The 109,128-nt window shown below is 49.2% G+C and overlaps 3 protein-coding genes and 1 pseudogene across 6 annotated transcripts; 1 reads left to right on the top strand and 3 right to left on the bottom strand.

Annotated features, from left to right (window-relative positions):
- Positions 1–7,780: 7,780 nt before the first annotated feature.
- LOC143834850 (proprotein convertase subtilisin/kexin type 4-like) lies at positions 7,781–38,238 on the bottom strand. 3 transcript variants are annotated; one of them, XM_077331705.1, is made up of 15 exons: positions 37,900–38,238; positions 34,273–34,377; positions 33,772–33,867; positions 33,141–33,269; positions 32,298–32,374; positions 28,296–28,384; positions 24,756–24,928; positions 23,358–23,570; positions 21,251–21,351; positions 17,599–17,702; positions 13,710–13,827; positions 12,762–12,941; positions 10,860–10,984; positions 10,338–10,457; positions 7,781–8,402 (listed from the first exon to the last, which is right to left on the bottom strand). In XM_077331705.1, the coding sequence occupies exons 1-15, from the start codon at positions 38,074–38,076 to the stop codon at positions 7,903–7,905; spliced, it is 2,307 nt and encodes a 768-aa protein (XP_077187820.1). In that variant the 5' UTR covers positions 38,077–38,238; the 3' UTR covers positions 7,781–7,902. The 3 variants fall into 3 exon arrangements, 2 of the variants coding, with proteins under 2 accessions (XP_077187820.1, XP_077187822.1); XM_077331707.1 differs by having other exon boundaries at positions 38,131–38,235; XR_013229912.1 differs by having other exon boundaries at positions 8,265–8,402; positions 10,832–10,984.
- LOC143836918 (U2 spliceosomal RNA) lies at positions 29,702–29,839 on the bottom strand (annotated as a pseudogene).
- A 1,099-nt stretch (positions 38,239–39,337) lies between the features above and the next one.
- On the top strand, positions 39,338–66,878 carry REEP6 (receptor accessory protein 6). The gene is made up of 5 exons (XM_077331704.1): positions 39,338–39,529; positions 55,547–55,640; positions 56,428–56,566; positions 57,938–58,106; positions 65,220–66,878. Exons 1-5 carry the CDS (start codon positions 39,415–39,417, stop codon positions 65,240–65,242), a joined length of 540 nt encoding a protein of 179 aa, XP_077187819.1. The 5' UTR covers positions 39,338–39,414; the 3' UTR covers positions 65,243–66,878.
- Positions 66,879–75,240: 8,362 nt separating this feature from the next.
- On the bottom strand, positions 75,241–100,872 carry LOC143834847 (retinal homeobox protein Rx1). 2 transcript variants are annotated; one of them, XM_077331702.1, is made up of 3 exons: positions 100,450–100,872; positions 81,451–81,701; positions 75,241–76,505 (listed from the first exon to the last, which is right to left on the bottom strand). In XM_077331702.1, exons 1-3 carry the CDS (start codon positions 100,496–100,498, stop codon positions 76,062–76,064), a joined length of 744 nt encoding a protein of 247 aa, XP_077187817.1. In that variant the 5' UTR covers positions 100,499–100,872; the 3' UTR covers positions 75,241–76,061. The 2 variants fall into 2 exon arrangements, with proteins under 2 accessions (XP_077187817.1, XP_077187818.1); XM_077331703.1 differs by having other exon boundaries at positions 81,463–81,701.
- Between the last annotated feature and the right edge of the window lie 8,256 nt (positions 100,873–109,128).

Genomic DNA, 109,128 nt, shown 5'->3' with positions numbered 1-109,128 from the left:
CGTTACTGATAGACCACCTGTCTCCCCAGGACTCTGCAGATTACATGAAGTGAGTCATTACAAGTAACAAGATGGGATGTACAATAAACCATGCATGAGGATTATAGGCCTTACAACCAAGGGAAAATGGACAAAAAGCTAATGTTAAGAATCACAAAATTCAGAAACCTGCAGGAGAAGTTTCAACCTCTCCGGACACTCAGTGCAGGACCCCAAAGGAGCTCTTTTATTGCAAAGGAAATTCTGAAGCAGATTGAAATAGGAGATTGCTGAATTACAGGTTAGTATAACAATCAGGCCCCCTTCAAGGATCGCTGCCTTGTTGTGGCAAGGGGGCTTGCGTAGTTCAGTGAAGCTATGAGCTATACCGTGCAGGGCCACCCAAGACGGACAGGTCATAGCTGAGAGCTCTGACAAAAGGTGATCCACTGGAGAAGGAAATGGCAAACCACTCCAGTATCTTTGCCATGAAAACTCTATGGACAGTTCCAATAGGCATAACGATATGACGCTGGAAGATGAGCCCCTCAGGTCGGAAGGTGTCCAATATGCTACTGGGGATGAGCAGACGGCTAGTACGAGTAGCGCCAGAATGAATGAAGCGACTGGGCCAAAGCCGAAAGGACGCTCAGTTGTGGAAGTAACTGGTGGCGAAAAGACAGTCCGATGCTGTAAAGATTTTTATTCCATAGGAACCTGGAACGTCAGATCCATGAATCAAGGCAAGCTGGATGTGGTCAAACAAGAAATGACAAGACTGAACATCGACATTTTAGGAATCAGTGAACTAAAATGGACAGGAATGGGTGAATTTAATTCAGATGACCATCAGGTATACTACTGTGGACAAGAATCTCGCAGAAGAAATGGAGTAGCCTTCATAATCAATAAGAGAGTAGGAAAAGCAGTATTGGGATACAATCCCCAAAATGACAGAATGATCTCAGTTCGAATCCAAGGCAAACCATTCAACATCACAGTGATCCAGGTCTATGCCCCAACCACTGCTGCTGAAGAGGATGAAGTTGATCAGTTCTATGAAGCCCTACAACACCTTCTAGAAGCAACGCCAAAAAATGATGTGCTTATCATCATGGGGGAATGGAATGCTAAAGTAGGAAGCCAAAAGATAACCGGGATAACAGGCAAGTTTGGCCTTGGAGTACAAAATGAAGCAGGGCACAGGCTGGTAGAATTTTGTCAAGAGAATACAATGGTCATAGCAAACACTCTTTTCCAACAACCCAAGAGACGACTCTACACATGGACATCACCAGATGGTCAACACAGAAATCAGATTGACTATGTGCTCTGCAGCCAAAGATGGAAAAGTTCTATCCAGTCAATAAAAACAAGACCAGGAGCTGATTGTGGTTCAGATCATGAGCTTCTTGTTGCAAAATTTAGGCTTAAATTGAATAAAGTAGGGAAAAGCACTAGGCCACTCAGGTATGAACTAAATCATATCCCCGAAGAATACACAGTAGAGGTGACAAATAGATTTAAGGAATTAGATCTGATAGATAGAGTGCCTGACGAACTATGGACGGAGGTTCGCAATATTGTACAAGAGGTAGCAACTAAAGCCATCCCAAAGAAAAAGAAATGCAAGAAATCAAAATGGCTGTCTGAGGAAGCTTTACAAATAGCTAAGGAGAGAAGGGAAGTGAAAGGCAAGGGAGAAAGAGAAAGATACACCCAATTGAATGCAGAATTCCAGAGAAAAGCTAGAAGAGATAAGAATGCCTTCTTAAATGAACAGTGCAAACAAATAGAAGAAAACAATAGAATGGGGAGGACCAGAGATCTTTTCAAGAAAATTGGAGATATGAAGAGAACGTTTCATGCAAAGTTGGGTATGATAAGGGACCAAAATGGTAGGGACCTCACAGAAGCAAAAGAGATTAAACAAAGGTGGCAAAATTATACAGAACAACTATACAAGAGCGAGCTTAACATCCCTGATGACCACAATGGGGTAGTTACTGACCTGGAGCCAGACATCCTGGAATGTGAAGTCAAATGGGCCTTAGGAAGTCTGAGCAACAATAAAGCTAGTGGTGGTGACAGCATTCCAGTTGAACTATTCAAAATCTTAAAGGACGATGCAGTAAAAGTGCTACACTCAATATGCCAGCAAATTTGGAAAACTCAACAATGGCCACATGATTGGAAAAGGTCAGTTTACATTCCAATCCCAAAGAAGGGCAATGCCAAAGAATGTTCAAACTACCGCACCATTGCACTAATTTCTCATGCTAGCAAAGTTATGCTCAAAATCCTACAAGCTAGGCTCCAGCAATATGTGGACCGAGAACTTCCAGAAGTACAGGCAGGATTTCGAAGAGGCAGAGGAACTAGAGATCAAATTGCCAATATACGCTGGATCATGGAGAAAGCTAGGGAGTACCAGAAGAACGTATACTTCTGCTTCATCGACTATGCTAAAGCCTTTGATTGTGTGGAGCACAACAAATTGTGGCAAGTTCTTAAAGAGATGGGAATACCAGAGCATCTTATTTGTCTCTTGAGAAATTTATATGCAGGTCAAGAAGCAACAGTGAGAACTGAACATGGAATCACTGACTGGTTCAAAATTGAGAAAGGAGTTCGGCAAGGCTGTATACTGTCGCCTTGCCTATTTAACTTGTATGCGGAGCACATCATGAGAAATGCGGGATTAGAGGAGTCACAAATTGGGATCAAGATTGCAGGGAGAAATATCAACAACCTCAGATATGCAGATGATACCACTCTAATGGCAGAAAGTGAAGAGGAACTAAAGAGCCTGTTGATGCGGGTGAAGGAGGAGAGTGCAAAAGTTGGCTTGAAACTCAACATCAAGAAAACAAAGATCATGGCATCCGGCCCTCTCAATTCCTGGCAAATAGATGGGGAAGAAATGGAGATAGTGACAGATTTTATTTTCCTGGGCTCCAAGATCACTGCAGATGGGGACTGCAGCAAAGAAATTAAAAGACGCTTGCTCCTGGGGAGGAAAGCTATGGCAAATCTAGACAGCATCCTAAAAAGCAGAGACATCACCTTGCCAACAAAAGTGCGTTTAGTCAAGGCTATGGTATTCCCAGTTGCAATGTATGGCTGCGAAAGTTGGACCATAAGGAAGGCCGAGCGTCAAAGAATTGAGGCTTTTGAACTCTGGTGCTGGAGAAGACTCTTGCGAGTCCCGTGGACTGCAAGGCGAACAAACCGGTCAGTCCTAGAGGAGATCAGCCCTGACTGCTCTTTAGAAGGCCAGATCCTGAAGATGAAACTCAAATACTTTGGCCACCTCATGAGAAGGAAGGACTCCCTTGAGAAGAGCCTAATGCTGGGAGCGATCGAGGGCAAAAGAAGAAGGGGACGACAGAGAATGAGGTGGCTGGATGGAGTCACTGAAGCAGTAGGTGCAAGCTTAAATGGACTCTGGGGAATGGTAGAGGACAGGAAGGCCTGGAGGATCATTGTCCATGGGGTCACGATGGGTCGGACACGACTTCGCACATAACAACATAACAATCAGGAAAATTGACCCAGGGGCTTAACAGTGATAACAGGTTCTTATTTCGCCACGCACACTAAATCACTCATCTCTCACTCCTGTATGTTAACTCTTTTATTATCTGTAAACTAATTTGCTGCTATACATAAGTTTCACCAACGGCATTTATCCAATCTTAGCTGTACTTCTCACTTAAGTTATTTATGCATTTTGACTCCAGCTAGGCTCTCCTCCTATCTCCCTCCCCACCTTATGAAATGGTTGGTGAATGTATCTGTTTCAATGTATCCGAAGACGTTCGCGTGAACACAAAAGCATAAACCCAGAATTAAACTTTATTGTTCTTAAAAGTGTCACTGGACTCCAACATAGTTTTTAGGGTTGTAGTTTGCATTGAGTCTGTCAGGGAATTGTGTATCTTTTCAATTCCTGATCCCTTGGAAGAGCTGTGAACAAAATACAACAGCCTTAAGTTGTCCCCATCCATCTTCCTTGTTAGAAATATTTTTGGTTTCCAGATCTTCACCAGGGAACAACTAGGAGCAGTTAGTGTATGTATGCGGTATAGAGGTGGTTTATAATTTTGAATCGGACAGGTGCACCTTATGTAAAGCCTATGACACTGGCCTCCAAGGGCCATCTAGTGCAGGGGTAATCAACCTGTGGTCCTCCAGATGTCCATGGACTACAATTCCCATGAGCCCCTGCCAGTGTTTGCTGGCAGGGGCTCATGGGAATTGTAGTCCATGGACATCTGGAGGACCACAGGTTGACTACCCCTGATCTAGTGGACAGAGAAAGATGAATTCAAGTGGGCTGTTGTGATGGTCTAAAGTAGCACAACAAAAATAGAGCAAGAGCACCTTTAAGACCGACAAGATTTATTCAAGGTGTGAGCACACCTTTGTTGGTCTTAAAGGTGCTCTTGGACTCTATTTTTACAGAATCATAGAATCATAGAGTTGGAAGGGGCCATACAGGCCATCTAGTCCAACCCCCTGCTCAACGCAGGATTAGCCCTAAGCATCCTAAAGCATCCAAGAAAAGTGTGTATCCAACCTTTGCTTGAAGACTTCCAGTGAGGGGGCTCTCACCACCTCCTTAGGCAGCCTATTCCACTGCTGAACTACTCTGACTGTGAAAAACTTTTTCCTGATATCTAGCCTATATCGTTGTACTTGAAGTTTAAACCCATTACTGCGTGTCCTTTCCTCTGCAGCCAGCAGAAACAGCATCCTGCCCTCCTCCAAGTGACAACCTTTCAAATACTTAAAGAGGGCTATCATGTCCCCTCTCAACCTCCTTTTCTCCAGGCTGAACATTCCCAAGTCCCTCAACCTATCTTCATAGGGTTTGGTCCCTTGGCCCCAGATCATCTTCATCGCTCTCCCCTATACCCTTTCAATTTTATCTACGTCCTTCTTGAAGTGAGGCCTCCAGAACTGCACACAGTTCTCCAGGTGTGGTCTGACCAGTGCCATATACAATGGGACTATGACATCTTGTGATTTTGATGTGATGCCCCTGTTGATACAGCCCAAAATGGCATTTGCCTTTTTTACCACTGCATCACACTGCCTGCTCATGTTTAGTTTACAATCCACAAGTACCCCAAGAAGTACCCCAAGTACCCAGAAGTACCCCAAGTACCCACAAGTGGGTACCCCAAGTACCCACAAGTACCCACAAGTACCCCAAGTACCCCAAGAAAGATGACTCACTCTTCTTTAAGATCAAAGACTGTGGAATTGTAAGGCCCTTCCCTTAGCTCTGTTGTCTATATTTCCAAGCCATTGCCCCACCAACATCTACGTGTGCACAGGTGAGGCTTCAGAACAGAGGCTGGAGAGCAGGTTGCCAATGGCCGCCACGCCATCAAGTTATTTAAAGCAGGGGTAGTCAACCTGTGGTCCTCCAGATGTCCATGGACTACAATTCCCATGAGCTCCCTGCCATGGTTATTTTCACACTCAGGCCCTTTCAGCATGCATGGCTTGTGTCTGATCATGACTGTGCTGTGCCGGAGCCAATGCTGCTTAGCTGGAAGGCCGTCTGTGAGCTCAGCACTTTTCAGTTGTCTCTGGGGAACTGTGGGGTATGTATTCTGCATCCCAACATGAATAATCAGGTTTCGTTTGTCGTTGGGGAGGACCCTTGTGTTTAACCTTGATTTCACAACTCGTTAACTGCAAGCGTTAACATTATGTTGTCATACTAGAATTAAAGCCCGTTGTAGCTGATACAACAGAGCTAGTGGGGGGGGGGATAGCAAAGAAAGAGGGAAGAGAGTGATGAAGATAGAGAGAGCTTGGCAGTGGGAAGAGGAAGGGGAGGAGTTGTCCAGTCTGTAAGGGCATGGGGCTGAATATGTGCATTGTGGGTGGGGGGGGGTTGTGGTGGCGTGGTGGCAAATGAGGGCATGGGTGTGGAGATATGGGTGTCAAGAACCTGTGGTGTGGAATGTTCATTGACTGTGGGAGAGGACTGACCTTTGGGAATTGTGGCATAGTGGTTACAGATGAGCTTTCAAGAGCCAGGTCTTCAGATATGTGAAGGGAAAATCAGACTGGAGACTCCTCTTAGGGGGAGATTCCATGGCAACCAATTCCTCCCAGTTCTGTGGCCCTACTCCTTCTGTCTTCATTTTCTTACTGTTGATGCAATGTTATGTGGCCACATGCTTCTTTCACTGTTGCCTCTTAGAAGATGGATTTTTGTACACTGCTGTTTACTACCAAAAGGAATCACAAAGCAGTTTACAAACACATTTTCCCTTTATCTCCCCACAATAGACAACCTGTGAGGGATGTGGGGCTGTGAGAGCTCTGAGAGAACCAGGAATGGCCCACAGTCACCAAGCAGTCCTCAGGTGTCTAAGTTTAGAATCACCTTTTCTTCCTCTCCCCATAACAGACTCCCTATGAGAGAACTGGGGCTGAGAGCTTGAGCAAACTGGAATGGCCCACAGTCACCCAGCAGGCCTCAGGTGTCTCTAAGGAGTTTAAAATTGCCTTCCCTTCCTTTCCCCATAACATTCACCTGTGAGTGAAGTGGGGCTTAGAGGTCTGAGAGAACTGGGATGTCCCACAGTCACCCAGCAGGCCTCAGTTGTCTCTAAGCAGGTTAAAATTGCCTTTTCTCCCTCTCCCCATAACAGACACCCTAGAAGTGGGGCTGAGAGCTGTGAGGGGCAGCAAGCGGCCCCCGACCCAGAGTCGCAGTCATTGCCTCATTGCCCACTGCCAAGCAGCAAAGGTTTTCTGGCGTTGTGGGCAGCAGCAGGCAGGCCCCTCAGGCCCCCACTCTCCAGACCAGTGCCCCTGACTCTGGCCTCTGTCTCCGGCGATGTCCAGTGGCCAAATGGCGGCTACTGGCCTTGCGGAGGGCAGGCCGGGTGGTCGCTGGCCAATCAGGAGGGATGCACTGAACGGAGAGGGCCCCGGACAGTCTCCGCCCAGGAGGCCGTTTCCATTTTATAAAAGGGAGCAAAAAGTGTTAAAGATGGAGGAGGCGCTTCGATCCTGGGCTGTCAAGTGTTGACTCTCAGGTTGTGAGTTTTGCGTGACCAAACATCTCCCCCCTGCATCCATCTTCCTTTGGGACTTGAGTCACTTTCCACAAGCTGCATAGCTGACGTTGACGGAAAATTTGGCTTCAGGACAGCCTTTCTCAATCTTTTCACTGTGGAGCAGCCCCTGAAACCATGAAGTGATGGCAGGTGGCCACACCTCCCTGCCACACCCCTGGAAGTGACATGTCCTGGGAAGGGTCATCACCCAGACAACACCACCCCACTTACTCCAAGAAGGACAGCCCCTCCCTCCCACCCAACCCCCACTCAACTGATGGAGGGATATTTAAAGAAATGATTATAACCTTCTTATTGATTGAGCACCTACTGGAAAAGCATCTATGATATTGCATGTTGGATCCCCTAAAGAGGGAGGGCCTGTCTCTGCCCACTGCCTTTTGAAAATTACTCCGTGAATTGTGTGAGATTAGGAAGGACGTTTGTATTAAGTGGGCCGGCATCTAGGTCCCAGAGGAAGGAATGTACTTCTTGTTCTGTAAACAATGGGTCAGCAGTTCTATGCGGAGGGCTGTGGGTCCTGGAAATGACTCCCAAAGAGTGAATTAAGCCCCCATCATGAGGTAGGCATGATGTAGGTGTACAAAATACCGTGCAGCCCTGTGCGAGAGACGCAGACGTGTTGAAATTCCCTGTGTCTATTAGCCTTGGCTCAAACAAACAGCTTGAATGGCAAGGGGACACGCGACTAGAAGCGAGACTGGCCGTAGCCAGAGGTTTATTGCATTCAGGCGACGCAGCATTAACTTAGAGAGATTAAAATAAGGACTCCAAGGGCACTGGGGCACTTCCCGAAGAGCAGGCCGCCGCTTCATGGGAGAAGCTTCTGCCCCAGTTCCGTTGTCTGCTCCTCCGAGCCGACCCGCTTGCAATGGACCAGTTCCAAGATGGCCGCCTCTGATTCAAGAGCTGGGTCCGGCTTCTTCTGCCCGGGGCCCACGAGGTGCAAGCAGCGGTACGCCAGGAAGACGATGCCCATGAGAGCAGGGCTCACACCCAGCAGGATCACCGCAGTCAGGAGCGGAAGGCGCCGGGGGCCTTGGAAGAGGTTCCCGCCACGGGGCAGGTAGGTGCGAAGGAGCTGGGAGCAGGAGTGGGCGAGCTCGTCGTAGGTGCTGAAGGGTGGGCAGGCGGTGCAGTTGCTGGCCGTGCTTCCCTGGCACGTGTAGCAGGAGAAGTGGCAGGCCGCACACGCCTGGACTGTGCGGGAAGTGCCGCTGGGGTCACGGGAACGACGAGAGTGGTTGTAATACCTGGGCGGGCAGTAGGAGAGGCACAGGTGGTGGAAAGCGTAGAATGGGCTGGTGCATTCTGGGAAAAGAAAGGTCGAGGCGTCTCAGGAATGCCACATTCCCGACTAGAGTTCTTCCTCGCTTTTGCAAAAGATTACACAGTGGCTTTTTATAAGTATGTGTGTGTGTGTGTGTAAGCCTTTGGGAGTGCTGCTCTGGCATCCAATCACCTTTCAGGAAGGAGGATGCCATGCTGGAGGGAAACACAGCCAGAGTTTTGTTCAGGTCTGCCTGAAGGGCAGTGCAGAGCCTGTTTGGTTCTGCCTCTGAGAGGGGGCAGGGAATGCTCAGGGCTGGCTCAAGAGAAAGAGAGGAGGGTAGTGCTGCTTGGTAGTGTGGCAGAGTTGTTTGGCTCTGCTTCTGACAGAGACTAAAGTCCTAGACTCTCCTGTAGCAGGAGAAGAGTCCAGGAGCACCTGGAAGACTACCAAATTTGTGGCAGGACAGGAGGCTCTGTGAGCTACGGCTCACCTCTTCCAATACCTCTGTACCAGCAGAAAAGCGCAAGAGTCCAGTGGTATCGTAAAGACGAACAAAATTTGTGGCAGGGGGTGAGCTAAACATGAGTCACTGCTCACTACTTCAGAAAGCTCACAAAACCTCATGCTCTGCCAGAGATTTTGTTAGTCTTTACGGTGCCACCGGACTGTATCTGAGAAGTGAGCAGTGAGTCAGGAAAGCTCCTCCCCTGCCACAAGTTTTGTTAGTTTTCAAGGTGCTGCAGGACTCTTGCTCTGGCATTTAGGCCTGAAAGCATTCGGGAATATTCAAGCCACTCTCTGAAACCATGGCTAGTTTAAATTAATGTTTCCCAACCAGGTTTCTCCTTTGTCTGCCGGGAGACCTGTGCTGCTGATCTATTCCTCGAAACCATCCTGTGTAGATAAATCTTTGTGTTGTTCACATAGAATTACCGTCCAGGTGATCTCTGCACACCACAAAACTTAAATCACACCAGTGAACCCATTCCTACACACTCTTACCTTCAGAACACCTGGTCACTGAGGGGAAAGGTTTATAGTTTAAAATAAAGAAATCTGCTTTCACAACTATCACAGGGGGCTGTGATTTTATTGTTCCCTACTGGATTTCTTTTTAGATTTCGCATCGGCGATTTCACTTCTCACTCTGGGTTTTGTAAATTTGACTTTCAGTTCCCAATGGTGATTTGTCAATGATATATGGCGATTTGTCAATGTGCAAACATTGTTGAAGAGTGCCAGACTGGGAAAAGGAGTCTCAAAGTGGCTTACAGTCACCTTCCCTTTCCTCTCCCACAACAAACACCCTGTGAGGGAGGGGAGGCTGAGAGAGCCCTGATATTACTGAAGAAGAAGAAGAAGAAGAGTTGGTTCTTATATGCTGCTTTTCTCTACCCAAAGGAGTCTCAAAGCAGCTTACAGTCGCCTTCCCTTTCCTCTCCCCACAACAGACACCCTGGGAGGGAGGTGAGGCCGAGAGAGCCCTGATATCACTGCTCAGTCAGAACAGCTTTATCAGTGCTGTGGCAAGCCCAAGGTCACCCAGCTGGCTGCATGTGGGGGAGTGAAGAATCAAACCCGGCTCCCCAGATTAGAATTCCGCACTACTAACCACTGCACCAAGCTGGCTTTTTTGTATTACTGCACACCCTTGCTATGTCAGTATCACTCACTTCTTAGAGAAGCCCCTCGTTGAAGTGCTAGTTGGTTTTATCCTATCCTGGTGCTGGGTGGGGCTGTGCACTCTGGGTACATAAGGGGGAATTTACCTAAGATCCCCAGTTTTAGCAAGGACCCCCTGATGAGCTCATCATCCTTCTTCAATAACCCAGTTTCTTTTCCTAAATGGAAGTCTGGTTATTGGAAGCGATCAGAGATTCGCACGGCGGCAAGGAGGTTCCTTAGCCAAGCTCCCCAATAAAGGTTGTTTGCTGGTAAGGAGAAACAGGATGGAGATGCCCCAAAGGACTCACCCTGGCATGTCCCGTCAGCGTCTCGTCTGACGCACTCACTCACCACCAAAGCGGCTGCCGTTCTCGCTAGCATGTCCTCATCTGTACCATACAGCTTCAACACCAAGTGGGTGAGGACGCCTTGGAGGGGTGCAGAAGAAGATGGAAACATGAGTGGCAGAAAGACCAGACTGTGCTCTGCAGTAATGTGCATCTGAAATCCTCAGCCTCCAAATTTCTCCTTGGATTTTGAAGATCCAAACCACTAGGGCCTTGTTTACAAAGTGGAAACAATACACTGGGAATCCTTCACAGTTCTATTTTGGTTTCCATGTGTTTATCAGAGTGTGGTGCGAGCACACTGCGCTACTAGCTCTGGGTTCCTGTGCAGATTCTCCCACCCCAGCAATATCAGGGGTGGTGAGAAGGGGTTAAGTTCTGTGACATCTCCTTTGTTTAAAAAAAAGGGAAGGAAAAGGTATTGAGCAGTACAGATAAAGCATTACAGCTCTTACCTGTGTTGGGGGAAGATGGCCAGTTTACCTGTGTTGTATGCATCTCCTTTGTTCTCCAGCAGAAGGGTCCAGATGCCATGTGGGTCTTCATCCCAGTAGTGTGTGGACATAAAAGACCAGTCCTTGTACCCATCACGACTAGTATCATAAGGCCTAGGGGACAAAGAAGTAGGTTTTATACCCCACTTTTTACGGTCCAAAGGAGTCTCAAAGCAGCTTACAATCACCTTCCTTTCCTCTCCCATGGAAATAAGGCTGAGAGCTTGGAGACAGCTGTTCTGCAAGAAGAGCTCTAACAGGACCATGACTAGCCCAAGGTCACATAGCTGGCTGCACGTGGAGGAGTGGGGAATCACACCCAGCTCTCCAGATTAGAGGCTGCTGCTCTTAGCCACTACACTAAGGCATGAACCAAACACAGAGCCATGAGGAATATTAAGATTTTAACTTTAAAAAAATGCGTACAATCTATTACATGCAAAGCTTCTCACACTTTCAGGGCTTTCACATGACCTCCTGTCTTAACATGGGAGGGAGGGAGGAGAACGATCAGATTTTTATTGTTTTACAGCCACGTTTTACTGATGTGCACTTGTGCTTTCAGTGCTTGTGTGAATTGCTAGATCTGACAAAGGAAAAGATAAAACTGACTGCAGAAACAATCATGCTCCAGTTCTGTTAATTTTAAAAACACCCCTCATTAAACTGAAAGGGCGGGGAAATGGGGCCCAGTGTGCACGCACGCACGCGCGCGCGCACACACACACACACACACACACACAAGTCTGGAACATTACCAGGGAAGTGCAGAATTGCCTATGTTGGTTTTGCATCTCCTGGACAGAAATATTTATCCATTGAGTTTTGATCCAGTCATTCCTCTAAAGTAGCCTTTTTCAACCTTTTGACCATGGAGGAGTCCCTCAAATAATTTTTCAGACTTCAAGGAACCCTGGAAACTGGCCACACCCCATGCTATGCCCCAGGAAGTGACATCACTACTCATACCTTTAGCCTTCCTTTTGCTCCCCCCCTTTGCTACTACTATGGTGGTTCTGCCTCATGTAGGCCGGAAAGATGAGTAGGATCTGACAAGACAGCTCAGACCCCCCCCATACCACACCACTTCAGAGCTCCTGTATACCCCCTTCAAAACTCCCACAGATCTCCAGGAGTCCACAGACCCCTGGTTGGGAATCCGTGCTCTAAGTGGTGTGAGAGCCAGCTTGGTGTAGTGGTTAGCAGTGCAGACCTCTAATCCGGTGAGCCAGGTTTGATTCTGCGCTCCCTCACATGCAGCCAGCTGGGTGACCTTGGGCTAGTCACAGCCCTGATAAAGCTGTTCTGATCAAGCAGGGATATCAGGGCTCTCTCAGCCTCCCCTCCCTCACAGGGTGTCTGTTGTGGGGAGAGGAAAGGGAAGGCGACTGTAAGCTGCTTTGAGACTCCTTTGGGTAGAGAAAAGCAGCATATAAGAACCAAATCTAGGGCTTTTCTACATTCTAATTTTCCTCATTTGTCTGTTCTTGTTGCTGTTTCCATGTTCTGCATGCATTCTTCTCCCTCTAGTGGTCAATACAATATTACATAACCTCTCTGCTAATTTAACCAGCAGGTTTTTATACTGGGCATCTAATCAACCACTAGAGGGAGCAAAACACATACAGAACAACCCCCCCCCCCAAAAAAAAAGCAACAGGAACATACAGATGAGGAAAATGAGAATGCAAAAAAGATCTAATAATTTCAAGATAGCTGCAGACACAAGGGTCTTCGACTACTTTACCCTCACAACAACCCTGCATGGCAGGCAAGGCTGAGAGCGAGAGTGGCCACCCATTTAGCTATTACCGTCAAGAAGACAGCTGAAGCCAGATCTCCTGAGCCCCGGTCCAACACTATCTACCCTCTCACCCAGGCTCTAACTCACCTGACAGCAACGAGGGTAGATTTGGTTCCCATTGGGCTGGTCAGCGAAATGACTAAATCTCCTCTCCGGCTGTAGCTCAGCGAAAGCTGCACCTGGACGTGCTCCAGAGAGAGGATGTCAGCTTTTCCCCCGCGGCAGGCGGAGGCGTTGATGGAGACGGACAGTTTTGAGCCGATCGTCCTGCCAAGAGAGCCAGTGACAAGTTAAAGGTCTCAGAAACCAGCAGTCCAGCTGCCATCGGCCATCACCTTCGCTCTGCCATCAAGCTTGCTCCTGCTTTAAGCACAGGGATCCTTTTGAGGAGAGGCTCCCACAGCTACATTCTACCTCAATGCCCTCATCCCCCCCCCACACACACACACACATACACAGAATGGACAGAAATGGAAAATTTACCATTGACTTTAAATGGTGCCAAATTGATTGGGTCGAATCCAAGCCATGCAAGGATGCTTTGGATTCTGAAACGGCCCTATTTTATTATTATTTTATTTTGTTTTATTTTGCAGATGCCTACTACATGGAAGAGGGAGCCGGGATTATAGCATGAGCTTTCAGCTTTTAACCAGTACAACATTCCTTATCTTCATCCAGCACCCCTGTGCCATGACAGATTCCCAGCAGGAAGACAAGTACTCTTCCGATCAGTACGTGTGTGTGTTTATCTAGTTAAAACCACAACCCTGGTTTACAAATACACTACAAAATTCACAGCTCCCCCTCCTCTGCCCACAACCCACTAAAAAAAAATTAATGATATTCACAAGATGCGTCATACATGTTCTGGCATCATATATGGCTGGAACATTTGCCAAGGTCTATCTAGTGGCTATAGGTGGCAGGAAGTCCCAAGCGGTAATTAGATATGATGTGAAAACGGAGTTATTTTTGCCTGCCCCAAGTCTCCCAACCAAGAAACTGAGATGGAGCTTTGCGCTCGTGCCTTACAGCGGCTTGTGGAGAACGTTGACAGAACACTTTTGCTGGGGCCGAGTTGGTGTCCACTTGTTGGCCAGGTCAACCAGGTCTCCGGCATCTAAGAGCCCATATCCATAATGGTGACTCACTTTAAAGGAAAGAGAGAAGAGGAGGAAGCCAAGAGAGAAATGTTGTTATTAACTAGAGGTGTTTTCAAAACTCACCCCATCCAAATTTCTCCCCAGATTGTGGCGTTTTGAACTACATGATCAGGCTTCCAAAAGGGGGAAAGATGCATTAGGAAGCCTCTCACACTCTTATTTTTTAAGAAATAAACTTTCTGAATTTTGTACAGTGCTCTGAACGTGCCGTTTGCTATGGCTTTGAGCTTCTCTCCTTCATTTGTGTCACCTCTGTGACACCATCATGGCACTGTGAAAAAGATTGTGTCAAGTTTCTCTCTGTATAGTGCTTAAGGAATACACACGAGTGCTTCAAGAATATGCTGCACGGAGAAAGAATATTGAGCTGCACATACAAATATACCAAGATTGCTGCTTCTTCTTCACCATTGTCACAGAATGCCATCCCAATTTGGATCCTCTGAGAGGCTGAGATGCTCAGCAGCCAAAATGGAGTTGGAAGGGACCTCCTGGGTCTAGCCCAAACCCCTACACACTATGCAGGACACTCACATCCCAATCGCTCATCTACTGTAACCTGCCACCCCTTTGCCTTCACAGGATCAGCCTCTCTGTCAGATGGCTCTCCAGCCTCTGCTTAAACATTTCCAAAGATGGAAAACCCACCACCTCCCGAGGAAGCCTGTTCCATTAGTTCAGCAGTGGAATAGGCTGCCTAAGGAGGTGGTGAGCTCCCCCTCACTGGCAGTCTTCAAGCAAAGGTTGGATACATACTTTTCTTGGATGCTTTAGGATGCTCTGGGCTGATCCTGCATTGAGCAGGGGGTTGAACTAGATGGCCTGTATGGCTCCTTCCAACTCTATGATTCTTTGATTCTATGATTCTATGATTGAGAAACCGCTCTGTCAGGAACTTCTTCCAGATGTTTAGATGCAATTTCTTTTGAATTAATTTCATCCCATTTGTTCTGGTCTGTCCCTCTGGGACAAGAGAGAACAACTCTTCTCCATCCTCTACGTGGCAGCCTTTTAAATGCTTGAAGGTGGTGATCAGATCCCCTCTCAGTCGTCTCCTCTCCAGGCTAAACAGACCAAGCTCCCCCAACCTTTCTTCATATGTCTTGGTCTCCAAACCCCTCACCATCTTTGTTATCCACCCTTGGACACATTCATGTTTGTCTACATCCATCTTCAACTGTGTTACCCAAAAAACACAATACTCCAAGTGTGGCTGAACCAGAGCAGAGTAAAGCGGCACCATCACCTCCCGGAATCTGGACACGATACTCCATTTGATACAGCCCCAAATCCCATTTGCCTTTTCAGCCACTGAGTCACACTGCTGACTCATGTTCAATGTAGGGTCTACTAAGACTCCTAGATCCTTTTTGCACATGCTACTGCCAAGACAAGTCTCGCCCATCTTATATTGGTGTCTGTTTTTTTCTAGCTAAATGCAGAACTTTTCATTTTACTCAGTTTAGCCAACTTCTTGAGCTTATCAAGATCCTGGATTCTGATTCTGTTGTGTCTGCTACCCCTCCCAGTTTAGTATCGTCTGCACATTTAATAAGAATCCCCTCTAATCCCTCATCCAAATAATTATAAATATGTTGAACAACACAGGCCCCAGGACAGATCCTTGGGGTACTCCACTCGTCACTCTTCTCCAAGAAGATGCTGAACCATTAACAAGTACCCTTTGGGTACAATCTGTCAACGAGTTATCGATCCACCTGACAGAATTAGGATCCATACCGCATTTCACCAGCTTGTCCACAAGAACATCATTTGGAACCTTATCAAAAGCTTTACTCAAATCCAGATCATCCTAAGTCTCTGCCCAGTGGCCTGCCATTGGCGCAAATTCACCTAACTCCTGGAGGAGTCATCCACTTCTCACTCGTGTTTCGGCTGTCCCCAAGTTGGTCAGTTAGAGTATTTTCCACAGAGACGTCCAGCACTCCTAGAATCCGACCTGCATGGCCACTTGTAGGCGCTGCCTAGTGCCCGCATCTTCTGCTCCCACTCCAACTAGTCTTCACAGGGCTGGTCTACTGGGCTGATCTAGGGATCTCCTGTCCAGCCTAGTCATGTCACTGGCCACCCAAACATCTGGGAAAGCCCATGCAACCCCTGGGGGGCTCTCGTGTAATCCCAGAGTTCTCTTGGACCCTGGCTGGGGATCCCTGTTCTAGAGTTTGGTTGTTCATTTTCTATCACCTTTTTTGTCCCATCCTTCATCTTCTCATTCATCCTGCATCTTATGCACTGTAGCTCAGGGATCCTCACCTGTGGTCCTCCAGATGTTCATGGACTACAGTTCCCATGAGCCCCTGCCAGCGTTTGCTGGCAGGGGCTCATGGGAATTGTAGTCCATGAACATCTGGAGGACCACAGGTTGACTGACCCTGCTGTAGGAATTGTAGTCCATGAACATCTGGAGGACCACAGGTTGACTACCCCCACTATAGGAATTGTAGTCCATGAACATCTGGAGGACCACAGGTTGACTACCCTCGCTATAGGAATTGTAGTCCATGAACATCTGGAGGACCACATGTTGACTACCCCTGCTGTAGGAATTGTAGTCCATGAACATCTGGAGGACCACAGGTTGACTACCCCTGCTGTAGGAATTGTAGTCCATGAACATCTGGAGGACCACAGGTTGACTACCCCTGCTGTAGGAATTGTAGTCCATGAACATCTGGAGGACCACAGGTTGACTACCCCTGCTGTAGGAATTGTAGTCCATGAACATCTGGAGGACCACAGGTTGACTACCCCTGCTATAGGAATTGTAGTCCATGAACATCTGGAGGACCACAGGTTGACTACCCCTGCTGTAGGAATTGTAGTCCATGAACATCTGGAGGACCACAGGTTGACTACCCCTGCTATAGGAATTGTAGTCCATGAACATCTGGAGGACCACAGGTTGACTACCCCTGCTGTAGGAATTGTAGTCCATGAACATCTGGAGGACCACAGGTTGACTACCCCTGCTATAGGAATTGTAGTCCATGAACATCTGGAGGACCACAGGTTGACTACCCCTGCTGTAGGAATTGTAGTCCATGAACATCTGGAGGACCACAGGTTGACTACCCCTGCTGTAGGAATTGTAGTCCATGAACATCTGGAGGACCACAGGTTGACTACCCCTGCTGTAGGTGCATCAGATTAAGGTCAAACCCCCGACCTGCCATGAAACTCATTGGCCCACTTCTCCCTATCTGAGGATAAAATGGGGGAAGACATACATACCATCCGGTGTTCACGGAAGGGGGATTAAAAAATCGCCTGCTAAGATAAAAATCCACCTAATGAAACTGTGAAGTAGGATATGGAGAACCTGGTTCAGAGTTGCACAGGTCGCTTTTGAGGGCAGGAAACTGCATCTGGGTTTCATAGCACCAGTTTGACACTCTAACCGCTATGGAACACTCCCTCTCGATGACAAATTTAAATCCACCCGGCTGACTTGCTTTCCCCCTGCTCAACCCGTATCCTTATTTTAAGAAACAACACTTGAACCTAACATAGTTCAAGCATTCAAGAACTCCGTCCGCAGGAAGAAAGAAGGTTTTATTCGTTTATGTCTTTTCTGGTGGAAGAAACGCAAGCAAAACGAAAGCCCCAAAAGGGCTGATAAGACCCAGAAAGGGAAGACAGCCATTCCACCCCATCCCAGTTCTGGGCCAGTCCAGAGGGGGCAGCCTACCACCACCAAGCAGTCCAGTTAAGCCCACAGCAGCCCACTCCAACCTCACCTTGGCGTCCCGCACCATTCACAGTCCAGTCTGCTGCCTCCAGGTGGGCTGGCTTGGAGGCTCTCACCACCAGATGCTGCACGTCCCGCCAGGTCAATGCTGGGCTGGAACGCAAAGAAGGACAGAGATGGAGCTTCATGCACGCCGCACAGAAACAGCTCCGGAGACTCGTGGCAAGCAGCCGTCAAGACTTCGATCTACACTGTCAGGTTAGAATGACATGAACGTGCTTAGGTACTTTGGGTGATTATTCTGGAATTGTATTTTGGTTAAAAACACGGCCCCAGGCTTTCAGAACTTCACAGCGGCCAAGGCAGTGCTGAGAATCACCTAGGTTGCATCGAGCCCCACGCATGAAAGAGGCCATGTGCTAGATTTGATCTTCTGTGCAGGGCTTGTTCTGAATAGCGTGCTTCTTTGCAAGCTGCTGGCACCCTAGTTGGCCCCTGGGCACCTGCCCATGGCAATCCATGCAATGCTCACCTCCAGATTGGAATTCTCTAACTCACTCTATGCAGGCCTACCCCTGACCCTAACCCGGAAATTACAACCGGTCCAAAATGCTGCCGCACCGGTCCTCACTAGGACACTCTGGAGGGCCCACTTAGGATTGTGTACTTTGGCACGGTTGGGCCACCTCGGCAATCACAGAAGTCTGAGGCAGCCAGCACCACGGCGCAGAGAGAAGGGGCAGTGGCGCGCCAGCCGGCAGCCTCACAGAAGTGCGCCTGTGTGCAGCCGCCAGCTGGCGCACCACTGCCACCCCTCCTCTCTGCAGCGCTGTCCATCTACATCAGGGGTGGTCAAACTGCGGCCCTCCAGATGTCCATGGACTACAATTCCCAGGAGCCCCTGCCAGCAAATGCTGGCAGGGGCTCCTGGGAATGACATCTGGAGGGCCGCAGTTTGACTACCCCTGATCTACATGTTGCTTCAGGCTTTGGTGATTGCTGGGTAGGACGAATTGTGCACAACCCTAGTCCCCATCAGCCTGGTACTGCAGCAGCTACGTTGGCTCCCAGCAGCGTTCCAGGTCCACTTCAAGGTTTTGGTTCTAACCTAAAAGGCCATCCACGGTCTGGGCTGGTGTGTTTAAGGGACCGCCTATTATAACTTTGTCAAAGAAAACCTCCTTAAAGAATCATCATCGTCTTCGTTTTATAGCCCATCCTTTCCGGTTGGAGCTGGCCGATTACCATCCAGGGTCTCATCTACCTTTCCCTGTGAGATGTAACTGGGCGATCAATGGCCAAGTGGCTTTTCCTGGATGTGACACCTCCCCGTTTGAGACTTGAATTGTAAGGATCCCACAAGGTTCACTTCTCTTTCCAATGCTATTCAACATATATTTGCACCTTCCTGACAAGGCTGTCAGGAGATCTGATGCTGGGCGCCATCACTCAGCTCTTCCTCCTGTCGGGTAAGCAGCTGGCGTCAGGGCTCTCAGCACTACCGCAGGGTCCGGACCAGGGGTAGTCAAACTGCAGCCCTCCAGATGTCCATGGGCTACAATTCCCATGAGCACCCTGCCAGCGTTTGCCAGCATTTTGGGAACTGTAGTCCATGGACATCTGGAGGGCCGCAGTGTGACTACTCGTGGTCTGCAGTCCAATGATGGAGGGGGAGCAGCCTGAATCTATCCAAGCCAGAGGTCAACTGGCTGGGCAAGACTGAAACTCTAGCGGGAGAGTCACTTCTGAGAGGCAGCGGTGTTCACTTGACAGTTGCAGAGTCCGTTGCGAGCCCTGAGCCGTGGCTGGATTAATTCCACAAACAAGCGTCTAAGGCAGGGGTAGTCAAACTGCGGCCCTCCATATGTCCATGGACTACAATTCCCAGGAGCCCCTGCCAGCATACGTGGTGGTTCAAAAGGCAGGTGCCAGGCTGCCGACTGGAACGTCATGGTCAGTTCATACTGCAATTCCACAACAGCTGCACTGGCCACTAATCAGTCTTCAGATCCAATTCAAGGTGCGGTGTTAAGCTTCAAATGGTTAACTTTAGTGGTCCCGGGTCCCTTATACCTATGGGACCCCCTCTCTTGCTACAACCCTCCATGCTCTCTTCAGTCATTGTCGAAGGCAGCCTTTTCCAACCTTTTGACCATGGAGGAGCCCCTGAAATATTTTTTTCAGGTTTCGAGGAGCCCTGGAAGTGATGTCAGCTGACCACACCCACCGGAAGTGACATCACCACCTGCAGTAAGAGGCAGGCTCTAGGGTGACTGAGTGGGGGAGAGACAGGAGGCGGTTTAAGGCAAAAGTAGGCATGGAGGCACATAAACCATGAGGGAACTCACACTTGGGAGCGGGAGCAATGGAAGTCTTTGGTGCCCTAGCTTGTGGCCGAGTCCATTAAGGGAGAGGAGACCCCCCCTCCCACGGACCCCCCTCCCTTGCTCCTAAAAACCCCTGGGGTTCCACAGACCCGACTAGGAAACCCTGATCTAGGGACCTCTCGCACGTGTCTGACCCCAGGGCAGCTCAGAATAGCTATCACCAGGGGAAGGGCCTTCTCAGTTGTGGCCCCTAGCCTGTGGCAAGCTGGACTTTGTTGTTTAATTAGTGGTTTTATAGACTCTGTGAAAACAAACTAAGCAGTAATAAAACCTTGCAATGCTCGGTTTTCCTGCCCATTAATTGATCAATCCTCCTCTAAGTTGCATTGTTTCCACTTTCAGTTTTCACTTGGTTTACTTTCCACAGGTATGCAATGCTGAATTGTTGAGGCTGGCCTCTGAGGGGAAGCCCATGCTCGGGGCTGTTTTAATACTGGTATAGCGATTGCCCCATATTTTAATGTTCATATTTTATTCGTTACTTGTTCCTACGTCGTTCTTATCTTGATTTTAATTTTGTAAGTTGCCGCAAGATCCTTTGGGTAAGTGGCGACAAAAAAATAAAAAATCTAATCTAATAAATAAATATTTCCCCCGAATTTAAAAGTTACTACACCTTCTCCTGCTAGTGCAACCAAAGACACCTAGCTTCACCAGCTACCCTGGGTACTGGCCAATTGGCCTCTGCTAGGAATCCTGGACTCAGTCCCAGGGGTATCTTTCCCTCCCACACACCTGCTCTTTCCTTCTCTGCCCCCCCCCCACTCCCATGCTGAAACGGACATGACAGAAGGAAAGGAGAGGGCAAATGAATGCATTTTTAATCTTGGTGTGGTAAGCAAGACATATGGATACATGCATATAATAGACCAGAGGTCCCCAACCTACTTGAGCCTATGTGCACCTTTGGAATTCTGCCATTGCTGCTGCTTACCTTCACTGACACGGCGACCTTTGTACAGTCACATAGTAGCAGGTGCTGCCAAAGGAACGTTTTTTAAAATTTGCACGGCTGATCAGATCTCCCGTGGCCAATCGGAAGCCCTGCTGGGCAAAAGCCCCACCAAGCCTTCACCCACTTTCTAAAAAACACACGGTGTGTGCCAGGAAAGATGTTTGGAGCCTTGCGTGAAAAACTAAAATTTAAAAATAATTGTGAAACGAAATTTACACGGGAGAAACGGACACAGCTTCTCTACTGTCGAACAAATAAGCAAAAGTGGCCGTCCCAAGAAAAGAGACCGTGACGAGCCCAATGCCAGAGTGAATGACAACTCCAGGGTACTAGAAATCCACTGCGGATCTCGTCCTTACTTGGCCTCCAGGGCGAGAGCGATCATACCGGCCACGAGGGGGGCGGAGGCGGAGGAGCCGGTGTGCTCACTGGTGCATCTGTGCCGCAGGTCTGTTGTCACCTGGAAATGGGCGAAAGGTGGGAAGCTGGAAATGGATAGCCAAGGTCGGCAAAGGGCATCTGCCCCAAAATGGGTTTTAATGGCTTTTGTTTTGCTCTATTGAGGTTATATACAGCCCACCTTTCTCACTGGGACTCAAAGCAGATTACATAGAGCAGGGGTGGCCAAACTGCAGCTCTCCAGATGTCCATGGACTACAATTCCCATGAGCCCTGGCCAGCACGTGCTTGCAGAGCCTCATGGGAATTGTAATCAGTGGGCCCAAAGTTTGGCTACCCCCGATATAGAGTGCATCAATACAATCAATACAATCAACGGGGTGGGATATCCAATAAACGGAGCCAGTGGGATTAGCACTGTAGAAATCTGGAACCAATCAGAAGTCTGAAAGGGAGCTCAAGGAGAACAAACATTAACATGATGAAGTGTTAAAAGGATGCAAATATGACTTAGTAGGATCTCACTGGCTGACACAGACAGTACAAACTGCAGGTGATTGTGTAGCAGACCACAGTCCCTAATTCAGAGGCCCTCAACACAGTGCCCGTGGGCAGCATGGCACCCGCCAGCACCTTTTCGGGTACCCACCGAAAGTTTTTAAGAAGTTGGCCGGGGTGGTTAGGGCTTTTGCACAGCACAGCTTCTGACGGATTATTGCAGACTGGATTCTTTTTTTTAACGTTGCTTTGGCAGCAGCTGCCATTGCAGCGCAAGGAGATCGACATCGTGTGGATGGAGTTAAGCCGTGACAGGCCCTTTGTGCCTGGCTCCACCCCCCCCATGGCAGCCACTTTGTTGCCACGCCCACCTTGCCACGTCAGAATCCTAAGTGTGCCCTCAGGCTCAAAAAGGTTGGGGACCCCTGCCCTAACTCCACCTAAAGGTCTTTCAGAGCTGGTCTGTTACACGACAACCCCATGTTCTGTCGAGAACAGCCCTCTCAGACAATTTAGATTGGCACAGTCAGGACTGTAGCAGCCTTCTGGACCTCTTCAGACAGGCCATTCCACATGGAGCGGGCCACAACAGAGAAGGCCTGTGGAACACGCCGATTTGCAGCTGCACAAAGCTCTGTTTGGCATCTGCAGAAAGCCTTAATCAGATGAGCGAAGCGCCTAGGTGGGCGTGGCCAAACTGTGGGTCTCCGGATGTCCATGGACTACAGTTCCCATGAGCCCCTGAGGACAATGGCGTTACCACAGAGTGCACGGGGAGAGCACTACGGGGCTAATGTCTGCAATGTTGCCCACAGGAGGCAGTGTTGCTTTACTTAAGGCCGGTCCAGCAAAAAAACTGGGTGGAAATAAACACTTCTGCAGAAGCACAGACTTTAACCGGAAGGAAGCAAGACGATGAGGGGCCCCACCCCTGCCCCAATGCCTCCCTCTTCCCATTGAGCCGGGAAGCAACGGCAGGAATAGCCCAAGCTAGCCAGAGAACCTGGAAGCTAAGCCACGACTGGCCAGGCTTAGTATGTGGGTGGGAGGTCACCAGTTGTGAAGCAGAAGTGGGCCATGGCAAATCACCTCTGAACATTTCATGTCCTGAAAAACCCATTGAGGGTCATCATGACTCCGTGTCCTGCAGAGTGCAGGGGGTTGGACTAGATGACCCAGGAGGTCCCTTCCAACTCTAGGATTCTATGACTTGATGGCATGTTCTTCTTCTTGTTGTTATTAACTACATTTAACCCTTCTGGGGCTGGCTTTGGGCAGTGTATGTATATAATAATAAATCCAGTTAAAACAAGAAGACGTTAAACATTCATAATACATTGACAGCTAAAACCAATTAATAAAACATCATTAAAATCTCAACAAAACAGCAATATCATTATCAGCCGAAAGATTTATCATGGCCAACAGCTTCATCTCAGGCCGGCTATTACTAAGGGCGTGTGCGTGTGCCGGGGAGGCACATATATGTTACCAGTTCACTGGCCCCAACCAAAAGCTCGGTGGAAGAGCTTAATTATTATTATTACTCTTATGAGCGAAGGGTCTTACGATCTCCTTTTCCCCCTTGGCCCCGCTGCTGTAGGTGGCCGTCAGGGTGGAGGCGCAGGCCTCGTTGTACCAGGGGACCCGGCCGCTCTCGGTGGTGCTGCCCACCGACAAGGTGTAGATGCTGTTGGTGTAGCCGTCGCAGTTGCAGTTGTCGTAACGGTGGCCGCCGTTGCCAGAGGCCCAGACAAAGAGGGAGCCCAGCCCACCGCGGCCCTGGAAGAGAGGAAATGGCACAGAATCGGAAACCCCGGCAGAACATCCAGGGGGAGAGGGGAGAGGGGAGAGGGGAGGGGGAGGGGGAGGGGGAGAGGGAGAGGGAGAGGGGAGGGGGGAGGGGGAGGGGGGAGGGGGAGAGGGAGGGGGGGAGGGGGGAGGGGGAGAGGGAGAGGGAGAGGGAGAGGGGAGAGGGGGAGGGGGGGAGGGGGAGGGAGAGGAGAGGGAGAGGGAGAGGGAGAGGGAGAGAAGAAGGGATGGCAGGGTCACGTTTTGATCACACCCCCAGCTTCAAATTCATTGTGCTTAAGGACTCCAGTGATATAGGCTATATAATTACTCAAAGAAAATGAATGGGGCCAGGCAACATGGGGGGGGGCAGAGACAGTTAGGGTTGTGCACTCTGGCTCGGTTCGGCCGCCTTGGCGATCACCAAAGCCCGAAGCGGCGCGTAGCAGGAGTGACAGCGGTATGCTGACCGGCTGTTTCTACCGCTGCTACTTCTCTCCGCGCCGTAGCACTGGCCTCCTATGCTCCTGAGGCAGCCGAACCAAGCCGAAGCATACACTCCTAATTTGGCACTGTCCTCCCTGGCTACCAGCAGGGGATGGGGGCGTACAATTACAAGATACATGTTGGGAAATCCCTGGAGAATTGGGATGGAATCTGGGCAAGGACAGGGACCTGAGTGGGCAACAATGCCCTCTATGCCACCCTCCAAAGCAGCCCTTTGCTCCAAGGAAACTGTTCTCTGCAGTCTGGAGCTGTAATTCCAGGGATCCCCAGGACCCGGAGATGATCACCTATGCTTACGACAGGAGGCTGCCACAGTTTGGTGACCCAGTTCAAGACCTGTGGATGCATGGTGCCCTCACGCAAGATGAAAATGGAGACGTGGTGCTGGAAAGAGTTGTGGTGGCTGGCCCCCCACACCGGGGCAGGTGGAAGGGGACCCGAAATTGACAACCCCATACAGATCTCTCCCTTGCATTAGGCCTTATCTAACATGCCGTCCCTCCAGACCAGGGGTAGTCAAACTGCGGCCCTCCAGATGTCCGTGGACTACAATTCCCAGGAGCCCCTGCCAGCATTCGCTGGCAGGGGCTCCTGGGAATTGTAGTCCACGGACATCTGGAGGGCCGCAGTTTGACTACCCCTGCTCCAGACTGTCAGCACACGGCTTACGTTGAGGATCCCGTTGTAGAAGGCTTCCCGGGCCAGAGTGCCTGGGCCATCCACCGTCTTCCCATCATCCTCCGGGCCCCAGCTAGCGCTGTATATGTCGACATGCTGGGGATGGAAGCTCAAGGACCGGGCTTCCACAATATCTGTCACAGCACCATCCAGCATCCTCACACCTGGGAGAGGAAAGGTGAGCATCAATTGATCTCTTGGACAATGCTCCCTATCTGTAACCGCAGAGCTGTATTAATAAAAGGCTAAGGGCAAGGGGGATGGGCAAAGTCTGGGATGGGGAACAGAGCCCATTGGCCCTTGGCCCTGGACTGACCAGCAGAGGGGCCAATCGTAAAGTGCCTCCTGACTGGCCCCTCCGATTGTCAGTCCAGGGCCAAGGAGCCAATCAGGAGGCGCGCACAGTGCGCCTGCAGATTGGCCACTTGGCCCTAGAGTCAGGAGGCGCACAGCATCTCCCGACCCACCGACACCCCGCCGGACACATGGGTAAGCCCGGCGAATGGCGGGGAGGCTTTCCGGGGCCAGGGACTAAACTGCCAGGGGGGGGGGAGCCAGCCCTTCCTGGGGGCCTGGCAAATGCAGACGCTGCCTTGAAGAAGCCGCGCGCGGGGGGGGTGGGGGCTTGCAAAGCCCAACCGGCAAGGCCAGCTCATAGGGAACCAAAAGTAAAAGGATTCAGATGTCTTTATACTAACACCCGAAGCATGGGCAATAAAAAGGAAGAGCTGGAACTTCTCATGCTGATGGAAACGTATGATCTAGTAGGCATCACAGAAATTTGGTGGAATGATTCTCATGACTGGAATGTAATGGTGGATGGATATGAACTGTTCAGAAAAAACAGAATAGATCGAAGAGGTGGAGGAGTGGCACTGTATGTGAGGAAAGGGCTTACCTGTCAGGAAATTCTAGTGAAGGAGAGCATATCTACAGTGGAAAGCATCTGGGTGAAAATAAGCGAGGGGAAAACAAACAGTGTGGTGGTTGGTGTCTGCTACCGGCCGCCTGACCAACGAGAGGATGTGGATGCTGCATTTGTGAGCAGCTTGAGAAAATATCCAAGCGGCAGGACCTTGTCATCATGGGTGACTTCAATTTCCCAGATGTGTGCTGGGAAACAAACTCTGCGAAGCGTCCTCAGTCATGCAACTTTCTGACCTGCCTGGCTGACAATTTCATTTATCAAATGGTAGATGAACCCACAAGAGGTTCAGCCATACTGGACTTAATACTGACCAACAGGCAAGAGTTGGTGGATGAGGTGAAGGAGGTGGGAACCCTAGGGGGAAGTGACCATGTCCTCATAGAATTCCTTTTGAGATGGGGAGCCAAGGAAGCTTGTAGCCAGACGCGGATGTTGGATTTTCATAGGGCAAACTTTAATAAACTCAGAGACATGATGAGTGTAATACCATGGACGAAAATGCTGGAAGGGAAGGGAGCATGTGAAGGGTGGGCGCTACTCAAACAAGAGCTATTGCATGCTCAATCCATGACTATCCCAGAAAGACGAAAACACTGCAGGAGTTCTAAGAAGCCTATTTGGATGAACAGAGAACTTCAAGAGGAACTAGGAAAGAAAAGGAAAATGTTCAGGAAATGGAGGGAAGGACAGAGCTCTAAAGAAGAGTACCTACAGGTTACTAGGCACTGTAGATCAATCATCAGAAAGGCCAAAGCTGAGATTGAGCTAAGATTGGCCAGGGAAGCCCATTGTCACAGGAAAAGATTTTTCAGTTATGTGAGGAGCAAGCATAAAGGAGGCAATAGGCCCATTGTTGGGTGCAGATGGACAAACTCTAACGGAGGATGCAGAGAAAGCAGAAAGGCTTAGTGCCTATTTTACGTCTGTTTTTCCCCACAGGTCAAAGGGTTTAGGCACATCTAGAGATGGCAGCAGCCAAAGGATAGTGTCTGGGTGGCCGGTTAACATGGATAGAGAGGTTGTCGAGAGGCATTTAGCTGCACTGGATGAGTTCAAATCCCCTGGGCTGGATGAAATGCACCCGAGAGTACTCAAAGAACTTTCCAGAGAACTTGCACAGCCCTTGTCCATCATCTTCGGGACCTCTTTAAGGACTGAAGATGTCCCGGAGGACTGGAAGAGAGCAAACGTTATTCCCATTTTCAAAAAAGGGAGGAAGGATGATCCGGGAAACTACAGACCAGTGAGTGTGACCTCTGTTGTGGGGAAGATAATGGATCAGATATTAAAGGGAGCGATCTGCAAACATGTGGAGGACAATGTGGTGATCCAAGGAAGTCAGCATGGATTTGTCTCCAACAGGTCTTGCCAGACCAACCTGGTTTCCTTTTTTGACCAAGTAACAGGTTTGCTGGATCATGGAAATTCGGTTGATGTTGTTTACTTGGATTTTAGTAAAGCTTTTGATAAGGTTCCCCATGATGTTCTGATGGATAAATTGAAGGACTGCAATCTGGATTTTCAGATAGATGCATAGGGAATTGATTAGAGAACCGCACTCAAAGAGTTGTTGTCAATGGTGTTTCATCAGACTGGAGAGAGGTGAGTAGCAGGGTACCTCAGGGCTCGGTGCTCGGCCCGGTACTTTTTAACATATTTATTAATGATCTAGATGAGGGGGTGGAGGGACTACTCATCAATTTTGCAGATGACACCAAATTGGGAGGACTAGCAAATACTCCGGAAGATAGAGACAGAGTTCAACGAGATCTGAACACAATGGAAAAATGGGCAAATGAGAACAAGATGCAATTTAATAAAGATAAGTGTAAAGTTCTGCATCTGGGTCAGAAAAATGAAAAGCATGCCTACTGGATGGGGGATACGCTTCTAGGTAACACTGTGTGTGAACGAGACCTTGGGGTACTTGTGGATTGTAAACTAAACATGAGCAGGCAGTGTGATGCAGCGGTAAAAAAGGCAAATGCCATCTTGGGCTGTATCAACAGGGGCATCACATCAAAATCACAAGATGTCATAGTCCCATTGTATATGGCACTGGTCAGACCACACCTGGAGTACTGTGTGCAGTTCTGGAGGCCTCACTTCAAGAAGGACGTAGATAAAATTGAAAGGGTACAGAGGAGAGCGACGAAGATGATCTGGGGCCAACGGACCAAGCCTTATGAAGATAGGTTGAGGGACTTGGGAATGTTCAGCCTGGAGAAAAGGAGGTTGAGTGGGGACATGATAGCCCTCTTTAAGTATTTGAAAGGTTGTCACTTGGAGGAGGGCAGGATGCTGTTTCCATTGGCTGCAGAGGAGAGGACACGGAGTAATGGGTTTAAACTTCAAGTACAACGATATAGGCTAGATATCAGGAAAAAGATTTTCACAGTCAGAGTAGTTCAGCAGTGGAAGAGGCTGCCTAAGGAGGTGGTGAGCTCCCCTTCACAGGCAGTCTTCAAGCAAAGGTTGGATACACACTTTTCTTGGATGCTTTAGGATGCTTAGGGCTGATACTGCATTGAGCAGGGGGTTGGACTAGATGGCCTGCATGGCCCCTTCCAACTCTATGATTCTATGAAAATCTCAGCACTCACCCCCAATTTTTGCTCTGTAGGCAACGCCGGTTCCACAGACGCCATTGTTGGCTGCAGCAGCCACCTCTCCAGCGCAGCGAGTCCCATGCCTGCGTGGAAAAGTTGGAAGTTGGCATTTTTGTAAGATGATTCGCTGCATTGCCTAAACCAGGGGTAGTCAAACTGCGGCCCTCCAGATGTCCATGGCCTACAATTCCCAGGAGCTCATGGGAATTGTAGGCCATGGACATCTGGAGGGCCGCAGTTTGACTACCCCTGGCCTTAACAGCCGTCCATTTTTTACCCACCAGACTTCCAGAATTGGAAGGGAGCATCTGTTTGCTGGGGAGCAGCAGGGAGTTGGAACCCGTCTCCAGATCTGTCTTTTAAGTGTGCTCAAGAGGAGAAGAGCCAACGAATGTGAGTAGCAAAGACACAGAAGACCTGAGAGCCAGTGTGGTGTGATGCATAGAGCAGACTTTTCCAACCTTTTGACTGTGGAGGAGCCCCTGAAATATTCTTCGGGCTTTGAGGAACCCTGGAAGTGATGCCAGCTGGCTACCTCTTGCTGCCATATCCCTGGGAGTGACATGTCCTCTCCTCAGATCTTTTGTTGGCCAAGACACTCCCACCAGATGGCCATGGAGCGGAGGGGAGGGGGAGGAGAGACGGGATGGTAGAAGGGAGGGGAGGAGGAAGAAGAGGAGGAGGAGGAGGAGGAGGAGGGAGAACAGGAAGGGAGGGGGGTTATATGCAGCTTTTCACAACCCAAAGCCCTCCCAAAGCAGCTTACTGACACCTGTTAATCCCCCACTCTGAACGGGTAAGTGGGGGTCTATCTGTCAAATGAAGTTTGTTTAAACTACAAGTCCAACGATATAGGCTAGATATCAGGGGGAAAAATTCACAGTCAGAGTAGTTCAGCAGTGGAATAGGCTGCCTAAGGAGGTGGTGAGCTCCCCCTCACTGGCAGTCTTCAAGCAAAGGTTGGATGCACACTTTTCTTGGATGCTTTAGGATGCTTAGGGCTAATCCTGCGTTGAGCAGGGGGTTGGACTAGATGGCCTGTATGGCCCCTTCCAACTCTATGGTTCTATGATTCTATAAGTCCAGTCACAGAAAATTTTGTAGGTTATATATGTTGGGTGGCCCAAGTCAAAGGTTTATGCAAGCTGCTTTTAGTCATGACCTCAGAGTTAAAATTTGGAGAGTGGGGAGCTCAAACAGTTGGCAGGGAAAGGATCCTCGGGGAAGAAGAGCTGGTTTTTCGCACCTCCCATTTCACTACCTGTAGGAGTCTCAAAGCAGCTTACAAACAGCTTTCCCTTCTTGTCCCCGTAACAGGCATCCTGTGCGGTAGATGAGGCTGAGAAAACTCTGAGAGAACTGTGACAGGCTCAAGGTCACCCAGCTGGCTGCGTGTGGAGGAGGAGTGGGGAATGGAACTCAGGTCTCCCGATGAGAGTCCACCACTACATAGTTCTGGCTCTTGTATTTTTAAAAAAAACTGCATTTCTTTTCATCTGATACTACACTCGATCTTAGCCAAAAGGCCGAGAAGCAATTCTTTTCATCTGTTTTAGGTCAAATTTGCCAATTGCTGGTGGTGGTGGTGGTGAAGAAACACCTTGGCCTAGCCAGTCTCTCTCATCCAATCCTTCCTCATGACGTTACCAAGAGGATGAAGTGGAGAAGGGAAATCTATATAGACTCTGCTAAGCTTCTTTTTATTTAATTTATTTAGTTGGGGATTTCTAAACCGCCACACTCTAAAAATTGGTCTTGGGGTGCTGTACAACAGTAAAGAGAATACAAATAGATCTGAGAAATTTTTAAAAATTAAATTAACACCAGTTTCCTTGCCCCTATTAACCCGCTTCGTTCTAGATGAAGTAACTTCTGCAAGTTGCCGAATTTGCTTGGTTGGCAACCAGGATTAGGAAGGTTTGGAAGGAGTCTGGAGGAAATGTGCCAAAGGTTTTGGGACTCTTCGCAGAGAACTTCACGATCCTCTACTTTGTCCCAGGGGTTCAGTAATGATAAAGCTACACTCCAGTTTCTGCTAAATGACCTATCTGAGGAGACCACATTGTGTGTAGCTGAATTTTTAATGGCTGTTTATCGAGCCAGAACTAAGATGTTTTAAACCAGCCTATTTTACCATATTTTAGCTTATAATATTAGCCTATTTTACCATAGAACATTTTACCCTGTTTGGCTGTATATGCCTCTTATTGTTTATGCCAACAAAGATTTATTATTGTTATGCCAAAGATTTGTGCTACTTGCTACGTTTACAATGTATCTTAGATTATGCAATCTTAAATTTTAACACTGTTATTATTTACAATCCATAGAAATTTCCCTGTTTTATTTCTTTGTAAGTTTTAATTCATTTTATCTTTAACCGCTCTTGCAGAGCGGATTAAATGGGAGGAGTTAGTGCAGGCCCTGTCCAGGATAAAAATTCGGAGGGCCCATCCAGGGTCAATGGAGAGCCGGACCAATGGGGAGCTGCTCCCCATTCGCTGCTTGGCCCGGCCAGGGACTCACCGCGCAGACAGACCAGCCAGCCCGCACGGTAAATCCTCCAGCCTGACTTCTCCTCCACCTAGGGAAAGGAGCAGGGACGCCGCGTCAAAGACGCGGCATCCCTGCTCCTTTCCCATCCCGGGTCCCTTACTGCTGGGGGGGGGGGTAGGTGGGGGCCTTCTCCCGACCCCAGGAACAGCCTCGCCACGTTGCAGACGCAGCAAGGCTGCTCCTGGGGCCGGGAGAAGGCCCCAGGACGCTGTCGGGTGGGTGAGGGGGCTGCGGCCTTCTCCCGACTCTGGGAGCAGCCCGCAGCCAGGAGAACGCCCCAGGTGGCGGCCCAGTGGCCGCAGTGTCCCAGCCCCCGGGACATGAGCCTATCTAGCACCCATTTTATTCAAATATAAAATGGGCTTAATTTCTAGTCTGCCTATATTCTGTATTCTGGTCACGTACTGTAATACATCTTCTAATCCAACGAGCCAGCCAAATAAACTAGGATGTATAGTGGGAAAGCCTGGCTCGAAGAGGAGGTACTCATCTGACAGTAACCTCCAAAATTTGGGTAAGCAGAGGGCCCAGTTGGATAGTTGAGGTGCAGCCTGGACCTCAACCAAATGCCCGGTGGAAGAGCATCATTTGCAGCCCTTTTGGAATTTTGAGAGTTCCCTAAGGACCACCATAAGGGACCGCCTCCCTGCCTATAACCCCAAAAGAGCTCTACGCTCCACTACCTCCAACAGGCTGCAGATCCCTGGCCCTAAAGAGGCACGTCGGACAAGGGACATGGCCTTTTCAATCCTGGCCCCCACCTGGTGGAATGAGCTCCCTGAAGAGATCCGGGCCCTCCCTGAACATCCACACTGCAGGGCCTGAAAAAGGGAGCTCCTCCACCAGGCATTTGGTTGAGGCTGACCGAATCAAAACATGTACAGGTCCTGTTCCACCCTTCACCCCCCAATTGAAAAATCGAACCTACCCAGGGATTGTCAATGCTATTGTTTCTGTTAAAATACTGTTAAAATAGTTGCCATGTTATGTCGTGACTGTTCTATTATATTGCTATATGTTCTGTGTAACTGTTCTACACCCAGAGCATATGGAAGGGCATTATAAAAAGATAGACTGAGACAGACAGACAGACAGATTCTGCTGGCAACTCAATCCACCAGGCTGAAGCTAGGGATGTAAAGGTCCTGGCTGTTGTTGCGACCCGGTATATCTCAAAAGGGGTGGGGATCGTCAGTTTAGAGTTTGCTGATCACAGAGCTCTTGGGAGATGAGGTGGTCCTTCAAGGTACACACCCTTCTTGGAGGAAGGGTGGGATTAAAAACTGTGTCTCATCCCAACAGGGTTCCTCCTCCTTTTCAAGGAGGCTAAATTGAGCTGGATGGGACACACACTTTGACCCACACACTGTCTTCCTTTAACTGTACTGTTCTTGACAGGGGCGTTTGGGTCAAGGCCTCAAATCAGGATTAGGACCTCACCGATTCTGATCCCAAGCATCGTAGCGCGGCTGAGGGTCTGGATCATTGTCATTAAAATCGTAACTTGCCAAAGGATCCTGAAAGAAATAACAAAGGGGGATGTGGAAGGGGACAGGCCGTGCAATTTTGTCAGTCTCAGGAGGGTTTCTTTGAGTTTGCTGGAGTTCCTTTGTGTTCCTTTTCACGCAAGGAACTGAGCCGCAAGGATTTAAAGGGAAGATGCTTGCTTGACACTACTGTGTAGTTGTGATAGAGCAACTATGTAATTTTTTTTTTACTGTGGGCTCCACCCCACACATATCATAAGTCACGTTCCTTCCCAAATTAAGACAGCAGCATTTTTGGGTTGTAGCTGTAGAATAAATACACCAGAGGAAAAAATCATGGTGTGTAAAGGCAGGCACTGAATCCAAAGTCAAGCTTTAAAGGCTTGACTGCTTGGTAAAACTGCAGCAAACTGCCCATGTAGAAAAGACCTGGAGCTGCCCAGAAACTTCTCATCCCCTTAGAAGAAAGTTTTAAAAGCTGCTGTCAGTAATGCATGCTAGCTTTTACTACAAAACTCTTTGTCAGGCAAAATAGAAAGGTGAGGGAGAACTATTACATGTAAAATCAGTCACGTGACCTCTCCCCCAACCAGGGCTTTCTGTTATGATTTTTCTGACACCTGGGAGATTTGAATTCCCACTTACAACTGATGGAAAAGATTCCTGTTTTACGTTTTTTTGAAGAGCCAGAAACTGCTAGTCTCGATTTAAACCACCCCACTGGAGACCAGAAAGAGGGGATCATTCATTCAGAAACACTTCCCCCATAACCTCCCCCCTCCCCAGCTCTACTTACATAATTGCCTGCCAGATCGGGATGGTCTTTCTCAATGCCATCGTCCAAAACGCTCACCACCACCCCCAAGCCGGTGTAGCCCCTGCTCCAGGCAGCCAGCACATTGAGGTCCGGAGTCACATCATTGTTCTAAAACAAGAAACCAAGAAAAGCTTCAAAAGGCAGAAGAAATCGGGAACTGTTCCACAGTTCTCTATACCCCAGCATCTCCCTCAAGCTTTGAAGTCCTAAGTTGCCCGATGCTTTCAAAATGGAGCTAACCTCTCCATGTTATCTTTTGAATTCTGCACAAAGCGCTGTGGCTTGTTAATACCGAATCACCATCATGCACAAATTTCTCCTGGCTCAAAGACTTGAGAAGTCTTACTGCTTCCCCATCAGCACTCCACTCCCTACAATGGCTCCAGAAAATACAACAAGCACAGAGAATGCAGTCTCTCCCTCTCCCATCAAGCACTACAATTCAAAGGTATCCTTTCTCTGAACAGGGAGGCTCCATTTAGCTGTCTTGAGTAACTGATGGAATCTCCTCCGTTAATGCATGAAAAAGTTTGCCCTTTGATTGTGTACTGATTTTAACTTGGGAAGCTCTGAATAATTGTGCATACAGGCCATGTCGTGGGCCACTTACCATATACCACTGTTTGTGGAACCAAGGGTCCGTGGGCACCACTGCAACCGTCCTCCGAGACCGTCTCTTCAAAGTCTGTTGCTCAAACCAACGGACCTAAGACATATTTTGAAAGAGTTTTAAGAATCCCTGCCCAATCCCATGGCTCTGTTTCCCATTTTAAATGTCACTAGAACACACCAGATAGTTGCAGGGAAATGTCTCTAATGGTACAGATCATAGCAAAACTGAGTTGTAATGAGTTGTGATGCTCTGCCTTGGAGGGGGCACTGTAAGTGGTAAAGGCATTTCATATCTTGGTGCAAGCCTTACAACAGGCCTGTGTGGTAAGGCCACCAAGAGGATGAGGCAGAGAATGGCTTGCTCTAAGCCACTCGGTAAATCACAGTAGAACAGGGACCTGGATGGATCAGAGCTCGCTGCCACGTGGCGAAGGGATGCTCCACCATCATTAATTCACAAGGGTGACCTGTACAAGCTGCTAATCAAGAAACTGCTCACCATGGGCTCCTTCTTCAGACGCATGTGCCAACCCCAGTGCAGATTTAAAGACTGCCGTTTTACGCCTCGGTGCTCAAGGTGGTAATAATCTCCCCCTTCAATCACCTGCCAGAGCAACAGGACACACTTAAGTTTCAAAAAAAGTGTTGCAATTCACCTGAGTCACAAAACTGATGTAGAGGGAGCATTAATTCAAACACAGTTCAAATTTAGATTCAAGTGGGTAGCCATGTTGGTCTGTAGTTGCACAACAAAATCAGAGTCCAGTAGTACTATGTAGAGCAGGGGTAATCAAACTGCGGCCCTCCAATGTCCATGGAATGCTGGCAGGGGGCTCCTGGGAATTGTAGTCCATGGACATCTGGAGGGCCGCAGTTTGACTACCCCTGATGTAGAGGTGACAGTTCAAATTTCTCATTCCTGGGATTGCCAGCTCTGGGCAGGGAAATACTTAGAGATTTGGGAGTGAGACCCTGGGGGGCCAGTGGGGTTTGGGAATGGAAGGGAGCTCAACTGGTCTACCTTCCAAGGCAGCCATTTTCTCCAGGGAACAGATCTCTGAAGCTTTGGGATCAATCGTAATAGTGGGAGATCTCCAGGAGCCACCCTATTTGTTTGGGCGGTATTTTGAATTTACCTCCACCCTGTCCCCCCCCCCCCGTGCAAACCAAATCCATGAGTCCCATGCTACCTTCTGCTGCCTCATGATGGATTTTTCACACAATGTTTACAGTTATGCATTTATAGTTATGCGTGCCAAGATATCACTGTGACACACATATACAATATACGCTGTATACTGCGTAAAATACCCGCATGACATTTGAGTACAATGCAAACATATTGAGAAAACAAAGGGAGGGGAGGGGAGGGGAGGGGAGGGGAGGGGAGGGGAGGGGAGGGGAGGGGAGGGGAGAGGAGAGGAGAGGAGAGGAGAGGAGAGGAGAGGAGAGGAGAGGAGAGGAGAGGAGAGGAGAGGAAAGAAAGAAAGAAAGAAAGAAAGAAAGAAAGAAAGAAAGAAAGAAAGAAAGAAAGAAAGAAGAAGAAAGAAAGAAAGAAAGAAAGAAAGAAAGAAAGAAAGAAAGAAAGAAAGAAAATATTTGTTTATCCAAACATGCCAAAGCAGCATACTTCAAAGTGCAGCAAGCATCCTTTAAAATAGTGATCCCCAACCTGTGGGCCGCGAACCACATGTGGTCCTTCGTCTAATTGGAGGTGGGCCGCAAAGGACGCCATTTCCCCCCCAGCCAGCCCTTTACTTCATCCCCCCCGGCCCTTTACAACACACTTCGGGTGTCCTTGTCTCCCATCACTCCCAGATGGGACTATCTCGTTGCAGAGAAAAAAGCTCAGGGTTCCCATTGATTTGTCATTGTCATGAGCTAAAATTTCCATGAAAATAAAATGTTCCTTATGTTCATTGTTGTGGCGTTTCTGTATCTTATTTTGAAGGGATGTTTAAACATTGCCATAGCGATCAGATAGCATTAGGGCAGTGGTTGAGAGCAGAGGAGTAAACTACCCCCCACCCACCCACCGGGCCTCAGTAAAAGGTGTTGAGCGGTCCCCGGTGAGTGGTCCCCGGCGTTGAGTGGTCCCCGGTGATAAAAAGGTTGGGGACCACTGCTTTAAAAGACAATTCAGAACAACAGTAAAATCAATCCATTCATAATGGGAGCTACTTCAAACTCACCCATCAGGGGGAGAAAATATAATGTTCCAAACAGCCAGCTGCACTTGTAACACTGGCATCAAACCTCTATACTTCTATGAAAATAAGATCTCATCAATACCAGGGACACCACACAAAAAAACTTTCCACCCCCTCAGCCAGCCTGCCCCATAAAAGTCCTTCCTCTCACCTCTCCCAACTGATTTAAGATACTGGGTTGTTGTTATCGTGCTCGGGGCCTTTTAAAAAAGCGATGGGCCGGATAGCAGGCCCTGTATGTGCTGGCTTTTATGAGGCTGATGTTTATGTATTTTTAATGTATGCGGTTTTAATAACTGGAAGTCAGAAAGATTTCTAGAAGGCAGGCAGGACATGAATATTTTAAGGAAATAAGAAATATGAGAGATGCTTAAACATTCCCATCCTTGTATACTATAAAGAAAGAATGTCATCTCTCCCAGCAAAGAGGCTGCCTGTTGCATCTCTGTAAGATTCACAGTGCTGGCCTCACCTCCTTCCAGGCAGCCTCTGCTGGGGCTCTGCCCCATAAGCAGGTTATTCAGTTGCTCTTAGGGCAAAACAGCATCCAAACCAGCTTTTCTCAGGAGAGAAAATCTGTATGAGTTGCTGGCTTGTGGTTGTATCTTTCCCTGCATCTTTGTTCAACTCTCTCTCCTGTTTGTCTAGGGAAACTCACATCCTATAATCCAGCCTTTTCCAACCTTTTGATCATGAAGGGGCCTGTAAAATAAATGTTCAGGCTTCAAGGACCTCTGGAAGTGATGGTAGTTGGCCATGCCCTCCGCCATGCCCCCTAGAATTGGCATAACCGTCCGTACCCTTCAATTGCTGGCAGGGGCTCATGGGAATTGTAGTCCATGGACATCTGGAGGGCTGCAGTTTGACTACCCCTGTCCATTTAGGCAGGAGGAGGAAGGCTGCAGACCTTCTCTGGAGCTACCATGGACCCCTGGTTGGGAATCCTTGGTGTAATCATTGCAGAGGTCCCACATGGAGGGGGCAGGCAGTGGGGTGAACATGTGCTATAGATAAGAGCACACTTCATATGCTCAGGAACCCTTTGTCTTTGGGTGCTCCTTTAAGAAGATCAAGCCTTCCCCATTCTCGCAGCCAACCAAGCTGATTTTAACCAGCTTGGCTAGAATATGCTACAGATGTTCCGTTTCCATAAATGGAGGGGAGTATGCATGAAAGAAGCCCTAGTCACTTCACCCTCCATTCATTATTCTTTTTTAAAATAAGATGTGGGTTGTCTTTTCCAAAAAAGGAAAGGTGGTGCCATTCAGAGAAGTCCATTGCGCATGTTCAAAGATCCTACACAAAACACCGAGACAAGTTTGCACTGAATTATCTTCATCTTTCTCCTAGCCCTCTCCTGAGTTGAATTCTGGTTTGTAAGCAACTCAGGGCAGGGACCTGTACAATGCCATGCACAGTGACAGTGCTAAATAGTAATAATTTCTACAAGATGTTAGCCAGCAGGACCATGCAATGATTCAGGAAAGTTGCCATTTTTTTTTTAACAAGACACTTCGTCCAGCTCAGGGAACAACACTCTGCATGCACTCAGAGGCCTGGCCTGCAGCCCTTTAAAACACATATACCTTTTCCAGCCAAGGGAGCTCATAATGCCAAATGTCTTGAAGCTTAGTGTGCAGGGTGGTTCTTAAACCAACATACTTTTTTCCTCCTGTTCGGTGACCATTCCAACACCCTTGACCCGTATGCTTTAGAATCACCCAAACAAAACTCATTTTGCTATTAGCTGTATGTCAAAAAGCGTATTGCCTATTTTCACTCACAACCCTCGTTTTCAGGCCAGGCACTCTGCACATGGTCAGAAGCTGTGAACCACGCCTTTCCCCAAAGGCAAAGCTGACCCCAGCCCACCCCTAGGTGCAGCACCTATTGTTTTTCCCGCCCCCTCCCCTCACCTGGCCCATGTAGAGCAGCCCATGCTTGCGTGCCAGGCGCTGCGCTTCTTGGGCGCCTCCAGGGACGCGCACAGCCCAGCTGCTCAAGAAAACGCGCCGCCCTCCGCGACCCCTGGAGAAGCCGCCCCAGAGAAGCAGCAGGCAGAGCCCGAGCTCAGTCGCCACCGTCCCCCGCATGGTGCCTCCCACTGAAACGGGGCCGACCCTTATATTGCCTTGCGGCCTACTCGCCCCTCTTAAGCCTGGGCCTCGATTTTCCGTTCACACCCGCCCCCAGGCGCCGAACAGCGGCCTTTCCACGTGTTCGGAGCCGCGCAGGTAGCCATGGCAACCGGAAGCGAAAGTGGAGGGAGGAAACTACAGGTCCCATCGGGCCGTGCGGGGGCCTAACCGCGGGCGGGCGGCGGAGAATGGCGGGGCTTCGGGTGGGGATTGTAGTTTTCTACGGAAACACGGCCTTAAAGCAACGCGTGCTGGGATTTCATGACTGGGGACCGGAAGACTGCTCAGGGCTATGAACCATACAGCTAATTAGATAGTTGGACAGAAGGATGTTGGGTTCTTTAGGCATAACTCTAAGCCAGGGGTAGTCAAACTGCGGCCCTCCAGATGTCCATGGACTACAATTCCCCGGAGCCCCTGCCAGCATTCGCTGGCAGGGGCTCATGGGAATTGTAGTCCATGGACATCTGGAGGGCCGCAGTTTGACTACCCCTGCTCTAAGCATTCCTATTTTTTCTTCGTGCATGGCCCTGAGCATACATATATCTCCCCACCCCAAGCAGCGCTCAACTAGGGAAGCTGAGGCGAGAAATATTTATAATTAAAGTTCCATACGGAGAAAAAGAAAATGCAATAAGAATGGGGCATGCCTAAAACGAAAGCTCCTGCCTACGTGCGGGGCGCGTTTTGCAAAACAGTGCAGGTAGGTCTTTACTTCTGAGCAGTCCTTTAGCTCAGGCAGCGGGGCTTACTCGCCGGGAAGCCTGCGGAGCATGGCTGGCAAAGCTGCCTTCATTCCCGCGGGGGCTCCAAGGGCGAGGCCACAGGTGGGGGCCAGGTTTAAAGGAAACTCCGCTGAGTCCAGTCGCTTTCTCCCAAGTAAGCATTGCTAGCGCTGGCAGTGGCTGGATCAGTGCCCCAAGACCCTGGGGGCAGCTCTGCACCGCTGTAGAGACGTCCTTGCCAGGAAGGAACGAGGCGTCCCATGGGGTGGAAAACACCTGGACATTTTGGGTGGAGGGCAAGGACCTCAGGCAGGTGCGATGCCATAAGAGCCCACCCTCCAAGGAGTGCGGAACTGGCGAGCAGGGATTTCCGGGAGATCCCCCGCCGCCGCCTGCAGGTTGGCAGCCCGCGTTCAGAGCCGGGCTGGGCTCGGCGCGCACCTGCCAGCTGTGACGCCCCACCTGCCGGCCACGCCCCCTTGCCGGGCGGAGGAGGCGTGGCCTGGCTGCCTTGCCCCGCCGTTGGCGCTAAGCGGATCTCGCTGGGTCCTGTTGCGCAGGGGACGCGATGGGCGCCGTGCAGCAGCGCTTCGACGACTTTCTCCACCGGCCGGGCTTGCTGGGCGACCTCCTGGGTCACCTGGAGGCCAGGAGCGGCGTGAAGCGGTATTACCTGGCCACAGGTGAGCTGGGCGGCGGGTCGGAGACTGTCGTTTGGAAAGGGGTCAGCCCTTAGACCTTGAGAAGCGCGACTGTAGGGGGGGGGGGATTGAGGCCAGCACAGAAGCATGGCTTTCCCCATATTTGTTTTTGGGGGGGAGGATGGGAATATCCTCTGGGGTTAAGGGACGCTCAGTAGCATCATCCCCCCCTCTTTTGGGTGGGGAGCCGTTTCTGGGGTCCAGGACTAGGGAACTAACTGCTTAGAAACTTTTTTTTTTTTTAAGGGGTTAAAATAATCTGGACCCGTTGTTCAGAAACTCTTATTTGTCCCTTGGGAGAAAAATAGGCTCTGGGGCTAAGAGTGGGTCTGTGGTATGGGTGGATCCTGGACATGTTTATTTATTCTATATTACATTTATAAACTGCCCCTCCCAGAATATGTTCTGACTTTGTCCTGCTGAATGCCTACAAGTCATCCTTCTATGCGTTGCTTAACTGCCTCCCTTTCTTATCACCTCCCACCTAAACAGCTGCCTCTCAGGGGTAGTCAAACTGCGGCCCTCCAGATGTCCATGGACTACAATTCCCAGGAGCCCCTGCCAGCATTCGCTGGCAGGGGCTCCTGGGAATTGTAGTCCATGGACATCTGGAGGGCCGCAGTGACTACCCCTGATTTAGATTGTAAGCACTTTGGGGACAGGGAGCTTGTCATGCCTTCTGGGCCTAGGAAACTGCTTCGTACTCTGTAGCTGTATTACAACAGGGGCTCTCTTAAGAACAATTATGAATTGTTCCTGGTCCCTTGACATTGGGCTATTAATTAATAACCAATAGCTCAGTGTAGTGGTTAAGCATGGTGGCACCTAATCTGGAGAACAGCTTTGATTCCCTCTTCCTACATGCAGTCAGCTGGGTGACCTTGTATCAGTCACAGTTGTCTCTGAGCTCTCTTTGCCCCACCTACCTCAATGGATGTCTGTTGTGGGGAGAAGAAAGATAGGCAATTGTAAGGCAATTGGTCCTGTTCCTATTTGGGGTTGGACAGTGGAGGTTCTTCATTTGGGTAAAGCCTCAGTTTACATCTGGGACCTTTCCAGTCTTTTGTTCAGGGGCTGTTGTTCTACTAATGCGTCTGTTAATGAGCATGCGCAAAGTACTCCCTTCCCCAGTAATTACGGCCCACCCAGGGTTAAAAGGGAAGCTTGTGAAGGAGGGGGAGTTGCCAGGTGGGCCCATCCTATTACTTCCCCCCCACACACACACACACCATTACCTGTTTTGGATCCTCCTCCATTGATTCTTGCACCACCCCCTACTAGTTAGCTGTGGCATGAGATGTATCTTATAAAAATACTAGCAGGAAGGCCTGCTGCAGTATGCAATGCAATGAGCGCTAGTGGGGTTGGTTGTTTTTCCGGGTGGACTGGCCTGCATGCTGCAGCAGTTGCGGCGTAATGGGGAAGGTAGTTGCCTTCTGACCCAGCGCCAGAGGCTGTGGATCTCCGTCTCACAGGGGCGGCGGCGAGCAAGTGGCGTGCCTCGTTTTCCGGTGACTGCACGGCTTGAGAGACAGCGTGGTGCACGCAGCATCTTCACGGCGGTGTTCTGAGTGTTTGTGGGGGCAGGTGACGGGGCCGCTGTTTCCGAATTGGCGTTGCATGGCTGCACTTGGTGTGTGCTCAGCGGCACAGCCACCCGCGGCCCCTGCTGTTGTGCGGTTCTGGTGGGCGAAGGGAGCGTCAGGCTGGCAGAGAAGCATCGCCCTCTGCAGACAGGGTGGTCTGCGAGCTGGCTGTCAGGCAGGTGGGCAGCGGCAGGGGAGGGTGCAAGCTTTAGGGGCAGCCCAATCAGGCTGCGGCGGGCTTCACTGGTCACACCCTGATTGGATGGGATTCAAGCTCGGACAGCTTTCGTGGAGCTGGACACGCTCCACCCACAGACCCATTTCAGAAATATATAAGGGAACCATAGATAACTGTGTGTTGTTTCCAGGATGTCTGTTTTATGTGGCTGCTGTTCCCCTCTCACCAGTTTTCAGTTTTGCCTCCTCCACAGAAGAAGGGTTTTGTTTTCACAGGGTTCGTCCTCGCCCCTTCCCAGGACCTCATTATAATCCATCCGCAAATCAAAATGCTCGTTTTTGATTCGGGAACAGCGTTTTCAGGGTTCTTACCAGGGTTGTATGAGCCTCTTGTGGCGCAGAGTGGTAAGGCAGCTGTCTGAAAGCTTTGCCCATGAGGTTGGGAGTTCAATCCCAGCAGCTGGCTCAAGGTTGACTCAGCCTTCCATCCTTCCGAGGGCGGTAAAATGAGTACCCAGCTTGCTGGGGGGGGAAACGGTAATGACTGGGGAAGGCCCTGGCAAACCACCCCGTATTGAGTCTGCCAAGAAAACGCTGGAGGGCGTCACCCCAAGGGTCAGACATGACTCGGTGCTTGCACAGGGGATACCTTTACCTTTACCAGGGTTGTGTGCGGTGGCAGCCGAATTGGCCTGGAATGGCCGATTCGGCCGCCGCACACAATCCTAGTTCTCACTGCTGCGCAACTGGCCTTTGGCAGGGCGTCTGGCCTGGTTAGTCACCCAGTGCCAGAGGCTCACAAATTATTGACTTGCCTGGGTTATCGATTCTAGCAGGGAGCCCTCTTGGTCTCGCACAGCAGAACAAAATTGGAGTCTGGTGGAGTCTGGTGGCACCTTTAAGACCAACAAAGTTTGATTCAAGGCATAAGCTTTAGTGTGCGCGCATGGAAGATTTAGCCTTGCATAAAACTTGGGTGGCACCGGGATCAATCTTCGTTCTGCAGCTTTGAACTCATTATCTTGTAATTTATAGAAACTTGCAGCACATAACATTAACCATCCAGCTGTTAACACATGACTTTATAAACTCACTTGATGAGGGGGCTGGACTTGGGTCGCCTTGTGTTGTTTCAGGTGGGAAGGTATACCCCAGTCGATGGTATTGGCTCATTGGCCTCAACTGAAAGCTTGGCGGAAGAGCTCTCTTTTGCAGGCCCTGGGGAACTGTGCTAGCAACTGCGGGGCCCTGATCTCTCCTGGGAGCTCATTCCATCAAGTGGTGGCCAGGACAGAGAAGGCCCTAGCCCTGGTTGAGGCCAGATGTGCTTTGTAGGCTGTTTTACTGCCATCCACAGATCTTGACAGCTGCCTTAACACAATCTTGGGTATAATTGCCCAGTTACTCCATGCATCTTGACTCCAGCTAGCCCTTCCTGGCATATAATCCCCTTCCCCCACCCTCTCTCGGCCTATATGTAAAGGCTGAGGAAATTCTGTTTTGTTCTATCTGCAGAAGCATGCGTGCAACCTTGCATAAAACTTAGAAGGTCTTAAATGTACCGCTGGACTCAAAGTTGATTTTGCCTGGGTTATGGTATGTCTAAGGATCCTTGGCTACCTTTTGAATGGCTGGTGACATTGGCACATGTTCAGAACTCACCCGACTGAGCTAAAGTTCCCAGGTGGCAGGACAAGAACCTGTGAAAGACTTGCAGTCCAGTTTCGAACATTGGGGGACATGCTTACTTTTGGGAACCAGGTGGCCAAGGAAGGCCCGGCAGCCCAATTCAGAATCCATTATACCAGAGGTCACCTGCCTTTTTGAAGTGTGGTGTAGTGGCTAAGAGCATACATAGCAGATAATGTTCCTACGAGCATGCAAATTTGGAATGGTGCTGTGGGAAGGTCATGTTTTGTTGAGCCAGAGACAAAAATGGGTTTACTTTTTAGTCAGGCAACCTAGAAATCACTTGAGACTCATTTGTGTTAACTTTTAACTGTGGAGAGAAACTCAAAATGTTGCATGAAAGTCGATGGAAGTCCATACTGGATAGTTTTAGTTTGGGTTGCATTGGTGTGGTGGTTAAGAGCAGTGGCTTCTAACCTGGTGAGCTGGGTTTTAGTCCCTGCTCCTCCACATGCAGCCAGCTGGGTGACCTTGGGTTTGTCACAGCCCTGATAGCCTATTCTGACTGAGCACTCCTTTCAGCTCTCTTGGAGGTCCTGTGGCTGGGCAGGAAGGGACCATGGGAGGAAGCGTGCCTGCCTACCCTGGATGGAGTGCAGCTCATAACGGCTCACTCCGCCAGGAACCTGGGCGTGATCCTGGATGTTGGTGCAGAAGGCTGCAGCCAGGATTCTCACTAATACACCATGGAGATCCCACATCCGGCCGGTACTCCAACAACTTGGCTGGCTCCCAGTTCAATTCTGGATTAAGTTTAAGGTTCTGGTAACCACCTTCAGATGAGCCTCTTGTGGCGCAGAGTGGTAAGGCAGCCGTCTGAAAGCTTTGCCCATGAGGCTGGGAGTTCGATCCCAGCAGCCGGCTCAAGGTCGACTCAGCCTTCCATCCTTCCAAGGTCGGTAAAATGAGTACCCAGCTTGCTTGCTGGGGGGTAAACGGTAATGACTGGGGAAGGCACTGGCAAACCACCCTGTATTGAGTCTGCCATGAAAACGCTAGAGGGCGTCACCCCAAGGGTCAGACATGACTTGGTGCTTGCACAGGGGATACCTTTACCTTTACCTTTACCTTTAACCACCTTCAAGATGCTTTAGGATGCTTAGGGCTAATCCTGCGTTGAGCAGGGGGTTGGACTAGATGGCCTGTATGGCCCCTTCCAACTCTATGATTCTATGATCCCTGGCCCCAGAGACGCGCATCAGACCTCAACCAGGGCCAGAGCCTTCTCAGTCCTGGCCCCCGCCTGGTGGAACGAGCTCCCTGAGGAGATCAGAGCCCTGCCCGAACTTCCACAGGGCCTGCAAAGGGAGCTCCTCCACCAGGCATTCGCTTGAGGCCACCCAGCCCCCAAACAACCAATGCCCCCCCCAACACCCCCTCCCATGACCGAAGAATCCAACTGAAGCAAAGCTGTGTCAATGTTCCTGTTCCTGTTTAAATATTGTTCTGGTGGACCTGTTATGTCATGATGGCTATACTTGGTATATTTGTTGCAACGTTCTATATAGTTGCCCCGTGATGTTCTTTGTAAACTGCCCAGAGCCGTACGGTATGAAAATCTACATAAATAAAATAAACATTTAAACAAATCTACCTCCCAGGGTATCTGTTGTGGGGAGAGGAAGAGAAGGCAATTGTAAGCCGCTTTGAGATTCCTTTGGGCAGTAAAAAGCGGAATATAAAATCCAATTATTCTTTTACGCACAGGAGCTTGCTAGTCTGTTTGGCAGATTCTTTTCTTTAGCTGTATAACAAGAGTAGAAAGGTATTTAGGTGCTTGTGGGTCATGTCCACTGATTCTCTCTTCCTTCCGTATTCAGTCTCTGAAACAGTTTTAATGGGCTACTTTCCATCATGCTAAACTGGCTCCTCCTCCCTCAAAATGCTCCTCCAACAAATTTCTGAGTATGCCTGTGGGACAATGGGCTAAGCTGGCATCTTGGCAAGAACAATGCTAAAAGAAGTCTTATACCCTGCTTTTCAATGCCCGAAGGAGTCCCTTCCTCTCCCCACAATAGACACCCTGTGAGGTGAGTGAGGCTGAGAGAGCCCTAAGATTACTGAAGAAGAACAGCAAGAAGAGTTGGTTCTTACATGCCTGTTTTGTCTCCCAGAAGGAGGACTATCATTAAACTGTGGGACTTGCTGCTGGATATAATGATTTTTAAAGGAGATTGGTTATTCCTCGAAGCTAGGTCCATGAATGGCTTTTTAAAATTGTGATGTCATGTGGAACCGCCATGTTCAAAGGCAGTCTATCTTTGAAAACCAGAGCGGGGGAGATTTTGGCCTCGTCACTTCTGCTTGTTGGCCTTTCAGGGGCATTTAACTATCGGGCCACTGTCAGAAACAGATGGCCGGGCTGGATGGGCTTTGGAAGTAAATCTAGCTCTGCTCCGCTCTTTTGGCACCCGACAGAGGCGAAAAGCAAAGGCAGAAATCAGAGAAAGCAAGTTGGTGGCTCTGCCTGCCTGCGGGATGTCTCAGACAGGTTGGTCTGGTTTGCCAGAAATCCAGGTTGTTGCATTGCAGCTGCGTGTGCGTCTGTGGCCAGGGATTCTCGGCCTGCAAACAGGAGCCAGGTAAACGGTCTCTCTTCCAGGGTGGGTTTGGAAGCTGGGCAGATTCAGACCTCCACAGGCAGCAACAAGACAGTGACGTTTCAGGGGCCTCTGAACCAGGAAGTCTCCCTACCTGGGAAGGAATGTGAATTTTGGAGAGCAGAGGATCGTGTAAACACAGCCACACAGGCACCTGTTTTATGCGCCGCCAACGTACTCTCTCTGTTGTGTGTTGGCTTCGTTTACTCTGTGGTCACCCTCTACTATGGATTTAGAAGCTGAGTCTGCATTTGTGCTAATGGGCTGAGGAAAGCACAGCTGAGTGTAACACATTATCACACTTCAAGGTTTGGGCCCATGCAGCTCTATCTGAGTCAAAAGTACAAGTGGGGGGGGGGGAGAACTGAAGCTTGACAAGGCAAGCCTCTTGCATTTAAAATACTACCAAAAAAATATAAACAGTGATGATGACCTTCAGGTGCAGAAACTATAACCTCCTTAGGTAAATGGGGACAGTTTGGCTTGAAATGTGCAAAACTGTGGTGTGCATGATTTTTTTTTTTGGTATATATTTTTATTTTCATAAAGATAAAGATAGGATAAATAGTATAGATTGTTAATACAAAGAAAGGTAAGTTATGCTCTTCATTTGTTACACTTAATTCCCCGTTTCATGTCCCCTTTTAGTTTATTTTCTTAGATAATTCAGATAAGGGCCCCATTGTTCTTGGAACACCTCTTCTGTTTTACCATTAACTATCAGTGTCAGTTTGGCCATCTTGGCAAAGTCAGCTAATTTGTTCAACCAGTCTTCTATTGAAGGTAGTTCTTGCGTTTTCCATTTCTTGGCCAGAACTAATCTTGCTGCCTTCGTCACATAGAAGAATAGACTTTGGGTCTGAGCTGGGAGGCACTGCGGAGGTAGACTTAATAGCATAGATTCAGCTTTCATAGGAAATCTAAGACCTGTGGTGTGCATGATTGAACAGAATATGAAGAGTGTCCTACAGGGGGCATCAGAAGAGAGGTGTGTATTGGTATAGTGGTTAGGATTGCGGACTTCTAATCTGGCTCCCCCATATGCAGCCAGCTGGGTGACCCTGGGCTGTTTCCTCTTCTAAATGCAACTGTTTTATTCTTTTAAGCAGACTGGTGCTTTCATCCGTTGCATATTTAAACTCTGCCGACAGCTTGAGCGCATGGACTCGCATCTGTGTGCGTGTTTTTCAAAACCTGAGTTGCGCCTTAAGTTGTGCCCTCTGTACCCCCGATCAATGGACGGAGCGAATAGTTCCAGGTGTTTTCCTGGCTCAATTTCCTGGTGAACTTCGCCTTTGGTGGTTTAAGTCATTCTCTCAGATAATTTTCTGACCTTTCGTTGGCATGGGGGGAGGGGGAGTCCATTCCATTTGCTTTCCTCCTTCCTCTCTGACTCATCGCTATTTCAGCCATTTCATTTTGGGTAGGACACGGCTCCTTTCCAATGCCAGCGTTGGGGCTTTGCAGACCCCTGGTTGGGAAGGCTTGTGCCACTTTATGTTTGGTATATTTACAAGACAGGCCCTTTTAAGTGGAATAAGCCACAAGCCACAGTGAATTTGGAGACCAGTTTCAAATAAATATTGTTTTTTGTTTGCCAGGTACAGTGTTTTATGTTGGGGTGGGGATGCCCTGACTGTAGGGCTGCCAGCCTCCGGATGGGACCTGGGAGCCTCTGGAATTACAGCTCGTCCCCAGACTGTTGTGCCTCGCTATCCCCCCAAATCACAAATCAGGAAGAAGAGAAGGTCTCAAAAAAAGTGATATGGTTTTTGTCACCAGGAGATCAGAGGGAATGCGCGCAGACCATTCTCAGCTGCATATACATTTATATAAAAGGATTCAGGAATTCCACTATAGTATTATCATAATATAAATCAAACAGGGTTAAAACATACACCATTAATCATAGCCATTAGTCCTGCTGTAAACCAGATCTTTTACTGCTTTTCTAGTAATATGTCCAGGGGTAGTCAAACTGCAGCCCTCCAGATGTCCATGGACTACAATTCCCAGAAGCCCCTGCCAGCATTCGCTGGCAGGGGCTCCTGGGAATTGTAGTCCATGGACATCTGGAGGGCTGCAGTTTGACTACCCCTGGTTTATACCATCTGTCTTTATACTGGCACAAGAATTCCTTTTTTTATTTCATTGTAACCTATGACATTATCAATCACTCCTTAAGATATAATATAATATCATTAATCTACCTGCATTTCATTCTGACATCTCCTGTGCTGATTATCTAATTAATCATCATCTTATCAATGAAGGCCTCCTGAGACTTATGTTTACATCAGTCTTTCACTTGAACAGAAAGAGAGAATGTGTTTGTGTGTGTGGAGGGAGGAAGAAGGAGGGGAAAGGGGGTCTTCTCAGGAACTGCATGGGCTACCACAGGCATCTCTAAAATCCTTTGTTCTCAGAGACTTCCTTCTATCAAAGAATATAACAAAAATATCTCCTATTATATTTCTCCAAACCCTTCAAGTCCACAGATCCGTTTCCCTAGAGAAAATGGATGCTTTAGAGGGCGATCGTCTTACAATTTGTAGAGAAAGAGAGAGAGGCTCCTAACTGTCTAACTGCTCATATCTGGAGGCAAGCAGGGAGGAAGTGTGCTCACAGGGTTCCCCAGAATCACTCACCTTGTATGCACTGGTGGTGCCAGTTTGTTTGAAGCTGCACAGAGCGCCGTTCACACTCGGACACGGAATTGCGGCAGAGTTGGATCGGCTGGTGGGGCAGGGGATTCTGGAGCCAGTTTCCCATGCTAAGTGAGAGATCCCAATTGCAACCCCTGGGAAGGCAAATGGGGAAATTAAAATCTGTGCCCAATATAAGTGTACCATTAATAAAGCCTTGCCCATATCTGTCATGAGCCATCTGCTGTTTTCCCTCTTGAAGGGAAGGATTTTTGCCAAATTGAACCAGGCTCAGGCATATCAGCAGTTAGCGGCGGATGCTGAGTCAGTGGAAGCTCACACAATAGTTACTGATAAAAAATAAAATGGCTGCAATTTGGGGTCAGCCTGGCCCCCGAATTATTTCAAAATCTCATGGAGGATCTCTTAAAGGGAATTCCTGGCACGGTGCCTTATTTTGATGATGTTTTAATTTGGGGCCAATTAGAGCCGCAGTTGCTTGACTGGTTGGGTGAAATCCTGGGCCGTTTTGACACCGCAGGGTTGTGGGTTAAAGTAGAAAAGAGCATTTTTGGGGCACCCAAAGTAGAATTCTTAGGATGCTTCCGGGGTTCATCTGATGCCCAATAAACTACGGGCCATTAAGGAGGCTTATGCTCCAACCTTGAAACACAAGCTCCAGGCATTCCTTAATTTTTGCCATGCATTTTCCCCCCATTAGGCATCTGTGACCGAACCCTTTCATTACTCCTTGGACAAGAGGGCAGAGTGGGAGGGGGCCCCTCACAAAGAGACTCTTGTCTTCGGATTTGTTCCTCTCACATTACGATGAGTTGTTGCTGCTTGTGTTGCCTTGCGATGTGTCCCTGCACAGGGTCATGGAGGTGCTGAGCCACTGGTTCCCCAATAGACACAAAGCCCCCATCACATATTATTCCCGCACGCTGTCGGCAGTGGAGTGAAACTATGCACAGGTGGACAGGGAGCCTTAGCTATTGTGGCCAGGGTCTGTACATTTCACATTTTTAGTTACGGCTACCAGTTTCACATTATGGCGGCACACAAGCCCCTCCTTGGCTTGTTTGCCCCAGGGCAGCAGAGCTGGAATAGAGGCTGTAATACACTGAGTAATAGAATACTGTCCCTTTAAGAAGGGGAGACTTGGGGCCATTCTGCACTCGTCCAAAATAGCACAACGGTCACAAATTGAAATCGCTACAGTTTTGCCATTATGCACAACGTCGTTGACAATCTGCACCACTCCTGAAACCGATCCGCAAAAAGCGCTTCGTTGTAGCGCTTTCAGGGAAATCCCAAAAAATGGATTCACCCTCTGGAAAGCGCTACACTCTTGCAACCAATCTGCAACACTAGCGGGAAAGTTCTGTGCGTTACCATTGTTGTGGTTTCTGCAAAGTCCCTCCCCCTGACTCTCTCCTCTGATCTTCCGGCGAAGCGATCGCCATTTTTTTTTCTCGGAGCGAGTGGAGATCAACGCACCGGCGAGCCTTCGTTTACCCAGCGAGGCTTCCCCGGCTGCAGCCCCTCCCCAGAGCTGTTTTAAGTCACCAAGCACCACACAGCCCCGTTTGCTGGTTTATTTTCACTTTATTTTTCCCTTTATATTTGGCCGAAAATCACACCCGTACGGGGGGTGGGGGTGGTTATTTTTTATGACTCGGGGGGAGCCTGCTAGCTAGATTGGTCTCTCCGTTGCAACGAATCAACGCAGATCCGTTGCTGTGTGTGTGTGTGTTTTTTTAACCTGCCTTAAAGGGAAAGGGGCTTTTCGGGAGCATGATAACGGCCGCCCATTGGCTGCTGGTTTGATTGACGGCCTGGGGCGGGACAAAGCTCGGCAATATCGCTTCCTGGCTAGCGATTTTTGCCGAGACTGGAAACCTGTGGGAAACGATAGAAACGCAACTGGATTCCACTACAAAGGCAGGTATGCATAACGACGAATTCCACTATTTAAAATGGCGTTTTTTCGTTCCGCAACCAATTTGCAAAGTCCCGCCCCCTAGCTCTCTCCTCTGATCTTCCGGCAAAGCGATCTCCATTTTTTTTTTCTCCAAGCGAGAGGAGATCAACGCACCAGCAAGCCTTCGTTTACCCAGCGAGGCTTCCCTGGCTGCAGAGCTGTTTTAAGTCACCAAGCACGAAACACACAGCCCCGTTTGCTGGTTTATTTTCCCTTTATTTTTTACTGTATTTTCGGCCGAAAATCGCGCCTGTGCCGGGGGGGGGGGGGGGGTATTTTTTTTTCACTTGGGGGAAGCGTGGCAACGATGAAACGGCAGCTCAAACACCATCTGCTACCTAGATGGGTCTCTCCGTTGCAACGAATCAACGCAGATTCATTGCAACATGTGTGTGTGTGTGTGTGTGTGTGTGTGTGTGTGTGTGTGTGTGTGTGTGTTTTAAACTTCCTTAAAGGGAAAGGGGCTTTTGGGGATCATGATAATGGCCACTCATTGGCTGCTTGATGGCCAGGGGCGGGAAGAGCTCGGCAATATCGCTTCCTTTCTAGCGATTTTTGCCGAGACCGGAAACCTGTGGGAAATGATAGAAACGCAACTGGATTCCACTACAAAGCCAGGTATGCATAATGACAAATTCCACTATTTAAAATGGCGTTTTTTCGTCCCACAACCAATTTGCCACATAGATCCTGGTGCAGAATGGCCCTTGGTTTGAATGTTTGGTATCTTTGAGCCTATCTAGAGCGGGAGTGTAGGTTTCTCTTTTGCCCGTTGTGAGTTGCTGTTATAATAAAATAAATGTCATTGTTGGTAAAGTGGTATCTGGGATATAGTTCACGATCCCTTGTTTCTTTTGTTACACTTCATGGTTTTCGTGCTCTCCTGTGGGGTTTCTGTTTCTCAGCCATAGGTCTGGCGGAACAGCTCTACCTTACAGCCCTTCCGGAACTGTTTAAGGTCCCTGATCTTACCAGGGAGAGGGTTTTCCACCAGGCTGGGGCCAGGACCAAAACGGCCCTGGCTTTGGTTAAGGCCAGTTTTCCTTACTTGGGCCGGGGACCCTGAACTGCTTTTGGCCGCTTGATCCTCGCAATCCTTGAGAGGTATGTTGGAAAGAGGTTTCCATCTTTCTTGACCATCAGTTCAAACGCTGTAGCTCCCACCGCCCAGGTGCTGAGAATGGTACGGTCCAATGTCTACCTAGGCCTCGGAACTGTGAGACGGCAGCCCCCCTAGCAACCGAGGCCAAGAAGCCCTTGCAGCGTGTGTGGAGGGGAGCTGCAGGGTTAGTGCACTAACCAGGGGCCACCTTTCTTCTTAGCCCACCCCCAACTGCATCCGCCCACGCAAGGCTGTGCGGAGTCAACGGCACGCAGACCCCCCACCCGATCGGTTTGCCGTAAGCCAAAAAGGGAAGGCGGAGGGGGATGCGTTGTGGTTTCCACGGGTGACCCTGTTGCTGACGGACTCTAACCGAGGTGGAGCCCCCTGTGTAGGGTGGGAGCGGGGAGTCACTTCAAAGCAGATCTTGGAGGGGGGAGGGAGGAGGGAGGAGGTAATTGGGTGCAGCCTTTGTGCCGTGGAGTCCGTAAATCTCAAAGCCAAGGTGACGACTCACTACTTAAAGAAGGAGACACAACGCAACTTGCTTGATAGGTGGAGGGCAGCACATGACTTTCCCGCCTTCCCTGACCCCTCCTGCAGTTCCCCTGGTGGCTCCCTCAGGGTAGCCCCTCCCTGACTTGCGCTCACAACATTTGAACCGTGCAAATGCGTTTTAATGCTTAGAGCTTCAGGGAAATGCCTAGAGCAGGGGTAGTCAAACTGCGGCCCTCCAGATGTCCATGGACTACAATTCCCATGAGCCCCTGCCAGCGAATGCTGGCAGGGGCTTATGGGAATTGTAGTCCATGGACATCTGGAGGGCCGCAGTTTGACTACCCCTGGCCTAGAGCTTCTGGCAGGAGAAAGTGCCATGGAGGAAAGGGGGACGGGGGACACTTCTTCCAGGAGAGAAGGAGGTGGGGGAAATATTGCTTGAGCGCACAAATGCGCTTTAAAAGGGCAGGGAGGAGCTCCAGGTGGGTGTGTCCAAAGCTCTGCTTCCCAACCCTATTCTGCATAATTGTGCCACTTCTGGGGGCTTCTCGAAACCTGAAGAATGTTTCAGGGGGTTCTCAGCAGTTGAGAAAATCTGGGGTAGCCGAATCGTCCCATTTCATTTGTGTTTTTGACTTGCAAGGAATTTATTTATGAGGGCAGGCACTGCTCAAGTACCACCCCTTGCCTGTTGTATAATCCACTCTGCCGTCCAATTTCCATATCATTCTCCTGCATGTCCGGACCTGGCTGGTTGTCTCCTCCTTTTAAGATTATCTCAGGCCGCAATTTCCAGACCTTGGCCTGCACCCGCCCAGCATCTCACCTCCCAGGCTGTCTTGGGGGCCTCTCCAAATTCTCTAAACATAATTCCGTTCCCCTTTCCTTAAAAACAAGAACTCTCCATCATTGCTTTGTTTGGGGGACGTTCCCAGGCTGATGGAAAGCATTGGCTAGCATCCTGTCTGTTAGGAAAGAGCCCCCCAGTGTGCCCCTCTCCCAGGTGAATTTTGGGAGAAGCACATATACTGTAGCAGAGGTGGCTCTCCAGGTGTCTCTGAACTACAATTCCCATAAGCCTCTGCCAGCATGCTTTAAACAAATTGGGAATTGTAGTCTAGGGCAGGGTTAGTCAACCTGTGGTCCTCCAGATGTTCATGGATTACAATTACAGCTCAACTGTAGTCTACAGAGACCTGTTCCCCTGGAGAACATGCATGCTTTGAAGGGTGGGACCCATTGCATTGGACCCCACTGAGGTTCCTTCCCTCCCCAAGCTCCCACGCATTTTCCAGCCTAGATCTGCCAACCATCCCCTGCCATTGGTCAGGGGGAACCTTGGCAATCCTACTCAGGTGTCGTGTCTTTTTGTGCCAATGCCTTCCTTTGCGAGGCTTGACCCCGCCGCTCTGGTTCTGTAACGTTCAGCCTTTCTCCCTCCAAGCCTTTCTCCCATCACTCTAGGGCTGCCAGCTCCAGGTTAGGGAATACCTGGTGACTTTAGAGGTGGAGTAGGTAGGGAGGGACCCCATGGAATCCTCCTTTCCAAAGCAAAACTGAGAGATGAGCTGTAATTACAGGGGATCCCCAGGTCCCACCTGGAGGTTGGCATCTCTACATCTCTCCATGTTGCCTCCGAAGAGTTACGGCCAAGAGACACCCATCATGAGTTCCACAGCTGAGGAGGGATCGATACTCACAGCACTCTAAGCCAGCCTTTCTCAAACTTTTTTACAGTTGAGAAACCCCTGAAACTGTGTGAAGGGCCCTGAGATGGGCAACCAAGGGGGGCAGGATACAAATACATACATGCATGCATGCATACAAACATATTCTTCAGGCTTTGAGAAGCCCCAGATGTGGCTTGACCATGCAGAATACGGTTGGGAAGCAGAGCTGTGGACACGCCCACACGGGGCCCCTCCCCTCCCCACCCCCTCCAGGCCCAGCATTGGCCATTCGGGGAAGAGGTGTCGACATGGCCATATATGATCGTGTCACCTGAGAAATGGTTAACCAATTTAAAAATATATTTACAAAATGAACTAACTCACACTAAAGCACTGATACACCATTTTTTTCCTTAGTGTAACTCAGTAGCCCATGCTTACAGTTTTATGTACATAATATTGGAGAAATATTGTTTTATTCGTATTTGTACCACATTGTTTTAATTATGCTTTGTAACGGCCTTTGGCTATATACAATGAATGTTATTGTATCGTAACTAACTCACACCGATTGAGGAAACCCTTCCAGGGCCGTCATCAAACCCCAGGGTCACATGCAACCCTGGCTGAGAAAGTCTTCTTTAGGCGCAAACATGAATTTTAGGCAACGTTAAAGCGTTTCAGTGCTTTTAGTGCAGTCCTTCAGATTGCTCCCTGTCTGCATTAATGGGATCCTTAGATGGGACTGCCATCGACTGTGAAGCAAGAGCCTTTCTTCTGCGTGGCCCACTCTTCTTTCCTTTCCGTGGGACTTCTTGTTGGTATAATGGGATATTGTGGCGTTCATGCCGATTGCGTTCCAGCTCAAGTTCAAGGTTTCTTCTCTGTGCGGGTTTGAATCTGCCGGGGGTCCCTCGCTCACGGGAAGTGCGTCTGGCCTCAACTCGGGCCGGGGCCTTTTCAGTCCTGGGCCCTCCCTGGTGGAACGAGCTCCCGGAAGAGCAGAGGGCCCTGACAGAGCTGGCACACTTCCGCAGGGCCTGCAAGATGGAGCTCTTCCGCCAGGCATCTTGAGGGGAAATCTTGGGTCCCTCCTCAGGAGGCCCAGAACATCAAGGGCCGGATAGCAGGAGTCCTCTCCGAACCTTGTCGGTGGGGTGTGGGGAGGGCTATACCAGAGGTAGTCAAACTGCGGCCCTCCAGATGTCCATGGACTACAATTCCCAGAAGCCCCTGCCAGCATTTGCTGGCAGGGGCTTCTGGGAATTGTAGTCCATGGACATCTGGAGGGCCGCAGTTTGACTACCCCTGGGCTATACTATTCTTTTCTGGACTGGTGATGTTGGGAGGGGGGGTGAGATTGGGGCTTGTGCTGCCTGAGGGTTGTGGTACTGTTTTTAGATGCTGTTGTGAGGGTTTTATTGGGGGGTTATTGCAAACTGCCACAAGCCGGCTGGGTTTGGGAAGGGCAGTTAAGGAATCAAACAAATCTTTTTGATAATGTATGGTACCTTTGATTATCACGCCTGAATTTTGTACTCACACTTGGACTTCAGCAGCCCTCTGAGTATCGCCGCATGCATTTGAAGGCGTGTGGTGGTCAGTCTGCCGTCCTATTGCCTCTCGCTGGATTTCCAGATAGACTTGAAAAATATTTCCCTTTGGCAGAAGTTGGCTTTTGATTGAGAGGGGGGGAGAGATAGCTTGCCTGTTGCATTCAAGATCTGAGCACTGTGCATCAGTGCTGGAGGTGTGTGTGCTCAGGTTCGTGACCTCTGGTGTGAGAAGGGGGGGGGGAAGGCTCTGTCAGAGTGACTCAATGTTTACCAGTTGGGGACTCTGCTTCTGTAGATTTTGAGGACCTTCGCCTTATGGGCACTTCTCATGGTGTCCAGGCTGGTTCAGATCATCATGCAATAAACCAGGGGTGGCCAAACGGTGACTCTCCAGATGTCCATGGGCTACAATCCTTGGAGAGCCACTGTTTGGCCACCCCTGCGAGAGTTCTCTATCCTTCTTTGCCAACCACCTTCCTTCAACCTCCACAGGCTCCATTGCTTTCCTGGGGCTCTACCTGATGTTTGGTTATGGAGCTTCACTCCTCTGCAATCTCATTGGCTTTGTCTACCCAGCTTATGTTTCGTAAGTAACTGAGGAATTCTGTCTTTTCTCTGCCCTGGCATGGGAGTTGAGCTACAAAAGTCACCTTGGAGGAGACAGGCATGGGGGTGGGGGTGAAGTATCAAACTAAGCCTAGGAAGTCCTGGGTTCAAATCCCTCCACCATGAAACTCGCTCGGGTGACTAGTCCCTTCCTTGGTATGAGCTGCCTTAGTGACAGTTTCTAAGTAGCTGGAATGAAGACTTTTGGGGTTTGGGGGAGTGGAAGAGCAGAATTCCCCCCCAAAATTGGAAAAGGAAACGCCAGCCTTGCCCTTGGTATTATTCCAGCCTGCTTGGAGATAAAAGGCACAGATCAGGTGCTTTGTGGATGCTTGGTTTCCAGATAGGTTGGCAACCTCGGTTAGGCCGCTCCATACCTGTGTGGCTTTACCTTTGCCAGAAAAACTGGGTGGGGAGGGGATCAGCACCATGATGCCCCTGATTATGGTGGTGAGGGGGGTTCCTATGGCGACAGTCAGCTATGCCGGGAAGCCAATGGAGAAGACCCAGGATCCATTTTTATTTTATCGGCGATGTTTTTATCCCGTCCTTTCTCCCCCAGCACCTCAGGTGTCGTTTTTATGGCTCTCTGCCCCTCCCATCTTATCCTCCCAACAGGGAGTAGCGTATGGAGGGTGGGAAACCAGTCCCCTGGCCCCCTGGCGCAATCTCGGTCTTGGGCAGATCTTTGCAAAATCAAACGTGCCCAAGACCGGAGGGCGGGGTTTTTGACCTCCTCGGCCTGCCGCCTTTGATTCCCAATCCAGCATCAAAGCCATCGAGAGCTCCTCCAAGGATGACGACACAACGTGGCTGACCTACTGGGTGGTCTACGGCCTCTTCAGCGTGGCTGAATTCTTTTCCGACACCTTCTTGTATTGGTTCCCATTCTACTACGCCGGCAAGGTAAGCAGGGGGCCAGGCAGGGCACGATGATGAGCCAAGAACACGGGCTTCATTGGAACACGGCCTGCTAGGTTGGAGTCAGCTATCATCTTGGAGGCCAGAAGTGTCTCAGGGTGTCAGCTTTGGAGTGCCAATGCTCCCTCCGTCAGAAACAGTAAATCAGACGTGGCAATCTGAGCCCAGGGACCTCAGCGGGGTATTATGCCGTACAGGACACCCTCCAAGGCACCCATCTTCTCCTGGGGAACCCATTTCTGTAGTCCAGATGAGCTCTAATTCCCAGGGCCGACCTGGAGGCTGGCATCTGTCTGTGGAAAGTAAAACACTGACAGAGAGAAGGGGGAAATAGATTTTTCAAGGCACACAGAGTAGCCCTGTAGTCTGCAGTTCTGAAGAAGCTTGAATGAAAGCACAGGTTGTGTTGACGGTCGGGGCGGATTCACAGCTGAAACCGGGGGTTGCCCAACTGGGGCTCTTCTGATATCCATGGACTACAATTCCCATGAGCCCATGCAAGGGGCCCATGGGAATTGTAGTCCATGGACGTCAGAAGAGCCCCCAGTTGAGCTATTCCTGCTTTAAGCATTTCCCACCTCTGCCCCCAGCCCAGTCGATCAGGTGTGTGCTAGAAGTTCCAGACTGTGAACCCAACTAGCCACCACAAGCAAGCCCGATTTGAACCGGGACCCCTTTCTCCGGACAGGTGGGGGTCCCGAGGGCCTTTGTAAGATTGTCGATTGAGCATTCAGGCCAGGCTGCCTGCAGCAGAAGTAATGAAATCATTGTGAGCAGTAACAGTCACAACCAAACATACTGAAGACTGTTTGGGACAGAGAAGCAAAACATTAATGCATTTTTTAAAAGAAGAAGAAGAAGAGTTAGTTCTTATATGCCGCTTTTCCCTACCCGAAGGAGGCTCAAAGCGGCTTACAGTCGCCTTCCCTTTCCTCTCCCCACAACAGACACCCTGTGAGGGAGGGGAGGCTGAGAGAGCCCTGATATTCCTGCTCGGTCAGAACAGCTCTATCAGTGCCGTGGCGAGCCCAAGGTCCCCCAGCTGGCTGCATGTGGGGGAGCGCAGAATCGAATCCGGCATGCCAGATTAGAAGTCCGCACTCCTAACCACGACACCAAACTGACTCACTACACACAAAACGGAGGCTGTCTTTTTTGAGAGGCAGCAGATGAATCCATCCCTTTGGGGGAGATGATCCCGAATAGCCAGCGCTGGGTATGGTTTGGTGTGCAAATCTTGGGCAGGGGCTCTTGGAGAAGAAGGGTACTCTTGCATTGCCGTGGGAGGTCCTGGGGTTGGATTCTGGAGGCTGCAGCCAGTCCCTCTTCTTCCGGCAATCTCCTTTCCGTCCCCAGTGTCTCTTCCTGCTCTGGTGCATGGCTCCTGTCTCGTGGAATGGCTCCCAGGTTCTCTACCGCCGCTTCATCCGCCCATGGTTCTTGAGACACCACCAAGCTGTGGACAGCGTCCTGAGCGACCTCAGTGGCCGAGCCCTCAACGTGGCCTCTGCAGCTTCCCGGGAAGGTAGGCCGTCTAGAGGAGAGGGTTACGAAGTGTGGGGAGGGGAGGTCCTCAAAGGGTGCGCTTCCCAGAATGCTTTGCGGTGAGGCTAGGACTGCTAAGCCCCCAGGGATGCCAGCCTCCAGGTGGAACCTGGGGATCCCCAGAATTACAGCTGAATTCCAGACTACAGAGATCAATTCCCATGGATAAAATGGCTGTTTGGGGGTGGGTGGGCTATATGGTGTGGTACCCCACTGAGGTCCCTGTACCCCCCAGGCTCCATGCCCAACATTTCAAGGCAATTCCTAGCCTGGATCTGGTAGCCCAGCCCTCCCATCCCCCCACTGGTCTTGTTTCTAGGGTTATTGATGCTGCAGGTGGAGGAGCGCATGTTCCAGGAGCTTACCCCAAAGCTTGGAAGGACTCTGGAAATCAACCTATGTGCTGACGTTACCCTGAGATGACTGAGGGTCGTCATGGTCATTGAGTTTGGTCTGGTTTTGGGGCAAAGCTCTATGGTAGAATTGGTTTCTAACCACGGAGTTGTTATTTATTTATTATATTTATATACCGCCCTCCCTGAGGGCTCAGGGCGGTTTACAGAAAACAGGGAGGATACAATTAACACATGGTAACAGGTAACAGCAACAGCAGTAATATTATAACAATAATAATTTAACATGATAATAACTATGATGTATAAAATAGAAATTGCGAGAGCCTCGGCTTAACTCTTACTGGACCCTGTGGGCAACCGATTAATGTTGGACGTAGAGGGGGGGGAGCTTGGGGGCCAACTGGAAGCGGTGGTTTGGGTCGACCTCAACCAAATGCCTGGCGGAGGAGCTCCCTTTTGCAGGCCCTGTGGAACTGTTTAGGTTCCATTTTGCCCAAAATCCAGACCGTCACCCTCTCGATGACCCCAGCATGCCAATGTCTCTTCTGGGTGTTGTCAGCACACCGGGTTAATTTCTTGAGTCCTTCCAGTTTGAGGGGTGTTTGGGGAGATGGGGTGGGACAATTGGCAGCTCCATGCCTGCTTGGCCAGCACCACCAGAGAAAGAGTTTAAAACAGGGTTAGTCAAACTGCGGCCCTCCAGATGTCCATGGACTACAACTCCCATGAGCCCCTGCCAGCGAATGCATTCGCTGGCAGGGGTTCATGGGAGTTGTAGTCCATGGACATCTGGAGGGCCGCAGTTTGACTACCCCTGGTTTAAAAGAATAATAAGGCCTCATCTAATTACGCAGCGTTCTTGATATTCAAGATGCCCCACCCTTCTTCCTGAATAGAATGCTGAGAATTTCTGCTGTTTTCGATTTGAAAGTGAATTGATCAAATTTCAATTGCCAGTCCAAAATCTTATGTGAACTATGCAACGGTAACACATATGATGCGGCCTGCAAAAGGGAGCTTTTCCGCCAGGCATTTGGTTTAGGCTAAGCTATAACTAACACCTAGGAGCAGTGACTTCCTCTGACTGTCCCCCGATAGCACCCCAGAGAAATCAGACTTGGGAGTGGAAGGGTGCCAAACTGCTGTTCTGTGATAGTTTTAAGTGATTAAATTTTCTTGTTTCTAGTATAGCATTGCTGGTTTTAAACTGTCGTACGAGAATAGCACCGATAATTGGGGGAGAATGGGCATTTTGATCATTGCAATTCAAGTTGTTGCCGCTGTTGAAATCTTAAGTTTTAAAATCTAGGACTAGACTAGAATTAATTTGCCTAGGCAGTCCCCTGTTCAGAGGGGAGGCAAGGGGGTACCAAGTAATAATTTAATGTAATAGGTGATTAGGTAGGGAAGTTAGCAGAATTTTAGATGTAATTTTCGGGGCCTCAACAATAGGCCCAGTGGAATAGCTCTATCTTAATAGTTTAATAGTGTTTTATTGCTGGCTGGATGTGTGTGTTGCTAACGGGGTAAGGGGGAGATGCACATCTACTAGACTCCTGGAGCTTCCAAGATTCCTTTATGAGGACTAGAAGCATTAAAACAATGTCTTCTACCTAAGAGTCAACATAGTGTAGTGTTTAAGAGTGGTGGACTCTAATCTGGAGAACCGGGCCTCACTCTTCTGCATGTAGCCATCTGGGTTAGTCACAGTTCTCCTAGAGCTCATCACTCAGAGCAGTTCTGTTAGAGTTCTCTTAGCCCCACCTACCCCACAGGGTGTCTGTTGAAAGGAGATGAAGGAAAAGGTGATTGCAAGCTGCTTTGGGACTCCTTTGGGTAGGGATATAAAAACCCGGCTCTTCTTCTACCTCTACCATGTTCTGGAACGGCATCTTTCCTTGGCACATTACCTAATATTGCTCCTTTGTCTTTTCTTTCCTATTTTTCTCCTCCTGTTCAGTTCTGAAGTCTCTAGCTGACACTCACACTCCAGGAGTCAGAGGTAGTCACCATCTTCTTTTCTCCCTGTCCCTCCCCAACTAGTCTTTCCACAGGGTTGGGCTGCCATGTGAAGGAGTGAGAGGCAGGCCGGCTTATACGTATTTAGAAAATGGCCTTCTGCAGTTGAGTTCTGGAAAAGGTTTTGGATTGCTGCCGCTTCAAGCGAAGGATTTGGCACATCTTCCAAACAAATGCCTGGCAATTGCCGGGAGTCATGAGGGGATGCCTGAAAAATACAAAATTGGGAGAGGATGTTATATCACTTCTCTAGGCTAGGGGTAGTCAAACTGCGGCCCTCCAGATGTCCACGGACTACAATTCCCACGAGCCCCTGCCAGCGAATGCTGGCAGGGGCTTGTGGGAATTGTAGTCCGTGACATCTGGAGGGCCGCAGTTTGACTACCCCTGCTCTAGGCTGTCTCCCCAAGTTTCCATGGTCTTTACCATAGTGGGTGGGAAATTCCTAGAGAGTCAGTGTGATGGTTTGCTTCTTTTCTGAGAACCCTTGCCTTCCTTAGCTTCCTCTGCGTTTTTCCACTGCCACAAACGGCAGCCTTTGACTTTGTCCATAAATCCAAAGAACAGAACAGCTTAGTTGCCCTTGGTAGACCAATGAAACAGTTAGCATGTTAGGGTGACTCTGAGGGAAAACAATTTCAGTTAAACAAGTTTATTTAGAAGTAAAACAACATAAAGGTTTCAGTACAGTTCATAAGCGTACGTACAGCTCTTGTTGCTTCTCTAAACTTCCTTGAATAGACCCAGCCACAAATCTTCATTTCCTTTCTCTCCACTTAGCCTCAAAACTTCCACAAAGAAGTCAGATTTTCTCTCATATTCCATATCCTCTCACATTGCTCTCTTCTCCTCTCCACCCACACAAAGGGCCTCTGCACAAACCCAGATAAATCCTCCCCCCCCCCACCCCCCAGGCCCAGCTAATATCCAGTCACAATGCGTTTCAATCCACTACCATCTTCTGCTGCAGGCAGGCCCGGCTTGATGGGGCTGAGAGAGTTCTGACAGAACTGCTCCGAGAGAACAGCTCTAACAGGACTGCGACTGGTCCAAGGTCACCCAGTTTACTGCATGTGGAGGAGCAGGGGATCAAACTCTGCTCGCCAGATTAGAAGCGGCCGCTCTTAACCATTACACTAATTTGGCCTCACCTAGAATAAGGAAGGTGGAGGATGGGTGATTTAATCAATTGGATCTTCTTCAGAGGTAAATTATCAACCAACACAGGCGTAAATACAATATCCGTATTAAAAATCTTTCTACAGCCAGGGAGAGAAAACAGATATATACTATAGTGAATTGCCAATAAATATCCTGGGTCTATACTATGAATATAAGAGCCTCTTGTGGCGCAGAGTGGTAAGGCAGCTGTCTGAAAGCTTTGCCCATGAGGCTGGGAGTTCAATCCCAGCAGCCTGCTCAAGGTTGACTCAGCCTTCCATCCTTCCGAGGTCGGTAAAATGAGGACCCAGCTTGCTGGGGGGTAAATGGTGATGACTGGGGAAGGCACTGGCAAACCACCCCGTATTGAGTCTGCCATGAAAACGCTGGAGGGCGTCACCCCAAGGGTCAGACATGACTCGGTGCTTGCACAGGGGATACCTTTACCTTTACCTTTATACTATGAATATAAAGAATTCATATTCACCAGGTATTTCTCCCCCCAAAAAACTCCATTATTCTGTAAACCTCACCGGGACTGAAATCAACTGGGTGTGGCCGTGTGCATATCCAAAGAGCAAGGTGTCATGATTCCCCTTCTGTCTGTCGCCCCACCCCTCCGTGGAAACCCAGCGCTTCCGCTCGGCTCTGGCTTGACCTAAGTGTACAAAGTGGCTTAGGGAGGCATTTCGCTTCTCTGCCAATGAAACTCACCGGCCGGGATATCTGGGGTGGGGGAAAGAAGCACAGAGTCTATTCTTAGTCTCTCTGTGACTTCAGAAGATCAAGTCCCTGAAGCCGCCTTCTGCAGGATTGAACTTCTGGGCTCTCTAGCTCAGCCCGCCTGCCAATCAGGAGGTGGCTCTCTGGGACCGTAGAACCCTAGAGTGGGAAGGGTCCATGCAGGCCATCTAGTCCCACCCCCTGCTCAGTGCAGGATCAGCCTCAAGCATCCAGGAGAAGGATCTGTCCAGCCGCTGCTTGAAGATGCCAGTAAGGGGGAACTCCCCTCCTCCTTAGGCAGCCCCTTCCACAGCTGAACTACTCTGAAATCCCCCCCCCCTGATATCTAGCCTATATCATTCTTCATGTAGTTAAAACCCATCGCTACAGGTCCTGTGCTGACCATAGGAACTGCTCCCTGCCCTCTTCAACCTTTCAAGTCCTTCAAGAGAGCCATCTTGTCCCCTCTCAGCCTCCTCTTCTCCAGGCTGAACATCCCCAAATCCCTCAGCCTTTCCTCCTAGGGTTTGGTCCCCAGGCCCCAGACCATCCTCATCACTCTCCTCTGCACCCTATTCATGTTGTTCACATTATGGACGGGTACCTGGGCTCCAGAGCACGGTCTCCCTGTCAACATCTGTGTTTTTTGAAGCTGGAGATGCCCAGGATTTAACCTGTTTTCTGACCTTCAGTCCCCCCCCCCCCCAATCCCCTCGCAAGCCACTTTTCCACACAAGTTCCGATCCCAAGAAATTAGCTGACTTTTTATTTGCAATATTTATAATCTGCCTTTCTGACTGGAAGTTAGGGCAGATTACCCGGTGTCAGGGGTAGTCAAACTGCGGCCCTCCAGATGCCCGTGGACTACAATTCCCATGAGCCCCTGCCAGCGAATGCATTCGCTGGCAGGGGCTCATGGGAATTGTAGTCCATGGACATCTGGAGGGCTACAGTTTGACTACCCACGGTCAACAGGATGGGAGAGTCAGTAAACAAGGCCAGTAAGACTCGGATGGCAGGCAGTGGAATAAAGAAAGCTGAAAGGAAGCATAGGCAAAAGCTTTCACTCATTCAGTGGGGCAGAAATTATATCACAGGAACATGCGTATCTGAAGGACCACCTCTCCCGATTTGTCCCCCGGAGGGCACTGAGAGCCAGTTTGGTGTAGTGGTTAGGAGTGCGGACTTCTAATCTGGCATGCTGGGTTCGATTCTGCGCTCCCCCACATGCAGCCAGCTGAGTGACCTTGGGCTCCCCACGGCACTGATAGAGCTGTTCTGACCGGGCAGTGATATCAGGGCTCTCTCAGCCTCACCCACCTCTGTTGTGGGGAGAGGAAAGGGAAGGCGACTGTAAGCCGCTTTGAGCCTCTTTCGGGTAGGGAAAAGCGGCATATAAGAACTAACTCTTCTTCTTCTTCTTCTTCTACGCTCTGCAAAGACCAGTTTGCTGGTGATCCCAGGCCCCAGGGGCGTGTACCTGGTTTCGGCCCTGGCCCCAACCTGGTGGAACGAGTTGCCTGTTGAAATCTGGGTCCTGACTGAGCTGCCAAAGTTCTCCAGAGCCCATAAAATGGCACTCTTCCACCCGGCCTATGGTTGAGACCAGGGCAGTCCAAAGCTTTATGGGTCTCCCTCCACCTCTTCCTCTGGGCTCCCCCAATTTGGGGTAGGTGGCAGAGGGCGTGAAGTCGGTAGGGGTATAGCGATTTTTAAAAATTGTGTTTTATTGATTTTAATGGATGTGTTTTATTGTTGTTAACCACCCCCCATGGCAGGCTTTCTCAACTAGGGTTTTGTGAAACCCTGAGGTTTCTTGACGTGTTTCCCATAAGTAAAAAGTCTCTTTTTATTATGTAGGTTTATTGTAGCATCCAACCAGAACGGGTTCCAGATATCTCCCGTTTTCAAAGGGAATTTTCCTCAGTGGTTGTTCCTCTCACTTGTGCGAAAATTGGTACTTCAATACCTCTATTCAATCTCAAAATGTTAAGAAAATACCCCGGCCTTTGGCTCTATACCAGGGGTAGTCAAACTGCGGCCCTCCAGATGACCATGGACTACAATTCCCATGAGCCCCTGCCAGCGAATGCTGGCAGGGGCTCATGGGAATTGTAGTCCATGGCCATCTGGAGGGCCGCAGTTTGACTACCCCTGCTCTATACTGTGGAGATGCTAGTAATCCAACTGCACTTTCCTTTACTTTATTCTGTATTCGTTTTGTTAGCTTTGTTAGTAGCCTTAGGATAGGGTTTTTTCCCTCTTTTTTCTCTTTTTGTGTAACGCTATTAACCGTCCCTTCTGTCTGTATTTTGCTTGGGTTTCTCGAATGGCCAATCATGGGCCTGGAGGGGGTGGGAAGGGGAGGGGCCTCTGAGTGGGCGTGTCCACAGCTCTGCTTCCCAACCGTATTCTGCACGGTTGTGCCACTTCTGGAGTTTCTCAAAGCCTGTTTCAGGAGTTTCTCCAGGGTAAAAATGCTAAGGAAGGCTGCCAAAGAGAAATTAAATATTATCATTATTTACTGTACACAGCAGTTCAGTTCAAAGCCCCTTTATTAAAACATGGTCCTGAACCGTTCTGTTAAAGCCCTGTTGCCTTTAGAAAAAGGCTTTCTTGAAAAATTCAGTTTTGCATACCGTGCAAAAGGCCACGAGAATTGGGAGCATTTCTGACGTCTTCTTCTGTGCTTCCCACTGCCCAAAGGGAAGGCGCACAACAGAGAGTGCACACAGATGGCAGTTGTTGCTCTTGCACCTGCAGCTGACCTCGATTGTGTCCATCTTCTCATTTATAGGTGTCCGTATTCTGATTTTTCTTCCCCTTCCTTGCAGTGTCCCAGGAAGCTGCGAAATGAGCCTTCAGAGACGAAGACCCAGCGGATGACTTTTTTAATTAAAAAAAAAACCACCCCAAATAAAAGACCAACGTTCTAGATTTTTGCCACCAACCAGCTACAGAAAGAGGCTCACTTGTACATCGGCGAAATGAATGCATCTTTCTTGTACATCGGTGAATGAATGGATTTTGTTTTTTGCTGTCTCTTCTCACCTGCCGTTTCCCTCCTGTGCTGGCAATGCAACTTCTTTGGGGAAAAGTCTGTTTCTCTTTTGACAACTTGTCTGTCATTTCTCCTCCACCCCCCCCCCCACAAGAAGGAGGTGCTTGCTCAGTCACTGACCCCCCCCCCATGACTTTGTGTATTTCTCCCAGACACCAGCAGGGGGAGTCACTGCTTTTAGGGTCTTTAAGGAATTTGCAGGAGCAAACTGTTTAACCCCCTCCGATGATCCAAGCTTCTTTTCCTGCCTTTAAAAAAACAACAACAGAATGATGGGCTGGGTGGAGGGCAGAGAGAAACCCCAGGCATCTCCCACTTTCCCCTCCTTAATCGCTGGGGCCGTTCGAGACCTGAGGGCAAGAACTTTTTCTGCAACAACCTTTAAAAACCAAAAGTGTGTGACTTCTTCCAGGGTCTAACAAGCAAGTACGTTGCATTTGATATGTGAAAGAGAGAGAATTGCTCCTAACTTTGGCTCCATCCCTTGACCTTGACCAGCTGGCTCAATTCTGTAGGTCTTGACAAATCTGTTGCACAATTTTGGGCCAGATGGGGGAGACGGCACCAGTCAGACACAACGAGGATAGGCACGACCTCTACACCCCACCCCACCCCACCCCCCATTATTTTTGGAAACCGTGCCTGCAGCGGAGCCCATTTCTGAAAGCATTTGTGGAGAGGAAGGCACATAAAATATATTTATGCCCTCTGCCAAATTTTGCAGAAATTTTGTAACGCCTCAGGGACACGTTGATCTTGCAAAAGTGATGGCAAATCACGGGGACGGAACGGGACCTGACAGAATGTACCACTGTTGTGAGGGGCACAGCTCCCACCCCACCCCACCCCACCCCACCCCTGGATTGTAATTGGGTGCATGGAGTATTTGCCGTTTGGCAGGATTTGATGGTTCTCCGGTTCCTGGCCCAGGTATGGCAATCCATTGGGGTCCTGCAGGTGCTGTTCTCATAACACACTTGGGCACCATTTTGAGAGTGGCGTCCGAAGACCTTTTAAAAAGGTAATGGGAAAACTGGCACCGGCTTGCTTCTTAAGTGCATGGTTTGGGAATCCGTAGGCTTTGAAAGGGGCATTTCAACGCAGGCCGGCCCGTTGGCTTTAATGGGTTTCTTGGCTCACTTTCCGGAGATGCTTTGCCCAGCGCTCCCAAGTGGTCACACGGACTGCCAAATTCTGGCAGGTTGGAAGCGGGGCCAGTTCTTCCCCTCCAGGGGGAGGGGGGAGGATCCAACTAGAGGTGCAAGAACGTCATGTAATTGGGCTGAACATCGTTGGTGTATCCCCCACTCCACCTCTGACTTGGGGCTGGCTGTGACGGAGCGTGCATTTGTGGGGGCAGCAAAGCCGGCTCACGGGGCTACTGTTCTTCGTTTTGTTCGATCTGTGCAATAAACAGAACACCGTGGTTGAAGATTCTCTGTGCAAGGTGGGCTTCCGTAGAGATGGTGGCGGAGGTAGGATGGCACCCGGGTTGGGCTCAGGGAACCAGCGGATACGGAGTGGGGTGCGGGGAAGGGGGGTTGACTGCACTGGCAGAACTCCTCTTACACCTGAGAGCAAGGATTCCTGGGCCTTCCCCCTAGATCCTGTCGGGCCGCTTCCATTCACCTGTGGAGGGCGTGTCTCGTGGCTCCTGCACCTAGGAAAGGGGGCGGGGCCTGGATGTCTACTACCTTTAGCAACTTCCTTTCTCCCCTTCCAATTCTCCTTGGGCATAGCAGGGAGGCGTGGCCTGATGGCATCACTTCCGGCCCATTTCTATAGCTCCTCGAAGACTGAAAAATATTTCAGGGGCTCCTCCACGGTCAAAAGGTTGAAAAAGGCTGCCTGGGAGAGTGATGGAGCACCACTGCTTGGCGGTCTGTAGGAAGAGAAGGGGGTGGGGGGGAAAGAGAGAAGAGAAGGAAGGGAGATGAGTCTGTAGAGTGGAGGTAGAAACAGTGGAAAAACTAGATGAGCAAGAGAGAAGGAAATGGGGAAGGCTGGTTGTTGTGTTTCACTCTTATCATGCACAGGTGTGACTATTGTGGAGGGCTGAGGGTGCCTTTTTGAGCGTGAGGTTCTTGCTGAGGCTGACAAAGCCCCTCTAGGTTTCCATGGTGGCCGTTCGCTTGCCCCAGAAGCCCTAAAAGCTCAGTCTTTCTCCCCGGTGCTCTCTCAGGAGAGAGATATGGAGCTGCCTTGTATCAAGTGAGACCTCTGACCCTCCGTCCCACTCTGGCTAGCAGGGTCTGTCCACACTCTCAAGCAGAGAGGGGCCTTTTTTAGCACTGGAGGCCTTTTTGACCGGGAGACAAACCTTGGTGCAAATCTGTGTTTTCCCACCAAGCTTGATTGAGGCCAAACCTTGGATCAGAAAGCTCCCGTCTGATTTTTGGACTGCGTCAGAATGACACAGCAAGGTTTTGGCACAGGCCAGACGGACGATCGGGACCCTGAGGTGTGTTTGTGGCCAGACAGATACTCTGGATCCTGAGGTGTGTTTGTGGACTGTGGGTCTGAACTAGCTGCAGCTTGTGTATTGATGCCCCTCATTCAGCTTTTGTGACACTTAGGAAACAAGCAGCACCGGCAAGAGGGGGGCCATCTGTGAGGACAAAACAGCCCCCCCCACACACACACCCCAGGTCTTGCTTCATCTGGAAAGTGGTCTTCCGGGAGCAAAGGAAGCAACATCAGAGATTGGACTTGGATTGACCAGACCGTGATTCAGATCTCCCTCTTCACTCGGAACCGCCTTTGAGTGATCGCTGTTCCTCAGCCAAGCTTTTGTCACAGGGTTATGAAGATAAAGCAGAAGTGACCCACAGAACTCCTGTCGAGGACTTAGGGGACTTCGACCGGAGATAGAATCAGGAGGCCTCCTAGTTTGACCACCAAGGCACACCCCTCCTTGTAGGCTACAGAGGAGATCCTCATCTTAGGTCAAGTCTTTGTGGCACAGGGCCAGTAGCATCTGCTTGGTATGCGGAAGGTCTCGGGTTCAATCCCCAGCATCTCTAGTTAAAAAGATCAGGTAACAGGTGATGGGAAAGACCTTCACCTGACACCCTGGAAAGCCATAGCTCAGGGGTAGTCAACCTGTGGTCCTCCAGATGTCCATGGACTACAATTCCCATGATCCCATGCTGGCAGGGGCTCATGGGAATTGTAGTCCATGGACATCTGGAGGACCACAGGTTGACTACCCCTGCCATAGCTCATTGGACTTTGACATTGGTTTTGTCAGACCAGGAATTTGCCCGGGTATAAAACCACTCCTTCATGTAAGGGGGCCGGCCACATGTCGTGGGTGGACATTTTTCCGAGCGGCTGAGTTTGGTCACTTGACCTGATTAACGCCCCCGTTAAAAGGGGCTGGGGGCCGCCTGCCAGCTGTGGAAGTGGCGATCCCGTGCGCCTGCGGGCCAGGCTTCCGACTTTGGCGCCAGCTGCACCCGGGCCTCTGCCTCGAGCGCCCCAGAAAACACGGCCCCGCCTGACCCCGTTGGTCGATGGCGGTCAAGCCCTATTAGTGCTGCTGCAGTGAGTCCCTTTTCCCCGAAGCGCCTGCCCCGCAGGGAGGGATAATTTGGAGACCAGCCTGACCGGCGAGGAGAAGTGACGGTGCACTTAATTGCTCCGGTGACCCAGCGGGCTGGTTTTTGCGGCTGGCTGGAATCACCCGGTGGGGGAGACTGGCTGATTGACGGGGGCGGTGGGAGGGGGACAGGCTTGCAAATTAACGCGATCAGAGCCTCCGGTCTCTGCACAACGGTGATACAAGGAGTGTCATTGGCTTCGGAGTTAGATGGAACATAGAAATGAGCTTGATTGTTGTGTTTGGGGCTGCACCATTAGACACACACACACACACACCCCGTGTTAGGATTGCTTCTTTCCTTTGGCCCTCTTCCCCGTAAGACCAGAAAGAGCTGGAGCGCATTTAGGGTCTCTTTCCCTGGTGTTGTTGCACACTCGTCCAGGTGAGCCACACGACATCGAAAAGGGCTCCTCCCCTCCCTCTCCACCTCCCTACTATCCAAAGATTGATATGACATCAATGCCAGAATCTCTCTGGCCTACGTGGCCAGAATTGTAGCATCCTATGGGGGGGGGGGAGTTTAAATCATGTTCTGCTTCTTCGTAGAGGTTTTTATATCTATTTTGTATGTGTTTTCTTGTTCTCAGGCACCCTGAACCTGATGTCAGGGAGGAGCAGACAACAAATCTAAATATATTAATGAATAATAATTAAAATAATTAAAAGAGCCTTTTGTGGCGCAGGGTGGTAAGGCAGTGACATGCTGTCTGAAAGCTCTGCCCATGAGGCTGGGAGTTCAATCCCAGCAGCCGGCTCAAGATTGACTCAGCCTTCCATCCTTCCGAGGTCGGTAAAATGAGTACCCAGCTTGCTGCTGGGGGGTAAACGGTAATGACAGGGGAAGGCACTGGCAAACCACCCCGTATTGAGTCTGCCATGAAAACGCTAGAGGGCGTCACCCCAAGGGTCAGACCCCAAGGCTTGCACAGGGGATCTTTACCTTTACCTTTAATATTATAGTATTAATAATAGTATCACTTGTTTCCCTCCAACGACAAATGAAAGCCAGTGTGGTGGTAACCATGTGAGTCCAGGATTCAAGCCTTGCTCTCCCAAGAAGGTCATTAGGCAATTTCCCCCTCTGCACACGCCTCCTCGTCTCTCTCTCTGTGTGCCTAGCCCACAGCTCAGGACTGCGGTGGGAATAAACTGGAAGGGTTTTTGTGTCCCTCTCTGGACCCACTAACTAAGCCAGCTTGGTGTGCTGGTTAAGAGCAGTGGCCTCTCATCTGGAGAGCCGGGTTTGGTGCCCCATTCCTCCCAGGGCTGGTTTATCCATGTAGCGCAGGGGTAGTCAAACTGCGGCCCTCCAGATGTCCATGGACTACAATTCCCACAAGCCCCTGCTAGCAATGCCTCCACCTCCAGTCCCGCTGGTCCCACAGCAATTGCACCCTGCTAGGGCCCTGTGAATCTCCTCCTATCCTTAAACCAGTTCTGATCCCTCTTCTGCATGCAGCCGGCTGGGGGGCCTTGGGCCATCCCCAGTTCTCTCAGAGCTCTCTCAGCCTCACCTACCTCACAGGGTGGCTGCTGTGGAGAGAGGAAGGGAAGGGGATGGTAAGCTGCTTTGAGACTACTTTGGGCGGTGGAAAGTGGGGTATAAAAACTAATTCTTCTAACTGCATGACTATCTGGACCACAATGTTCACTATGGTGGCATCTGCAGGGAGGGAGGGAGAGAACAAACATTTCTCAGGGGAAACTAGCAATGCTCTTAGCTTTGAATGTTTCCAAAATTGTCCTTGTTACCAAAGTCTAACATTGTGAAGTTGGGGTAGTCAAACTGCGGCCCTCCAGATGCCCATGGACTACAATTCCCATGAGCGTTTGCTGGCAGGGGCTCCTGGGAATGGTAGTCCATGGACATCTGGAGGGCCGCAGTTTGACTACCCCTGCATCATATGCTAAAAGTTGCGTCCTCTCAAGTCACCCTCCTCCTAGGAATTTCCCCTCTGTGTGTAGTGCTCCAGGAAAGACGGGGAATCCACGCGTGTATATTTGTGAGGAGTGGCTCAGAGACTGTGTGTTTAGGTTTGGATCCTTCCTCTGCCACAGACTCTCAGAATTGCCTTGGGCAGTCCATTTTGGCTCCATCCCCTGACCTGGATAGCCCAGGCAACCCTGATCCCAAGAGGGGCTGATCTTGGCTAGCACTCGGACTGGGAGACACAAGGGTTTGGTTGGAGTCTCTCTGAGGAACACTCAAGCAGGAGACTTCTAATCTGGCAAGCTGGGTTTGATTCCCTGCTCCTTCCCCACATGCAGCCCGCTGGGTGACCTTGGGCCAGTCGCAGCACTGATAAAGTTGTTCTGACCGAGCAGGAATATCCGGGCTCTCTACTGGGTCCCTGAAGAAGAAGAGTTGGCTTTTATACCCCTCCCGAAGGAGTCTCAAAATGACTTACCTTGCCTTCCTTGCCCCACAACTGACACCCTGTGAGGTAGGTGGGGCTGACAGAGCTCTGAGAGAAACTGCAAGAGCAGCTTTAACAGGGCTGTGAGTAGCCCAAGATCAGGGGTAGTCAAACTGCGGCCCTCCAGATGTCCATGAACTACAATTCCCAGGAGCCCCTGCCAGCGAATGCTGTCCATGGACATCTGGAGGGCCGCAGTTTGACTACCCCTGCCCAAGATCATCCAGCTGACTGTGTGTGAAGGAGCAGGGAATCCAACCAGACTCGCCAGATTAGAAGCCGCTACTCTACACTGCCCCCGGAGACAGACCTGGGCTGCTGATTTTCACACTATATTCAGTAGGGATAATCAAACATTCTTGGGATTCACTCTACATGTAATGCGTGTATAATGTAGATTCACTGATAACAACAGCCAGTATAGCACTGGTTGTAGATGACACGTGATTTCCCTTTATGCGTGTATTGAGGAATTTGCATGCTATTCTCACCAAGAGCCTGCTTGGTGTCATGGTTAAGAGGCTTCTAATCTGGAGAGCCGGGTTTGATTCCCCACTCCTCCTCCACATGCAATCAGATGGGTGACCTGGGGTCAGTCCTGGTTCTCACACCCCACTGAGGACTCTCCCTGAGCACGGACCCCCAAATCTTCAGGTATTTCCCAACCTGGAGCTGGCAACCATAACTGCATGTCAGAAAGAAACATTTCCCTCATTTGAAATGTACACCCTGTTGGAGAAATGTACAGGTGTCCTGTCGGTGTTTTGGGTAGGGAAATCCCCAGAGATTTTGGGAGTAGACCTTGAGGGGTGCGGAGTTTGAGAGGGGAGAGACATCAGTGGGGTACAATGTCATAGAGGCCGCCTTCCGAAGTGGCCATGATTCTCCAGCAGAACAAATAGCAGCTCCCTGAGTCCGTTTTCAGTTGGAGAACGTATGCATGGGGGCGAAAGAGGAGGATTACAGCTTCCTTTCCATACATATAGCATTCCCAGTCCAACCTGGGGCCACCTATCCCTGTGAGTTAAGTTCTGAGTATAGCCCAGAGTGGAGGGAAATGGTGACACAGAAAATTTCTGTGATATGTGAATTAGCCCACAGGAAGAACTTCTGCAAAAATAAAGGTTTTGATTTGTATCAGTGATACCAAAAGAGGGGGGCAGCTTTTGAAAAAGCTGTTTTTTTTTTAATACCGCAATTTTCACTACCTGAATGAATCCCAAAGCAGCTTACAAACCTTTCCCTTCCCCACAACAGATGCCCTGTGTGGTAGTTGGGACTGAGAGAGCTCAGAGAGAACTGTCACTAGCCCAAGGTCACCCAGCTTGGCTGCATGCGGGGAATAAAACCTGGCTCTCCATATTGGAGTTTGCTGATCTTTAACCCCTATACCATGCTGGCTCTCTGTTTTGAGTCAAAGCGTTGAGAACTGTAGTTGATTTTAAATATGTTTTGGTGTCGGTTTTAAATTTTGGTACAAAATAAAGTATTCTGCATGGTAGCAGCCAGTGCAGAGAGAGGGCACATGCCAAAAAGTGACACCGGGCGGGGGGGGGGGTGAATGGAGACCCTGGAAGGGTGTGACCCTGCCTCTGGGACAAACCCAAATTCTGAACACTATAATGGCAAGAATGAACTTGTCTCTGGTCTGAGTTGCCAGTCAGTGGTTCTGGGGAGAGCACTAGTCCCCACTCCCTCCTCTCCGATTGATGGAAGAACAGATTCCTGATAACGAGCCCAAATGGGCACTCCGAGCCCCCCCCCCCCGGTCTTTCTCGAGGATGTGACACCGTCTCCCAGGGCAAGCCGGGGCCTGGGAGAAAGGGGATTTAGCCGGGGCCTTTTGTCCAAGGGGGAAGCCATGCGTGCAATAAGGAATCGGGTCTGACACACACCCGGAGATGCACAAGACAAAGTGCGGAGTCCCAGCTGGGCCGGGGAGGCGGGAGGGAAGAGAGAAAGAAAGGAACAAAGGGCAATGGGGACTCCAGCGGGAGGCAAGATGGCAGAAGGGGGCTGGGGCTCTTGTTGTTTTCTCCCAGTTGGGGGGAACTTTGCATCCCAGGATTCGCGCAGGGACTGTGAGTCTACTCTGCACGCAGCTCCTTATAGCCGTAAGCAAAGACTGAGAATCGGGGTAACCAGACCCGGATTGCCTAGACCAGCGGTAGTCAACCTGTGGTCCTCCAGATGTCCATGGACTACAATTCCCATGAGCCCCTGCCGCTGGCAGGGGCTCATGGGAATTGTAGTCCATGGACATCTGGAGGATCACAGGTTGACTACCCCTGGCCTATACCACGTTTCTCCAATTAGGTTTTGAGAAACCCTGGGTTTTCTTGGCAACACTGGAAGGGTTTCCCAAATGGGTGGGAGTTGATTTTTAAATATATATATTTTTACATTTGTTAAATTAATGGTTATATTGACCTCCCCCCCCCATGGCCAATGGTGGATCTGGAGGGGGTGGGGAGGGGAGGGGCCTCTGAGTGGGCGTGTCCACAGCTCTGCTTCCCAGCCACATTCTGCACCACTGCGCCACTTCTGGGGCTTCCTGAAGAATGTTTCAAGGGTTTCTCAACAGTACAATTTAAGGAAGGCCTCCCACTGCCTTTTGGAGGTCCCCGGGATGTCCCCCTGATCCCTATCATGCTGATGGTTCACACAGAGCTGTCCTGCCACAAATGTGCTACTCGAGGCCCTTGCACTTTCTATGTAAAAAAAATCAATATCTTAACCCTGGAGCCTTGCCACAGATGAAATGGCTCCAAACGACCTTTGAGCTCATGTGGAAACAGAATGCCACAGAACATGGATAGAGTGCCCATTTCCCGTCCTTTTGGAGCATATGCCAGTAGCAACCTGGCCTCCAAGGATGAGCCAGAGAAGGGGTCCGTGGACCCCCAGGGGTTCACGGGAGCTCCAGAGGGGGTCCACGGCCTTTCCCCTCCTGCCTTAATGGACTCAGCCACAAGCTATGGAACTGGCCACATTCCCTCCTGACCACTAGAGAGTTCTCTCATGGTTGCCATGCCTGGGAGGGAGCCTGCGTGCCTGCTTTGCTCCTGCTTTGAACCGCTTCCTTTCTCTCTGCCCTGTCTTCCTCCAGCCTGCCTGTTAACGTGGGCAATCATGTCACTTTTGGTGATATGTCACGTCTGGGGGCATGGCAGGAAGGCATGGCTAGGTGACACCACCTCCGGGGCACCTCAAAGCCTGAAAAATTATTTCCGGGGCTCCTTCACAGTCAAAAGGTTGGAAAAGTGTCAGTCTGGGGCTACCCCTCAGCCTCCCTTCCAGCTGGCAGTGTCCACCGTGATCCTTCCGCTTGCATGCTGACACCTGGTAACCCACCAGCTATGGCCGAAATCGAGGAATGGTAAGACCAGGGGGAAAGTGGTGTTGACAGTGATGTTCTAGGAATTTTCCTAGTCTCTCTGGTCTGTACCATAGAAATCAGGGGATATTCCTAAAGTGTCACCCTGGAATGATGTCACATCCTTCTGAAACTCCACCCTCTCCAGGGTCTCAAAAATCTAGTATCTTTCACGAGCCTACTAGAGCCCCCCTCCCCCTCCCAGTAACTTAATGGGCCAGTTGACTTTGATGCCAGTTGGAATCAATGTGTTTCATTTTGGCTGGATTGTTTCTGCCATTTTTGGCTCTTGAGTATTTCGTGTGCATGGGGGGGGGGGAGGAATCAAGATGCTTGCCCCACAGCACTTTAGGGTACGAGAGAAAATGGAGAAATTAAACCTTTTTCATCAATTCTGTTTGGTAAACTCTGCAGTATAAAAATCATACTCCAAATGGCCCATAGGAGACAAGGCCCTGGAAAGGAACATCAACCCAGGGGAAGGGGAAGGGGACGCACAAGACAGGGTCAAAAGGGAAATGGCAATGTAGACGGGGATCCACTATGAGGTCTGTTCGATGCTGCCTTTGGTCAGCAAAAACCTACAACCCTCTTGGTTGTCCGGGTTGAGTCTGGTTTGGTCAGAAGGCTTTATGAGGGCTGGGGCCAGCTGTTCCCTTCCTAGTAGCCCCACATTTTCTTCTACAGTGCTGGTATTGTATCTGCCCTTCATGAGGACTAGCCACTTTAAACACCGTGGCGGAGGATGGCTCCCGGTTCCATTTTGTCAGAGTCCTTTCCCTTTTCATCACGGCTCTGGTTAAGCGAACGGTATTCTTCACTCTGAGAAGGAAGACGGTTTTGTCACGAGGACGGAGTTCTTGCAGCTCCTTGCGGAACCTGCTCGGAGGAGTCATTCCGCTAGCAGAACTTCTCCCACGCAACTTCCTTATGGGCCCCCGTGCGGGCTGGTGGCTTAGTAACGCCGTGGAATGAAGGTAGCTGTTCAGGAAGGGGTCCGAGCACAGAAGAGCAGAGCTGCCTGTGGGCTTGTGTCAACCTACCTCGATGGGCCTTCAAGTAAATTTAAAGATGAGCTTCTGGCCCGTGAAACGTTGCATGGTAGCCCTTTGCAAGGGCCACGATAAGAAGCGGCGGAGGGGTGTTCCTTCGGTCCCAAGACACCTACTAGGGAGAACTACCCACTCACGTGTACGCCGTTGACACGCCAACCCTCTGTCAAATCGGGTGCCAAGTTTTGTCAATGGTCTGAATGTGTTCCTTGGCTTTCATGCGCAAGGAAGCGATGCTGGAACTCCTTTGATCAACGTCCTCCAAGGGGTACTTATCCATAAAGGGTGTGGCACACTGATACGGTGTGGGAGCCATAGGTTGCATGCTCTGGGGCATGGCGGGTGGGCTGTTGAGGAATGAGTGGCCAGCATAGGTGGGCTGCAGGCCTTGGGTGGGGCCCATGAATCCCGGGATGCTGTGCACCGTGGTGGCACTGGAGATGGGTGACGTCAGCCACGGGTCCAGCGGGAGGGAGTTGCCGATGGGTCCGACATTAGTTGCCATGGGAGGCCTGTTGAAGGACAGCATGGGCGTGTCGTGAAGCTTCATTGAGTTGGCCTCCATTTTCTCCTGCCGTCGCCACTTGGCCCTCCGGTTTTGGAACCAGACCTGTAATGACAGAGGCAGCCGTTGAGCACTTCCACACCAGCTGCCCCTTCTAAGCCTCGTCCCCTCCTAACCATCAGTCAAGGGAGTTCATTCTTCACAAACTGGAAATCTGGCATTGAGTAACCCTTGCACATGGAGGGTTTTGTCATCAACTAGGAAATGCAGTCTACTCAAGATCACATAGGCCACCCTTATACTCTGAATTTAATTAAGCTGGAGTCTCTATTAATAGCTTGGATCGAGGATTACTAACTCCCAGGTCAGGGTTTCATGAATCCCTGGGGCTTCCTGATGGCCACATGAGTAGATGTTAATTAATTTTTAATGTATTTTTATAATTTGTTAAACATTTATTAAGTGATAGGATCATCTATGGCAGGGGTAGTCAAACTGCAGTCCTCCAGATGTCCATGGACTACAATTCCCAGAAGCCCCTGCCAGCATTTGCTGGCAGGGGCTTCTGGGAATTGTAGTCCATGGACATCTGGAGGGCTGCAGTTGGACTACCCCTGATCTATGGTCATGTCAATCCCCCTCCCCCTCAAAATAGCCAATGAGGGGCCTGGAGGGGGTGGGAAGGGGAGGGGCCCTGGGTGGGCGTGTCCACAGCTGTGCTTCCCAACCACATTCTGCATGATCCCATCACTTCCGGGGGTTCTTGAAGCCTTCAGGGGTTTCTCAAGGGTAAAATATCTAAGAATGGCTGCCTGAGGTGGTGGTGGAGAGATCTCCTAAGGCAGGGGTCATCAACCCCCGGTCCGTAGCCCAGTGCCGGGCTGCAAAGGCCACGGTACCGGGCCGCCGGCAGCTGCGCCTGCCTCCCCCCGCCCGCAGCAAGAAGGAAGAGAAGAGGTAGGCGCAGCCACCGGCACGCTGGTGACACAAACGCGCATGCGTGCAGTTGCCGTGCATGTGCGTTACCGCCCCCTGGTGGTGAAAACGTGCACGTGCGGCAACTGCGTGTGCGCGTTTTCGCAGCACCCGGGCCGTCAGCTCTCCCCTCACCCCGGAGGCGATCCCTGACCTGAGAAAGGTTGGGGACCGCTATCCTAAGGTTCTAACCGATCTCCAGGTGATAGGGATCTGTTCACCTGGAGAAAATGGATCTTTGGAAGTTCCCCATTGAAGTTCCTCCCCTCACAAACCCCACCCTCCCCAGGCTTTACCTCCCAAATCTCCAAGTGTTTCACAATCTGGAGCTGGCAGCTGGCAACCTTATTTGGACCCAATCTTCTGTGAATGTTTTCTAGCCATGAAGTGCACCTTTGTTGCTGCCTCCTTCCATGGAATTTTGGAATGCCCTCCAGTTCTGTTCTTAGGGTTCCCTCTCTCCCGAGGAGCGGATAAGGGATGGGTTTTGAGGAGATGGTACTCCTTGCACTGGAGGAAAGATCCAGTCTGAATGCCATTTTCGGCTTAGTCCTGCATAAGAAACTCTGTTTAAAAACACCCAAATATTCTCATCTGGGTGTAGTCTGCACGGGGCTTTTTACCCACTTCCAGCTCAAATAAATCCCTCCCATCTATACTGAATTTGATTTCCATTTTGATTTTGGGCACTTTAAATTTTCCCTCTGCAACATGCATGATTGATCCGGAGTGACCCTACCTTTCCCCCATGCTATCCAGAAGTGGATATAAGCCTCGATATTTGAAAAATCGCCACCAGTATGTGTGCAGATTACTGCTTTGTGTGAATTAACCGATTTCTCCTGCCTCGTAGCAAAGCAGTCTTCCCTGATTGGCCGGGGCATCAGTTCAAAGACTCCCTGGTTCCCAGTTGCAAGGCTTGTCTTAAAGTGACTGCGCTCCAGAAGCCCTAACTCCTTTCAGCAGAGATTTGCTTCTTGGATTTATTCCCCCTCCTCTGCTGTCTCCAATCCTCCCCCCCTTGAAGAAAAGAAAGAGACTCCTGATGTGCTTGGCTTACTTCCCCGCTCTGAACTTCCCCAATCAAGAGCAGGACAGTTTCTGTTTCAATTGGGGGGGGGGGAGATAGAGAAAGGCTTGGGTTCAAATCAATCTGGATTCAGTAGGATCCACAATGGCAAAAACAATGTAAGTGCAGAATCAGCCCTGGTTCTCATCCCTGGATTTTGGACTTCTGCAGGCTTTTTTCCAGAGAGGAACTAGTACACTGATGGATTTCTCTATTTTTCATATTTGAATTTTGTACCGGTTACTGTGCGTGTCCACAGGTTGCCAGTTCCCACCTTCGCGATTCCCACACATACATGCCCACATTACCTCATTGATAAATAAATTGGAATACGGTCATACACGTGACTGCATCTTGTTTCTTTTTATGCAGTGTTTTATGAATGAGCACCCTGGGAAATGTAGTCCTCAAGGTACCTGCCTCAATACGAGATAGAAGTTACAAGACAACGGAATAATGGAATACAGGAAATCCTATCCCAAGCAGGTGGGCACAAGATGAGTTAGTTATGTTAGAGAAAATGCCTTATCAAAAGCTCAGAGAACCATGGTCTTTATTGTCATCTCACTTGCTCAAGGGAGCAAGAGACTCAATCTGAGCTTGGATCTTGGCCCTTAAGAGCCAGTTTAGTGGTTAAGAGCAGCAGCCTCTAATCTGGAGAACCAGGTTTGATTCCCCACTCCTCCACATGCAGTCAGTTGGACGACCTTGGGCCACTCACATTTTTCTCTGAGCTCTCTAAGCCCCAACTACCATACAGGGTGTCTCTTGTGGAAAGAAGAAGGGAAGGCAATTGTATAAAGCTTTGAGACTCCTTTGAGATAGGAAAAAGCAGGGTACAAAAAACTAGCTCTTCGTCAGCAACAGAGAAATACAGAGGGCCATTCCGCACAGATTCTTTGTAGCAGGAGTGTGGCAAATTGAAATCGCTACTAATTTGCAGTTATGCACAACGTCGTTGACAATCTGCCACACTCCTGAAACCGATCCGCAAAAAGCGCTTCGTTGTAGCGCTTTCAGGGAAATCCCAAAAAGTGGATTCACCCTCCAGAAAGCGCTACACTCTTGCAACCAATCTGCAACACTAGTGGGAAAGTTCTCTGTGTTACCATTTTTGCGGTTTCTGCAAAGTCCCTCCCCCTGGCTCTCTCCTCTGATCTTCTTTTTCTCGGAGCGAGCGGAGATCAACGCACCGGCGAGCCTTCGTTTACCCAGTGAGGCTTCCCTGGCTGCAGCCCCTCCCCAGAGCTGTTTTAAGTCACCAAGCACCAAGCACCACACAGCCCCGTTTGCTGGTTTATTTCCCCTTTAGTTTTCCTTTTATATTTGGCCGAAAATCGCATCCGTGCGGGGGGGGGGGGTATTTTTTATCACTCGGGGGGAGTCTGCTAGCTAGATTGGTCTCTCCATTGCAACGAATCAACGCAGATCCGTTGCAACGTGTGTGTGGTTTTTTTTAACCTGCCTTAAAGGGAAAGGGGCTTTTCGGGAGCATGATAACGGCCACCCATTGGCTGCTCGTTTGATTGATGGCCAGGGGTGGGACAAAGCTTGGCAATATCGCTTCCTGGTTAGCATTTTTTGCCGAGACGGGAAACCTGTGGGAAACGATAGAAACGCAACTAGATTCCATTACAAAGGTAGGTATGCATAACGATGAATTCCACTATTTAAAATGGCGTTTTTTCGTTCCGCAACCTATTTGCAGTATAGATCCTAGTGCGGAATGGCCCTGAATGCTGCCTGACTGTTTAGGCCATCCAGGTCAACAGCTGTCCAGCAGGTGGTGCTATAGATAGAGACAGAATAATTTGGTAACAACCAGTCGAGTGCACTGATTTTGTGGGTTTGGTTGACTCTGGCTTACCCTCACATCTTACCCTCATTGGCATAAACCTCTACCCGATTTGGCCACTTCCCCTTTCATCTGCAGGTAGATTCTTCCGCAAAAGGCATTATACTCTGCTGAGGTTCTTCCGCAGGCTCTGCCCCAAACCTATAAGAATTTTCTAAACAACTCTTGGTCACCCTACCATTGTTTAGATGTGTGGCAGTCAAGGTGGAGACACATTCAACCCCACAGCTGAACCAGCTCCCTCCGCTATGGGCGTATCTCTAGGCATAATTCAATGCACCGATTTTTTTTTAAGCTGTCATTGCAACTGTGTTATCTGTTCCACTTAATATTTCTGGTAAGGGCTTGGAGGAGAAGCTGGTGTCATGGTTTAAGTGCCACTCAGTGCTTAACACCCACTCAGGTTGGCTATCCCACCCCTCATCCTCCTCCAACTGGCTTGCCTGTCTGTCCATCAGCCAGCCAATCGCCTTCTGTCCGCCACCCCTGAACACCCCCTCCTCCTTCCACTTCCCTCCGATGCTCAGAGGCTGCAGATCCCAGCCACATGAGAGCTGCCCCTGCAGGTGAGTTCCCTAATAGCTGCCTGCAGCTTTTCCAGATCCTGGGTGGAGGGTGAGGCCATCCACAAAGTTCTTCCAACCCCCCCCCCCCAATCTAGCGCCTGTTGTATACCTGAATGCAATGTACTTGGCCCTTAGTGTTGTTATACTTCCTTGGAAAGGCATGGACTGCATTTCCCAAATGGATAAATCCAAGTGTCTAACCTAGGGGTGCCCAACCTTTTTGAGCCTGTGGTGGGCTCAAAATGGCACAAAATGGCTGCCACAGGAAGGAAAGCCAGCCACCTCCAGTGACACAGGGAATATCCTTGTGCTGCCAGAGCAACATTTTGAAAGATCTATTCAGCCAAGCACTTATCCAGTGACCAATCAGAAGACTTGCCGGATGAAGGCCCCACCCACTTTCAAAAAACATGAGCCAGGGAAGGTGTTGGCAGATGCCATGGTGCCCAAGGGCACCACCATGGGGACCTTTGGTCTGACCCTTCTTTTAAAAAACACACTTAACAGTTGTTATTCCAGTGTAAATTTGGAGGGGTCAAGAGCCCGCTTGGGTCAGTTGCAGGTCAGCGGGGTTCTTGTGCTCACCTGAACTCTGACCTCGGGCAAGTTGACTTTCATGGCCAGCTCTTCACGGCTGTAGACATCCGGGTAGTGAGACTTCTCAAAGGCCCGCTCCAGCTCGTGCAGCTGATAGGTGGTGAACGTGGTCCGATTACGGCGGTGCTTCTTCTTGGGCTGCTCCTCGTCCGGGTTCTCCGGCGTTGTGCCTTCACTGTCCACGCTCTTCCGCAACTCACTCAGGTCCCCCTCACATTTACTGAGGAACATCTTGGCGTCTGTCAATCAGAGAAGGCAATGGTCAGGCACTTCTGCCGTTCTCTCTCTCCCTGGATTTCGGAGATCCAAATTACAAACGGAAGCCAGATTTTAGAATCCCCAGCCCTGCTCTATTTTTTTCCAAATTTTGTGCATGTGTGATCACATGCCACAGCTCTGTTCCTTTGATTTATTTGTGCTTTTATAATATGGTAATAATCATCATATAGTATAGTAGTGTATTATACATAGGCCCGACTATACTATACTATATACTATACTATACTATACTATACTATACTATACTATACTATACTATACTATACATATACATATACATATATAATACTATAATATATATAAAATGTTATATATTATATTATATAATGTAATATATATATTACATTAAGCTGCTAAAACTCTCCTAGAAGAACTGAACTACAGTTGTATAGTTATAAAATTACACATTTGCAGAGTTGTAAAGTTTAATGGCTCTACAGTTAAAAATGTTAATAAATGCTTTCTTTGTATTTTAGAAGAAGAAAAAGAAGAGTTGGTTCTTAGATGCCACTTTTCTCTACTCGAAGGAGGCTCAAAGCAGCTTACAGTCACCTTCCCTTTTCTCTCCCCACAACAGACACCCTGTGAGGTGGGTGAGGCTGAGAGAGCCCTGATATTACTGAAGAAGAAGAAGAGTTGGTTCTTATATGCCTCTTTTCTCTACCCGAAGGAGTCTCAAAGCGGCTTCCAGTCGCCTTCCCTTTCCTCTCCCCACAACAGACACCCTGTGGGGTGGGTGAGGCTGAGAGAGCCCTGAGATTACTGAAGAAGAAGAAGAGTTGGTTCTTCTATGCCGCTTTTCTCTACCAGGAGGAGTCTCAAAGCGGCTTACAGTCGCCTTCCCTTTCCTCTCCCCACAACAGACACCCTGTGAGGGTGGGGAGGCTGAGAGAGCCCTGATATTCCTGCTCGGTCAGAACAGTTTTATCAGTGCCGTGGCAAGCTCAAGGTCACCCAGCTGGTTGCATGTGGGGAAGCGCAGAATCGAACCCGGCTTTCTAGATTAGAAGTCCACACTCCTAACCATTAGACCAAACTGGTTTTTATTGATTTATATAGGTATTTACATACTTGCCCTCTCAGAATACCATCTCAGGGCGGTTTACACAATTCAAGACACAATAAAACCAATAATCGAGTTGAAATTATACAGTTAACTGCAGTTGATCACTATTGCACTAGCCTTTACTGATAGGGATTCATCACACTGGCCCACCAGATGTTAGAATAAGGAAGAATCAGGGGAAACAGAGGGCAGCGGGGGTGAGAGGAAGGCCCGAGATTTAATTGGAATTCTTCTTGTTAATCGGCTGGCCTCAACCATAGCCCCGACGGAAGAGCTCTGTCTGGCAGGCCCTGCAGAACAAACAGAGTGCCCCCACGTCAAGATCATATTCCCATCATTCACATTTACCTCCTATAAATCCATCATTTCCTTCCCTCTCATCGTATAAATACAGTCTAATATTGGACTCCACTCTCGATTAAAATCGGATACTGATTTGTTTTGCATCAAGTATGTAAGTGTTGCCATTGACCCATATGCTTCCCCCTTTTCACAACCACCCTGTGAGGTAGGCTTGTCAGAGGAAGACTGGCCCAACACCCTCCCACATGAGTCGGGGAAATTAGAACATGCCGGTCAAGACTCTGCCCCGTAGTGATGAAACGGGCCGGACGGTGTACATGTGCATGTATGGCTGTCCCTTCCCGGGCTGATGACGTGAAGACCGGCCCTGATAAGCATTTTCAAACCTCAGAACATTCTTCCCTTAAGCCTTTTATCCCGGGACTCTGAAATCTTCCTGCAATGCTTGATCGGGATTAGACGGAGGGGGCAGGGACTCACAATTGTTTTTTTTTTTTTATCTGTAGGGATCTAATAGAAACCTTTAAATAAAACCGTTAGGAGAGAGACAGAGAGAAGAATGAAAACATAGCCCCCCCTGGGTATTTCTGCAAAATGCAACGTGACTTGCTTGCTGCCATAATGAGGTTCTTTGCAAAGGGGCCGAAGGAAACTCAGGTGAGGTGAAGGTGGGGTTTGCGGAGAAGAAAGACCTCAGTGGGGTATAATGTCAAAGGGGTCAACTTCCCTAGCAGCCCATTTCTTGGATGGGGGGACTGGTACAATTTGGTATTCCACACGAGGGGGTTGTAATTCACTGTCAAAACTCTTAATCATGGGATGTCCTAAGAACCAGGAAGGCTATAATAATTAATAACGATTAATATGAATCAAATCTGGCTAGTCATCTCTCCTTTCTCTTCTAGATCACTGGGGTTACAGCTACAAGCGGTCAATGTCTCATACAGTCAGATCTGGAACGACAATACGAGCAGCAATGTGGATTAGGAGTTCCCGGTCAACTTTCTCTAAAGAAACAAGGAGAAAAGAAGAAGGGAACCCAGACAAACATACTGAAAAAGGAATAGATTAGAGCAATCTTAACTACACATGAACCAAGCTGGAGAGAATAAGTGAATGGAGGGGGTCCCTCTATATAAGGAGTAGTCAAACTGTGGCCCTCCAGACGTCCATGGACTACAATTCCCACGAGCCCCTGCTAGCAAACGCTGGCAGGGGCTCATGGGAGTTGTAGTCCATGGACATCTGGCAGGCTGCAGTTTGACTACCCCAGGTTTAGACAATGTGGAAAAAGTTGATCCAATGCTTTAAAAGCACCGACACAACACTGTAATGTCCAAAAGTCTGTCACGGTAGGAATACCGCTTGAAATTCCAAATCCAGACGAGGAATCGGTGAAACCTGCACATCGTTTGTGCTGGCGTCTTCATTGGACCCTAACAATTGTACCCTCGGTGCAAAAATACGGAGTGGCATCAAGCTGCCCCCTGGAGATCTGCAGCTGTACTGCCACCAGTTGCCGGCAAAGCCCACCAGAAGCATCGATGGCTCTAAATTCAGCTGCCGCTTCCGGGGCTGGCTTTGCTGAGCGTGCTAGACGTTGGCCACCGGCCAGCTCAGAGCCGTGATCCTGTTTCAATCCCAGGATCATCCTGGTATTGGACATCTGCCTTTCTGCGACCCTCCGCTTCCTCTCTCTCCCTCGCGTGGCAGTTCCTGGCAGGGGGCAGGGAAATAGCTGGGTCAGCTCTGCCGGAGGTTGTGTCCTGTGCATGCCCTTTCTGATCTCTCTGGGGCTGTCCCTTTAAGGCTAGACTGAAAGACCACTTCCTGTTTCCTGCCTCTTCCTTCTCTCCTTTCTCTCTGCCCGCCTCCTGCATCTCTCCCCATCCTACTGGATCACTAAGATTGGGGACCATCTTCTTGCCTTTCCCATCTAGAATTGAGCTGTCATCTTAGTTTAATAGGGCAGCCAGAGTCTGTGCTTGCATCGTTTTTGTTTTTGGCTTATATGCATTCGGCGGCCAGCAACACCATGCTGTGTACATTGGCACTCTACTAGCTTTTCTGGATGCTGTATACCCATACCATGGGTCTTACCACTCAACATCTATCAAGCTCCCATTTATGGGGGTCCTGGCCCGTTTATGGGGGCCCTGGCTATAAATTACCTATAGCTGGGGTTGCCAGCTCTAGATTGGGAAGTAGCTGGATATTTATTGGTGGAACCTGAGGAGGGCGGAGCTTTGGAAGGGGAGGGTCTTCAGAGGGGCATAGTGCTACAGATTTCACGTGCCAAAGCAGCCATTTTCTCCAGGTGATCTCTGTATCCTGGAGAGAAATCGTAATATCAGGAAATATCCAGCAACAGCCTGGGGATGGGGTGGGGTGGTTAGAAAAAACTTAAGAGGGAAAGTATCAGCCACACTAATTAAAAATGCAATACTGCGAGTAAATATAGGCGTAGTTGTTAAGGATGGCACAAATATCTAATACTTAGCCACAATGAATCGATACAATGATATCAATACAATACAATAGAACAGTCATGCTGTTTCATTAAAGGTGATACGCATAGAAATAATGCTTTCAATAGACTATCATCCCTGGTCGCATAGAGAGTAGAAGAGGAGCAGTCTAAAGAGTGGAAAGAAATTAATGGATTATGCCCACCCTATCTCGCTTTAAGCCCTTAGATCTCTATCTGAAATATGCAGGGGGTCATCTGTTAGGATTTTTACTGGATAACAGGAGAAAGGCAGTCTCTAATGAAGTTGCAAAATGGTGGTTTTTAGCATCTAGGAAACAGAAAGCCTTGTTCAAACAAAATGGATATTTTTGATGTTTTAGTGTATTGTTTTATCTTATCACCATTGTCCTTTTTATCTATCTTATGTTAATGATCTAATGCAGGGGTAGTCAGCCTGTGGTCCTCCAGATGTCCATGGACTACAATTCCCATGAGCCCCTGCCAGCGTTTGCTGATAGGGGCTAATGGGAATTGTAGTCCATGGACATCTGGAGAACCACAGGTTGACTACCTTTTTTTGCTGGTTTCTGACCACATTAATAAATCTGATCTAAAGAGCATAAATGTGCTGGGGGAAAGTTGCGAGAATCAGATTGCCACATAAGATGTATGTGAAAACATCAAACATTAAAACTGTATTTTTTAAATTTAAATTTTGTTTTAATGTCAAATTAATGTTATGTTGAATTAATGATCCTGACGAGACAAAACGCTTGCTTTTTAAATTTTTGGAACTGACCGAAAAGTAACGGAGATATCATACTGGAATACTGGAGAGTTATGCCTGCTACCTGCAACCCTACCATACAGAGTATGGTGCATTAGGGAAGCATGCACCCCATGCCTTGCCTCCTGGATACTTACTGCTCATGTTTCCATGTCCGTTAGATTTTGCAGTTCGATGATTACTTCCATTTTTTCTTGCATATCTTAAAGATTTCCCCTATGGTTGCTGCGTCAGAAACTCAAAACATGACGTTAAATCTGTTTCATGTTTTTCTATCAGTCACAGGGAAGCCAAATAGAAATGTGCTATTCGCCATGGGCTCGAGTCTTGCATGAGAATAGTGTCAAAGCATCCTTATATTTACTCTCAGTATTGCATTTTTAGTTAGTGTTACCATCTGGAGGTCTTTGGGAAACCCACTGAGGTCCTTCCCCTGAGCATCCTTTTGCTACCCCCCCCCGTCCCCCCAACCCAGGGTTTCCCAACCCAGGGTTGGCAAGCCTAGATGGCATAGATAGGTGAGTGTGGCAGAGAAGACGGTCACTATTATCGCTAAAAATAATATTTTAAGATTTGGGACCTCTTGATGCTGGGCAAAATTTCATCTCAGCATCAAAATTAACAACAATCCACTTGAACCAATTAACTTCACCAAGAGGTTTGGTGGTTTTTTAATACTCTACCTGAAGGAGTCCCAAAGCAGTTTACAAACCCCATTTCCTTCCTCTCCCCACAACAGATAGCCTGTGAGGTAGACAGGGCTGACAGAGCCCTGAAAGAATTGCTCTGTGAAAACTGTCCTAAGAGCTCATGGGATGGCTACACTTTTTTGAAATCATGAGGAAATTCTGCAAAAAAATACACCACCCTTTCAAATATGGCTCCGTCCCAGTTTATTAGGGTCCTAACCCCTTTTAATTTTAAACATACCATAGATAACTCAGATTCTATATGGTATTATCACGCAAATGTTCATTGATCTAATTATAGAAATATACTCTGCATATGATTACAATTAAAAAATTATTTACAGACGAAACTCTCTGACTTTTTTCAGAAAGGAAATTTATTGCTCATAGAGGAATTTCTGAAGGAATCAGTAAGAATTCCTCTAAAAGCAATACGTTTCCTTGTCATGTGCAACTTCATGCATTTATGGTGCCTTTTCCAAGACGGTAGGATTGCCAGCTCTGCGTTAGGAGATGCTCGGAGATTTTGGGGGTGAAGCTGGGAGTGGGCAGGATTTGGGGCATTCAGGGACCTGAATGGAATTGAATTTTATGGACCCCACCCTCCAAAGCAGCCGTTTTCTCCAGGGGAACTGATCTTGTTTGTTTGGAAATCAGGAATAAAAATAGGAGATCCCCAGATGCCACCAGGAGATTGGCAACTCTATAAGGAGGGAATCAGGGGCTGTATGGTAGCCTAGTCACCAAGCAAAACTGAGTGAATCCACACCACATTAAAGAGAAGGAAACTCGAGAACCAGTGTTGTGACATGATTCCAATAATGGCTCCCAACGAAAATTCAAGAAAGCAAAAGGAAATTAGAAAGGGCATATTTAGACCCCTTTCATTCATTGTATCGGGGAGGGGGGACACAATTAATAAATATACATAGCCAAGAAAGAAGGGCAGAGAAATGAACTGGTCAAAAAAGGTGTACTTTTACAGAATAGGGAGCATCCACTTATCCCTAAATGGATGACAATCCAAGCTCCGGATTGTGAATGAATCAGCTTCCAAAACATTTGGACTGTGTCAAGATAGAGGCACGTAGTCTGTTTCTAGAGGAGGGGAGCTTATCTTGAGTTTTGATCCCCTTCAAACAAGCTAGGAAGGTTGTGGATAGCAGCGTGCAAATGGCACATAAATCGCTTACTTGCTGCTGTGGCTTGCAATATTCTGTTGTGGTGTGTTTGTTGAGATGCTACTCCCACCACACAATAATTTGCACGGCATCTGTTTTGTTGAGGTTTGAGTGCCTGATTCAAATGTTGGTTGCTTGCCCTGTCCTTTCTCTTGGCGTTTCCTATTTCCATTAATCTGATTTTATTGAATAACACCATTCATTGTCTTCTTGGGTTACTTTAGGCCATCCCTGTTATCCCCCCCCCCCCGCCTTTTCCACGATTCCTGCTTTTGCTTGCTTGCTTGATTTTTGCAATGCCTGTTGAATGTTTCATCATTTAAAGTTAGTTTCCCAGTTCTTTTCTTCTTTTCCTCGATGGCAATTTTGGACGTGATATTTGAATTGGCAGTCATTTTTTGAAATCTAGTGTCCTGCAGTTGGCTGCTTTGAATTGTTTTGATGCATTCTGCTACACAGATGCATTCTACCATATGGACTTCATAGTTACAGCCCATGAAATTTGAATTGGTCTGATCCGCTATCATGGACAATCATCTTATTTAATGTAGTCAGCAGATATTTCCAAAGGATTCTGTGACTAATGAATCCTGCCTAGTTGTTTTTTTGTTTAAAGATCATTCTCGCTTCAAAACAAGAATCCTTTTCTAAGTACCGTCTAATTGGGCTAAGGATAATTTGAAGGAGGAAATCCCGAATGTGACATATTTGAATGGAGTAGGAATACTCTGGGAGTTATTAACCATGATTAAATTAACAGCTTACTAATAGTCCACAGTTAAATCTCAGGCAATTTCTGCATCTTGGAGATCAGCCGTTAACAATATATTAATTGGTCTTAAAGAGATTTCAGAGGGATTCTTGTGAACTTCTTATCCAGTTTTGCCCCCAAACTCCTGGAGTTATGAGTCCCGCTTTCATATTTCCAAAGCGGAATTAAAGTAGGTGGAATTTTCCATTCCATCATTTTGATTTCTGAATTTTGCATGGAGTGCTATGCACGAACAATGTTCAACAGGCATATGTATGTCTTATAGCAAAGGAAAATTAATGAACTGGGAGGGGTGGATCCCAGTGAAGAAACAAATATAGAACAATACAGACGCACTGGGAAACCAATATGGCAATAAAATATCCAAATTGGACTTATATAGAGTCGTCTCTCTTCCGTAATTCTTTTATTCTTATTTCACAGGCCCGGCGCGTTTCGCCTTACAGCTTTTTCAAGGGACGGTTTTTATTATTATTATTATTATTATTATTTATTATTATTTATCATACTTCTATACCGCCCTCCCCGGAGGCTCAGAGCGGTTTACATCATAACAAAGAACAATACATAAAACAGTCTGTAAAACATGTATAACTGATAACTAATAATTGTAACCAAAGTAACAGCACAATATAACTGTATTATAATATAGTAATACAAACAGGTCCAGGGCTTGTTGATGGGATTCTGAGGGGGGTGGCTTATTGATTGAATTCTGAGGGGGTGTGGGGGGGGGGGAGCAGGGGCCCTTTGGTCGCTGTTGATTACGTCTGGTCTCAGCCAAATGCCTGGTGGAGGAGCTCCTTTTTGCAGGCCCTGCGGAACTGTTTAAGCTCCGTCAGGGCCCTGATCTCCTCTGGGAGCTCGTTCCACCAGGTAGGGGCCAGAACAGAGAATGTTCTGGCCCTGGTCGAGACCAGACGGACTTCTTTAGGGCCAGGGATCCTTAGCTGGTTGGTGGCAGTAGATATATTTAAGGACCAACTTCAACTTATTAAGGAATCTCTTGATAGATTATAAGGTCATACAATAGCTAAACTTAGCTTGTGGTGCTTCAGACGCCATTTCATACTTATAGCGAAGGAGCCACATATAATGAGATATAATTTAGTGCTTACTAAAGCTTTCTTTCACCCCCTTTAAGTTTTCCACCCCTTCTCGTGAAATGTATTTTTCCATAGGTGTCATCTTGCACATAAGCATGAGCCAAAAGAAACAAGAGCCTTCTGGCACCAAAGATTGACAAGTTTATTGCATTCGCTTCCTTCATTGCTCACCTCCCTCCTTGAAACTCAAGGCAAATTTCAAAACACACACACAAAAAACAATTCACTGAGACAGCACAATGCCCCTGTCAGCTTTCATGAACCACAGTCCACAGGTACACTTCCGAACATCTGTCTGCATACCTGAGGGAGTGCCTCTCTGAATATGCCCTCTACCTTGGCTCATGGTCCCTGACCCTAAAGAAGTGTGCTTAGCCTCAACCAGAGTCAGGATCTTTCTGACCCTGGCTCCAGCGTGGTGGCATGAGTTGCCAGCAGATATCAAGGGTCTTTTGGAGCTGCCAGGTTTCCAAAAGGCCTGCAAGATGCTGCTCTTCCACCCAACGTATGGTTGAGGACAATGCAGCGTATAGAGCAGGGATAGTCAAACTGCGGCCCTCCAGATGTCCATGGACTACAATTCCCAGAAGCCCCTGCCAGCATTTGCCAGCGAATGCTGGCAGGGGCTCCTGGGAATTGTGGTCCATGGACATCTGGAGGGCCGCAGTTTGACTACCCCTGGCATAGAGAAACAACAATATGAGCCTCCTTCCCCCCCATCCCCATCCCCATCATTCAGCTCTGAGAATTGAGTTTAGTAGGATATGTACATTCAGTTTTTATATATGTATGTTTTTATTGTTTACATCGCTGGACTTTTTGACTGTTGTAAGCCACTGCGAGACTTTGTATGAGAGGAGCAGCCTATAAGACCAATTGATCATAATAAATAATGAATTATCATGAATTATCATAAGCTGCCTTTATTTTGACATCACGATCATTTTGTTGTTGCCACTGCAAATGCTGGAGGGTTCTAAATAACGCATTTGTCCACAACACCGAGGTATACTTTCCCCCACTAAAGTGAGTGGCAAGCACTGGTTAGGAGGGGTGTGCAGAGCGGATAAGCCTGATCCCTGAACATTAGCTAGGGGTTGCCTTCTGAAATTCTCCTTTTTGGAATTTCGTCCTGAACATTGTCCAGAATTGGAACAAAGGTGTTGGAACCCACCACTGCACCAAGTTTTATGTCCACATCTTGTACAGAGGATTGTGCATGGGCAATGGCCCCCGCTTTCCCCCAGTTTGGGATTTTTGCACCTCCCTCCTTCTAAATGAGTGATGTGCATGAGTAGGGTTATGCGCAGCCGCGTCTGAGTTGGCCGATTTGGACGCCGCCATGCACAACCCTATGCGTGAGTACATTGATGAAACTCTGTGCCCAAATGCGTGTTTGTAGTTTTAGTTGCTGTATCAAGACATATTGCTGCCCTGCCCGTGTCAGGGGTTCCCAAGGTGGTGTTTTTGGGGGCCACATGCCCACCTAAACTTTTCTTGGTGTCCACCAAGTCCTTTTGGAAGACCAGGTGGGGTTGTCACCCTAGAATAGCCTTTCTCACCTTCTTTTATCGGTGAGAAATCCCTGAAACATTCTTCAGGCTTTGTGAAACCCCAGGAGGGGCACGATCATGCAGAATATGGTTGAGAAGCAGAGCTGTGGACACGCCCACCTCGAGCCCCTCCCCTTCCCACCCCCTCCAGGCCTCTCATTGGCCAGTTTGGGAGGGGAGAACAGGTGTTCATGGCCATATACGGTCATATCATCCAATAAATGTTTAACGCTTTTTTAATATAGAAAAATAATTAGCTCCCACCCATTCGGGAAACCCTTCCAGGACTGTCAAGAAATCCCAGGCTTTCACAAAACCCTGGTTGAGAAAGCCTGCCCTAGAACTTCTAATTTACCACAAAGGATTTAAGAAGAAGAAGCTGTTCTTTTATACCCCACTTTTCACTACCCAAAGCAGTCTCAAAGCGGCTTACAATCACCTCTCCCCACAACAGACACCCTGTGAGGTAGGTAGGGCTGGGGGAACTCTAAGAGAACTGTGACTGGCCCATGGTCACCCAGTTGGCTTCAGGTGGAGGAAGGGGAGATCCTCTGCTCTCTACGCTGACTTTGCTGATTAAAATAATATTCTTTCCGTGGCAGCAGCCATCAGTCACTTGGTGGGTTTTACTGCTTCTCTTTCCCATTGTATTTTCAATTATCCCTCTTCTCCCCTGTACTTGGACTTCCTCTGTGCTCGTGGCTCCACCTCCTGCGGCAGACCCTGTGTGGTTGCACTCAGTCCTGTGTCAAAATTCCAGATGTGCCCACAGACTCCAGATGGTTGGAGACCGCTGGCCTATGTGCTCTTGCACGTGGGCAAATATCACACACACACACACACCGCTTGGCACAATTGTTCATATAACCAGAACAGGACTGTACTTTGCGTGCCCCAGTGATGAGAGGAGTGAGTGCCACGTACTGCAGGAGCAGAACATTGTAAAACGGAGCTCTTCCGCTAGGACTTCCCTTGAGGCCGGGTCTGTTGAATTCAATGGGACCCCTGAGGCTACGCTGGTCTGTCTGACAAGCCCCCTTATAGACAGTTGTGGAGCGGCAGGAGGATTCTTCTTTTCTAGCATCTTGTGATTATGGTTTGATTGTTTCGGGGGTTTAATGGGGTTTTTATGGGGAACTATTATGTCATCTGCCTTGAGTCCAAGGAGGATGGCAGACTATAAACTGAGGGCCTTTTCGCACAGGGATCTTTGTTGCAAATTGTTTGCGGAATGAAAAATCGCCATTTAAAATAGTGGAATTCGTCGTTATGCATACCTGCCTTTGTAGTGGAATCAGTTGCGTTTTTTAGCGTTTCCCACAGGCTTCCGGTCTCGGCAGAAATCGCTAGAAAGGAAGCGCTATTGCCAAGCTCGTCCCGCCCCTGGCCGTCAAGCAGCCAATGGGCAGCCGTTAGCATGCTCCCAAACAGCCCCTTTCCCTTTAAGAAAGGTTTTTAAAAAAAAAAAACCGACCCATAGCAATGAATCTAGGTAGATTCGTTGCTACGGAGAGACCCATCCAGCTGCCTAATGTGAGCTGTCGTTTGATTGTATGATCATTTGCACGCTGCCTCGAGTGATAAAAAAAAAAATCCCCCCCCCCTTCACGGGCACGATTTTCGGCTGAATTTATTTGTAAAAAATAAAGGGACTTTATTTCAGCAAATGGGCTTTTCAGTTGTTTGTGCTTAGTGACTAAAGGTGAAGGACTGAAGCCAGGGAAGCCTCTAAACAGAAAGAGGCTCGCCGGTGCGTTTATCCCCGCTCGCTCGGAGAAAAAAAATGGCGATCGCTTCGCCGGAAGTTTGGAGGAGAGAGCCAGGGGGAGGGACTTTGAAGAACCAGCAACAATGGTAACGCACAGATCTTTAGCGCTACTGTTGCAGATTGGTTGCAGGAGTGTATCGCTATCCGGAGGGTGAATCCACTTTTCTGGATTCCCCTGAAAGCGCCACAACGAAGCGCTTTTTGCTGATTGGTTTCAGGATTGTTGCAGATTGTCTACGACGTCGTGGGTTATGTCAAATTAGTAGCGTTTCCAAATAGCAACCATTCTGCTACTTTGAAGCCGTGCGAAATGGCCCTGAATAATAAATAAGTTGTTGCAGATTGTGCACGCTTGGAACATGCACAATTTGGACATTTTAAAACAGAGCAAAGGTGGGTTTCTAATGCACAATTTCCACTTCAGAAGACAACATCAGGGAATCCCTAACCACAAAATCCAGGAGGAAATTCAGACGGGAAGCATCGCTGACGTTTTTCAGGTTTTGTGAGTTTCAAAAACTGCTGTCTTTCTGTTCTGTATTCCTGCACTGGAGGAGACAGCACCAGTCTGCAGAGTGCGATATTCATGCAGATGGAGTTGAAGGGATATTGTTTGCGTCATGCAAGAGGGATGGCTTGGCCTTGGCCTTCGTGGGCCAACAGGCTTTCTCAACCAGGGGTTGCCCATTTACAAATGAAATCACTTATGACAAAGGGCAGCTGTAAGTCTCTGGGCCTCCATCATTCCCTCACAAGGGAACTGAACTCTGCTGGGATCTTCCTGGCACTTGGGAAATTAAGAAGTATGAAAGCCTTGGGCAAGTGCAGTGTAAAAACTCTTTCAGGAGGGGACACTGCTGATATTTGGTGTCTCCATCTGCCTCCTTGCTATGCTGCCACTGCTTTTTGAATGAGCAGGAGGCAAAAAGGACAAGGAGAAAGAGCAGCTACTGGAAGTCATAGAATCCTAGAATCATAGAGTTGGAAGGCACCCCCAGGGTCATCTAGTCCACCCCCACACACACACATACTATGCAGGACATTCACAATTACCTGCCCACCCACAGTGACCCCAATTTTATGCCCAAGTGACTGCTGGGTCAGACTGCTGGGTCATATTAGTGTTTAGTGGAATGGTCTTTGACTAACATTCCCCAATACATTTGAGCCTATGCCCTACTGATATTATTAAAACACTAATATAAGGAAATACTGTAGGATTTTTCCACATTGACTAACTTTCACTATTGTTACAACAATCTTATATTGGAGGACTCAACCACTGAAGAAAAGATTTTGAACACGGAAATTGTCTAGAAACCGTTATGGTTGATTCTTTATGTATATAAAAATTGTATTAAAATAGAATATATATTGTTAGTACAAGAATATTGCCTTGGACAGGTTCCTTGTTTTTTTGTCGGTATTCTATTGTGAACCTTCCTTTTTTATGTTGCAATCTCATGTGTCTCAAAGCAGCTTGTTGTCGCCTTCCCTTCCTCTCCCCGCCACAGGAACCTTGTAAGGAAGGTGAGGCGGAGAGAGTTCGAAAAGAACTGGCACTGGTCTGGCACGTTTCATGGGAAGTAGGGGGGGAATCAACCCCAGACCTCCAGATTAGAGCGTGCCACATTTAACCACTGCATCATGGTGGCTGATTATGGATGCTCAGCCATTCCGCTCCTCATACGCTGGTTTATGCACTTTCAACATACTTTAGAAGTAGAGTTTCGTCTAGAGTTGTGCACAGAAAAATCTAGCTGCAGAAGCACACTGGAGGTGGAGGTTCCTACATGTGCAGAACTCCTGTTTGGGTCTCCCCAGTGGGGCTTTCCCCCAGGGACGTATTCTTAGGATCGCACTGTCCAGAGACAACCAAATCCAAAGACCATTCCAACAATGCACACAATTATTTGACAGGACAACACCGAGCAGCAAACACGAGAATGGTGACTTGTCTGGGAATTCAGGACACACAAAACACATCTCCGTCCTGTTCTGGGCATCTCTTTGCAGCTTTTGCTTGGGCACTTCTCATAAGAACAAAATCAGAACCTTGCTGGGCCATCTGACCCAGCATGCATCATTCCCTGCATAGCTAGCCAGCTGTTCCTAGAAGCAGGACAAATTGGCCAACAACCCCTTCTGTTGCTGCCCCCATACCCAGCTGCTGGACACCAGCAGGGGAAGGAGGGCATAGGGGTGCCAGCTCCAGGCTGTGAAACTTCAGGAGATTTGGGGAGGACAAGGACTTCAATTGGGGTACGGTGCTATAAAGTCCACCCTCCAAAGCATCCCTTTTCTCCAGAGCAAGTAATCTGGAGAGGAGCTGTCATTCAGGAGATCCCCAGGTCCCACCTGGAGGCTGGCATCCCTAGGTTGGCCCTAAACATGGACGTTCTATTCAGCCACCACACCTGTTAGCAACTGGCAGATCACGTCTCCCTGAATTGGTCTGTTCCCCTTTTAAAAGCCATTTCACAGGAATGCCAGTCCCCAGATGGGACCCGGGGAGCCCCCAGTTTTACCCCTCATCTTCAGGAGACAGAGGTCAGTTCCCCTGAAGGAAATGGCATTAGACTCCATGGTGGTCCCTCCCCACCACAAATCGTTCCAACTCACCCCTAAAGTCCCAACCCAGAGCTAACAACCCTATCAAGCTAGCGACCATCACCGTGTCCTGTGGTGGAGGGCGTTTCCGCACATCATTAAAAATATCATTATGCCAGCTGAATAGCGGAGAGCTAAATATTATCCCGGCCACTCTGCACCTTTTTGCGGTCTTGCTCCACTCTGCTGCATTTTCGCGCTTCTTACCCCCCCACAGGTGCTGCTGGAAATGGCGAAGAGAGCAACGCGCTTCTGCTGGTCAGTCAAGCCAGGCAGCCAATCCCCTTTCTCAACGTTTTAAAGGTCCCACGATGCCCACTAATTTTCTTTTTAAATTAAATTCTTCTCCATTGAAATGCCTATGCATCTAATCATAGATGCATAGTGCTTTTTTATTGCCACCCCTTATGGAATCACATGTGTTCATACTTAAAAAAAATTAATTTCATTCCTGATTTGTTTTTTTTGGGGGGGGCACTTTAGAGAGGCATGCTTTGTGTTACAACTTTGGGAGAAAGTTATTTCTGGCGTTGCCTGCACGCTTGTCCGCCTATTCATTGCTCCAGGCTGTTCTTAATTTTTAAAAAGCACTTCCTGTCCCCCAGAAGATGGGAGACGGAGGCAGGGTGAAAGGCCGGACATTGGAGGTGGAGGTAGCTGGTGGCCTGCTGGTTGCTCTCCCTTAGCTCGCACTAAATAGGTTGGGGAATCCACTTTATGCAATTCCCCAACTGGTGCTTTAAAATGGAGGATGTAGCCGGCCGGTTACTGCCCAGGTGCTGCATGTTGGCGATGTCATGCAGAACGCCCGGAATTTAGCGACTTCATAAGGTAAGTGTGATGCTAAATTTATGGGGTGCGGAAAGGCCCTGAGAGTTCCACCAGTTAATGATTCATTGTACAAAGGAGGATTTTCTTTGGCCCATCCTAAATATCAAAGTCACTTATTTGACCTCAGTGACCTGTCATGTTCTCCCCAAGCGTGAGCATGCACGTATGTCTTGTATGCACAAAGTCCAAGCCAACATCCCCAGTAGTTCTAGCCGTGCCTTCAAGAGAACAACTGGACTCCTGAGATCTAACTAATGAAATTAGACTCCCCTCCCCCCACTGTTCCCTCTTCCTCCTTCATATACCCAGCAAACTATTTTTCAAACTTTAGATGTTTTGCAAGCACAGTCTTTGATGCAAGTGTGCATTTTTCTCTCTGTGTCTGTCGGAGGGGAAGGAGACCTACCATTCCAAGGAAAACATAATCACTGATTGGGCAAGTGCTAAAACTTGGCATGTTTAAACTAATTTTTTAGATCCTGGCCTAATATCCTGCTACGTAAAGACGTTTTTACCAGGGCCTCCTTCCTTCTCGGATTCTGGTCCCTCCTCCATCACTTTCTGAGCTCTATTTTTGTCTTTTTTTGCACAGGGTGCCCCATATTGCCTACCACGATGACCATCGAAAGCCAGTTTTCAAACCTCCTTCTCACTGCTACCAGGCTAAGTGAAAGCAAAAAGGACCCCCGAAGCCTGATGTCAAATTTTCAACCGCCTTGCCGAATATTCGGCCAGCAGAAACCAGAATTTCTTTCCAGTCTGGGATCACACCCCAGACAATCGCTGTTGTGTTTTTAACAGCGAGGCGGGCAGAAACAAGCTTTCTACAGTTTGTAATGTGTGATAACAGGTTGGGGGGGAATCAAAATGACCCTTGATAGGAGACCAGGTGTGCTGGAAGTATACAAGAGTGTCTGTATTTTAATTAATGGATCAGTTAACTTCATTTATCTCCCCAATGGGAATCCAAAGCCCCCATAATTTGCTCCTCCATTTTAGCCTCCATTTTCTTCTCCCCACAGTCCTGCAAGGCAGGATAGGTCGAGGGTAGGTGACATAGTGACATAGTGCTGGGTTTGCATAACCTTTCGTGAGTTCTAGCCAAGTCCAACAGAGGTCTTGTAGTTTATGAGACAGAGAGCCAGTGTGATGGAGTTGTCAGATTATGTACAAAGGGACCTGTATTCAAAAATCACTTTGGCCATGAAGCTCATAGAATGATCTTAAGCCAACTTCTCTCTTCTCTCTCTCTCTCTTCCCTTCCTTCCTTCCTTCCTTCTCTCTCTCTGTCTCTCTCTTTCTTTGTCTCTGTCTGTGTGTATATCTGTCTGTCTATTTCTTTCTCTCTCTCTCTCTCTCTCTCTCTCTCTCATTATCACCTACCTCATATAGTTGGTGTGCAAATGAAATGCTCATGAGCTCCTAGGCAAATAGGCAAGATAAAAATCTCACATATGATGCCCATAATATATAGGCTAGATATCAGGAAAAAAAAATTTCACAGTCAGAGTAGTTCAGCAGTGGAATAGGCTGCCTAAGGAGGTGGTGAGCTCCCCCTCACTGGCAGTCTTCAAGCAAAGGTTGGATACACACTTTTCTTGGATGCTTTGGGGTGCTTAGGGCTGATCCTGCGTTGAGCAGGGGGTTGAACTAGATGGCCTTTGTGGCCCCTTCCAACTCTATGATTCTATGATTCTAATAAAACTGATAATTCCTAACCATAATGCAAACGGCAACCTTCTGTCACTAATTTGTGTGGGCATAATCCAGCAATAGGCCCTGTTTAAAATGGACATACCCTGACCAGGTCCACCCCTGCTTAGCTTCTGAGGTCTGACTACAGGTCAAGCCAGCCTGGGCTGTTTTATGCCTCCCCCCATAAGTCAGAGGTGTGTCTTTCTCAGAAGGCTACTTTTAACAGTACCCAACGTCTGCCGTTAAGCTTGCATCATGATTGGGCTACCTCTGAGCGTGGAGCATGGGAACTCACACCTCAATGATTTTGCTTGCTTGAAAAGAGTGCCAGGATTCATGCTTCTGTTATTCAGCCTCTCTCCCCCCCCTCCCCATCTCTGTAAAAGTGTCTGTTGCATTCTTTTGCATTCCCCCTCTGTGAACCAGGCGGATTCTGCATCCACATTCTAGCTCTCCAGAACGGCTCCCCAGTTAGAAGTTAAAGCCCTGCAAAAACTTGTCCAAGCCAACCCCTGTTTGTTCAGAAGTGCCTCCCAACCCCATTGCTCAGATCAAAGCCACGGTGCTTAAGTAAGAGAGCAACATTGTCCAAAATACTCACTCAATCTTTTCAGAGCACCAAGGGGGTTCACTGAATTCATTCCACACAAACAGCCGGTTTATCAATTCAATTTCTTTCCGGACTGCTTCTCCCAGCTACGTTGTCCCTTTGGATACTAAACTCCACAATCGCCTTGGGAGTTTTAACATTTCTTTTGGGTTTTAAAGGCTTCAGACGAGAGATTGGAAGAAAAGGTAACACAAAGACAAGCAATCTCCCGGGGGATTTGATTTCTTTTTTTAAAAAAATAAATCCTAAATACACTTTTGATTTCCTCAAATTGTTTTGCCACCTGGTCTAGGATGGGTGCTTCAGAATCAACTGAGCCGTTAGTAGATTCCCCAAGATCTGTAATAATCTGAGGGAAGAGGAGAGACAAGAACCTGGGGGAAAGTACAGAGCTGTCAGTTGTACAGTTGGAAAAAGCTGTCAGTTGTACTTATGGAAAAAGAATATCTTCTTGAGAGCTGCAATTTTTGCTAGGTTACAATTGGACCGATCGGGGACAATGCCTTCTCCGGATCAGCCACTTGACAGAAGCGATCACTGTAACCTAGAAAAGGGACATCTCACCCTGATTTAGAAAAGAGTTTTCGAAACTATAGCTGCAGAATAAATACCCCGGAAGAAAAAGAATGGTGCATAAGGCAGGCCTAGAATCCAAAGTCAAGATTGAAAGTTTACTGCAGTAAGATGAGCGTGCATAATGGACCCAAGAGCAATTTGATAGCACATACTGCTACCTCTGGCCTTTCAGAATCACATTTTATCTTCCAATATGCATTTTTCCCTTTTCAAAAATCAACAAACCTCTTAGGAAAAAAGCCCCTTCCCTCATATCCATCCTATGCAATCTGGGAGAAATCAATTTGGTAGATAGCCGTACGCAACTGTACCTGCAACAAATAAACGAGTTATCAATTCCAACCGCGACCCCCCCCCCAAGAACTCCATTACCTGCTGGGTGATTGATGTATTTATGCGTCCTCTGCCCATGGTGGAGAGGTCAGTCACCACCATAACAATTACACAACTTACCCAGATATACATAATTAAAGAAAATTCTCTGCTCAGTCACCTAGATTCAAATTACTTCGACTGTGGATGGAGGAGCAGATCATGGAAGCAACAAGTCAATTATCACATGGAAAGAAAATGCTCCGTTCCTCACTTAAGAAAACAATCCAGCCATTACAATCGTTGGCAGAGAAGCAATTCTACAACTAAGGAATTCATTGTCTATTTTTTTTAATTAAAAAAAAAAGACCTCTGTTACCTGCTTGGTAATAAATGTCGCTTGGATCGGCAGTGGAGAAACAATTCATCAATGCAAGAAGTCTCTGTCTGTCTGTCTGTCTGTCTGTCTGTCTGTCTGTCTGTCTGTCTGTCTGTCTATCTATCTATCTATCTATCTATCTATCTATCTATCTATCTATCTATCTATCTATCTATCTATCTATCTATCTATCTATCTATCTATCTATCTATCTACCTCTGTTACCTGCACAGACCCAACTGGTCCCAGGCAGAGGAGTATTTAACTCTGTGCCGGGCTCTCCTCAGAAGGCCAACAGGCAGTTCCACGGTTCCAACCTTGCGACTTGGCTGCCAAACTTCTAAGCAGTCGCCCTTATTCCTCACGGGCCCAAGTTTGCTCCAAGCCCGAGAGATTCTTTATTTAGAATCAGATGCAGATGTCTACGAGCCTTGCAGATTGGAAATGAGTCCACGGGATTAAGACGAGGTTATTAATTGGTGGCCTCCCCCTTTAAGAATGATTGACAGTCACTCTCCGGAGAAGTAATTGCTCTAAGTGTCCACCCAGCAGAAGGACCAGGGTGGGGTGGGGATGGGTGGGCTGGAGGGGGGGTGGGGTGGAAAGGCTCTCTAATGATGGACCAGGCAAGATCCCCCCCCCCCTACTCTGATTGTCTCCCACACAAAAGAATCCTGCTGTAGTTTTTCTTTGTAATCCCCTCATTACAGGAGAGGGAAAGAATTAGAAGGGGGGGGGGGGTAGGGTGAATGAGAGAGAGAGAGAGAGGATGGCCCAGGACAGCACTGGGGGAGGGGGGGGTTCAAAGCAGCACAATGGCTATTGTCTTCTGCACCATGTCGAAGAGACAGTAGGGTAAATTGAGGGGCTCTGGAGGCACATGGGCTGCCAGCCTCTGCTCCAGGCCAGAAACCTCATGGGATTGGCCTGTATCTACACTGTAAGGGCAAGCAGTAGGGTTGCCAACATCCAGGTGATGACTGGAGAACTCCTGCTACGACACCTGATCTCCAGGCAACAGAGATCCGCTTCTGGCCCCAGCGGCCTTGCAGGGCTCTTGGTGGGCCCTTTCCACCGCCACACCACCCCTCCATCCTGAGGGCCCGGTTTCAGAGCAGCGAAAGGAGCAGGCCTGAGGCGTCTCACCCCGCCACGGCACAGCGGGCCTGGTTGTTTCACCTCGCCAAAGCCTTTCCCCCCTGCCTACCCCCCCGAGGTCCCAGCTTCGGCGCAGCGAAGGGAGCAGGCCTTTCCCCCACCCCCCTCTCCCCCAAGGTCCCAGCCCTGAGGTCCCAGCTTCAGCGCAGTTCCCTACTCCCCCCTGAGGTCCCAGCTTCGGCGCCAGGAAAGGAGCTGGGCCGGCGTGTCTTCTACAGCAGTGGTCCCCAACCCGCGGGCCGTGGCCTGGTGCGGGGCCGCGAAGGCCTTGGCGCCGGGCCACGGCTCCCTCTCCCCGCCCCCCCGCAATAAAAAACTTCCCAGGCCGCAAGCTTGCAGCCCAGGGAAGCTTCTTACTGTGGGAGGGGGGGAGAGGGAATCAGGGCCGTGTATGCGCCATGTGTGGCCAAAACCGCGCATGTGCGGCACTTTTGTGAAAGTGCCGCGCATGTGCGATTTCTGCCACACATGGCGCATGGCGCATGGCGCATGGCGCATGGCGCATGGCGCATGTACAATGCGCGGCCACGGCCGCGCATGCACGGCATGCACGGGCGGGCAGTTGCCCTGCCAGTCCCCAGCCTCAAAAAGGTTGGGGACCACTGTTCTACAGGGTGGCCCTGCTCCTTTCCCAGCGACGAAGGCTCTTCCTCCGGCCCTCTCACCTCTGAGTCCGGGACAGGCCAAGGGGCCTTGCACTGCGCGGCTCCCGATTGGCCCCTTGGCCTCAGACTGACACTCGGAGGGGCCAATCAGGAGCCATGAAGTGTGAGGCTCCTGATTGGCCCGTTCGAGTTTTTATCCTGGACTCGCCCCGCCCCTTTCTCTTCCCACATTGCCCTTCCTGCATTATTACTCCCGCCCCGTGAAGCGGTTTACAGATATGTAGGGATGCCAATCCTCTGGTGGGACCTGGGGATCCCCTGGAATTATGGCTCATCTCTAGTCTGGCTCATCCAGGTCCCACCAGGTCCCACCCACAGACCTCAGTGCTACGGAGTCCACCCTCCTAAGAAGCCCTTTTCTCCAGGGGAACCGATCTCTGCTTGAGCCATTTTGTGATTGCTTCCAGGCATCTGGCTAATGCTTCTGGGGGAGAGTCAGGGTGGCCATCCATCAAGAGGAAGAGCTGGGTGTCATCTGCATATTGATGGCAACCCAGCCTGAACTTCCACACCAGTTGGGCAGGAGGGCGCATGAAAACGTTGAACAAAATTGGAGAGAGCACCATTCCTTGTGAGCCTCCGCAAGTGTGTTGTTGGCAGGTTGACGATCTCTCTCCTATGGCTACCCTCTCCTATTGCACCCGCCAGTCATTTCTAGGAAGTGGGCGGGGCCAAGTGCATGGGGTTGCCGCTCAACAGGGCTCCTGATTGGCCAACTGAAGAACGGATTGGCTATGCAGATTCAAATAACATTTTTTTGCATGTGGCAGCTCCCACAACAGGGTTTGTTTTCATCAGTTTCACTTTTTCCCGCCAGTGGACTTACAAAAATCGCTCCTTTTCTCTCCTGTTCTCAGGCTTTCTCTGGGTATTTTCCTCCACTCCTGCAGAAGCCATTTCATGACTGCACCCACCATCCCATGTTAGAATTCCAAAGGTGTCCACAGCCTCAAAAAGGTTGGGACCCCTTGTCTATCCTGACTGGTAAAGGCTATCTACATTGTCATGGATGCTTGAGGCTGATCCTGCCTTGAGCAGGGGGTGAGACTAGATGGCCTGTATGGCCCCTTCCCACTCATAGAATCCTAGCATCTAGTTCAGCAGTGGAATGGGCTGCCTAAGGAGGTGGGGAGGTCCCCCTCACTGACCATCTTCAAGCAGCGGCTGGACGGATCCTTCTCCTGGATGCTTGAGGCTGATCCTGCCTTGAGCAGGGGGTGAGACTAGATGGCCTGTATGGCCCCTTCCCACTCATAGAATCTTAGCATCTAGTTCAGCAGTGGAATGGGCTGCCTAAGGAGGTGGGGAGGTCCCCCTCACTGACCATCTTGAAGCAGCGGCTGGACAGATCCTTCTCCTGGATGCTTGAGGCTGATCCTGCCTTGAGCAGGGGTGGGACTAGATGGCCTCTGTGGCTCCTTCCCACTCTAGGATTCTAGGAGTCTAGTTCAGCAGTGGAAGAGGCTGCCTAAGGAGGTGGGGAGCTCCCCCTCCCTGGCGGTCTTCAAGCAGCGGCTGGACAGATCCTTCTCCTGGATGCTTGAGGCTGATCCTGCATTGAGCAGGGGGTGGGACTAGATGGCCTGTGTGGCCCCTTCCCACTTCAGGATTTTATGAGTCTAGTTCAGCAGTGGAAGGGGCTGCCTAAGGAGGAGGGGAGCTCCCCCTCACTGGGGGGGGGGTCTTCAAACAGGGCATCCCAACCAGAGTTTCTTGAAACTGTGGCGTTTCTTGATGACCCCGGGTTTCCTGGATGGGTGGGAGTTAATTATTTTGTAATATATTTCTAAATTTGTTAAACATTTATCAGGTGATGTGACCATATATGGTCATGTCGACACCCCTCCCCCAAATGGCCAATGATGGGCCTGGAGGGGGTGGGGAGGGGAGGGGCCCCAGGTGGGTGTGTCCAGCCTGCTTTCCAACCCTATTCTGCACTACTGTGCCACTTCTGGGGCTTCTCAAAGCCTGAAGGATGTTCCAGGAGTTTCTCAATGGTAAAAGGTTTGAGAAAGGCTGTTCTAAGTATTAACCAAGCCCCTACTTGCACTCAGCATCCCATCAGTGTCCTCTAATCCAGGGGTAGTCAACCTGTGGTCCTCCAGATGTTCATGGACAACAATTCCCATGAGCCCCTGCCAGCGTTGCTGGCAGGGGCTCATGGGAATTGTAGTCCATGAACATCTGGAGGACCACAGATTGACTACCCTTGCTCTAATCAAGTAGGGAGTCAAATTCATGGAAAGTACTGGTATTTTTTTATAACTACACTGCATCCCTGAGCCTTCGGGGAGGGCGGTATATAAATCTAAATAAATAAACTAAATAAATAATTTTTTTTAACTTGTTGATGCGCCCCCAGTAGGCCATACACTTCCTCTTTTCTTAACCTTTTAGGGTTCCTTTTAGGGTTTGGCTGAAGATATTCCCCCTTTTTGTAGCGGCCCTGACCTATGGTACCTTCCCTAAACATGGTACCTTCCCTTGAGCTCATCGCAGCCCTGATAGTGCTGTTCTCACAGAGCAGTCCTGTCAGACCTCTCTCAGCCTCACCTACCTCACAGGATATCTGTTGTGGGGAGAGGGAGGGAACCCGTTCTGAGACTCGTTCAGGCAGTGAAAAACGGGGTATAATAACTAACTATTCTTCGTCTTCTCCTTCTTCATCTTTCCTCAGAATCTGGTACTCAGAGGTAGACTGCCTCTGACCATGAAAGTTCCATTGGGCAGATGCTCATTGATAGATTTCTCCATAAGGACCCCGGGGCTGGAATCCGGCTGAAGGGCTTTCTGGTGTAGGATCCTGCTTTGTACAACAACCAGACTGATATTCCCCCAGGCAGGTGTCAAGGCACTACTGCCCCTCCCAATGGAGGTTTTATTTAGCCATTATGGTTAACCACCATAATTAGAACTCACTCGTACAAGTTTATCTCTTCCCTGTTTAATAGGGACAGCCAGCATGGTGGAGTGGTTAAGGGCAGTGCCCTCTAATCTGGAAAACCTGGTTTGATTCCCCACTCCTCCACATGCAGCCCGCTGGTTGACCTTGGGCCAGTCAGTTCTCTCAGAGCTCTCTCAGTCTCACCTACCTCACAGGGTGTCTGCTGTGGGAAGAGACAGGCAATTGCAAACCACTTTGAGAGTCCTTTGGGTGGTAAAAAGCAGGGTACAAAAAACCAGCTCCTCTGCTGTGGGATGTATCCAAAAATTGATCAGGTACAGGGTCCTGTTCCTAACAGTCAGGGGTGGCCAAACTGTGGCTCTCCAGATGTCCGTGGACTGGCAGGGGCTGATGGGAATTGTAGTCCACGGACATCTGGAGAGCCACAATTTGTCCACCCCTGCCAGTGAACTCTAAGAAGCCCACAGGAGGGGTGAAAAAAAGAGTCAGATAGTCATTTCAGAAAGGTATACCTTGTTTTTTCCTTCCCCCGCCCCGCAATGCAAAGGATGCCACACAGGAAATGGAAATGCAACGTCCATCCAAATATAAGAATTGACCCCCAAACCAAGATTCAAATTGTATATAAAAGGAAACAGACTTTAATAACCACAGGGCAGCAGAACTCCACAGCAGAGCCAAAAAGATACCATGCTCCAGTGCAATAAAAACAGGTACACTGCTCACGAACATTGAGGTTCAGCAGTGAAATGTCCTGAGTGGGCTTAGCTACAGATCTCACGGCTGGCTGGCCCTTGTCTCTTGCTGGTCTGTATCTTGACCCTTCTGGAGGTATTTTGACTCTGTGCCTGAAGGGTGGCTGGAATGGACGGTGCTTCTGAGCATGTGCAGAGTACGTATGGTGGTGAATCCACAGAGCCGGTGGTCAGTGGCTTTATGCAGCCGCATTGCCGGCATCTTTTTGTGCAGGAGGAGGCCTGGACTCTACCCGTGGCCTTCTGCCATCTGTCAGGAGGCTCACGGAGGGAGAGGGCTCAATTTAAAGTCATTTAATTAATTCAATTACAGGCCCATTAAATTAACCATTAGGAATAAGCCCCTCCCTAGGCCTGGGGGGGGGAGTGGGAGAGGGATTGCTCCCCACTGGCAGCACAGATGCTAACTGTGCCTAAAGGCTGGAGGGGGGGGGGGCGTGCCGACATAAGATGCATCCATCTAAACCCAAGACTTTGTGTGTTTGCGTGGGGGGGGGGGAGATCTGTGTTATTCAAAGGGATGAATCGAGATTCTTCGTGTCCAGAGTTATGACCCGTGCACACGTGCGCATCGGTCAAACGCTGCAGGGATCACACCCTAACTGGCTTTCTGGGAGCATTTGCACATCGACAAGGTCGGCAAGGAAAAGGATGGGAGGCATCGAAAAGTGATTCAGTGAGCATGCTCTTGTTCCTCAGTGAGGGAGGCCAGTCCACAGGTGGGATCTGGGGATCCCCTGGAATCTCCTGCCTAAAGAGATCAGTTCCCCTGGAGAAAAGGGCTACTTTGGAAGGTGGACCCACGGACTTAACACGATCCGTCACATTAGACTCCACTGAGGTCCCTTCCCAGCTGGGTGCAATGCCAAAGTATCCAACTTCTCCAGGGGAACTGATCTCTGTAGTCTACAGAGGAGCTGTAATTCCAGGAGATGTCCAGGTGCTGCCAGGAGGCTGGCATCCCTATGAAAACCCTAAAGCAGCCTCTCTGAGCTTTTTTACAGCTGAGAAACCCCTGAAACTTTCGTCAGGCTTCAAGAAACCCCAGAAGTGGCACCATCATGCAGAATATGGCTGGGAAGCAGAGCTGTGGACACGCCCACTCAGAGGCCCCTCCCCTTCCCACCCCCTGCAGGCCATTTTGAGAGGGGGCGGGTCAACATGACCATATGTGGTCACATACCCAATAAAGTTTAACACATTTTTTAAAATATACATATTAATCAACCACCAATTTGGAAAAGCCGTGAAGAGACCCCAGGGTGACACGAAACCGTGGCTGAGAAAACCTGCCCTGGGGGGGTCACCGAAAAGTCAGCTGTGACATCACAACACTTCCCACCAATGTTAAGGTGACCAGATTTTAACATTTGTAAAGTGGGACACCATTGACGGGGGGGGGGGGGGTCTTGATTTAAAATTTGGTCTATATGGAGCAACAAAAAGTTTCATAGAATGCATAGAATGCAGAAATAGTATTGTAATATATATATTTTAATTTCAACACAAGTACAATTTGCCAGGTGCCCCCAGATGTACTTCCAAAAGTGGGACAATCTGGTCACCATAATCAATGTTTCTGATCAGGAATGTCAGTTCATTTGATCTTGGATCCTGGAGAAGGGCTTTTTCAGAGACTGGACCTGGTTTGTGAGAAGAGTCGGTTCCCACAGAGTAATGCACCCCCATCCACGTGCCCATGTGTGTGTGTCAGGACAAGAGACTCACAATACAATACAATAGAAAAATCTTTAATGGCATCCAAAGTATAAAGCAGTATACAAACTGGTTCTGTAATACAGATCAAAAAAGCTGTAAAAAGTTACAGCAGACAAGGGAGCAGCAAATCCAAGAAGATAAAAGCAGCCATACTGCTTTCCCCTCTGGGTCATAACTACAAATAAAGACTTGGCTACCCGTTCAGTGGTCTCTGAGCAATTATCAGGAAGCAGCCTTTCAAGAGACCTGGCACCTGTGACATTAAAGGTAAAGGTAAAGGTATCCCCTGTGCAAGCACCGAGTCATGTCTGACCCTTGGGGTGACGCCCTCCAGCGTTTTCTTGGCAGACTCAATACGGGGTGGTTTGCCAGTGCCTTCCCCAGTCATGACCATTTACCCCCCAGCAAGCTGGGTACTCATTTTACCGACCTCGGAAGGATGGAAGGCTGAGTCAACCTTGAGCCGGCTGCTGGGATCGAACTCCCAGCCTCATGGGCAAAGCTTTCAGACGGCTGCCTTACCACTCTGCGCCACAAGAGGCTCTTACCTGTGACATTAGGGAAAGGTAAAAGTGGGGAGATCAGGTCAAAGCACTGGTTGTTCTACCTCTCACAGCGCAGAATGACATGGCAAATTGAGTCTGGTTCTGTATGGCAATCCCTGCAAGAGACTTCAGTTTTGTGCAGTCTAATTGTGCGCTAAATGGATAAAAAGAGAATGTATGCTTAGGATTGCGTCACAACGGGAGGTCGAGCCAAACGCTGGACCATGAACCGTTCTTGGAGTAAACGGGTAATGTTCAAGATCTGAGCCCTTCTCTGGATTGAAGCTTGAATATGGACGATTTTGACATTTCCGTCTTTGCTCTCCAAGATTCCCATTTCGATTTTGCGTCTTCCTGGGTGCTCCAACCAGGCACAGAAGCTCCCTCTCACATCAATACCATCGTTACTTATACTTCAGAGGGGCAGGTTGAGCTCCAGAGGAAACTTCTTATCCCGTGTTTCTACTGACATGATGGTGCATGCATAGAATCATAGAATCTTTAACTGCTCCTGCGGAGCAGAATAAATAAAAGAGTAAGCCCTAAGGGGGAGGAGAAATGGCGGGCTCTGTCCGAGATAAAAACTTGGAGGTCCCAATTGGGCCCTCCGAGTGTCACTCCAGGGCCAAGCGGCCACGGGGAAGCCGTGCAAAGCGCCGCTCCCCATTGGCTGCTTGGCCCAGCCTCGCCTTGCCTGGCCGGAGACTCACTGCGCACAAGGAGAAGCAGCCTTCCCCAACAGTGAGTCCCCCCCCACTGGCTTCCCCTCGCCCTTGCGAAAGGAGCAGGGACACCGCATCACAGGAAAGGAGCAGGGACACCGCCTGGGGACCATTCCCGATGGCCATTGCGCCACCGGCGCTTCCCCGCACACACACGCACACAACCCCCCTGGCTGCCCCCCTTGCACCACTGCGGCTTCCCTGCGCTCA

The sequence above is a fragment of the Paroedura picta genome, chromosome 4 (genome assembly GCF_049243985.1).
Source record: "Paroedura picta isolate Pp20150507F chromosome 4, Ppicta_v3.0, whole genome shotgun sequence".
NCBI classification, from domain to species: domain Eukaryota; kingdom Metazoa; phylum Chordata; class Lepidosauria; order Squamata; family Gekkonidae; genus Paroedura; species Paroedura picta.
Note: the sequence above shows the minus strand (reverse complement) of the source record. Positions and strands in the feature narration are given on the sequence as shown.

Bases quoted from the DNA above. Each gene is read 5' to 3' on its own strand.
- LOC143834850 (XM_077331705.1), bottom strand. From the start codon at position 38,076: ATGCGGGGGACGGTGGCGACTGAGCTCGGGCTCTGCCTGCTGCTTCTC. The intron at 33,270-33,771 runs GTAAGTGGCCCA...TTCTTGTTTTAG, and splicing joins TCCACAAACAGTGGTATATG to AACAATGATGTGACTCCGGA. The intron at 10,458-10,859 runs GTAAACTGGCCA...CACCCCTCCAAG, and splicing joins AGGAGATGCATACAACACAG to GCGTCCTCACCCACTTGGTG.
- REEP6 (XM_077331704.1), top strand. From the start codon at position 39,415: ATGGGCGCCGTGCAGCAGCGCTTCGACGACTTTCTCCACCGGCCGGGC. The intron at 39,530-55,546 runs GTGAGCTGGGCG...CAACCTCCACAG, and splicing joins GCGGTATTACCTGGCCACAG to GCTCCATTGCTTTCCTGGGG. The intron at 55,641-56,427 runs GTAAGTAACTGA...TTCCCAATCCAG, and splicing joins GTCTACCCAGCTTATGTTTC to CATCAAAGCCATCGAGAGCT.
- LOC143834847 (XM_077331702.1), bottom strand. From the start codon at position 100,498: ATGAATTGTTTCTCCACTGCCGATCCAAGCGACATTTATTACCAAGCA. The intron at 81,702-100,449 runs GTAACAGAGGTC...TCTGATTGACAG, and splicing joins CGACATTTATTACCAAGCAG to ACGCCAAGATGTTCCTCAGT. The intron at 76,506-81,450 runs GTGAGCACAAGA...CTGTCATTACAG, and splicing joins TGCCCGAGGTCAGAGTTCAG to GTCTGGTTCCAAAACCGGAG.